Source organism: Lipophrys pholis (genome assembly GCF_963383615.2).
Source record: "Lipophrys pholis genome assembly, chromosome: 6".
In the NCBI taxonomy this organism is placed as follows: domain Eukaryota; kingdom Metazoa; phylum Chordata; class Actinopteri; order Blenniiformes; family Blenniidae; genus Lipophrys; species Lipophrys pholis.
The window spans coordinates 22493002-22637180 of record NC_137629.1 but is presented as its reverse complement, the minus strand read 5'-3'; the positions used below and the strand labels follow the sequence as shown (position 1 = coordinate 22637180).

The 144179-nt window shown below is 41.6% G+C and overlaps 1 protein-coding gene across 1 annotated transcript; it reads left to right on the top strand.

Annotated features, from left to right (window-relative positions):
• Positions 1 to 32124: 32124 nt before the first annotated feature.
• On the top strand, positions 32125 to 115200 carry LOC308110816 (glutamate receptor 3; the record flags this gene model as incomplete). Its single annotated transcript, XM_080465406.1, has 15 exons — positions 32125 to 32348; positions 32779 to 32937; positions 57063 to 57302; positions 77476 to 77663; positions 90166 to 90219; positions 91194 to 91355; positions 92123 to 92290; positions 92680 to 92784; positions 94848 to 94952; positions 96877 to 97083; positions 99377 to 99750; positions 100197 to 100395; positions 109221 to 109468; positions 110271 to 110385; positions 114955 to 115200. Exons 1-15 carry the CDS (start codon positions 32270 to 32272, stop codon positions 115198 to 115200), a joined length of 2649 nt encoding a protein of 882 aa, XP_080321532.1. The 5' UTR covers positions 32125 to 32269.
• Between the last annotated feature and the right edge of the window lie 28979 nt (positions 115201 to 144179).

Sequence of the window (144179 nt, the reverse complement as noted above, 5' to 3'; positions counted from 1 at the left end):
TCTGATAAACTCAAGCTGCTAAAGCATGAACATCTCCGAAGATGCCCTGTGGGCAGATGTTGAATGGAACAATAATGTTTTGATACTGACTGAGGAAGTCACCACTCACTCCCAGGCACGAGTCTCAACAGGCTGGATTCAGCTATTTGGACAGAAGGATGAAAAAATTGTCGTTCCCAAGATTACACATTATAATAGTCTGATAAAACAAACAAATTCTTTTTAGTCAAGCTTTATAGAATAAGTTTAAAAGGCACTTTGGAAGTATGTTGTGATCTAAAAACAACCCAGTTTTGGGGGAAAATCTCAAACATACCCGATTGCTCTCCAGTAATAAACACAAAGAAAAGCAGTTACCTTTAAGACTCCTTGTGTTCAGTATATCATGGGTCCCAGGACTCATTGCTTCTATTAACTCACCTTGAAATAATTCAGAATCGCCTTTTTCAGGATACCCACAGTCTCCATTTCTGCCCAAATTAAAGTTATTTGTGAGTGGATTCAATGTTTTACTACTTGAAGGCGTGGGTGTATGAGCTAAGACAACTTGGGTCTGAACAGTTTTCTGCTGCTTATTCAGCCTTTTCAGTGGTTCACATCCACACTTACAGCACACACTCACATCTGACAGAGCTGTCATGTCAGGTGGACGGACAGGAATGGGGATCATGCTGCTGCAATACCACCTGTAAAGCAGAACATTATTAGCTTTGTAAGAGGAGAATTTATATAAGAATGTAAATCATATGAGAAAATATGTTGACATTATATATAAATAGGGCGTGCAATGGCTTGCAATACTGGGGAATATATCTGTCAGGATTAACCATCAAATGTGCAGTAATTGGTCCAATATGTTTCATTTGGAATGTTGTTTTTTTTGTTTTACCTTTTTTGTATTCCTGTTGCAACTGTCTAATTGACAAGCCTTTTATTAAAACTGCCTCATAGGTCAGGGTTGACAGCTATTGTAAGAACGGGATGTTTAGACATGTCTGTCCATGACGCCTCAACGCCTGATTGACTGTTTACCGTGTCCCAAACAACCATTTGTAGAGCTCATTTATGGCAAGGGCTTTAACTTTCTGAGGAGCTGTGAATCACGTCGCCTAAACAAAATAGAATTTTATTTAGACAAATATGTTCGGGATACATTGATACATATTTTTCATGTCATTGTGACACGCTCATGTTGGAGCACTGTCTAGATTTAAATACAAGTTGACTTTGGAGGAATCTTGATTAGAGCTTATTAGAAAATGTCAATATTGGATTTGCACATCAAAAAAGAAAAAAAAAGAAAAAAACATGATAATATTTTGTTGTGCAACCTAGAGCACACCTGCAAAATTGCGCCAGTATTCATTTTTTAGGCATTTTATTGTTGTTGAGAATGGACGTGTCTGGCAGCTTTTGGCTTCAGTTTAATGTTGGTAATTCATGGATCAGTGAGGGGGTATGCTCCACCTCTAAGAAGCAGTTTGGGGATGAGAAGGAAAAAAACTTTGTACTTTGCTGCCCCTGCAATTAATATGCATCGTACTCCTTTATTTTTGTGTTGTACATCAAGAACAAGATATTGTTTTTCGCTGCATGGCCATGTCTTATATCTCACGTAAACCTTTTCTCGATTCAGGGAATTCTGCTGCTGTTATAGGTCATGACTAAACATGGTGTTTTGTCTGGACATGATGTTGAAGCAGATCCTGTATGAAGATCCAGCATGTTGTATTGGATAGGATGAAGTGAAGAATCTCAAGCAGTGGAACTGATGATATAATTTAGAGAGGAAAACATCTCTTCTGTGAAGCTGTGCTGTTAATATCGGAGGCAGGCATCTTATGCTACGTCTCACTTCTGCTATTGTACTTACAGTCCAAGACACTGATGTGCACCAGTCGAACTGCTTTGTTTGCTGCACCGGCTTCTCATCTCTAATTATAAAATGCCAAACTTCATTCTGTCTGGTTTTATTTCCTCATAGGTCGACAGCCAGGCTCTTCATGCTTCGTAGCACTTCCCCCTTACAAGCCCCCCCCCCCCCCCCCCCCCCCCCCCCCCCCACACACACACACACACATAGCCTAACCTAATATTGACTGGAATAGGAAATTCAAAGCTGCTGTAAACATCCAAATGTGTGACAAGCAGACTTCCAATTTCACAGATACAAGCATCGGAGTTATTAAGGCAACGCAAACTGCAATCTTGCCATGAATTAAAGAGTAAAAGACAATGCAGTTTAGCAAGGTTCAAGTGCTCATAAGCCACAGTCAATATTTTAAGACGAGTGCCGCATCAAAATATGCAGGGAATGTATTTTTTTGTTGTTGCAACAACTAACAGATTAATATGCCACATCTGCTGGGATTTTGATGAAAATGATGGAAATAATTGGCATTTAAGCAGCTGATGTTTACTGCTGGGGCTTATCTCAGCTGGGGTCAACCACATGTCTCACTACAATTTGAGTGAATCTGCCCCTTCTGTAGTTGCAGGCCTTGAAGGGGTCAGAAAATCATGTCAATATGTCTCTCAGTTTAATTCTATTAAGTACAGGTTCAAGCTCCAAATTAAAATGCAAATTACCTCTGTAATAAAAGCGAGCGAGAGTACAGCCAGAGATAAGGTACATCCTTCCTTTTTATTGCCGGCGCTTGTGAAGTACAAACCTCTTTTTAATGTGAAACTTAATTTAATTCAGAAGAACAAAGTGTCTTGCAACACATTGTCTCTCACCAGGTCCTGTCCAACTTGTGTCATGTTTGAAACAAAGAGAAATGATGGCTTTAAAGTCTTTGTTGTGCCTGTCCTCATTTTCTGTCTGGAGATAGTTTCTGACAGTTCCGATGCAATTATTATTATTATTATTATTATTATTATTATTATTATTTTATTTTTATTTATTTTTTATTTTTATTGCACTGAATTTAATTCAAATACCTGTGTGTCTATTAATATCCTATATATAGAAATTAATTAAAAACTTACAAGTTCATTTAGATGACCGAAAGCTAAGTCACATGTGACAATTAACTTCCTAGAACCCCATAAACGACCCAACTCTTTTCAGAATGACCAAAACAAAAGCTTATTTTTAAGCTGGACTTTTGGCTTTCTGACACACATTAACCAAAGCTAATAACTGGAGATGGTGCTCATATAAAAAAAGAAAGATCGAGTGCAAAAGATAATAAAAAAACAAATAAATAAAGCATTTCAATAGGTGGATGTAGTTCCTTTGTTTGTGGCTATTTTTTGTGTTCAATTGACGGTGTGAACAGTCTTGCTTCACTGTGTTTTGCCTCCTCGATTCCCCACAGCTTTCACAGTCAGAGCTCTGTATACCTTTTGGGCACATGTTACCAAGTATATGAGGTGAATGTCAGCATCAAGGAGATAACAGCTTGACGTCTCGCTGGTCTGTTATCACTGTGCAACGCTCCAAAGAAGCCCAGCTGCAGGAGCACAAGTCTTATCAATCCCAGAGCTGAAGTGAGAGAGCAGCAGAAGCAGGAGGCTCCGAAACTGACGAGCGTGAGCCTTTCAGGCTGCCCCCAGCAACACCCTCTAACTCCCACACACAGATAGTACAACTAATATTCAGAAGTGACGACCTTGCCGGTCTTTTAAGAACAAAAATGGTGGACAAACACCCCCAACCCCCCCACCACCACCACCACCAAAAAAGCAGCATAATGAGAGGTCTTTAGTCATCCAACGACAAATAGCACAGAGCCTTATGACACAGCAGGTGACTCAGACAGCTGCAGGCTTAGAGCATAAAAATTAGAACAAGGTAGACACCTCAAGTATAATTCGCATCAGTTCGCTGGGTGGAAAATAAACGAGGTGATCTAAAATGGCAAAATGAGACATACAGAAACTTCCAGGATTGTGACGCTGACTTGCACTATTGTTTTCTGTACAGTATCTTACTTTGTTGGGTTATGATTCTTCAGTTACAGTATCATCATTTAATCCTTACACCACAAACCAAAGACTGATTTAAGAGGGATTCACAGCTGCAGTGGACTGCTAACATATTCAGTCTTAGTTGAAACAAGAGGTGCATTTAAAGTGAATGCAATTTGTTTTATAGATGAGCAGCTAGTCCATGGCCCCGGGCTGTTCTTCAATTTTCCTGTGGATACGTTACCTTGGCATAGTGGTAAACAATACATCTAGTATGCTGAAGTGTTTTGGCCTATGTCAAGGCTATGTGTACTTGTAGTTGTTGCTTGTCATTTGGCTCTGTGTGATGAGATTAAACCAAGGAAAGCAAGTATATCTGGATTTAGTGGATGCGGCAATGCCTTCATTTTACTCAACAAGGTCGTAACAGAGACCCCAATCCCGGGAATACAATTCTCTTGCAATCAAATGACTACTTCTTCTCAAGGGTAAGAAAAATTAAGCAAACACTGATGAGGAAATCACAGGGCAGCAGAAATTCTAACCAGAAGTGGTAAATTCCAAATGGACTCTAGAGCGAAGATGAGGATATTTCAAATAGATGAGTGTGTGTCAGAAATTACCAACGAGGAACAACTTCCACATACTTACAAAACTGATGTCCTTCTTCAATGGCATTTGACTTTGCTTTCTGAGACTGCACAACAGGAAGAAGGTCCCCATTTCAGGTTCAGGTTGGGCCCTGGGTCCTTATTGCGTGGAGTTTGAATGTTTTGTGCACGCATTGGTTTTCTCCAGGTAATCCAGGTAACACGTATTAGAGATTAACAGGTGATTCTAAACTGCCCCGGAATGTGAGTGTGTGTGGTCGTCTGTCTCGCAGTACACCCTGTGATGCACTGGTGATCTGTCCAGGGTGCACCCTACTTTCTCGCCAGAGTCAGCTCTGACTGGCCTTATCCTCCAGCGACCCTGAATTTGATATTATGGTGAAGAAAATGGGTGAAAGTTGCATCTGAAATCAATGGCAGAGAGTTAAAAGAATTGCATATAGATGGAATATGGTGATCTGGGGCACACATTATGTGTTGAAGGGTCCCAATATTTTCTGCTACTATAGAATGCATACAGTGTGGCGTATGAGGATTTCCGGATAAAGTTCTCCACTGTGGACTTTAGTGCAACATGACCTTTTGTTCATTCTCTAGCATTCACTGTGAAAAGCTGGGGAAGCGCATGCACATAGGGTTCTGGTAGTGCGTAAGTTGCTGTGCAGACATTGAGGGCGAGCCAAAAATTAATCGGCGCGATTAATTACAAGAGCCATATGGTCAGCAGTGTCTCTGTGCCATTTCCAGTTAGACTGCTTGGGAGGTGCTGCGAGGCCTGCTGACATTTTCACAAAGTCCCTGAGTCCAACATGAGAGTTGGCCTCTCTCTCTCTCTCTCTCTCTCTCTCTCTCTCTCTCTCTCTCTCTCTCTCTCTCTCTCTCTCTCTCTCTCTCTCTCCCGCCATATCGCTCACACACACGCTGTCACACAAGCACAAATTTAAAGTCTGTCTTGATTTATTTTTGAATAAAACTGTTTTCCATTATGGTGATTTCTCCTTAATGTTTACCTCCACCAGTCATTTATCATCAAGCCGTGAAAGTATTTAAAACATTGCTGAGCACAAAGGGAGAGACATGTCATCAGAATCTAGGCTTTAAACGAGGTCACAGGTATTTTCATTTCCTCCATCTAGACACTGGATTTGCGCATGTATGGAGAAAATGGAAATTGAAGTTAATAACACCCGAGAAGATTCAAGAGCTTACTTAATCAAAATGACAGGTGATCCCGTAGCGTTAAAAACGACAAAGCAGAGAGGACGGCCACAACACACTCCTCAGAAATTAGATGGATATTGTCCCACCTGCCACAGGCTGTGTGAGTCATGTAGACACTAGCTACACGATGAATGTACTGTATACACACAGGCAGTATTAATCATGCATACATTCCCACAGGGACCGTATGGATTTTTCAGATGAATTCCACTTCTTCCATCCTGCTGATAAACACTTTGCATGTCCAGAGGTGAAAACTGTACCAAACTCTGTATAATCATATAAGCTTTGCGGCTGTTCGCCAGAGATACATTTACTTTCTGCTGTACTGTACACATGCATCTTTTGATAATATGTTCCAGTGAAATACTTCAAAGCAGTACACTATGTAGTCTTACATTGTCCCAGACGAACTTCTGTTTAAAGATCTACATAATCTACAAGCTTGAAGTGACTTTTTTTTTTTTTTTTTTAACCACTCATGAGCTCAGGCAACAGTGTTTGTTACCCCTCTCACTTTGTTGTCTCTCTTCCAGTGCCATCCTGTGTGGAGTTTGCATATTCTCCCTTTGCACACATGGATTTTCTCCGGGCGCTTCAGCTTCCTCCCACAATCAGAACGCTGGCTTGTTAGATCGATCAGGAAATTGAAGTTGCTTGTAGGTGCGTGTGGGGGTGGCGTTGTCTGGTCCGAGCTCTTTAATGGACTGGAAACCATGTTTAGGATTTACTCTGCCTTTTTCCCTTTGGCACTTGAGATCTGCTGCAGCTGCAAACCTTAAGTCAGATAAATTGGGTATAAAAAATAAATAAAATAAAACAGGCTGAATGGGTGTGTGTGATTTTCAGCGCTAGCGTTTTAGCACCTGTCAAGCTTTAACGCAGTGAGTGGTGACTATGTGATCGCAGATCTCATTCCTCTCATGATTATTGTGAAGCATTTAAATGAAAACTGCATTTGTTTTCGGGGTCGACATGTTTTAAATCATGTGCAGTATCAGGGAGCAGAAGGTTTGCTTGACTGTGGCAGGCCCCGGGTTTGTATTCAGTGTTTACAGTGATGGTGCCGGCGACGAGACAGCTGGTGGGTGGTGAAGAAAAGTTGGTTCAAGAGGGTCACAGTGTGAGTCATATTACATAAGGGGGAAATACATGGAAGCTTTCTCATAACAGTATATTTGTACGGTCTATTATGAGTAATGGACAGTAAATTCACAGCATTATCCATCACTGCAACATATGTGTGCACCTTAAGTAGACCAGTCAGACTCTTACAAGGGCCAGCGATGCCATGTGGGTCTCTGTTATCACACACTGTGTGAGCAATGCACCACTGTGCTATGCTGGACTTTGCAGGTGGCGGGCCAATGTCGGCCTCTCTGCATCCCAGCCTGCAACAGGCTGAATGAATAGGTTCACCCTGGACAGGTCAATGCTGTGCAGAGGCCAGACAAATTACAGAGAAAATCTGAGTAAATGAGAAGCTTAATGAATACAGATGCTTTCATACAGGGAAACGAGGTGTCAATGAATGATGGGATGACTTTGGAAATATTATGATTCATCTGGCCTTTTCCTTCAAAGTGACCAGATCTCAATCTGACAAAATACCTCTTGGGAGACTTTGACACAGTGGATCTCGTTAGCGCGCTTCACAACATTTATGAAAAATTATGAAATCTGATTACATCAGATGTTTTTTTTTTTAGATGTTTTTGGGATCGTGGTTGCAGGCTGTTAACCTCACTCTGTACATTACTAGCAATCACTGAATATTTTACAGAGTCATGGGCTTCTAAATAAAACCATCTTCCACACACTGACATCAGGACGGGAGATATGTTGAAGTGAGACGGCGGTTCAGAGTCTGCTGCGGTTTGTTTTGGCTGCACTTGGTGAATTTTGGTGATTGCAGTTATTACTCCACTCAAACTCCACCAGCGTGTGTTTTGAAAGCAGGCTATCGGACACAGTTTGTGAATGTGACCAAACACAAGCACCTCTGTAATGCCGTCCAACATCAAGACAAGACAGAAAGCCAGCAACATGTCTAAATGTCAAGTCAAGTAATGCGACAGTTACTGATGCATTTCCTTTATATGTGAGCCAAAAATAAGAAATAGGATCAATAACCATCATCATTAGCCAGAATCCTATGAAGGCTGATATAGATTATCTGCATCGCGCTTTATTGTGGCGTTGACACTTTTTCATGTTGCTGTCTTCTGGTGGAACTCGCAAGACATTCATCATGGCATCAGTTAGCCACGTATACGGAGGCATTGCACGCAGACCGCATGTATGATTGGAGGAAAAATGAATAATGTTAATTTCTAACAAAATATAATGAAAAAATCTTGGAGGGGCCAGTAAGTCCCACAGCTTACAAGGTTAAACAGAAAGTGAAGAAGTTGCTAACTAAATTAGCTCTCAGAGGAATTAGTGGCTTATTATCAAGTCAATTACCCAAAAGTCACACACACACACACACACACACACACACACACACACACACACACACACACACACACACACACACACACACACACACACACACACACACACACACACACACACACACACACACACACACACACACACGATTAATTCTCCCTCTATTTATATAAAAAGGCCAATGAATTAATGATAGAAAAACCGTGCTATTATGCCAATACCTGTTCTCTGCTAGTGCACAATACAACACAGATTTTTCTTCAACTTACTGGTCGATAAGCATCGTTTTAACCAGCGTTCCATCTTCTTCCAGCCAGCTGTGGTGAAAATCAGACCAGATGAGGACTTGTCAGAATGCATCCACATATACTTGATTTTCCATGCAGTGATTGACAACAGCTCCTAATGCCCTGGGATATTCTGTCCTGCTGCCATGCCGGGATGATAGGATTGAATGACGGCTTTTCTCTCTCTTCAACAGCATTTTACTTATTAATCACATTGAGAGTATGAACCGTGAAATGAAAGCCATCCCGTTAAACTACTCTGGCCTTGACTAAATAAATGGTCCTCCAAGGGAAATAACTTTTCACGGGATTGGTTTGGTGGCAATATTCCGAGGCTATGCAAAACACCCCAAATATGCTGTAAATCAAACGCCAATATTAACCTTGAAGAGAACTAAACAAGCCACTTGTTTTCCACAGTTTTCAAAGAACTTCACAGCACAGAAAACAATTTTCAGAATCATCATCAAATCTCACTCTGAAGACATTTTCTTTTTGGAGTTTTTGGGTAAACGTCGCTGCTGTTGTTGCTCATTTAGAGGGAATAAGTTCTGTATAAACAGCAGACATACTTTGCTATTTGTTCGAGCTGAAAACAAGCCTAGAACTGAGAAGAGAAGCCCCAAAATAGACACTGTAAGATTTTGTTGAGCTATAAATCTTTTTAATGACAATTCAATGACGAGGGCCACTGTAAGGTAATAGGACAACCATGTGGCACAATACAGTTTTATAGTCTACGAACGTTTAGAGAAACCAAACCAGACCTAATTTTTAGTGCCAACTCCCAGTGAATCTTTTCATAACAATGTAAATACAGTAGGGCCTAATGCCGAACAGCGCTTGGCATCAACTTTGTCACATTGTATGAAAATGAGTCAGTTGCATCTTCTGATTCATTTAAATGAGCTCAACGAACTGTGAAAATGTTAATTTTCTTCATGGGGGCCTTTTGTGTTCCACGTCCCTCAGGAAATGGCAAGAATACATTGCAAAAGTTGGACCAGCTGAAACTTGGTTTCAATTCAGAAGTGATGTCAGTCTCTGGGCACGAGAAAGCTTTTCCGTTTTTTAGGTGAGCCGCGTTTCACCTACTTCATATTCAGTTTTGGGCTCAATAAGAAGAGACTTTCTCTTTTGAAAACAAACATGAACGTGGTGTGCTGAGACATGCAAATAGGACAATTTCTGTTTAAGTAAATCCACATATGTGCGTACGGCCTCGCTGGGTTGCAATGTTTAAAGCTTCAGTGCTTGTAATTGCAGCTCGTTCTGTACATCTATATGCAGCCCGAACACCTATCACTACTGATGATGGCGTGCGTTATCTTCAGCGCAGCACTCCACTGGTTTCTGAATTTAATTTGACCTTTATTTGAGCGCTTCCCTCCTCCTACTTCTCTACAATCCCAATGTGGTGCACATTTTCACCGCAGATCAAAGACTTATTGAGATTAAAAAAGTACCACACTTGCCCCCTGGTATCCGTGGACATTGTAATGCACTAAGTGTTTAATCTATGATTATAAACTATGGATGTTCATAATCAAGCCTGACATCTATAATTATCATTATATAATCCATCAAAGAAAGTGTGACTCGTCTAAGACCTTTCACCACGTAGTTCAAAGAAACCACGTCAGCCCTACTTGATATGTGTTCCACTTTATCTGATGGCTCTGTTTTTAAGAGGCTTTAAAGCTATGTAAAACTCACTTGAGTGATAATGACACCGCTTCTCATTTAACGGCCTTTTCTCGCCATAGTTCCACATCCAGGCTATTGTGCTGTTTCAAGCAAATAAAATCCATGTTATCACACACTTCACTATGCACCCGTTTCCTTTACAGGGACAGTGATGCCATTATTGCGCTGCTTTGAGGGGAATGCACAATGTTTAGGGGAAAACACAGGCATTCATTTTACTGTAAAATACCAGTCAGGGTGTCGCAGTGTGTTTGCTCAGTGGAGAGGGATTGTTGTTAGAACTCGGTGCTGTAATCCCACGGGTGTGTTGAGCTGAAAGGCTAAATAGTCATGTGGATAAACGTAATTAGAAGTAAAAGTCTCATTTGAAAAGGGCAGAAAACTGACTGGTGAATGACTGAATCGATATAGAAGAATTCTACTTACACCAGTGAAGAATCTTCAGTTTTGAATATTTGTGCACAGAAACCAATGTGACGAGCTTCTTGATATTTTGGAGTTTTTATGTTCACAAATTTGTCACTTTAAGTTTTGATCAAAAAAAAAATGCGTTACTTATTTTTTGTTTGAATTACAGACGTCTAATATTAATTATATTCCTGTTAGAGTCGCATGGTGATCCCATGTGATCTGAACATTGCCAGTCCAACTGAATGGCTTTTATCGTCCATTATCTCCAAAGATATGTGGTAATGGCTCTCAACTGCACCTATCCGAGGCAGGGGATGAGATTTATAGCCACCTTTAGTGACTGTGGTGAGAAAGAAGAACAGAGTTTATTACTCAGGAATAAGAGGAGACATAGATGGCTGCTCCTTTTCCTCAACTCAAAGCAGTGTGGTATTTCCAATCCTATTTTTCATATTATGGCTGATGACGGACTACTGCTATAGTGGTGTGTTACAGCTTGTTTCGGCAGTGGATACACATCAACACAAGATAATTTCCTTTTAAAACAAGATTATATTGCCTTTATGATTCAAAACATTCACAAAGAATTTAGACTAGGTCATTAGCTTGCCTCTGTCTAGAATATATGCAATTCTGTTGTTATTGTGTTGCTAATTCATGTATTCTGTCAAATTCTTGAACAAATCAAATGAAAATAATCATTCTATACATGTGTTTATTCGCAATTCAGGTTATAAGCGGATTTTTAGATTAGGAATGAAAAGATTGGAAAATAAATGCAACTTGTTCACTTTCTTTTTCAATAAATCAAACACAAACAGTCTAGTTAAATGTCATATAAGAAACTCTGAAAGGGCTTTACTTTGGTTGAATGATTTTTACATGTTTTTTTTCACACTGAAGAATATTTTTAATCACAACATTGGCGATTAAAAAAGCGTAGCATTTTTGTTTTGCAAATTGGATGCTCTCATTGATATCTATCTATCTATCTATCTATCTATCTATCTATCTATCTATCTATCTATCTAGCTATATTGGATGAGCCACAAAATGCAGAAAATAATTACAAATGATTCATATTGTTGGAGAACATTTAGCTTTCGTTAATGGAAAAAAAAGACGGACGACCTTTCACGTCTGTGAGAATATTAACGGGGGCTTATACCTTCAGGTAAGTTTGAGTCAAGAGTCGTGATGAATGTACGTCAGAAAGCGATTCGCTGGGCTGCTGGAAAGGTCTCGAGTTTGGTGTGTTTCAGACGGCTGTCAGTGAGGAGGAGAGTGGATCCATGCAGAGCAGCTCGTGACGACGCAAGGCATTGATGAGGGGAGCAGCGGGGGCCACACACTCTCCGTCCCATCTCCATGGTGCAACATATTAAACTCTCATTTACTGACAAAAGACATTCAACCCTGCTGTTAGTCACACTAGTTCTACAACAAGTAGTGGCAGGATGAGAGATGGCGCCTCTTTGTCTTAATCACCGTTCAGCAAATCTGCTCTCTACTTTGGGCCTTTCGTTCTCTTGGAAAACTGAAATGTTGTGAAGACGTGGCGACATAAAAATCACACTGAAAGTAAACAACCAATGGGAAGTGATAGTTTACTGCTGAGTACTTTGATTGTTTTTTTTCCCCCTCCTTCTTCCTTCCACATTGAGAAAATGTAAATTTTTTCTTCACACATTTCAGTTCCTGTGTTGATAGAGTCACTATTTTCCATTTCAAACAGGAATTAGAAAGCGAATCCTTTTTACCAGAGGCGTCTAAATTCCTGCGGTACAGTAAGTGGTTTAAAAGCTGTGGACAGGGATAAAAAAAAATAAATAAAAAAAAAAAAAAACCTGACTGTCTGTTTAATGGGTGGATTTTGACACAGAAACACCCTAATCTGCTGTTACTGCTGTTGTAAACAGAAGTGTTCGAGACAAGCTTTGTCAAAGGCAGCGCCATCTTTTCATGTGCTGTTTTCATAACTAACAAACTGCCTCCTTATATTTTCCCAAATGCATTTTCTCAATTTTCAATCGTTTCAAATACAGGCGGATGGGAGCGTATTCCAGTTGAAGTAAGCCAAGTCGGGTTTTGTGGGGTTTGCAATGAACTCCCCACGTTTTATCCAGGTACTCTAAAGGTCCCAAAAAGATGATTTTTAGGTTAATTATTCAGTTTAAATTGCTCATAGGTGTGGAAGTGAGTGTCTAATTATCTGTCTGCGTTTGCCCCCTTCCGTGATGGACTGGTGATCTGTTCAGCGTGTATCCGATTTCCACCCAACGCCAGCTTGACTCGCCTCCAGCCGCCGGTAAGTGGAGTCTGGTTGAAGCAGACGTGGAAGACGGATGGATTGGTATGTTAGACTTTAAATGAGGAACTTAAGGATTGATGGCATTTGGAAAACATTATTATTTTGGGCCTTTGTGTTCGTGGCGACTGTGTTTTACACTGAGTGATTTAGTTTAATTCCACTAAGTTCCAATAAAGCTGCCATAGCTTTTTCTTTAACCGTAATAACACATTAAATTAAGCTCCATATATCACAAGATTAAATCAGCTAATGTGAGACACACACACACACACACACACACACACACACACACACACACACACACACACACACACACACACACACACACACACACACACAGACACACACGCACACACACACACACACACACACACACACACACACACACACACACACACACACACACACACACACACACACACACACACACACACACACACACACACACACACAGCCTGCGTATTTGGGAGACAAACTTTCGTGTCTCTCCTGCGATCCAGAAGCTTTTTAATTTCCAGCCGTACATGTAGAAAGAGTTCGCTTGTGTGGACTTTTAGATTACATTCGCTGCTTACAGTGTACATGAGAGATCCTAAACAACAAAACAAACCTCAAAAACTACATCTTACAAATAAATTAAACCATGTGCAGGAAGCCAATGGAGACTTTGGTCGTTCAGTAGTTTATCTTATCGCTCCTCGTGCAGGCTTAAAGTCTGCAAGGTCTCTGATTCTAGACCGGTGCCACACCAGTATTTTCTGAACGTGATTTTTCTTTCCAACACGAGCTCGAGGTTTTGCAGAAACAGTTGTTTCTTCAAGATAAACAAAAACAATAGTGAAGTTCCACAATGACAGGCAATTGCGGCAACTTCTGCTCAAGCAGCGAGGGGTATTATGAAGCATTAGCTGGAGAAACAAAATAGTAAAAAAAACTCCCGATGTTAAAGAATAACAAAAACACAATTTGAGCACACATTGTTCTGCTGATGAAAACGTAAACGTTTACCTCCAGAATCACAAGTCACCAAAACCCCCAAAAGATCAGCAAGCAACAAACTGCCCTTGTTTTCTACAAATTCGTGTGTATATTTACATTTCATAATAGGAAACTAACAATAGTAGCTCTTTGAGTGTAATTTGTATTCTGGTCTGAGGTGGATCTATGCGGTAGCCTTGTCCTTTACTCATTCACCTTGTCCCACAGCAGCTTTAGGTGACAAATCCAAATAGAGCATAACGCACCGAGGAGTGTTGCTGGAAGTGGGATCAGTGTACCGAGAATGAAAGCTGTTAGCTGCAGACGTGCTTATGTCAATGAACTGTGATCTCCTAAAGATGTTGCAGTCCCACTGGACAGTTTTAAATTTGTGAAACCTCACCGGGACGCCGGAGCTGATGACGACCGTGTCTGCTCAGTTGTCATTTAAAGTTCATGTGAAATTCATAGATGTGGCTCGTTCATGTCTATCGCCGACTCAATTATTCTCCCAGGAGTGGGATTTTCTCCTGTTTCTATTCAGGAGCGCCAACTGCTGAAGAAAGAAGCAGCTTTTCCTAGCCTTGGAGTTCGGGTCATGCTTTTGGTTACTATTGGAATTACGCTCTCTGTTCAAGTGTCGGTGTTCTCCAGGTTTCCACCAACAGTACAAAAACAAGTGTCTGAAGCTGAATGGCCACTTGCCATGGGCGTAAATATGATTGTTGTGAAGATGTTTGAGAACTGATCTGTTTGTCTTGATGTCCGAGGTGAAGCATGGTCATAGATGTTTTTTTTTACACGCACACATTTAAAGCCTTTTGTCAAAGCGATAGTCATTTCTGTTGTCTTCTTCCTTTTGCCGTACTACACAATGCTGCCCCCGTAGGCCATCGGCGGCGTCACGCCGTCCGTATCTATCTGCATATTTAATGCTGAACAATTATGGGCCTTAAGCTGGATTATAAAAGGGGAGGATATGTAGTATGACTTCCTTGTATGATCTTTTTTTTTGTTTAAGTCCAGGTGTGAGCAAGACATATTACAGTGTTGTATCTTTCAGAGCTAAAGAACGGTGACAGATACTGCACTGACATTACACCACTTACTTTTGAGGCTATGTTGTATAAAATTGTTCACCACACCATGTAGAATATTTAATATTTGTATCCCCGTGTGCTTTTTGAAATAATCCTTGTTGTGGAGGGGAAACCTCCACCTCCAAGTCATGCATATTCTCTATGGTTCTTATGCAAACAGCATATCCTCCTACTGTAGGTATTCTAGTATTTAGATGGAAATATATGGTAATTCTAAGCTTCATGTGACAAAAGTTGTTCTTTGTAATGAGGACTAAGCTCCAGAGTGAAACATGTTTTGACATCAAAAATTAGGCATTTTTACGGAAAAATAGTGAAGAAATCCAAAGACCAATGTGGTCATTTCTGGATGTGCTCTTTGCTGTGGAGCGTTGTGGGTGGTTTATGTCACACAATTTGTTTCAACTTAATTTAGCAGAACAACAAAGGTGTTTAAATTGGGGGTTCATGTAGAAATAAATCACTTTATAGTACACTGGTGTTTTGACTCTGCCTTTAGAGCTCAGTGAAAATCCCATTACCAATTACTGTAGCTGCCTGACAAGTTACCACATGAGGGCAAAGCCTTTATTATAATGCAGGTTCATTTTTTTTTTTTTTAGACAAAACATTTGGTGGCAATGTCTAGAGGCACAGCCAGCTACTCATATAAAGTACTTTTTAGTTGCTTTGTTGTCCTGTTTTTGCTCATTGTTTTGATTTGTTGTGAAGAAGTGAGAAGCGGGCATATAACCGCAGTACGTAAAGTGCAAATGTAAACACACGTGTGATTATACGGGGTTGGTTGGATTTATTTGGAGCAGCCTTTCATGAACCTGATGTCAAAACAAGATCAAGATGAAAGCAACGTTTCAAATGCCGTTCAATATCTGGTTTTACATTAGAAGATGTATGTTCACATTGTTTAAACACTTTTTTTAGACAACTACAGCTCCACTATTAACATGCCAGCTAAATCCAAAACAAATTAGCACAATTACCAACAGCTAGACATGCAGTGGCTCTTCACAACTTGTAAATGTGCCTCTGATGATGTTAATCAAGTGTTGTAGACAGTATATACAATATACTGTCATCCCACTCTCTTCAGAAAGTGTGTGATTTATACAGTATACACATACGCCGTCTATTCTGCTCCCCCAGCCTCATATTTCATTGAGATAGACAGATTTTCTGTGGCAAGCCGTTTATCTAAAGAAATGCGTGGTCAGGGTTCCGAAGCAAAAGCACGACGCCTTTCATAAGCCCGAGAGAAATATTGTGGCTATAGTCTGACACTACATGTAAACTCCATCTGTTAAGTCAATAACATGTTAAAGTATTTCTCGATTCATGGCGAAGAGAGGTCCTCTGATGTCCCGAGAGGAAATTGAGTTTTGTCTGAAAAAAAAGGTTTTTAAGATTCAAGGTGAATTTAGGAGGTTGTTGATGTGATATGAAGGTAAAATAAATCTGTGATGTGACAGGAAAATCCAATGAGAATTGATTCGCCGTGACAATTTACGCCTCATGCTTTCTGACATAAATGAAAGACCTTAGCATTTATTCACAGTGCTGTCATCATACGTTTATGTACAATTGTTTGATCATATTAACACCGAAGTAAACAAGTAATGTTGTTTTCCCTTACACACAGTGACATGTGTCAGTGGTATCTGCGGCTTTATACATCACTGACATAACTTGCAATGAAAAAATAGCTGTAGAAGCCACAGTGAATAAAACTGTATTATTGTACTCTGAGTGATTAGCTTTGAAAGTATGCATTTGCTGTCTTGTGTCAGTGATTTGATATGAAATGTGATGCAGTTTAAGTGTTTTGACAAACGGCAACTGCATAGAACGAATAAAATTGTAAAATATTGAATTGATCGAGAATCTGTCTTTCCCAAATTGACTCAACATGGGGCCTTGTTCTCTAAGATCTTACAGAAATTGAAATATAATATTCAGGCGCATTTATCGAGGGTTTGCCCAACGCTTCAGGTGCTGTTTAAATGAAGACGGTACGTTTAAAAAAAAGGCATTGTTTCCATGTTGGTTTGCTTGCAGCAATGATAAACAATGCAAGCATTTCAGAGCGAGTAAATCACATTGTGAATTGTACATGAATCTTTCAGCATAAACTCCCACTAAATTGCACTAAATTGAAAGTGGAGTTTTTTTGCGTGTGTGTGTGTGTGTGTGTGTGTGTGTGTGTGTGTGTGTGTGTGTGTGTGTGTGTGTGTGTGTGTGTGTGTGTGTGTGTGTGTGTGTGTGTGTGTGTGTGTGTGTGTGTGTGTGTGTGTGTCAGACGCGACCCTTATATGCCTCACTAGTTGATCAGCTTGAACATTGTGTGCACACAACATTACATTTGCACCCATTATCAGACCCTCAGCATCTCCAAAGCTAAAGCCAACTGACTCGGGTCCATCATGGGGCAAACACTGAGACACACACCACAAACACATGGTCATTTATGCCTCGGGGCAATTCAGCTTTACCTTTACCTTAAACAAACAAACAAACAAAAAAAGAACCCACAAAAAAACATGTTAGCTCCACTGAGAAAAGGCCTCCAGGAGCAGAATCAAAACAGGAATATCCACATAAACATAACATTTTAAACACAACATTAAGAATAGCCTTCACTTTGCAGCCATAAAGCACTTTACACTATCAGTCCCATGCACACGTTTACACATACCAATATTTATGGAGCTGTAATAGATGGCCCTCGCCCTCTATTACAAGCAATTTGGAGTTCTGCGTCTTCCCCAAGAGCATACTCAAGTTGAAATGGAGAATCCTACAGCCAATATTAGGATTCTACGACAACCACAGACAAGCCATCTAAATGAATGAAGCACATGGAAAACATTTTATATGGATTTATTTATGCAATTATACCAAATCCCCATAAACATTTGGACTTGAAAACTGAATTTCTACATGTAAACATTCATGTTTAACTGAGTGAATCCTGTTGACTCGAAGCAGCCTGCAGCGTCGCCACTGTTTCCAGACCACATGAAAAGACCGAGCGGAGAGACAATGCCCTTCTCTCAGTTTCTGGACATTTTCTGCAGGCAGGTGCCCAGTGTGAACTTGTAACTCCAGCCTCCATGGTGCTCGGGGCCGCTGCAGGGGCCCGATTACATAACAACTTAATACTGTACGGTAAAGGCAGATGAAGTCTGTCTGTGGTGGTTTCTATTCACTGCGAGATGTAGATACAGTGTGATAGCTAATAACACCAAACAAAGCAACAACAAAAATAAATTAAAAAAAATCCTTTGAAAAGAGAAGTTCACAGCTCCTGCAGTGTTATCTAATGAAATTCTCAAATAGTTTGTCCTACTCTGCATTTTGAGTTACTGCATATTTTCAGGTATCAGCTGTGTGTGTGTCTGTGGGTCAGACTAATCAGTTGACATATGATTTTCTTTTTCCTTTTTTTTTTTTTTTTGGTTTTGAAATCACTGAGCTGTGTTTTTTTTTTTGTATTTATTCCTTCTTCTTAAGTCACTGCTAAACCAAACACAGAAGCAACCACACATAACCTCCTTTGCTGCAGACAGTCATCCACCAGAAGTCTGCACAGTGACAAATGAACACTGTCACTCGGCTAAACACCCACTTGCACTTTTATTCCAGTTATGGACTGCACTTCATCTTTTTGTTTTGTTGTTGTTTTGCTACGTGTGCAATGCTCCAAAATAGCACACAAGGCTGTTTTATTTATTTTTTTATTTTTTTCATCTCCACAACCCTAACCCTTCTCAGTAATTTCCACACAGCCAACAAGATGGATAAAAATAAAATGCTCGCCCGTAAAGAACGGTTTCCCTGGTATCTTAATGCGAATGTGACAATAATAGAAGACATTTGACGAGAAAGAGGAGCGGTGGAATAAATGTGTAACCCTGTGCCCTTCACGGTACCCAGCGCTGCATGTCTATCTGTGGGCCATTAAGGGGAGTCGCTGAGAGAGCGAATGTCACTCTGCATTAGTCCAGTTGCCTCGTCCATCTATTCCATCCTGTCTGATAGGATACAGTCTTATATCATAGCCCACTGTGACAAATCTGAAATCACATAGACCACGCAGAGCATTATCTCCCCCCCCCCCCTCCGGTCCGATCCTAATCACGCTAATGCATCCTTTTATGCAAAGGGTTGGACATCATGTCTGGGTGCAAATATAAAGATGATGTTCATACATGCGGATCCTAGTAAGTCAGCGTATCAGCAGCTGGCCAGTCTTGCTCATGTCCATGCAGCAACATTAGCTCCGGTTCTGGAAATAATTTATCTTGAACTGACTTGAAGAAGCACAGGTGGAAGAGATCAGCCTCTTCCCTTGACGGGAAGAGTGTAAAAATAAATAAATAAGTATGTAAACCACCGTAACTATTTTGACTGTGTGACAGCTGAAAGGACGGCGCCTGTGGCTTAGGGGCTTGGTTGTTTTTGCTTTGTTTATAAAAAAAAATAATAAATAAATAAAGGGCAACTGTGAGTATTCTTACATGCGATGTGCTTTTATCCATTTTAACATTTTTTTCAAGAACGTCCAATATCCAAACGCTCCTCTTGAACCTGTCACTTTGCTGCATCGTGGCCGTGTTTTATCAGCCATGAGAATATTATGTAAGATCTTACAGTTCCAATTAGATCCTCTGCAGCTGCGGGAATGATAGACCGTATCTTGAAGCCTGAAACTCAGTGTTGCTGGTGTTTAAAGGGCTAATTAAAAATGGAGCTAATTTTGCCTCAACGAGTCGGTAGAGTTGACTGCCTCCTGCTGATTTTCAGTGTTTCGTGCTGAACTGAAACTGGGTAAAAGGGATCTTAAAATGCTCTCGATAGCTGCGTGGATGATATCATGCAAACACACTGAGGCACTGCATCCTTATCAGCTTTTAATCCCCTTGGAAGATAAAGAAACAGGACTGTTCTTGTGTTGCAGAAAAGAGCTCAAGAGTCCAAGAGCATAAAGTGTGTCTTAGTATGATAAAGAGAAAGGGTATACATCAGCCCACATGCTGGGACCAATGGAAAACGGTTTTGATTTAGTATGGGGAATGTTTAAAGATACAAGATGTCTGTTAGAAGGATAAATTATCCCCAACACTACCTTGGAAGAAGTCACAGAATGTAATTGCACGAAACACAACGGCCCTTTAAGCCTGTTAATGCAAGTTACAAAAAAATGACTTCCTTTTTAGGAAGATGCAGCTACTCATTACTTGGAAAAATAACTTGCGTATCACCTTTAATTCTCTCTCGATGAGCTTAACTTCATTGGGAATTTGGAAGTCAAATAGCAATGCACACTAGTTATTCATCAGATAATATAATTATCATGCACATGCTCCTGAACAAGGGTGCAACTTTTGAAGGGTGAGCATTAGAACTCTTTTGGCTGAACACATATGTGAGGGTTTGTGTTTTATGAATACATGCAAATGGCAAGTTGTCGCTTTTGTTTATTCTTTCACTTTAAAAGGAGACCCGGAGTTCCTTTCCTGGTGAAACAAATGGAAGCTGGTGTGCACCACATGCAAAACCTGCACGTAGTTTTAGACATCTGAACTTGAAAAGAGAAACAAGAGATTCACAGTTGTTTTGGGAAAATGACAACTTAAAAGCTTGAGTAATTGTATGTGCATCAATACTTTTATCCAAGTGATCAGTTGCAGTAATTCATAACACTGGCTGTGTCTAAAAATAGTGGCTGTATGGAGACAGGTGAATGCAAACTGCATCTCCGTTTTAAAATAAGCCTCAGTGTTAAAAAAAAAAGAAAAGAAAAGAAAGGTTCTCAGTTTGAAATATGCTATGCAATCATATTGCATATCACTTCCTCTGAAGAAACCATTTTAATAAAGATACAAAGGCATTATTCTTGGATTACAGCCACACGATATGGGAAAACGCAGCATTTCTCACTGGCAGACAGTTGCTCCTGCAGCTCAGTTTGCATGGCCAAATACAAAGCCTGACAGTTCTGCTGTGCTTCACTACAGTTATTAGCTGTGATTGGACAATTGCTGCTTGGAGGGAGGGCTTTGGGAAATTGTGGATTTAAAATCTAGACATAATTGAACAACCTGATTAACTAATGCATAAGCAGATTCGTGGAATTGGATTTCTCACAATGATAGAGAAACTGAGAAAAAGAAAAAAAAACAAGGATCTTTAATCTGACACACTCGTTTTCTCCATAATGCTGTTGATTTAATATTTGTGAGATACGTCTGCGCAGTGATTAGCTGTTTTTCTTTTCTTTGACAAGAAATTATTTAATTAGCTTGCCCTTTCCTGAGAGCTTAACCTTTTAAAATGTCAGGTGAAGAGGTTTTGAAATAAGTGTGCCACATCCCCAGAAGATTCCTCTTTTCGGGGGCTTATGATGACCTATAGAAATGTGGCGCAAAGAAAGTCTGACAGTGATGAATCTTACAGCCCAGAGCAATTTGTTTTAGTTCAGATATGTTCTCAGAGATCTTTTTTTAAAGCAGAACTACCACTCTGCTGGACTGACCCGTCTGGTGGCTTGCATAACAACCACCTGTCCAGACTTCTAGAGAACTTGTAAAAATGCACAAATGTGCTCTGTTTGGGTGTTTTTTTTTGTTTTGTTTTTTTAATATATTACTACACACATTTTAACAAAAATCTGGGCTTACTAGATAGGCAATAGACGATGAAGTATCGCTATTCCCTTCAGTGACAAGGCCATTTATTTGATCCCAGGCAGATCAATCCAACTCTATCTACTTTGGGTTTCCTCCAGCTTTGTTGTCACCACTCTAGCTGTCTTTAGCAATCATCAGCTTTCATGTCGAATAAATGAGGTGTTTTATTCGCCAGTGTTGCTGTGCCTCCACCGCCGGTCGAAATAAATGGAAATGAAGAAGGGCTATTTCGCGAGGACATATACGTACATGCGGCGTAAACGTGGCGGAGCAATAAAGGCTTCCGTCGGAAGGAATCGGATCACATGGATGACACATCAAGTGCACTTTACCTCTACAAGAGAGAGACAAAAAAGAGAGAAAATATGTGAAAATTTAATGACTCTAAGAGGAATACAGTGTTCGGGAAGAGCGAAGTGAGAAACTTGTTAAACGGCGGCATGTCCAAAAGCCATGTCGCGAGCACAGGATGCTGAAGGAGGAAATTGTGGCCTGTGTGCCTGAGTTCATACTGGGATTTTCCTTCTATTTCAGTCATCTAGACAGTGCCTCGATATAGCATGCGCCTGTTTAAGTATGCATAGCACAGCTCAGTGGTTTATCCGTTTAAAAGCAAGGAGTATTCCACATAAAGTGAGTAAAGTACTTAGAATAACCCCTCCAGCTGTCAGGTGTATTGTATGTTCTACCCATACAGGGGAGCATCTGTGTTTCCTCTGCTGGCATCAGTAAATAATGCACTCCTGCGCATCTGCAGCCTGACTTAATATTTAATTCAGACAACATATGCAGTGAGGCAACCCTTATTACATTCACACACGAGGTGGGGACACTGCACAAACCGATCAAAAATGTGCTGCCGCAGACTTTTATTCGATCTTTAAAAATACTGAGACGCAAGCGTGATTTGCCATTTGTCGATAGCACTATTATTATCAGCTTTGCCACTTGCCTCTATTATCCAGTGTTGATCCGTCTTTACGTGGTCCCAGAGAAAGAATGCAGCAATAAACTTGTACAGAGCTGAGCATGAATTGGATATTTTTCCGCCTTTGTTTGTGCGGTTGCAGTCTAGTTTTTCTTTCTCCTTCACATCACTTTATCTTGGATGAGTCACCCCTGATGGGAACTTTTCTCAGACGGCTCGAGCCCAGGCATTGTACAGAGTCATATAATCGGGGCAGGGACGGTTTTGAAGGCCTTGTCTTCCGCAGGTGATGTTTATAGGTTGATGGTGGCCTTGCAGGCATTCTCCTATAATTATAGCAATAGTCGAATGCTGAACTGAACACCGAAGCCTGTGCATGCTCCCGGAGCCACCCGCTGCTGCCTCTGACAGCACACTACATGAGAATATGCAAATACGTCTCAAACCGGAGAGAATTTACATTAGGGTTCATATTCCGAGGTGCTGTTTCTGGGGTGATTTGTGATTTGAAGAACGCTTCATTCTCATTCGGGTGCAGACAAGCAGCCCGGCGCTGGCCTTGTCAACCACTCGTCAGCATCATACATGCGAAATATTGCAGTTGGATTGCAGTTGAGCTTGTGTGCACTCAGACAAAAAAAAAAAAAAGAACGGACGAAAGAAGGAAAGAAAGGGGGAAAACTGGTGTCATTTTAACTTGCGCTGCCTAACTGTTCTGTTGAGAGCATTGCATTAGCTTGATTACAGTTTTATCTGTCAAATGAATGCACAGAAATAGCTGACATAACATTATGTTGCAAAATCCAATTTCATATTGATTGACAGCATTCGATTTACCAGCCCCGTGTTATGGCTCCCTGCACTAATAGAGCATATTGTGGTGTTATTTGCTTTGGAAAGACAGGGCATTTGCCGGGAGTAATTAGTTAAGCTCCTCTGACTTTGGAAATTTAATTGCAGGTACAGTAGAACGGACTAACAATGGAATAAATGAAGCATTACAGTCTGTGTGGGACGAACAAACAGCAGAAGCCTCCCTCTTGATGAACAGCGCTGCAAGACACACACACACACGCACACACACACACACACACACACACACACGCACATACATATAAACGCACATATACCAGCACAGTCTGACACACGCTTAGAAAAACACACACGAGCTCCTGACCGTTGCTTCGTTCTGTGATCCATTAACGACATGCAATATTAACTCTTACGGCTACTGAATGTTTCATCATAACTAGAGAGAGACGTTGAGGGCATTATCCAGACGTATGGCACAGACTACCTACTGAATGCTTATCATTTATCATGGCGGTTGGCTCCTGCGCGTTGTTTCTATGAAACGCTTGACCTTGAATTGTGCTTTCATACGTGCTTGTGTGTTGTAAACGAAAGCATGAGGGAACGCCATTAGGTTAATATGTACCGAGTAACGCTTGAAAAACATATATGTCTGTTATATAAAGATGAATATTTTTCTTACGCTTTTTTTCCCCCCCCAACATGCCTGTGGTTATTATTTGCGCGCACTTTACGTTCATGCACATTCAGTGCTGCTCATCATATTAGCCATTCAGCCGACGCCGAATCTTATGTAACCGTGTTGGTAAATCACCTTAATCTGTAGTATTTACACAGCGAGAAAAACCTGTCATACATTAAAACATGTGAGATTGATTTCGCTTCACATTAGCAGCTTTATCTTAACGGCCATAACAGCGGAAACATCAATCACTGGAACACCGTTGGTAACGCGGCACAGTGGACACTGGTAATTATTTAAAAGGATCACTAACTATTAATGGTGTTTTACCTCACCTTTCCCATTATCTGTAGCAACCAGTTTGTTTTCCCCTCAATTAGGCACGCAGGCAGTGAACAACACCCATCTCCTATTACTGGGATATGGCAACAGAGGCCATGGGGGAAGGGAAAATAACAGGCTGCTGTTGTTACTGCTGCCACCGCCACTGAGGGGATTGTTTTCACCATTTTCTTGGCTGCATTTCATTTCTTTATTCTTTATACTTGCTCCCCTATGAAGCATTTGTCAGTCACTGAGGTCTGAAAAGACCTTAACGAACCTGAGTTGGAGCCATGATGAGCTTTTGCTTTTCCTTTTTTTTTTTCCCCCCCGATTTTGCAGCGTTGGTGTCAAGAAGAACAAAAACGGTTCCTTTGGTCATTTGATGTTATGAACAGCTCTGTTTGTAACTTGGAAATTACATAATTGGACATGTTTTCAAGGCTCACGTCAACTCCTGATTAATACATTAAAGCCTTTCAGGTTCACTTAGTTAGGGTGGTGCAGATTTTTGCTTAAGCTGTTGAATAACAAAGTCGTTTTTTTTCCTGAGTTTTCAAAGTCGTGACACAGTAACATTCAATACATTCTGTTCATCCATCCATCCGCCCATCCATCCGTACATCCATCCATCCATCCATCCACCCAAAGCTCCCCCAAAGCTTATGTGGAAAAGAGCTAAAAGCATTTTATTTCAAATTATGGCAATTGAAAAAACACCAAAGCAAGCAGTATTCTTAGGTAAGATTGTACCAACCGTTTCTTCTCTTTATGAAAGTGAAATATATATCCAAACATCAAAGTAAACAAATGTAATCATGAACAGCTGCATTTTCACATGGAGAAATAGTTTCAGTAAATAAAAGGCAAAGAGTTCAACAAGCATCACTGGATGCTTGTTGGCCTTCATGTGGGTTTGTTTCCTATAGAATATTCAATAATACACCCATGAGCTCTCCATATATGTAATGTATTTGGCTAAAACGAAATGAACAAGAGTCCAGGCTTTAGTGGTTATGATAGCACAAGTTAGAATATAATTTATTGTAATAATGTGAAGATATTTCACAAACCTCCGCCTATATGTCAGAGTGAATTGTTGGAGAAATTAACTTTACTCATTTTATGCAGGGATCTTAATTAACAGTAGCCAGTACAATGTACTTCCTCTACATATATCAAGTTGAAAACAAACCACAATACTGATGTTTCAGTATCACTTACAGTTATTTAAGCATGAATACACAGCAGAAGAAAATCAATGTCGAACGGTCAGAGAGAAATATCATCAACAGTGCGCTCTCTATTCACCTGGATGTTGCTGTTTGTTGCTGCTTTCGAAGCTGAAAATGAGCTCCAGCATGTGTGGTACAGCTGTAATACCATCTTTAAACACATGCGGAGGAATAAATATTTATGCGAACCAACAGGAAATATCACCTAAATAGGGTAGTGATTTATAACTTTAAAGGAAAAACCACAAACGGCAGAACTATTGACATTTTGTTATTGCTCCTTAGAGCACATATTTTTAGACAATTTGCAATTTCACTCATCGAACTTGAATTTAAAGATGTCAAGCCGATATGCTCAGACCTCAAAGTAGCTACTGAAGATAGGACCTCGCACTTTAAAACATCAAACCGGAATTTAAATGGAATTTTAACTTCCAGCATCCACATGTTGTCAGTCATGAAAGTATCATTTTGAAGTATCTGTATTAACATTTAAAACATATTTGAGGAAAAAATATGGATTGCTTAGGCTCCTAAGATTTATTTTAATTTTTTTTTTTGTGGGTTTTTCTTATTAGTAAAAAAATTTATATATTAACTATCATTGTAAATGCATGCTTATTTGGGCTTTTGTGGTAATTAAACATTGCAGCCTTACATAATTCACACATCCTTTGACCCTCTATAGTTACTTGAGCCGTCGCCGTTAATCCTCTGACGACACGTCGTGTGCAACGTGCAGCATAATTAACCAAAAAGCGCCCGAGTTTTACTCGTGCACACTTGTGCCGGTGTGCCTACACGTGTTTGCCTTGTCCATATTTGTGTGTGAAGTGGGGGGTAACCCTTGCGCACACAGCGTATTACACGTCGCCCCAGCCTCATGTGGTGAAGATGTCTTCTTGCCACACTGCGCTGACTGTTGCGGTCGCATGGTTCTGACTGTGCAAAGCCCCGAGGCAAGAGAGTGAAGTGTGTCAGCCTGTGCAGCTGATAACACAGCCTCTGTCACACTCAGGCCAAAGAGTGTTTGCTGGGGAGCCAAAGCGCGTGATGGGTTTGTGACGCAGCACGAGAAATTGGGGTAGGCACTTTCCCATCATCCTTTGAACTGTGTCACGTCATTTATTTTGTGCCACATGATGTGTTTTCATTTTCCTCATGGGGAGCGAACAGCGATTGTGGCTGAACATCTTTTCCATCAGAATGTTCTGCCTCTTGACATAAGCTGAGTTCTATCACAAAAGAGATTTTTTATTTATTTTTTAACACCTTGTTAACTAAATGTGATCCCTCCTTTGAACAGTGTTAGCACAAAATGTTTTGTTCAAACACATTTGTTGTGTCTTTACATCTGTGCGACACTTTACCACAATGGCAAGTGCTTCCCTATCTCCGTGGGCCATTGCCTTCCCACAGTTTCTTTCAGGGAAAGAGGCACTGACAGAATAAAGAAGAGCTCCTTCAGAGCAGACTCCCTTATCAGCCCCCAACATCTGGCTAAGACTGATGGGTCCTTGAATAGCACTCCAAATATCATTGAGTTTGAGCTGCATAATGCTTGTTTCACTGCATCCTCCCTACAATACTAATTCACCCCCTCTCATTGTGCGTCTTTCACCAGAGAAGCTCGTTTCTATGATTACTGAAATTAGTTTCTCAGCATGATCAGATTGATGCGGCACAACGAGGAAAGACAAAAAAAAAAGACAAAAAATTGATTATGAGTGAGTTAAGTCACTTGTGAGTGAAGGGAATGACTATGGTGCCACTGACCCTCATCTCACTTTACTCATCAAAAGAAAAGATTCAATTCGAAAGCTGTGAAGTGTTTAAATCCTTGACACACAAAAAAAAAAAAAATCTGAATGTAATTTGCTGAACTACACTCATTTCTTATCCATGTATTTATTTATTTGCAATAAATCTTGCTAAATATAAGTCATCATTGCTGATTCAACACAAATGGCCTTGATGCATTGCAGCCCATTAGATTAAAGCTCCAAGGTAATCTGTAACAGATTTAAGAATTTATCCAACCACCTGGTTCGGTATCTGCAAGTCACCGGGTGCCAAGCCTCTGATCACACACAAGCAGGGTTTGAGCAGATGCGGCGTACTGAGACACTCTTGTTTTTGTCTCCGCAGTGTGACGAGAGCAGGGTGGACCAGTCAATTATGGTCATGGTTTGTCTTCACATGACAAACACATTTAAAAATAAACGTGTATCCATACAGGCTTTGTGTCCCCGTATTTATGAAATAACAATTTCAAACATAATGACAACAATGGTTCACTTTTGTGATAACGCCGTTTTGTTTTCACCTGCAGGGTTTTTAATTGGTTGATTTTCTTCTCATCTTTCCCCGTTTTTTAAAGGCCAAATCCCCACGTGACCCCGGACCTGCAGCGATGAGTCCCACTGTTCACCTGGGCAGGAAGTAGACAGCCGTGGCCTGGCTCCAGTACGCAAGGAGTCGCCTGCTGCTGTTCTCTGACCTGACAGTGAGAATCTTAACAACGGGAGCGAGTCCGGCAGATCCACGCACCTTCAGACCAAAGACTTTATCAACCAGTGGGAGCAAATCAGTGTCAATACAACAGGAAGCACTTAGATAAAAACCTAACACAACCCACAAACCAAATACTTGCAAATATCAGCTACGTAATAGTGTTTATAATCACCTACACTTGGAAAAAGTAACCTGGAGCTAAGTCAGAGACCAAATAAAGAATTTAATAGCTTTCAATCAATTCAGAGAATGTTTTGAGTCCTTGGAAGTGATGAAGCTGAAAATCACAGCAGACTAGTTGGCAAGATGTTGCCAGTTTTTCACACTGATTACTTGAATAAAGCAGACTCCCAGGATAAATCAAAGAGGTCGCATTATTTATTCAATCAAGTAGTTCTACAAAATTATCTTCTTCTTTTTTGGGGGGGGCCACACAATACTTGATATTGTTCACCTCCCACAAACCACAAGATTATTTACATAAAAGAAAAGGAAGACTGTTTTCACTGACTCATATTGCTGCTTACTCAGTAAACATGCTTGACACAATGTGGGGAGACAGAAAGACGTCATGGGGGGAGAGAAAAGGGGAATGACGTAGAGTGCAGAGTTGGGAATCGACCTTGGACCTCCATGGAGGAGCAGTTGTGTCACTGGTGTGCCCACGTGTTCGTATCATAACCACTGACTTTAGCTCACATCAAGAGGCAGTACTTGAAGTGGCATGGGCAAATATTATCTTACTGTTGGCATTGATTGTCATTAACGACATCCACAGAGATGAAAAATTCTTTAGATATCTGGAAACCATCTGATCGTTACTTGTCTCGCGGTCTAGAGAGCAATGGCAGAAGATTAGACTTGAATGTTTTAATGTGTGAACGATAAGGGGAGATGAAACAATTTCAATTGTTTGATACAAGAAGCAGTTCAGATCTTTATAGGGACACTCATTGAATTTGACAACTGATCAGTTCAGCACTCAAGTAGTATTAAAATCAGTAAATAGATTAACATTATCTGCAGAAGCTTTCATATATCTTACAGGATCCAGTCTAATCACCACATGATACTTGTGTTTTTCATTGCTTTTATCAAAAAAGGGACGTGTCCTGTAATTGTTGTGGCGTTTTATAATTAGTCTCAAAGAAAACAATTGACCAGATATGGTTAGTTATACAATAAAGCATTAACAAAACAGTAAACAATGGGTTTAATAGCCAAGTAAATATAACAAACAACAAAAGTCAAGGATCGGGTGTACTGTATGTCACAAACTCCAAAAGTATGAGATGTGCTGACATACACAGCAATTTACAGCATTCCCTTCAAGCAAAGACAAAACAGAGTTTAAAAAGGTACAATTAAGGTACAACATAGAAGACAATACCTCTTAAATGAGTCATGGAATATATTTAAATGAGAATACAACAACAGTACAAATACAATAGGAGGTGAGTACTGTTTATAAAGTGCGAAGTTGCAAAATGTTGTTTAGATGATGAACATTATGATGCTACGAATGTGTGGCGTGTTCTATATTTTCACACATCAGTTTCATTTTGCGATCAGGAGAAAACACAAGCCTGTGATGTCAACTCAATGAAATAATTACTTGTAATAATGAGCAAATCAAACACAAATATTTGCACTTGTGCCCTCTAAACTCCCACAGAAGCAGAGAAGAACCTCTCTTAATTAACCGTAAACACGTCTTAACTTTGTATCCTCACAGAGGTGAAGATGAGGATTTCACCCTGTTGTGTGTGTGCAGGGGAAGGCAGGGAGCAAATGAATAATTCTTGTCGGTGCAGACTCGCACTGCTCTGAGCTATAGCCTGTGAATCATCGTCATCATGAGATAAAAGGCTACATCTTTTCATCGGTTTGTCCGCTTTTTTTTCCCTCCCTCCGCCTGCTTTGAGTACCACTCCTGCGAGTGTTTTCAGACCCAAAAAGGCATATCTCACAATTATTTGTTTTCATTACCGACCTTATCTGTAGAATTTTCACACTTGTGACTGAAAGGAGTTCCTGCCGAGGTGGAACCCGGAGCTTAATGCGGCGTGGCCAAAATGTCCTAATTGCAAATAATGCAGCACACTCATCATCATTTATATCAATTATATCAAAGGCTTATCTCAAATACTTGGGCTCCCCTTGTAGCGAATAATGTTTTTTCATTACGGGTTTTGTTTGAAATTATAAGTGATTAGCTCAGTTCCCACAGAGAATCAGCACGCACTGTAAATGACCAATTAAACCGTTTCTTTGGTATTCTTTCAATTAACTGTTTTGTGTTGCAATTCAGTAAACCAACATCACAGGTGGCTTTATTTTTGTGTGTGCGCGTGTGTGTGTCTCCTCAATCCAACCGCCATCAGCATTTCAAATCAAGGTGCAACGTGATGAGCTTTGTGGAGACGTCTGCAGGTCAGGGTCTGACATTTGCCCGGTGTGACTTCATCTGCTCAGGTCAAGCAGCCAACATGCCACGGCTTTGACACGTAAGGCTTTCAGGACCAGCGAATCAATGTGATACCATTCAACATTCATCCCCAGAGACCCAGTGAGTTGTGGGAACAGACATCAACTTTGACCCTGTTGGGAAAGGAAATCCCCTCCTGTGATGACTTGCTCACACTACATCCCCACAGGATTGACACGTGTGAATAGTTCGGTGTCCCACTACAACTTGTCTCGTGTAGATTTTGAAATGACAACATGTAAAACGGTCAAACGCGTCAATCACCCTGATAGTCTTAAGCTCTATCATTTCCTGTTCTCATGCAAAGCACAGCCTGTGCAAATCAATAGAATTGTTCATCTGTTAGTGATGCCAGATTAGCTGCATCCCACTAGCAGAACCAAGGCTGTTGCAGTCAGCAATATTTGTGTTTTTCCTGAACAAATTCCAACGTGGAGCTTTTTTTTTTTTTCTTTTTTAAATGCAAACATAGGATGCAGAATGTGTTTTTGTGGGAAAGAAATCTTGACGCCTTACACTATTAATGGCTGAAGCCGCAGCCATTTGCAATGCAATTAAAAACTCAATTTTCAAAGCACTTTGGTGAGGGTGATAAATGGGCCAGTAATCCCTTAATTGTCCGGAATCACGGGAATGATAGATGTTTCATTAGAGGCAAAACTTGAGGTAAATAAAATGAGTTTACAGAGGAGCAGAAGTTTATTAGCACTCAAAGTACTCACTAAATACGTGTGTGCATCGTGTGTGTGTTGCAACGAGCCAGTGTTCTTTAGCGATCTGTCAGAATTCATTAAACGATCACGTTTTCAGGACCATGGACAGCTCTGCTGGCTCCCTGCTATTCACTCTGCCAGCGCATGTAAATGTGTGGGACTGTGTGAAACAAAGAAAAACACTATTTACTGATCACGTTGCACTTTATTAAGTAAAGAAGGGGGACTCAAACTTTGTAGATAGTGTGTGTGCCGCTCATGTTTGTTTCATGACCCATCTTTGAAACGCAGCAGCCCCCACAGCTTCCATGTGGTCGGGAACATTCAGAGTCATTGGCCACCTGAGATTGCGGTGTTTTTTTATTGATCCGGCGAGCGGTGGGCTAATATTGACACGTGCCGCTCTTATTTCGAGCTGTCGCAATAATCTAGCGGGCTGGGGCTTTTTAATCTAATGTCAGATCAAGTCTGACCAACATCGGCCCGCTGCGACGGGTCCAATCGGAGTTCAGATCAGCTCCTTCTTCTTCTTCTTCTTCTCCTTCCCTCTGCAGCCCACCCCTCCTCTCTCTCTCGCTCTCTCGCTCTCTCTCTCTCTCTCTCTCTCTCTCTCTCTCTCTCTCTCTCTCTCTCTCTCTCTCTCTCTCTCTCTCTCTCTCTCCTCCTTCCCTATATCTCTCTCTCTCCCCTCTCTCTCTTTCTCTCTCTTTCTTAGTTGCAAAAAATGCTCTGCAGCTGGGCTGTACCTCAATGAATGAATTGGTGCACTGTGAGCGACCATCATCTCGCCCCTGGATTTCCTCTGCGCCCGGCTTCCATCCCGAACATATGAATTTGCTTAGACAGACCCTTTTAAGGAGTTGAACAGATAGGTCGGAGAGAAGAAAAAAAGAAATGGCACAACGCTTGGTTTTCTTTCTCCTGTGGCTCTTTGACCCGTCATTCGCAGGATTCCCTAATCAGATTAATATCGGTAAGTGTGAACGGTTGCGAATTGTGGTTCTGTGCGGACAAATTTATTGCAAGATTGCATTTTTTATTTTTTTTTCCTGTTACCGGATACGGCGCGCGGAGCTCTGCGCATCGAAGGGGGGGAAATAACTTGAATATCCCATATGCTGCAAGCTGCGAGTCGGCGATTATTGAAAACTCGTGTAAAGCAAGTGCCGGTGTCGACTGTGTGATTGTGATCAGTGGCCGGTAACGAGCGGGGAGTCTGATCCAAAGAAGAGACGGTCAGTCACTCCGAGTTGCGGACGGGCGCGCATCAAAATGCAAGGGAGTTCTGTTAAAATAACAGCTGGCTTGTCTGTGACAACACGATGCGCATAGAGTTTGTCCACACTTAGTGAAAATGCGGGCCTGTGTTGCGACTGTCTGATCTTGGTTTCCATGTGTTCAAGGGGGACTGTTCATGCGCTCCACGGTGCAGGAGCACAGCGCGTTCAGGTTCGCGGTTCAACTCTACAACACCAACCAAAACACCACGGAAAAGCCTTTCCACCTCAACTACAATGTCGACAACCTCGAGTCGTCCAACAGCTTCTCGGTCACCCATGCATGTAAGTGCGTCTTCTTTTGTCAGTCCGTCCACATCATCCACTCCTGTCCACCAGGAACGGGCAGAATTATTTATGACCAACTCATGCGGAGCTTACAGAGAGACTGCTGCTGCTGCTGCTGCCCCTTGCAGGAGAAGCTGACCAGCTCATCTCAGTCCACAAACTCCTTAAACACATTTTTTTTTTAATGGTATATGCAGCATTATTGCATAATTGAACAGTCTTACCCAAAATATATAAAATGCCATTATAAGGTGTTACTGAGAAATGTAATCAGACAGTTTTTTCAACACTTTTGCCTGTTCAAGTTTACAAAAGATGGGATTTATTGCAAATACACTGAATTAGGATTATGTAATACCATCCCCTGGTGACATGCAGTTAACAGGAAATTACACAAATCCCCTGTGACATGCTGAGCACTGGAAGAGGTCAGGGGTCATGATGTGGAACAAAATGTGATGATCGAGATCTTCAAAGTGACTCTGTGTTTAATAAATGTCTTTTATTTAATCACTGAAATTGCTCACTAATCAAGAAGAAACGTGTTTACTGATGTTTGTATGATATGGGACAGTTGTCATATGTATTTATCTCATTAGGTGGTACAACTTTACCTCGCAGCCCTTTTATTCCTTCACCCCGTTCAACAGCAGCTTCTTGAAATCGGCAGCAAGAGAGGAAAATTGGAGAAAATGGAAAGAAAGGGGCTTGACAGCACTTTTTTTTATGATGTCATTTTAAATGGTGACTTCAGTTTGGTTGAAATGCCAACTCTGTCGGCGCACGGCTCACTCTGACTGTTGGGGGTGCGTCCCGCTAACCCCTGTGTGGTACGGTCATAATGGCCCTTCTGACTCTTCATGTGCCAGAGCGTCTCCGCCTGCTCCATCCTCTGACTCCCCCTGTGCTACAGAGCATCTCCCCCAGCATTGCAGAGTCAGCTCATTAGCACTCAGCCCTCATAGCACCTCACTGTGCTGTCATTGGGTGAAAGGGGGGAAAAAAAAATCCATAGCTCCCCAACCAACGCCAGCAAATGAGTTGGGCTCAGACCTGCAGAGGAGGTGGGTCTGAGCAGTGAGGGAGATGAAGCAGAGCATCATATCACAGCCAGCAGAGCTGCAAGTCCTGTGACGGAGGCATCCATAAGAAACAATAAGCAAATGAGAGTGAATAAATAATAGATAGTGCTGTGCAATTTCACGCATGTTGAAGAGGAATGGGAGCATAGAAAGGAAAGGCTTGATATCAGAATCTAATTAAATTCAGGGGCAGACAGAGCTTTCGCAAAGGAAGAGGTTCCTGTGGGAGCCGTGACCCCGTTTCTTATTTCTTGCTGCCATGTCTTTGCATCTTCGTCAAGAGTGCCGTCTCAGAAGTGCCTTAAACTTTAGATAAAAAAAGAGAATGTAAGCTCTTTAATGATTCAAACAAGCTAATGTAAAAACAATATATAAATAAATAAAAATATAGAGGCTCTTATTAAATATCAACATTTGCGGAGCTTGGACGTGCATGTATAAAAAAAATGTTTTTTCTTAGTCTTGCAAGGTTACTCTCAAAGTATTTTTTTTAATGCTAAGATGATCAGCAAACTGTCCTTCAATCTTTCAGTCCGAGTTGCAGCTTTTTATTTATGTCTAATTTGTGTGATGTATGATCTGAAACTTTTTTTTTTTAAGAGGGCACCAGGAGACTGCTGTCAAGCTGAGCTCACAAACCACAGACAGCTCATGCTGAGCTCAGTCCACAAGCACCTCAAGAGTGTCTCCACCAATGTAGTGAGCAAAACAGAGATGACGGTTATTAAATATCACTTATCTGCTGACTTCCAGGCCTCTGAGACAACACAGGGTTTTACATTTGTCAGCGCTGTTGTTTGTTCTGCAAGCTGTCACAATTATTTAGTGGACATTTAAATTCCCTGTGTCATCAATAGCCCCATGTGAATGAGTCAGACCTTTGTCAGCAGTCGCACGCATCTACTTTATGATTGGACAAGGTTTCACAAAAGTGGCATTTATGTGGGTTTGGGGAGGAGAGCTATTTTGGGACAAGCTGCATTGCTTCATTCAAAATGAGCCCTGGCTTGCTTTTTTGACGTTTTTTTTCTTTTCTTTTTCTTTTTCTGATGTTATATTGCTTCAGTGTGCTTCCTGTCTTTGCTCTGGGACAGCCCGTGCCAAAGTCCTCTCTGACTCATCACAAAGATCACACCCCCTCATTTCCTATACATCCCTCCGACGTGTAATATAATGCTGTGAGCGGAGCCATAAGACGTGCATTCAAATTAAACTTTAGTTAGCGTTTTCAAAACAAAACATGGAAATCCTTTGCTATTATGAAAACACAGTCTTGTCTCAGAAGGATTTCTTTCAAGTCAGTTTCAAGTCCCATGCCATTAATTGAATTAGTGACCGTCGGAAAAAAAACAGAAAAACAATGCTTGGCTCCAGTAATCCTTACGGCCTGACTTTGTACTGCAGCAGCAGCATGGTATAGGCTTTGGTGGCGACACTGTTGTTGCTTTGAAGTGACATCAGAAATTGTGAAATGTGTAATTACCAGTGCAGGGTCCATAATAGCTGTGGAAGCAAGGAGTCAGGTATGCTCACAGAAAAGGCAAGAGAAGTTCAAAGCAAAGGGTACCAGTTTGAAGAAAGCAGACCAGACAGCTTTAATGTTCCTGATGGTCACGGCCAGCCAACTTAATGACACCACCATCCTTTTCTCTCCTGTTTACCCTTCTGCTTTTTCTTCTTCATCTCCTTCTTCATCCTCCTTTACCTGAGGCAAGAGGGGGTGGAAAAAAAAAAAACATCAAGCGTTGCTCTGCTTCTCCTTGCCATGCTATTTATTAGATTACTTGCCTTGATTCTTGTTAAAGCCAGATTTTGCCCTGCTTGGCTTTTGAATCTCATCTCACTATTCCTCATTCCTCATTCTGTCATTAAGCTAATGGTCTGTGTCCCTTCTGCCAGCCTTTTTACATGTGCCTACCCCTCTTTTATTGAATCCTTCAGGTCCTCAAACCCTGGCAGTAGCAGATGCTTTTTTGGCTTCACTGCTAGCCAGCCACCCCCCCTCCACCCACCCACCCACCCACTCACCCACCCACCCACCCCTTGTTCGTCTGCCATTATTGGTCATGGACAGAAATGCTTCACTCCAAGACCAAGAAAGAAATACAGACCAAAACAAAACACGGTTACTCCGTATTTGTCTTTAATGGCACGAAAAAGGGAGTGCAAAAGGAGAGAAACCGAAAGCGTGCATTATATTGTATTGTAAACCAAATGAAGCAGAGGTTGAATGAATAGGAAATCTTAAGATGTATACTGGCTAGTTTCTGCTGAGAGTTGCATGATAACATTGATACTGCAAAATTGTCTGCAGTATATCGCATAAATCCGAATAATTTATTGGCAACCGAGCCAGCTAAGTAGCTGGCCAAGAAACAGTTTATGAAGGAACCTAAAGCCCAGTGAAAACTGCAGAACAAATAAACTGATTAATCAGTGAGCTATTAAAGTGTAGGAAGTCGTATCTGGTTATCTTTGACTTGAGCCAATTCTAGCTGATTTCCCTGTTTCCGGTTCTAAATGCTAAGATGAGCTACGCTGGCTCCGGGTACTCATATGCGTTATCCCCACACGTTTTTAATGTTGGACCCGATGGAAGACGTTAAAACAGCCAACAATACCTCCAACACAGCTCTGACGGGGATACAGTTGACTTACATAGTGCAAGAAATTTCACACTTCAGGACCTGCTTTGTCAGACAGAAAATTAATTAGTGCACATTGTGGCATATTGCACTCTGACTCGATGCTAGATTGATCATAATGCAGAATGATCTTTGGTGCCAACATGTGAGCACTGTCAGAGCGTGCGAGGATCAGAAAGTTTATGGAGCCAATTAAGACGCATGGCATTTCCCTTCTCACTCCGGAGGAAAAACTGCAGCAGATGCTCGTATTTACATGCGTGTGTGATATCGACATCGCCAATCATGTTCGTCATAAACTTCCAAGAACACAGACTCCGAGCTCTCCTATTATTTTCGGCGAGACGGTTCCTTAGAAACATCTTCTTTACTGACCTTTACGCCCACCCAGAGAGTGTTTGCTCCGCATATGTTGCTGAGAAACACCAACCGTCTCTGTGCACCGGCGGCCTACACAATGACTGAGCACATGTGGCAAATGGCATATGTCGTGAAGCAAAGACGAACGGGTCCTTATCAAATCTTCACATGTTTTGCTGAGTATAGCTTTTGGGGCTGTTGCCGTGGTGGTGTGTGAATGGATGGTAAACAAAGCGACAGGGAGACATGTTTTTCCAGTGTTTGGCCTGACAGAGACAGGCCATGGTTGAGAGAAGCTCCTCAGGTGATTGTAGTGGTACCACACTCCTTGTTGTTGCAGGCTGTAACTCAGCTTGAAAGGTGTGACGAGGAGAAGGTGGCCGGGGAAGGTGGGGAAGGGAAGGAGAAACCGTGTGGCGGGAGGGAGGACAGTGACAAAGACTGCAGCAAGAAACTGGAGGGAAAAGAATGTGAGGACGGATGTTTTTAAGGTTGCTTTGGCTATGTGCGCTGTAAGTGTATGAGTGTTTGTGAGAGAGAGAGTGAGATCGAGAGAGAGCGACTTCTTCGGGCTATGGGGGTTGTACCAGGACATGCCATCATAGTCCAGCTGTGTTGGAGGCACAGATGGAGGTTTGTTTATGCTTTCATAGGCATGTGCGTGTGTGTGTGTGTGTGTGTGTGTGTGTGTGTGTGTGTGTGTGTGTGTGTGTGTGTGTGTGTGTGTGTGTGTGTGTGTGTGTGTGTGTGTGTGTGTGTGTGTGTGCGCGTGTCGTCAGACACAAGATGACAGACACGTCATGTGTGCTTCTTCACGTTCGTTACACAGTAAATCTTTTTGAACTAAATCCACAATGACACAATTCATCATTCATTTGAAGTCAACGGTCAAGGTTAAAAGAAATGTTTCATGGTTACCCTGCGTCTTCATGTGCAAACTATAAAACCTTCAAAAATATGATTTTGGAAAGAATGAACACATAATGATATATTTCTAAAAAAGCTAAGCTTGCAAAAACCCATTAGTCAGCATATTTAAAGCACCATGACAGAGCACAATCCTCAGAGAGAAACACGAGCCAGAGTGCAGTGATGTAATGGTGTGATTTTGAGGCCAGCAGGTCAGGTGGTCTCAAAGGACCACAGAAGTGGTTCAATGTGAGCCTCAGTCAAATGAGTGGTACAGAAAGGGCATGCAATGGGGTCGCGATGCTCTGGGAGCTGCAAGTTCCTCTGGAGAGCAGCAAGACATCGGCAGAGGAGAGAGACTGACAGCCGAGCTCAGATAAAGAAGGATGAGGCATGGAGAAGGTTGGTGAGTGTGTGAGTACAGTCACATTTGAATGTGTTTTTTAAACAAGCATTGTGATGAACTCCTACTTACATTGGTGGAATTTTGATGAAACACAGATTAAATGTTTATACAAGCACCTCAGCAATCGCTGCTACGTTCTATTTTGTGTGAATGGATAATAACCTTCCTGCAAAGGTCTTGGCATGATTATTATCACTGGTAGTATTTTGTTATAATCGCATGAATTTGAAGCATTTTCATACATTTCACACATATTTAAAGCTTGGAGAAGTTCCAAAGGCCAATTCTCCAAAGGGAAAATTATTTTGACCTAATTTACTAGTCATGAGACATCCTCTGCTGTAGACTTTTGATTTTCAGTCAGGCAGTATATTTCTAAAGCAGTAATGAGATCCCCCCCCCCCCCAAAAAAAAAAAAATTTAAATACAGAACATCGAGCACACTCCAAAGTAGATTCAATACACTGAATTTTTAATCGGCATATCAAACGATCCTCTTAAACCCAACCTGAGGAGAGGTGCTGCTGTCAGAGTGTTATTTGTCTTGGAATCAGATGGCAGATGTTGTTTGGTAAAACAACAGATTTCCTCCACTCGCTACTGTGGTGGCTTCAAATCTCCACATAGCTTTCACACACACTGGGCTTTTGGCCATTTTCGGCAGCTGTGGAGTCTGAAAATTATTTTTGTGTCGGGGCAAATTTTTGATTTGGAAGATCACTAAATCACATCATCACATCATGCTGGGGAGACTTCTCCAAACCTGGCAGTTTCAATCTTCTTCAGGCGTGTTCAGACAGTCTGCACAGATCTTTTTTTTTTTTTTTCAACTTTCTATTGATATCCTGCTCAGTCTCCCTCAGCAAATATCATGAATTGCAAGATCGAATTTTTATTGAGGTAGATGATTATGAAGTGTCAGCAAGTCATGGTGTAAATATCAACATCGGAAAACCAATAGTTTCAATACAGAATTACTGTGGATATGATACAGCTAACACTCTTAATATAATGCACTGTGAAGCAATTCTGGGTTTGGATACAAATCCTCTTGCATTAAGAACATGTGCATCGATAGAAGCTTTTCTATCCAGCTTAAACTCCAATCTTATCTGTGTAATTCACCAAGGATAGTTTTATGTACTGTATAGTCTGTGGTACACTGACCCACATGTGTGCTTTATGGCAAAGCCATGAACAAGGTGTAGATCAGGCCCCTGTTTTTCCCAGCAGACATAATGCAACATGACAGCCCATCTATGCTCTGCACATCTGTTCACCAGCGTTCGAATAATGGGGTGGTTTTTGAACTACAAGTCAACAATGACAGGCCAAGTCTGTGTTCTATTGAAGATGATATCAACACAGCCTCTCATGATGAACAAGAGGAGCTGGCTGTAAAAAGAAGTGGCGATAAACGCAATGAGGGACCTCACGAGGGGAGGCGCACAGAGTCGTAGTGGCGCATTAAACACATTTGCTGGTGTGCTCTGTGCAGGAGGAAAATGTTAGTGATAAGAAAGAGGCCCGACATGTGGTGAATTTTAAGCGAAATGAACATGGGGAGGCAACTGTGGGGAACTATTCAACTTAGGAGCACTGGGGATACATACACCAACTCCATGTTATGGCTGGTTTCCATTTTGTTTTCTCTGCCAGCAAAATCTGTCAAAGAAAGTGGGGTATGTTGTTGGAAAAGATCATTTCTCATCTCAAAATGTCATTTACCGCTGTGCACCAGGGAGGGAGCACGTAAAAGAGGAAGAAGAAGAAAGGAAAAGCATTTTTGAAAACTTGTCACTTGTAAAGATCTTTGGTCGTGCAGTCAGCATTTCGTTTTTTTACTTTTTCTCCCTCTCTGTGTCTTTCTCATTTCTATCTCACTCTCTTTATATATATTTAATCCCTCCCACAATGCCCATTACGGCTATGTTCCAGCAGCCATTGCAGTCACACTCAGCTAGCTATTGGCCATTCACTAGAGTCCTCTACAATACCCATAATCACTGAATCAGTAATCCCCTACTTGAGCTGGAATAGCACATCCGCATCGTGCCTCATCGGAAGTTGCTGCATTGGTCTGGCTTCACTGGGTCCTAAAGAAATAGAGGGAACTCTGTAGTCTTCCTCAGTGTGAGCTGCTGACTGCATTGTCCTAACCAAGGTCAGACATCCATGTGAGAAATGATAAAAAAATAAAAAAAATACTTATCTCATTTATAGAGAAGCCAGCAAAAGGCATTATCGGGCACCTTTGTGTTGTTTGAATTTAGCAGACCACTCGGAATACGTCTTTTTTCTTTCGGTTTCCCTGCCTATGTCTGTGTCGAAGTCTATATTGTATATAAAGACAGTCAAAAATGAACGAGGACATCAGAGCTGAGCTGCGATGAATACAAAACACCAACAGGGAGTGTCACGATGTACTCCCCCAACTAGTAAATATTGGATCACAGTGCGACAGGGCTTCCAGCTTCCAGTGCTCCGTCTGCCGACTGAGCAGATTGATCTGCACGTTTCTGGCCGGTTTCAAAAGAGGCAGTCGCTAGCAGAGCCCTGCCAAAGCAGCATGTCTGTGCAGAAACAAGGGCTCCATCATAACTGATTGCTTGTGACAGTTCACAGTCGCCGGGCCACTGAAGCATCATAACCTTGTGAAACTAGTGGATGGGCACTCTAGCATTCAGGCTGAAGGAGAGGAGGAGGAACAAAAAAAACAAACAAAATTAGCATATTTCTTGCAGTGTTACAAGAGGCAAATGAGACATGCCTTGCCATGAGTAGCCTCTGTGGTTAATATTAAATATATCTGATATAATGAAAGAGATAATGCAGACCCACACCTCAACAGATAAGGTGGATTTCTATACGTTTGGTGCAGCTGTTATTACAGTGAAGAATGAGACTGTGGCAGTGTCAGAGAGAGGTCTGTTGATGTGTTGGCTTCAACAGCTAATGACAGTGAAACACAAATATCTTCGGGCAAGGCTAAAGAACAAATCCCAGGCCTCTCAAATCACTTTAGCTGTGTTGTCACCATAACAAGCACCAATACACTCCACATTGTCCACTGATTCACACAGAGTGCATGAGCTCAATCACATCTGCATGAGTGCTGCAAAGAGTGATAATCAAATGAGCCTGAGTAATACGCTGTAAATATGCATGTCTAAAGCTCCATCCTTGCATTGGTCATCGCGAAGGCTGTTGCCATTTCCGTCCATCAGTCCTCGTATTAAGAAGATGTTTGCACATGAGGAAAATGCTTAATCGACACGCAGTGGTGTGATCTTGCTTTACATGTTTCTTACCGCTGTTCTCCCGTCCTGAGTGCTCACTATCCCCATGAGTGAGAATTAAGTGAACATGATGTGCTCTTTCAACCATGACCCTCCTCTGTTTCTCCCTCCAATGGTTAATTCGGAAAGAGCTGTTGTGTGGCCCTTGCCATTTCACACATGGCTACGTAAAAACCTGTGGGCGGTTGCTCCCAGGCCACTGTCCATGTTTGTGTGTCCATGCATGACTGTGTGATGAAATATTGAAGTGTTTTATCATCCTATCATCAGCCATTGGGTAGCTGTCAGTGCCACTCCTGTCCTTTATTTTATTTTCTCCACTCTTCTTTATCACGGTGGTATGGCTTTATTTTCTGCAGCGTGGCGCGCAGATCAGGAAGGCAAACCTCATCTGGACCCATGACAGAGCTAATCCATCGCAGCTGCAGAATGAAAAGGCCGTTTGGAGTGAATCCATTCCAAGGACCTCAATGGAAAGCTTCTCTCAGATGCCCGTGCCCTTTGCAGCTCTGACAGTGCTAGAATATGATGAAAAAAGACATGGTGGAGTTCAGTGGCTTAGCTACGCCTGTAAAAGGAAGGAACGGCGGAGGAGAGAGAGGCACAGTGCTAAACATGTAGCGATGGAGTGACCGCTCACTGTGTTTGAGGACGTGCAAGGGCGCCGGATTGTAAGAAGATAGCACATCAGCTCCACTTCCGTTCCTTCACATGCCTGTCAGGTGTGCAAAAGTTGAACATGTGCATTATGCACTCATTTTTCTACACCTCTTTATACGGTAGAGCTGCAATGACCGAGATGTGGAAGGTGGCCAAAAGGAGCTCTTTGAGATTAACCTACCACAAAGGAACGTACAACGTGTTTGAATAGTTATGGTTTAAAAACAGTTTGCTCTATCTCGTCTAAATTCACAGTGAGATAGAATATCGTGTCTTTTTAAATGTGTGAAGGGCACAGATTGTCATATATGCTTTATCTTCCGATGCTTATTTTTCAGCAGTCTGTGCAATGCATTTTCCTCCTACCTATTGTAGTGTTGCTACTGCTGCTGCCGCCGCTGTACAAGTACCATCCCTAAGCTGTAAAGGGATAGACTTTGGGTCCTTTATGCATAAAGAAGCTTAAGTTTCGGAAATTGCTCCAGAGTGGACAAAGTTTTTGAAAAGTCAGCAACCATTTGACTCCCACTTTCAGAGGTTTGTCTCTGAGTAAAGCCCGGTAGGTCACCTTGTAAAGGGCTGAAACATGCAGGAGTAAAGACGAATCCTAATGCGTGAGCACATGTTGAATGATTTGTTTTCTTCTATCAGCCCTCTGTGATCAATTCTCACAGGCAAAAAGCCATCATACAGCATTAATGTTTTGTTTTTTTCTGAAATGAATTTTGAAATTGCGTGAACTGACCCAAATTCCATCACGGTCCATCTTTGTCCTGTCAAAACCTAAAATCTCAAAGCTTTCAGCTTATTGTGACTTTCCTTCATTGGAACATGCAGATCATATAAAACTAGAAATCAAACTGACACCAATTCTTTTCTTCGGCATTCGTGACTCGCAAATAGCTATTAAAAGTCCTCTCAGAATAAAATAGAGTTTGTATTTTTCCCTAAAGGGGGAAAACTGATTGCACGCTTTTGTTCACGTCACTCCATGAAGTGGCTCTGAAGTAGAAGTCCTTTTGCTAAAAATCTGTATTGGTTTTTGTGGGTAGATTTGTTTCAGAAAAGTATGGGGAGTAAGGCACATTCTAAGGGTCTGCATACTGAAGCTTTAGAATATAAAGTGATTACAGCTCACTCACTTACACAGGCACCTGTTTTCCAGCTCAGTCTTTCTGGTACCGCTTCCAGCATTATCATTCAGGGATGGCGCACCGTCTCAGCAAGGGCACTAATAAGATGAAAAGTGGCACTGGACTCAACATACTTAACCATGCCTGCATCTAGGCTAAAAAAGGAGAGGGAAGTCTTTAAGTGATGTCTTCAAGGTTAAACAACTGGTCCCAGCTCCTGTCCTCATCGACTTGTTCTATTATTCTCCAGAGAACGACAAAGTGCCGGGAGAGACTAGTACTGGAAATCTGCTGCTTTAAAATTTGGCCCCGTAATCAAGCCTCACAATGGCAATCCTTCAATGGATTGGTTTTCATGCCATAGGATATGAATGGTGATATGTAATTTGATTAGTGACACCAGGGGCAAAGGCTTAGGTTACATGCGCAGGAAGAGGACTTCATAAGATTGCCAGATAGTTATCCCCTCTAGGTGTCCCTGTGCAGTACACTCTCAGCTTTGTGCATTTAAGCCGTACATGAGACACGGGAATCTGAAATCCCCCTAAAGGACAGAAGCAACCAGTCAGGAAACATTAAACTCAGATGATGTGCTCTCTAACTGGAATATGGAGATTTCAAGACTCCTTGCATTTTTGTGTCGCTGATGAGAAAAAGAGAGAAAAAGGACAAAGGGAAACTGGCTTAGTAAGAAGAGATAGAAGTGATGGCATACAGGAGCGCAGGAAAAATACCCAAGCATTCTGACATTGATGGAAAAATATATTTGCCTGTCTGACATCCATAGAGTTTACTCTGCTTTGTTTTCAGTCATCCGAATAAGAAGAAGAACAGGAGAGGTTTTCAGCTGCCAGGAATTTTCCCTGCTGCGCAGAATTGGATTCAAAACAAGGCAGCTGGGCGTGGCTCCTTATATCACCACACATTTTTAAGTCAGTGAAGCCCGGCTCTCCTGGAATCACCTTAAATAATTTAAAAGCATTTTCTCAAACTATCAATTTAAATTTATTGACATCGTGACAGGATTTGTTCATGTTCTGTGATTCCACGGAGACAATCTTCTCCATTTCAGGTTGAAGGCAAACACCAAAGTCCCCCCACGCAACCAACAATTTAAATGTTTTCTGCAGTGTTGAACTGAGTCGTCGGAGCTCTATTTCATCGCTGTCTTTGTCACCCCGCCTCCTCTATTTCATCTCATTCCCACCAGACGGTGATTACACTGCGATAGGTGACACGGGCACACCTTTAAGTGGTGGTCTGTCCTCATGCAGTTGCCACACACACACACACACACGCACACACACACACACACACACGCAGTCCACACCCCTCATCGACCACAATTCCCATGGCCTTCCTCACGTTATGCACCATTCTCTTCTCCTCTTTCACAATCATCCTGCAAAGAGGAGCATGCTTTAGGCCCACAGTGCTGATTGGTAGGATTAGTAGTGTGTGAGGGACTTTGTCACCAGCTTCCGGGAAATCCAATTACAGAATATCATAAGCCTTACATGTTTCATGCTCCGGTGAATCCCTCTTAAAAATGCACACAGCCATACTCAACGGGTCAGCGTTTAGCCGCTGTCCTCCCTGTGTGCTGTCGTGACATCCTCCTGAAGGTGAGCGGAGTGATCATCTTTGATAGGATAAGACAAGTCCTGTAGCACTCCTCTTGCCTCTGCATTGCAGCAAATGGAGAGTTGTGTGTGCCTGGCGGAGATGGGATTGTTATTTGTTCTACGTAATGCACTGGGATCTCTCTGCATGGCTGTCAAGGTGAAGCATGAGGCCGAGGGTTTGGGGATGTTATCTGATCAAATAGATAGTCCTTAATTGCATGTGTCAGAAAGATGGCACGCAGCGGACGTCGGCATGCAAAGTGAGATTCCTGCACATATCAGTGGAATCTTATCAAGCTGACTTTCCATCCAACAAATCTCACAGTTGTGCCACAACAGTGTTATCAGAACTTCTAAGATGGACGATGTATTGAACATCGAAACAATATTCTTGGTCAAACCCCTTTGCTCCTGTCACTCTGCATAATGAGGAACTGATGGGGTTTCCATGATAATAAAGACATCCGCCCCAGTGTCGTTCCCGTTGACCTGTGTAGTGAGTTCAGTCCAGTGTGTTGTTCTCTGTTCAGACAAAAGCATGATGCTAAGACCTTGAAGGTGAAAATATCTGTCAGAAGGAGATGGAGTTGAGAGTCATTGACTCCCTTGAGGATTGCTCACCGGCCGATCTCACAAGTACAGGACTATATCATCAAAATGGCAGGTGGAAAGGAAAAGGAGCTGATGGAAGAAGGGCTGCAAGAGAAAAACAAGAGAGGAAAGAGAATAGTAAATGAACTCTGGTGATGTGTGCCACTTCTGACCTCAGTAACTCAGGTGCTGGGGTGAGTAATGCTTTTACTGCACAGTCCTTTTGACGGTGATTTGCAGCAGTGGAAACTTTGATGTTTTACTGAAGACGACAAAATGTTTTTAATACGGACCTTGAAATTGACTTAATCCTGTGATGTTAGCTGTGTGTGTGGTAATAAAAGAAAAAATGTCTTTTGACAAATAAATTCTGTGGATTTGATTAACAAAAAGCCGTTTTAGTCTTTAATAATACCTAAGAAGTGAGAAGTGCTGCACTAAATACATATTATCAAGGTATTAATCCCATTTAAGTTCAATAATTTAATTTATTTGAGATAGTTTGCCCAAAGTTTCACTTATTTATATGTTAATTCAGAGTTGTCCTTTCACTGTTTCAGGAATACTAAAATATAATACTATATTGTCAGTGTGGGCCGCACAGTGGAGCAGTGGCTCTTTCGTGGGTTTCCTCCGGGTACTCCGGTTTCCTCCAACAGTCCAAAAACATGCATGTGAGGTCAATAAACCCCTCGGTGTGACTGTGAGTGTGTGTGGTTGTCTGTCCGACTGTGTGTTTGCCCTGTGACAGACTGGCAACCTGTCCATGGTGTATCCTGCCCTGGCCCACAGTATTCTGGGATCGGCTCCAGCGCCCAGCGACCCTGATAGATGGATATTCTCAGTGTTGCCAGTAACAATCATTCATAGATCTAAATTGCATGAAAACATGTTTAACTGAGATATTGGATCATAGGATTATATTGTAAAGTAAATAATGGTATGGTCCTCAATGTCCTCAACATGGCAAACCAGAACAGGAGTGAGAGGAAACCAAAGTACCCAGAGAACACCCATTCACACACAGAGAAAACGTGCAAAAAAACAAAATGAATAAACTGGATCCTAGATTCTTAAGTAGTAAAGTGAATCAAAAAAAAAACAAAAAAACATTTGTTTTGCTCAACAGCAGCTCTAATGTTACAAATCAACTGCCAGCGTTTTCTCACAGCCCTCTGCAAAGATAGAAGGAAATCTTCCCAAACAGTTTCTCATTGTCCTTTTATGTACCTGATTGGCATGTCCGATCAGTCGGAGCGCTACAGCTCACAGGTGATGTCCATCTCCCTTCCACTGCAGCTGAGGAAAACCCAACTGTTAAAAGCGTCACAAAACATTCAAAACATTCCAGCAAATTTCAATAACTTCATCTTTTCATCCAAAACTAAAACTGACTGCCTTTTCTGTACATGCTACAAAAAAAACAAAAAACAACCAAAAACAAATATTCTATTTAAAATGCAACAACCTTCAAACTAAGATAAATGTGCAAATTGCCATCACCTAAACATGGATCCAAAGAAAAACTATTATGTGCCAGTGGTGGCTCCATGACAGAAAGTGTCCGCTCAACTCAATGAGTGTTCAGTTCCAAACACCCACAACCATCTCCTTTATTAGTGTAAAAGGCTGTTATCAACGTGACCTCACTGGTCATTTGATTTGATCCGCCTTCACAATTTAACAGCTCATTTACTAAAATCCTAATGTTCAGTTTTCTATATGTGTTTCTTTGACACATCTTTTGATATGCAACACCATGCAACACCTCTGAAAGAGTTTAATTGGAACCCTAACGAGCAGAACTGAATGGTATTACCTTTTAAAACAGGTGATTCGTGGCAGAGCTCTCATTACGGACGACAGTAGAGTGTGCAGGTGTAACATTTTGACTGTACAATAACAGCTGTTGATGTCAAGTGGGCCTAAGGATGACCTGGTCATTATTCCCATCCATCCATCTTCAATCCCACTCCCTCCTGTTCAGGAGCAAATCCAAGCCAACTACAGTCGAGGGCAAGGCACAACATGGACAGGCCAGTCCATCACAATGCCTGGATTCAAACCCACGACCTTCTTGCTTTGAGGCGAGAGCACTAGTTCCAATATCGACATTTGCGTGCTCCATGGTACTTTCCTGACAATATGCTTGGCCCCTAGACTGCTACTGGCTGAAGTTTAGGTGGCTGCCAAATTTCCAAATTGGAAATGAGATTTTATTATCATCATTTCACAAAGTTTAGCATTACTTACAGTTATCCTCTAAAGTTCACCAAAGAGCTGCGTGAGATCTAAGTTGAATTTAGTAGTGAAATTTTACATTCGTATTTAATTCTAACCTAATTTCTTTGCTGCGTTCAGGCAAACACCTCCCGACAATAATGGCCTAACACTCGATTGCAAGGGTGGATGAGTTCAACATCTGAATGGGTTTGCAAGTGCAACTCAAACAGCTGTGCCGGTTTATTATTTCTGCGAGAGCTTTCACAGGATTGGCTCTGCTCACGTGAGCAACGTCAGGGCCCACGAAGAGGAAATCTGCAGAACGTAGAAGGAGCAATAGGAGCACACACTGCGGTCACTGCTCCCCTGCTCGCTGAAGGTTTTAATATGACGGTGCCAGTTGCATCCTAACATATGATCGGTATCTTTTGATTGGCTGCTGTCTCTGAAATGCTGTACCACTTTTAAAGCATCCTAAACATTGACTGTAGAAACACTGTCACGTTATTTTCTTAGCAGAAAACTCATTTGGTGATCACAATGTCTACATTCACCGGGCTACTTGCTATTCTCTCATAAACTGGAACCTTTCAGACCGAATCCCATAAGAAAAGATAGATTTTAGCCAATATTGAACTTGCAAACAACATTACTCTTTAACTTGCACTGCATTTAACAGGGTTTTTTTTTTTAGGCTCATCTTTCTAGCTATGGATTTCCTTGAGCCTTAAATACAATTCAATTGAAATCAAATAAAGGAGGATGAGTTTGGGCTTTAAAGGGAGAAAGCACACCGCTGTAAAGGAAGGGTGCGCTGGATTTATAACACCACAAAACAAGAGGAGCGTTGCAAAAACAGAGTGCAGCACTATAATTGGTTTTATTTGTTTTTCATTGTTTTTCCGAGTTCGAGGAAATCACAGTTACGAAAATGACCTAAACGTAAAACCAGTTCCATAAATTTCCAATGTTTCCGAGTTCAAAAAAAAAAAGAATCTTGTTCCATAACTTGACCAAAAATATAGTAGACACTGTTGGTTCAACCAGATGGAGGAATCTTTGTCCACAAAATGTAATTTCCTGGCGTCACAAGAAGCATATTGATACTAAGAAAGTAGAACGTCTTCTAGATCCCGAATCATTACATATTCCTTACTGTACTCATATTACCATATTTAAATCACCATGTAGAGGTTTGGGACATTCCAAAAGAGCATTGCATCCACTAATCATTCAACAGAAAAGAGCAATAAGAATCATTCATGAGGTTGGATATCTGGATCATACGAACACATTCTTTTCAAGCCAAAATTAATCAAATCCATGGGTATGGTGTGATTATTTCTTTTTGTACAACAAAGACGGAAAGCATATTGGATTTCAAAAACTGATGTAGAAGAGGTTGGATTTTTATACATTTTTACTTATTAGCATTCTTTTTTAAAAACATGTATGTTCATATATAAGAATATGCTTTTTTTTGTAATTTTATTTTGATCAAATAATTCCAGGGAGATTCTGAAAAGTTCATTCATTCATACAACTGCCATTCCAAACTGGGTTTTCTCTCAAACATATACGGAGAAAATGTCTCCACGGCTCTTTCCAGACGAGTGGTAGCGCTTCACACAGGCAACATAAGAGATGAAGACTTTAACCAATCACATTGTCACATGTCAGGATACAATGATGACTGGCTCCACCTACTTACTTCATCTTATTTGCGCAAACACATTTTGGCAGCGACCTGCCACCATATCCTGTTATTTGTCATTTTAGAAAATGGATCAAGTTTTCACATATGTGGTGTAGAATGAGAAAAACTAAGTATGGCATCATTTTTATTTATAGTGACGCTGAAAAAGAACTGCTCATCCTAATTGTACATTCATTACGTGCTACCATTCAGACCCACTTTGATAGAGACACGCTGATTTGACTCATTAACGTTATTGTGCGTTGTGACTTTTATTACCATATTTAGCAAAGAAGGAAATGTTGGGCGTTCACAATTTGCAGTTGCATGCGCTTTATAGACACAATAAACCTCACATTCAGTTTCCGTTATTAAAGCTAATCATGTATATTTCATTGCTGTTTTATTTGGCTAAAATAACACACATTCATTTCAAGATGGAGTAAAAAAAAAAATACCAAAAAACCCCCAGCTAAATGTTAGAATTTTAGTTGGGTGAGATGGCAGGGGAAAAAGTGACTGTAGGAAGTTAGAAACCTGTCCTCGGGATGACCTACGCTCTCTGTGTGCAGCTGAGCTCGAGGCTAAGCAGCCTTAGTGGCAGAACATCCCAGGTGCAGGCGACATACTCCCCTTCATCCATCATGGACTGTACTGCTCAAACACACATGTACATGTATGAGAACACACACACACACACACACACACACACACACACACACACACACACACACACACACACACACACACACACACACACACACACACACACACACACACACACACACACACACACACACACACACACACACACACACACCTGAAAGCACAATTACGTTTACTCTGTTAAACATAGAGTTTTCCCAGAGCTTTAAGGGTTAAACACAGAACACATGACAAGGCTAGACTACAATGAAACATGATGGAACTTTCACAAAATGAAACACGTATGTTTCAGAATGAATGTTGTTTTGTTTTTTGCTGGAAAGGCACCTGGAGAGGTCAAACTCAGTCTATGTTTTCCTGGATTTATTTCCTATCTTTTCTTATTCTCAGAACATTTTGTGCTGCCTTGCAGACTTTTTGTTCTTATCATATGCATATTTGTACTTGGTGGCCATTTCTGCACCTGCACTGCAGTTTCTCATGATTACATCATTTGATATATGAAATGACCCCTTTGCAGTCTCAGTCGACTCAAAAATCTACATTTGTTGTAAGTGCTGAATCTTTATTTAGGTTTTTTTCGGTTTTCACTGGTGTTTTTCAAACCAGCATAACGTTTCTACTGTAAAGAAGTGGTGGGAGTTGATTCAGCAGGACTGGAAACAGCTTCTTTTCACCGTTTCACGGCACCATCACTCTTGAGCGGTTCTTGAATCTGGGCTTAACAGTCTCAAGCACTTCACATCTCAATATGACAAGAGCTGATGCAATCCCCCAGGGCCCCTACAAGCTTTCTCCCCACGACAGCGTCGCTTCTTTAGCACAGGACTGGTTGGTCCTGGTGTAGGTGGGGGATGGTGGGGTGGGGGGGGAGCAGCCACGAGGACTAGAGGGAGAAGACCTGAGACACAGGCACAGGAAATGGAGGGCGAGTGGCCGAGAGGAGAAACAACGGAGCCAAGGAAAGAAAGTGAGAATGTGGGTTTTGTGAAAGAGGCCAGGAAAGCAGCTAAAGCGATACAATCACCATTGACATTTAGTGTTGCTGGCCTTCTTCCCAAGGCTGTGCAAGGCTTTGGCTCATGGGCCACAAAAGAGCATGGAAGTCCAAATACTCCAAGTGCATGAAAAGGTTTTTCTTTTTTTTTTTATGAATTAGCTCAGTGTGCCTGCAGGTAGTAGCATTCCAGGCCAGCCATCTCAAGCGATGCATCAGAAAATGTAACATCCCCGTAGCACTGCTGAGTGTCCTGATTATGGAAGGGAATGAGGGCGGCACACTGTGTGTGTGTTTGACCAGTGAACTGGAGATGGGATGCATGGTTCCCTGCAGCAGGAGAGGGGAGGAAGAGGAGGAGGGCGAAGAAGGGAGGAGGCACGGTTAGCTGCAGAGGAAGAAAAAAAAAAAGGGGGACAAGTGAGATACAAGGAGGAGGAAAAGAAAAGGAGAACGATGATACGGAGTGTCTTCATGCAGGCCCTTGTAATGACTGTCAGTGCACAGATAGTTCTCTGAAGACTTGTGGGTAAATTAGCATTAATGAAATTCATGGTGACACACAATCACCAAATCATTTCAGCTGATGCGTTATCGCTCCAGAGTTTGAGACAGGTTCAACCACCTCATTTCCTCATCGAGCGGCCCATTTGTTTCTCTTGTATTCAATTACAACGAGACAAGAGGCTGGTGCTTCTCTCCACAGCAGCCCCGTGCCAGGACCGTGTCATTTCTATATATTTTTTGGGATTTGTCCAAAGTGGAGCAGCAATCTTTGGTCCACTGATGGAGCGCAGAGATATTATGGGGGGAAACAATCTGAGGGGGAAAGAGATGCACTCAGGTGGAGAGAGATACCGCCATGCTTGAAGAGGTAGTGTGCTTTGGGGGACGACCAGATGGCCGAAGTAAAAAAAAAAAAACCAAGCAACAAAAGAAGAGGTCAAAGAGGATAGTGACGATAGTGCAGAGGAGAGAGACCGAGGGGTGTTAAAGGAGGAGAGGTTTAGCGCCGCATGGGGACACGTCTCTGGAAGAAATGAAGTCATGAAATACTTTTAATGTTTTTGGTTCTTTACTATACTTCAGTTTAGTTTCATTTTGGAAAAACAAAAACAAATAAATGGATTTATCCATTCCTTTCTCCATCTTTGTTTTTTTTAATCACTTTTCCTCGCGCTTGACCTTATTGTTCTGGTTAAAGAAACGCAGGTTGATTTTGAGCAACTCAAACGAACCCTCCACATATGTGCGCACACTTAAATAGGATTCCACGATTAATTAAAATCCTGAATAACAATTGCAAAAGAGTACGCTCATGCTAATAGATTTCGCTTGTTTGCATGCATTTTGTGGGTGATCAGCTATGAATAATAGCGTGATTGACGACACGTGTTTAAATGAGGGGCTGCTGCTGCTGGAGGACGGAGGGCTGAGTGTGAGCAAGCACAACATTTTAATTTGGTAACAAGAAGCTGGAAGTGTTGGTGGAGTTAGTTAAACTCACTGGGGAGACAGCAAGAAAGAAAAAAAGAAAATCTGACTTTGGATAAAAAGCGCAATAAGGGAGATGATCTGTCACAAAATCCAGTGCTTTGAAGACAAGCTCGCTATATATACACTATAATATAATATAACATAATCTTCAGGCTGTAACAGTTTGAGCAGCAGCAATAAGTGTGCAATCAATTCTTCCGGCGCAGATTGCTATTATTTGTTTAATTGTTGTTGTTTTTTTTTTAATGACATTCATCTGGCTGACTCTGCTATTCACTGCAAAGAAGTTTTTTCATTCTAAGTTGGTTAAAGTTTCTTTTTTTTTTTTTCCTGGAGTTTATGTACTAATAATCATTCAGCCGTCCTGTTATTCGCCCTCAAATATATAAAGTAAAGTTTCTTTAAAATGAAAGGTTGAAAAAAGTCCATGCACAGCAAATTAGTGAAGTAGCAAATTGGGTCAGCTTAAAACAAAAATGCACATTAATTAAAAAGTTATACAAAAATATGTCATTAAAAAAAAAAAAAAACCTCTTCTGCTCTCCTCACAGGCGAACCCTGCTGTTCACGATAAGAGCCAACACTTCTTTGTTTTCCCCCTCTTGACACGGAAAATTGGTTCGTTCAATTTTCTCTCAGCAGTTTTGAAAAATAATGGTTGTACCTGTTTTCACTTTTACAAAGGAGATTGCATATTTCTTCACTCAATCATGACTCCCGACCAGTTACTTCAGGTTTTAAGGTTTTTTGCAGCTCAGATTTAACGCTCATCGGCGGGCCACAGAGCATAAACAGCCTCTGAACCCAACGAGCATTAAGATGTGGTTCTCCTGGTTGGCCTCGAGCCATGAAATGAGCCCGCAGTGATTTACGGGTGAGAAAACAAAAGGTCTTTCCACAGCTCGGCTTACGGCCCTCCAATGAGAATCAATACTACTGCTTCAATTAATTGTATGAACTGTTAGACAAACTGTGGTCAGGCCTACATGGCGCACACACACACACACAAACATACATACACACACATCTCGGTGAAACGCGGCGTTTTCGAATCTAATGACGCTTGCGAGGGCTGAAGAACATGAAAGTGCTGGTGGAGATCGAAGAGAACGTTGGCTGCAGACAAATAGCTCCGCTACGGTGCAGAGCTGCGGGACTGGCTGGAAGCTCTGAACCAGTGAGAGCTGATGGTGTGTGCCCACAAAACAGGACCTATCACTGTCTGTGTGGAACACTCATTAACATCACCACCATGAGAGAATATAGAAGGAGCTCAGATCACTCCTCGAGGCATCGCTGTAACACATAAAGCTCTCAACTACAATGAGGTGGTAGCGCTCAAAAGGCTGCAACGCTGGCGTGGGGGCGCAGAGAGATGATGAGGGGCGTGAGTGCAGCAAGACGAGACGGTCTGGACATATCTGTTTATTGACACTCGGGCTTGCTCAAAGCTCAACCTAATAAGCAGAGGACAGCTGAGCGGAGAGAAGGAGAGTGCCAGATCTGCTCTCCCAGGATAGGTTCTGTGTCAGTGCTGGCCCAAATTAAGAGGGAGTGCAGAGGAAACTGGGCCTCGACAAGAGCTGCAACTCCTTCTGGCTCCCATTCAGTGTAGGAGATTGCACCACTCACGCTGCAGCACTTGCCCACAATACCGCTGTCCATCTGTTGATTCACTTATCAAGACGCTGTGTGTGTGTGCACGCATGTGCTCGCGTTTCCACCCGTGCACGGGCCGGCCCTCGTGTGTATGTGAGCACGCGTCGAGCTGTGGCGAAGAACGGACGCTTATACCTTGGAAGAGGTGTCTGTGCCAGGACAGATAGGGAGGGAATAGAATTAAAAAGGATGAGTCAAACCCCACCAGTGACTCCATCTCTCGTTCACACAGCAATTGTGCTTAAGAGATGGACACATAAGTGCTGTCATGTTGACAACTGAGCATCAGAAAAGCTTCAGCAGGTTGTAGTGTCGCACTTCACAAAGACACGCGCATCCTCACGGGCAGAAAGGGAGAAACAAGAAGCACGGTTGTTTATACGTGTGCGATTGCATCTTTAGCACGAGAATGTTGAAGGCACCGAATGCAAACCGTCAGCCTGCTGATGGATTGTTTTCAGTCGGGAAGAATACTAACATCCCTTCTTTAGATCAACATTTAAACAGGCGGCAACGCTCCGGCTGATACATTCCTCTAAACGACTTTGAATGGTTATCCGACAGCCAATCAGAATCAAGCACTCCGTCTCGTCATGGCATACGCCTGGATAGACCCTTCCCCCCCTGTCATCTAACCACTGTACTGGAATATTCAAAGTGTTTACGGATGTTACGAATGCTTGATTACCCAGCGGGAACACTTGAGAGTCAATCAGAATAAGTGAACATTTATTCATGATAGGGTGGGAAAGCAAAACACACCTGTAGCTCTGAATATTAGTTTATGCATTAATGGCTTCTGACTTAATGGAAGTCACCTCTGCCTAACAGTTTACGCTGTCCCACTAGAGTGCGTGATGAATACACAAACAAATGAAAACCGTTTTAAATTTTTTATTTTTTTTCGTCTCTCAAGTAAATGTAAGACACACATGCTGAAAAAAATAAAGAAAGTAAATTGCTCATAGTGCTGAGATATTCATTTCCTGCAGTGCTTGTGAAAAACATTTGAATGATTGTATACACTAACAATTTACTGTTTTATTCCCCAACCTTTACTCGTATCAGTTAAAATTTTTACTGAATAGCTAGTTAAAGACATATTATTTACCTTAGAAGCAGACCTCCAAGGTTGCTTTATTAAAACTCCATTTTGGCCTTTTTTTTTTTTTTTTTTTCTTCTTCTTCTTCTTATTGTAAAGGTTCTGCTCTTATCGGATCTCATTTGTCATCCGAGCGTGGATAAAAGCGGTGTAGGTGTAACTGACACCGTGGCATCAGCTCGCATCGACGTGGGTATAAGGTCATTGAAAGTGATTCAGCATTCACTTTTCACTCGAGGCAGAGAGAGTTGTCTTTTTCTGCTCTTCCGTGGGAGGCAACAGAGGCAGCGACAGGCAGCAGCGGCAACGGCGGCGGCGGCGGCGGCTGCGGCTGCGGCGGCGCTCACAGCAGCTGTGAGTGCTGCAGTGAGTCGTTCACTGTGGATGAGGGAGCAGAGCGATAACTGGTGGGAGCTCCTAGTGGGAGCTGGAGATCCTCGCTGAATGGAGAGACGCTTCTTTCCTGACACTTCATACCAGCACACATATCCACACGCACACACACACACACACACACACACACACACACACACACACACACACACACACGCATGCACTGCTTCCATTTGCCAATGCCGTCTTCTTTGCGCATGGTGCATTGAAGCACATTTGTGTTTGCCAGATGCGGATGAAACAACATTAACCTCCCAACAGCTTTAGGCTATTGTTTTTATTTCATTTATTTCTACCTGATAAAAGAGCAAAATCCACAACAGTGCATCCATAAACCAGTAATCTATGAAACGAATACAAAACTTCTTTGTCCTAACCCACCCTACCTTATCCAAACTCTGCTGGATTAAGGATTAACAGTACTATAATAATGAGTAAGAAGCAGTAGAAGCAGCAGATAAACAGGACAAGACTACATTTATTTTAGTCATAGTGACACTATAGGTGAGTATTGCACTAAAAAAACCTTAAAGATTACAGAATTTTGCATTAATATCAAGGTGTTAACACGGTGTATAAATCACAAAAAATGGGTATCATTTTAGTGTGACTGCCAATTATTCTCGTTACTGAGTAGATCGATCCCAAATTAAGGAAAGTGTTTTTGGAGATTTCACACAATGGTAATAATCTGTGGCCACAGTGGCTTTGCAGTATTTCATTATACTGTTATATCACACCAGTAAAAGCTCACTTCTTTCAAGTCCCAACCCCCACTTCACTTTGGCGTCTGATAATTCTTTCCTCCAATCCGAGATGATGTAACCCTGACGGCATCGCTGGAATTTGAATTTTTCGAGGAATGATGAATGAGCGCTCCATAAAAGAAAACAGCTTTATTTGAAACATAAAACATTGTGACGCTGTATCCGAATATTATAAACAGAACATCACTTCAAGCTGCTGTTAAATATATATCTATATTTATTTTTCAATAATTTCAAAGTGCATGGGATATTTAGAGTGTCATGAACTTTTAATTGGCCATTAGTGGTGGGTCAAATAACTCGAAAGCTCTATCGCATTGAGGGTTCACGTCTGCGAAGTTGCACGCGCGCATTTTGCTGACGGGTGTTTTAACACTGCCGCCCTCTCTCGCCCTCTTCCTCTCTCCGCAGTTTGCTCTCAGTTTTCCCGCGGGGTGTACGCCATCTTCGGATTCTACGACAAGAAGTCCATGAACACCTTGACCTCGTTCTGCGGCGCGCTCCACACCTCCTTTGTCACACCCAGTTACCCCACCGATAATGAGGTGCAGTTTGTCATCCAGATGCGGCCCGCCCTCCGGGGTGCTGTCCTCAGCCTGCTCTCGCACTACAAATGGCAGAAGTTTGTCTACCTCTACGACACGGACCGAGGTAAGTGACAGCGTGAGCCTGAATTACAGCACGGGGCCACATTACAGTGACTCAGGATTGGGGATACACAGCGGGGTTAGCGAAGGATAGATTTATCCCGTAATACTTCATGAAAGCCTTGTAAATGCTTGAACTGTTAACACTGCACTATTTCATACAGTCGTGTGATGTTATGCAAATGTGAAATATGTTCACGGGCCGCTCGTAACACTTGTAATAACGCATTACACTTAAAGAAATGGCGCGCTCTACAAGCTATAACCTTTGGATTTTTCTAACAGTTGGCTGGTTGGTGTCACTTAATCTTCTGTTTAATCGTGTTGTTGATATTGGCTCGTCTTTCATCCGAAATGAGGTATGTCACAGCTGCTACTAAAATGTTTTCCACAGAAATCGGGAGGCTGTGGCTGCCTGTGGGGGCTGCTTATTGTGCTGCATCAATGAGGGGTTTTGTGTAGTTCCCAGATTGCATTGCCTTGTTGACGCTGCGTATATGACAACCTGTCAACATGGCGAAGTGTTCATTTTCTGGGATTTCTAATGTCAAACGAGAAAATGAGCTCATTATCTCTCAATAGAATACTGATCCCCTCCTCCTACAGACTTCAGTTTGCTCACACTGCACCTGGGCAGGAGGGAGGGTTATTTCCAGGAAGTGACAGACAAAGCCGAATTATGTCCTTGTGAGGGTGCCAGATATGAGCAATACATTTTACTGTTGCACTGTACATTGCACTTTGTATTTGCTTTGTTTATTCGCTCATTATAGAAAGGTCCTGAACTGTAGATATGCTTCAAGCCACCAGTCTTTCCCTGCAGCATGCTTTGCACTTTCTTTATTTTTTATGGTCCACTCTCACGCTCCCGCCTCCCTCGGTCTCTTGCTTTAAGGCGGAATATGAAGTGAGCTTTTGCGCAGGGTTTTCTGTCCATGGGTCTGTGGGCCTGTAGGGCCCAGAGCTGAGGGCCTTAATCCTCCACGCAGCCTGCAGATAATACGTGGTTAATTAGGGTCACTCTGACGAGGACACTCATTGGATCTTCCCTGCGGATGCTAGCAACCCACACGTCCTTCAGCACAACCGATACAGCTCCCCCCCCCCCCCCCCCCCCCCCCCCCCCCCCCCCATCCCACTGCTTTTCCACTTCTGTCTGGCAAGTGAGACTGTCTGGGGCAGAGTTTGATACATAGCGGAGGAGGGACAGACAGCCTGAAATACCAGAAAAGAAAGAAAAAAAAAAACAACAACAAGGATGAAATGTTTCAGTGAAGGAGAGAGTGATGATTAGAGGAAAGGGACTTAAGAGGAAGGAGGGACTAAAACGCCAATTTGGTTGAGCAATTAAAGCAACAGCAGGCATGTGTGATTTACACTGTCCGTTACCGGTGTACGGACAATTCCCAGTGTACAGTACATCCCTGTGTGCCGAGACGCATGCCAAGCCACTTTTACCCCTCTCCTTACTGCCAGTGGTGTAAGGCGATCCCTTATTAGTCGGAGGACATTGGCCCCAGGAGGGGATTAAAGTCGTTTATTGATGCACTCCATCCAGCACTTTGGGGGGCTTTGACACTTGGCTCATCAAGCAGACAGATGTGTCAGAGAGCGCCTACCTCCGCTTATCAGGTAGCGCAGCTCCCCTGGCAATATGGACACTGTCTGCTGGCTAAACCACGAGGACTGACATGGGAAAATAGTCTTCAAGGGTGTACGCCTCTTTCTCTTTCCCCTTCTCCTTCATCCCTTCGGCTCTGAAGCAGGAGGTAAACCCCTCATCAAGCCTCCTTCGTTAGCGCTGCCCCATGTTTTCCATTTAAATTCATGAGAAAGTTGGTGACGGCAGACAATACTGAACACCGGAACGGGGGAATTCTCGATGCCCAACACAACGCAACAATGGCTCATTACCTTTTGTCCTGTAGTTCTATATATTATCATTACTCATTGTCATTTACATTATTGTTTGCCTATTACAACACCAATTCAAGCTATTTTCTTGTGTTTTGCGCCAAAAACTAAGTATTCATTTATAATCTAAGCAATTAATGATCCTTATTTATCATCATAAATCTCCATTTATCCATTACTTGGATAGTCTTTTTCCTACTTCTGCTCATTTACCTTTATGTAATGAATTAAAGCTTTGAGAGGGAGGCATTATTGTTTGTTCTGTCGAGAAAATATATGAACCAAGATGAGTTTTAAAGTTTTATTAATGATCAATTTGGGCTATTTTGGACAAATTAAGGATTTCATTTCCTGTGTTTAATGTTTCTGTAAGACTTTATTGTTAACAGCTGCTAAGATCTGTAGGTAATAGTGAAAAAAAAACAACAACAACACAAACCTATCTCCTATCCTATCGAAGCTGTGAACTGATACGATTGTTAGAATTGTACAGTCTGCAGGAGCCTTGAGATCAATCTAGTTAATTTTGCTCACACATTTCTCTGCCTTCCCTCATGTAAAATATTAACTGTTTCAACATGTTAGAATATAATCCTGGTTGTGTATCAATGGAATATTAGATTTTTTTTGGCTCACTCTTGGTTAACACAGCCCTGCAATACCGAATGGTTTTGGATGAAGCTTTGGTAATATAATTTCTAACCAATTCCAGATACGTCTGTTGATAAACAGCAAATTAGAAGAAAACAACCCCAAAATGATGAATTAGCTTCTGCCCACAATTCACCTGTTGCAGGGCATTATTCTCCCCGAGTGCCTTTTTTGCTTTTTAACTTGTGTTTGATAAAAGCATTGATCATCCACAACACTGGAAACAACTTCACAATTCTCCAAACTCTCCTATTAGAGAGGGGAAAAAAAGAACACAGCACTACAGAGAAAAAAGAAAAAAAGCATTCACATAGCTGAGTTCTACCAAGAGGTTTTAGTCAGTCAATAGAAAAGATTAATTACAGCCACACTATTCATTTGGCTCTGTTATTGGACCGGCAAAAAATGCTTTTAGGGGTTGAAGTAGTGCTTTCAGTCGGGGAGTGATGGTCCATATGCTTCAGGCTCAGATGTATTGGAGGGAAATGGAGGGAAATTTGTTCCCTAAATGCCAATATCAGACAGCTGTTTGAAAGCAGACGTTATGATGAAGGAACTGCAGTGGAAGCAAATGGAGCCTCCGTAGGCAGTGTTATACCAGCTTAATAAGTGACTACTCTCCTCTTATCAGAGGTAATATATTGACAAGCTGCCTTATATGTGTGTGTGTGTGCATCACAAAGAAGGAGAGAGAGAGAGAGAGAGAGTTAATATTCGTGTGGGTAGAGAGAGAGAGAGAGAGAGATGAAAGATCCTCACTGATATCACCACTCTTCCCTTTTGATTCTCCCACAAGCACCACATGCGACGAAACGGGAAAAACGGAATATTCCTGCGACACACTTTTCCCAAATCCTGCTTCTTTTTTTTTTTTTTTTTTCAGTTCACATCGGCACTTCGATTTCCCCTTAAAACTGGAGAGGCATAAGGGTGATAGGGTGAAAGTAGATACAGCTTGCCCTTTTGGTTGTGGCGGTCAGGTATGGGCAGATAATTGCCAGGTCTGTGCTGCAGAGACAGATGATTACAGGCTTTATTGTCTCTCCCAGGCACAATCAACCCTGATTCAGCAATCTTACCTCTCCTTGATTTATGAGCCACTCTCTCTTTCCTCTCTTCCCCCCCCCCCCCCCCCCCCCCCCGCTCTATACCTCTTCTTTATATGCTTTCTCTGATGTCCCTCCTTTCTCAGTGTTTACCTTTTAGCTCACTGCGACTGTCATTGTGGACAATTCACAACCTTTTCTTCCTCAAATGGAGCAAAGTGCCCCGGCGTAAGACGGCACCGGGAAACAAACCACAAGCAGTCAGACAATTTGTTGCGCCTTGATGTTAGAAAACAAATTAGAATTTTTCAGGATCGGTTAAGTCGAATCTCAATGCCGCAGTGCTCTCGGTAATTTTTGCAACAACTGGCTGCTGAAGTATACAAAAGCCGGCTTCTCATTATACCTGATGACTGTCGATTTTGCTGGCTGGAATGAGAATTGTCTCTGGCAGCTTTTATCAGCTCTTGCCGGCTAATTAGGATTAGGTTAGCTCCATAAGTAGGTTGGAAACACTGGCTCACTTTTTAATGCTTCCAGCAGAGTCAATTTAAAACAAGAACCCTGTAAAATGGGTTCCAGATATCAACTTAATAGCAAAGCAAATGGTATTGGAGCCACAGCAGCATTTCTCGAGAGAAAAGTCAGCTTTATTATTCCACCTGTTGATTGTCACCATCACCCTTAAAATGGAACAGCATGGGTTGTTATTTTTTATATATAGTACACATCACACACAAGATAAGTCAATATATTAGACAGTTTAAGATGTGATGCCCTTTTTTTTTTTCCAACAGCCACTGCAGTGCTGGGTCCCTATGAAATGCTAACACAAAGCCAAAACATCGAGGAATAAGTCTTTTCCACCATTTTCACTCCGACCAAACAGGGCATCTTTGGGTGGAATCCATTGCGTGTTAATCTCCTTGAATGCAAATAAGCAATCGCTTGCCGCAGCCTCCTCTTCCTCTCGGTATACTGACGCAAGGAAAACATCCCTGTGTCCATGGCAACCAGCATGTTGAAGCACATAGCCGCTACTTAGACTTAAGAAAGCTAAATTGCAAACTATATATGAACTATATAATGGTGACTAATAATCCTGGCAGCTGTATGCAGACTGTTGCTACTCATACTTAAGACAAGTACATTAGCATTATCAACGATACTACACAACATCGGCCTTTGATTATCATCACAGAGTGACTTTACTCATGAGCAAGATCTAAACAGGACATTAAAATGCTCACAGTCACCTCCTCTGGTCTCTGGGGAACAGTTGGTACTGCACAGAGACTGAGTCTTGATTCATGTCCTGAATTGTCCCGACCTAATGTAGAGAAGCAGTCCAATAGAAAATGGTTGGCACATACAGGCTTTTATCTTTACTTGCCGGGACATTGCCGTCATAAATAAAATTAATACAGGCTGGAAGCCTCTGTAGAGACGCATGTCTTTACAGCCCAAACATATTTTCCAAATCCTGGTAAAACTTCTAACTTTTGGATGGAGATACTCAGGAGCACGTAATGTAAATTGTTCTTACTATTACTCAGTAGTAGGGCAATTTACTGAACATGGTTAAGAAATACATAGACTTCTTCCTTCGAGAGCAAAGAAGTACCACATCACAAGATACCATAAAAAAAAGTGATTTCTTTTTCTTTTTCTCAAAAGTCCCCTTTAATGCAAAGACTCCGATGGATAGGCTATGCATAAATACAATATTGCATCTTATATTGTGTCCGTATTGTTAAAGTTTGGATGCAGGGCTATTATTACAATTTGTATGCGATGCCCTTTCAAGCATTTATAGGTTGCATTAAAGTAATGCGATATAATTTATTGGGGGCGATGAGGAGCTTGTAGAGTATTGATCATTAAAAGTTGCTGCTGTGAACCACAGTGAGAAGAATATTGTTACGAACAATGCAAATTCTGGATGTAATCTCACATGCGGTCCTTTATCAAGCTATACTTGTTGTTGTATTCATTACTTCCAGACATTGTGATGATTTCTCTAATAATCATAATATGATAATATGATAATATGATAATGTGATAATATAATTTTAAAGTAAAGTACTTCAGACAAACATAAGTTTACAAGCTTTTAAATCACACAAAATGCTGGCAGATCTATCCAAACTGTCCTCAGTAGAATCTCAGTAATAAAAATACAGTTGCATTTGTGAAGCGAAAGAATCATCACTGTGAAGTGATTTCTTTGCAAAGTATACACTGCACACATTGCATTATAATAATTTGAGACTACACACAATAAAGCAAGTTGGCATAATTTTCCTTATTGAACAGACTGACGTTTATTTCTAATACATTTTGTCATGCTAACTTTTTTCAACAGTACCCATTGCTTAGATATTGGAGTAATGCGTTACGAGGCATCAGGATATTTAATTTCATTCACACCACTTACACTAAAAAACAAGCTTGCATTTCACACATTTGCTGGCCAGTGATTTTTGCTATTAGGAGTAGTATGAAATCACAATTTACCACTCTCTATTGACTTCTTCTCATTAGCGAAAAGCCTTTAAACCCGAATGAAAACTGGCTTTAACATGTTGTCGTAATTATTTCTATGAACTGATTGAAACTTTTCGGTTATGATTACATTTTGGGCAATAGGGGCCATGCTGCTCTTCTAACTGCTAAGAATAAAGACTCATTTACATGCTTGTGCAAACATCTTGTATAATGACTTTGGCTAAGGTTGGTGGAGTTTAAACTCCCACAGATCCAATAAAGAGGATCCAGCTGCAGATAATACCCCAAACTCTTTTAGTACCCAGTTGTATTCACTCCGGCTGCATTAATACAATGAATTTGATGAACGAGGTATTGTTCATGCAGGCTACAACCCCTCAATATTAGGCTGTGCTCAGATACATGGAGCCTTAATGCTTTGTTGCTATGCAGATGGACTTTCTTTTTTAAACAGACAACAAACTTCTATTTATTTTTGCATCTTTAGCCTTGGCGGTACTGCCAAATCACTTTAAATGTAACATATAGTTGTAAGACTAAAGCTTCCCAGACCCGCTTACAGTTTAAAAGGAGGACCTGTTTGGAAAAAGGTTATCAAAGGGTCAGGCGTGTATTCCTGCTGCCTTCATTCATCCTGTCAGCCTTTACATCACCGCACTCCCCCTTTCATTTTGTGTTTTTTTTCCCCCAGTTCTGTCCTTGATCTCTGCACAGACATGAAGAAGAAAAAACATGAATGAAGACATAAATTTAGCTTTCCACTGACGTTTCGTGAGTGCCATTCCGCAGTTAGTCTGCGTGGGGCTGCCACCTTTTAAATCTGCCACAGTGTTGTGGGACATGAGGAATTCAGCCTGCTCCTGCAGCGTCCAGTGCCAGGCTAAGACGCAGATGACATATTGAGAACAACGCCTGTCCTCCTGCTGTCTCTTTCCATCATTTTCTCCACAAATCAATATTCTGAATGGGATCCGGTCAGAATCAAAGCGATCCAACGTGTGGCTGCGGGAAGGAAAGCAAAGAGTCGTTCACTTTCGCCATCTTGCTGCTGACAGTTGAAACCACGATGGGAATTGTGCTCCATGCCATAGCCTCATTATTGCACCAGGACCTTAAATGTTCTTTGAATAAAATCTGCCAGGTTGAAGCTGTACTCCGGCACTTGGTCTTAAAATATCTCCAGGGTATTCTTTCATTTGCTCCCTCAATATTTCCAATGACCACAACTATGGCTGAGTCAATTCAGCAAGTCTGCCTGGAACAATAAGAAGCATGCAGAGTATTGATCATTAAAAGTTGCTGCAGTGTCTGGAATCATGGTGGGAAGAAGATTTGGTACTCTACAAATTCTGCACATAATCTCACATGCAGTCCTTGTTGGACTTGCCTGTTTGTTTTATTCATTACTTACAGATATTATGATTAGATTAAAATGAAATAGTACTGCAGACAAACATAATTTATCACAAGAAAGCCCTTATAGTGTACTTAATGCTAGCAGAAAATGAGCTACACCCAAGCTGTCCTCAGGAGAAATATATTGACTTTCTGAAAAAAAAAAAAGAAGAAGAAGAAATAAAAGAACGTTACTTGCTCCTTCATTATCACTGAGGCAGCTGTCTCCCAGACAACAGTCTGAACCAAAACCCAAATCAAACAAGCCGATCTGGAATCCCGATTATTGAAGCAGTGATGAGCTTCTGATATTTAAAAACATTTCAATTGATAGAAATAAATTGTCCTTCATAAAAAGGAATACCTTGTAGTTCAGTGCTCTTCATTATAAAATGTGCTTGTGCTTGCTTTTTTTCCCCCGTTTTAAAATATGCTTCAACTCAAACCAAGTCAAAGTCAGATTAAAGTTAAGGGAGTAAGAACTCATCAACGGGCCTGATTTACTAAGATTCTGTGTGAAACGGGTTGCATTGCACAAATATAGATGACGCTTTCAGTTCACAGGCATTTTGTGGGTGATCAGCTAAGAATAACACCATGAGGGGAATCACATGCGAGGGTTTAGTGTGCATTACTCTGCGTTTACACAACATTGAGACGATCTAAATACTATCAGTTCCATGTTTCTTTGGGTTCACCGTGGAGCGACTGGATGGAGCTGAGCCCCCACGAGCAGAAAACTAATGTCACACCATGGAGTTGAGAGGGTTGGTGCACAAAGTTACCAAACATACCCGGTGGTTACAGTAAATGGATCTGAACGTGGGGGCAGTACGCAAAGTCAAAGTTGCCTGACCAGACGTTCAGAAAACATTTCAGACAAATGTAATAAAGCTGACAACACAGGAAATATTCACGGATAAAATATGCAAATGAAAGTTGATGGCAGGCCAGCTGAGGAAATGCTTCTTACTACGGTAACAGAAGCATATCCACTGTCAGATAAAGTGATCGACACCTCCCTTTCAAATGTGTTACGTAGAAACCCAATAATAAACCATGCTATTGAGTTCAGACATTGTGAATCGCATTGTGCATTGTACACTATTTAATTATAACTTAAAACTCCTCCAAGTATTTTACACAATCTGCTCATCATGCCATAAATGCATGAAATAGTGTGTTATTTGGAAGTCAGTCACATATGTGTTACTTGATTTTTTTTTTTTTTTTTTTTTTTTTGTAGACCTTTGGTTGATTATGTCCTAAATGAATATGAATAACTAAGTAATTTTGAAAATGTCTAAATAGATACTTTATGCCTCTAAGTGTGGATTCTTTAGGTTTCACTGACTTGTTGTCTCAGTCGGAGGATGCTGACACTATGTGACAGAAAATGACTGAGTGGAACAAGCGTGACAGTGACAGAGCACTCGCTCACACTGCTGACATGTTGCCTGTGTGAAGCGAAGGGTTTCTGTAATACACGAGTAACAGGGCAGCTGGAGTCTCACACAGCCGCACTGATTTCAGCTTTTGGAGCTTGAATGTTCCGAATCAGAGCTGCTGTGGTGGACTTCATTAACATTTTGAAAGGCTAATGTTTCCACTAACAACCATCCCTACAGTCCCAGCCCACTTACAGGAGTGTATCAAACTTTCATTTTCATCTTTGGCCAGAGGTGTAACACATCTTTATTTTTATCTGTCATTTTGTTTGACTTTTTTTTTTTTTTCCAAGCCAATTGCCCTCCTGTGTTGACATCTCACTCTCAGTTTATTGGTTAATAAAGCCATGCCTCTTGTCTATGTCCAGCAAAAGATGTCCTTTTGTTTGGGAATAAATGTGTTTTTGATGAGCAGAGCTGTGTTTGTATGATAGCACTGTTTGGCTGATTACTTGTTTTTTTTTTAAGGGAACATATGAGTATTCTGAATGCTTATTACTTCAATTAGTTAAAAAGCATTCTTAAGCAAAAAAAACAAAAGCAAAAAAAAAACTGTTTGATTGATGTTATTCTGGCTGCATTGAAAAATAAAGTTTCTCTTTGTGATAAGCCTTCATAATTCACCACAGACAGTCAAAGAGGCAGTGGCTCCTGGCCTGGCACAACTTGCAGGCCGATGTGCCAACAGGGCCAGGAGGCTTGTGGATGGGAAGATTGGATGACCGCACACAGTTAGCCCCATCTCTTCTAGTTGCTGCCAAGCTGCAGCAGATAGAAAGACAGAAAGACAGATATGATGGGAGGGTGTGCGATCAGCCAGACTCAGACGTAATGTAACTAAAGCGAACTTTGCTCCCTGTTCTTCAGCAATCCCTCTAATTGGCTGTCCAGAGACGGTTGCCTTTGGACCCGAAAAAAGAGTCAAACAATAAATGCCTCCCGCTGCTCTCCTGGATGCCTTTGATGGCACACCAAGTCAAGTCGCCCCTTTAATTTGATTGCAGTGGCTTGGTATTGCTTTTGCCGTTGTGCACAACATAACAAATCAATGTGATGGAGTGCTAAACGCACTAAGGACAGTCCAGACTGAAGTGTTTCAACACACGAGGGACGGGAAACACTGTGCTGTTGTTTTGTCTTCTCCCCCAATGCCCACTGAAGAAGGTGTAGTTCGTGTGCACACTCTCTGTGGATATGTGGTGTATCTCTTAGCCGGCAGCGGCGTGCAGACGCCTGGACAGACAAACTATCAGCTCTCCCCTCTCTCGTTTTATCATACAAGTAATCTGTATGCCATTCTGACACAATTCACACAAATGATGCCGAGTCAAGTGCAATATTGTCACCCGCAGTTGTTGATTTAGGCTCTCTGCTCACAATGTGAGATAATAAGTAAGAATGCCAGCTCACTACTGCAACCACGTCTATATCATAGGCCGCAGTCTGTTTCCTTAGCTTTGTGGTCTCATCACAGCCTCTATAATGGCACATCAGCTGCACCCAGCTGAGACTTTACACAAACACACACACACACACACCCACCCACGTATGCCCCTTGTGCTTTAGTGGCCCTCTTCTTCGTAGCGGCTTCATAACAGCTAAATTATGCATGCATCAGGAGAATAAATCAGCTTGGACACGCTGACAAGAAAGGGCACATCAGAGGAGCCATAAAATGCCCAAGAAAATAATATTAAAGAAATATGGATGAAACTGTGCATCACGAGCATTCTTTGCCTCCTTTTATTTTGCAAACATAAACTGGTGTCACTCCCAAAGTGACTTGGCAATATACAGGTAGTCCGACCTGCAGCAGAAGCCTCCGTAGCTCAGTAAACCCCCCTCTCGACAAAAAACTACAAGTCAAGCACCTGTACCTTAAAAAATGCAGTATGAGAGCCATCGTCTGTCACAATAAGCACACAATAAACCACCATGCTCTCTCTGTGTCCTCTTAACTGAACCTGGAATAAAGCCATTTTACCACCTACCCACTGCTAGCTTCAGCAGCCATGAAATTACTGCTGGGAGCTCCTTTTTTTTTCATTATAGCAAAATGTCCTGGCCTTTGCTTCGAGCAGCCGTAGAAGAGGTAGATTGCTTTGATGTCACAGGGCCAATTTGTTTGTTAGAAATAACACATAAAATATATATGTCATCCTCGAGAGTAAACACACAAGAGGAATAAGATTTGAATTTTTCTTTTATTTATTTTTCCCTATGTTTCTCTTTTTTTGTCGTCTTTCTTTCTGCTTCGGCTGATTAGCTCTCAAGCTGCCCAGAGACTCTTTTGGCAACTTTTGTGCAGCCGCATGATCAATTCCTTTAAGACGGATACAAACAAACACTCACACACACACACCACATACGCAGATACCGGTCTGTATGTGCATCAGTACGCATGCTCTCCCGCCTGTATACAGTATGTGCAGATATGTCACAGTATGCAGCGTGAGCGAGAGGAAACAACAAAGACCGACAGGGAGAGATGGAGGAGCTCTGGAATGTCTGTGGGTGTTAAAGCGCCTCTCTCCTCCCTCCTGCATGTATGCACTTCTAAAGATACAGACGGCATGCTGCTTCTGTTTGATTTGACATGTGCTGTCTTTTTGATTAGGACAACACTTGGCAGGAAAACTGTTTTGGTTATAGGCCGACTGTAAATACCACATCAAAGCCTTGGCTACACATTTTTTTTTGGGCTACTTTGGCATTCCCTCCACCGTGAACGCTTCTTCTCCGCCATGGCTGTAAATGTCTAAAGCATTATTTTCCCATCGGCAAAAAAGGAAAAGAGAAGCCTTGGCTGTAGCCGGAGCTGATTTCACATATATTTTTTCTTTAGATTACATAAATTGAATCGATCTGTTTTCGGAGTCCTTTTTTTTTTTCTTCCTTTCTCACTATTAATTGTCTTTCTCAAAGATACTTCTCTTGCCTTTGAAGCTGCTGCATATTTCTCCCACAGGCAACAATTGGACATCGATTTGACTCCTTGTGTTCGATGTTGCCGTATACAGTTCACTGGTGAAGTCAAGAGCACAGGTCATGTAATGCAGCAGTCCATTTTATACAAGCTGTGGGCCTCTGCCAGATAATAGTAATGGTAGGAGATATAAAGCTTTCCTCCTAAGCCCGAGATTTTGATCTCCACTGCACAAACACCGGAGGGATCCTCTGAGCGTAGTGAGCATATTTAGCCCAGAGGCAAACACTCACCAGGCCCTAAATATTGCAAGTATTTATTCTGGCTTCCTCACAAGACAATGAAGACAAAACATCTCGGGGAATATTGATGAATTAGCCCATATATAGAGATACAGTTAATGAAGAGTGAGATTCTGACACCTTGAGAGTTTTAAATAATCACCTGTATTCTCCATGTGGTGACGGCAGCCCAGATATGTCACGTCAGCAGCTCCCAGCTTGTTCCAAGGCCACGTTTTCATGAAAATAGATGTACCTGTCTTCTTTTATCCAAGCGCATGTTTCCCAAATATAAACAGTATTAGTCTACCTACACATGCACATGTTTTTTTGGTTTTTTTTACCTATTAAATTAATTTTGTGGACATCAGAGCATGATATGTACAGACATGTGTTTAACTAGCTGCACAATCTTCATTTTATATGGTCCATATGTTTTTTTTTACTACTCTGTTAAACGGGATTAAATGGCAATAAAAAAAATAAATAAAAAAAACTTCCTCCAGCTGTATCCATATGTGCAGGAAGTTGTTTCCCGTGTTTGAGACATTGTGCTCTGCCTGTGTAATCATGATAGAGCCGAATACAATTCTAAAACCTCAAAAAATCTGGAAAGAAGAGTTTAAATACGACGATCTGCATGAGTGAGGACCTCAACTTAGAAACATGTACACACTCAAACACTCATGATTAGTTTTATTTCTCTATTTCTTCTAAACTGTGCACCAAAGCAACCTTCCAATTGTGAATCAAAAACCTTATCTTTGTGGTTTCATTTAGTTTCTGATGCCCTATGAGACTCGACACAGTATTCAGCAGGACGTTTCAGCCCACCGGAGACCCTCATTTACCAGAGGATTGGCAAGATGGAGGGGAAGGCTGCCCCATTTAATGTCGGCTCAACTGCTATCGCCTGTTTCTCATGTGTGCCCCTCAGATTGTTATCCCCCAGAAATGGGCTGGGATCATACTTTCTTGGCTGTGTGTTAGCTGCTTCAGCTGATTGCGATTCACTGTATTTACTGCGTAGCCTGATAACAGTGACTTATTTACTTACATTTTATTATTTGATTAGATTAGTAGATTAGGCTGTGGAGTGATGTGGATTATTCTAATGCCAGTGATAATACAGTGTAACGTTACAGCGTAATGTGAGCAACTGATATGGCTGCACCTCTGAAGCTGACAGTCGATCGTAACTAATGCTGAGGTGTATGCTTTGAGGAATTTGCAATATTTCTCTAAATTGCCTTGTTAGCCCGGATCAGCTGCGCGATAGGAACAACGGGAAAGGAGGAGGAGGAAGAGGAGGAGAGAGAGAGAGAGAGTCAGAAGGAGGCCTGTGACTCTCTGCACCGAACCCTAATGAGAGGCAGGGAACCAAAGGAGCTGGGCAATGAGATTAGATGCAACTCAATTCAATTACTGCTGAGCCGCCACGGGTGACGCTTCAAAACTCATCCTGTTAAGATCCAGCTCACAGACGAAGGAGAGGACTGCAGCTCTCATTCAGCCACTGTACGCTACACTGCCACAACATCTCATTCGCAACACTTGTGATTTATAAGCGCACCGGGCGTCTTTGGGCCCCGTCTGGATTTCATAGTGGGAAAATGCAGAAATAATTGAGTGTGCACCCATCGCAATGGCTTATACACCGGTCCACAAACTGTACATCTGTTTTAAGAGCACGTTTAAGATTAAAGAGCAACTTAATACTGCATTCCAGCTGGAAAACACCCCATTCACCCCAGTGAATTCAGACAGAGTCACAACATTATCACTCTGCCCTTGCAGTTACCCCGCCGCCACAAGCCCTCCTACTTCCCTCTCCGCGCTCAAAGATACTTTCTCCAGCATACATTTCACTCCCCGCATAAAAACTCTGAATGATGTTCGTTTCAATCGCCGCTTTTTGTGAAGATGCCCATTGCACCCCAGCATAGGAGAGGTTGTTACAAGCAAATGTAGTTCAAATTACTCCCACATCACAGTCAAGCCTGTAGAATTAGAGAAGTAGGCAAACAGCTGGACCTTTGTACAGCGCTTCAACGTTACAGCATTACAAGTAACACCATAATACATTCAAGGAGGTCTTAACCTTTGTTAGAACATATATTCTGATGACACAGCAGAATTTATGACCAATTTACTAAACTAAAGAAAATCAGGATTGCAGGTTGCCACCACAACTCTGTCTTAAGTTTTCACTCAATTATTATTTTTAGCCTCGATGAATAAAGTCTGACAACAATTCACTGGATAATAAAGAGCTGATGTCAATTGCAAAAACTATTATAAAACAGACTTTGCATCAGCGTATAATGTTCTCAACACTTGTCCTTTATCAGTTAAATACTATAAGGAATACTTGTACTGGACCTTCAATCATCATGTAACAATAAACGTTCTGTGACAAAAGTTTGGTTGGGTTGAAGTTCACACTTGAACCTCCCGGAGTGATTAGCGTAATCTACATAGAATAGAAAATATTGTACACAGTTTAAAGATCAGTATTCGCTCTTTAGCCAAACAAACTGTGCTGTGATGTGATTTGTTGTTGTTCACTAGGAATCACATGAACTAAAGAGCTCTGAAGGAAATTAACTGATGTGCACAAGTAGGAGACATAGTTAACAGAGGTCAGAGGGACAGCAAAACAGACACTAGTAGTTAAGAGAATAAAAGAAAGATGGAGGTGGTTTGGACATGGGCTGAGGAGAGATAGTTGATATATTAGACGCAGAATGTTGGAGATGGAGCTCCCAGGCAGGAGAAGAGGAAGACCTCAGAGAAGATTCATGTAGTGAAGAACGACATGGAGATGATTGGTGTAACTCCAGAGGAGGCAGATAATCCACTGTGGCAATCCCTGAAGGGAGCAGCTGAACAATAAAATAGAAGATTTAGTCTGATTATGCAGACTGGATTAACTGTTTCATTCCATAGAAAAACAGCAAAAAGCCTGAGCGCTTGCCTTTATAAGAGAAAAAACCCCCATCCTACCTGTAGTTTCAATAATCAGGTTTTGCTCATTCCATCAGATTACTTTTCAGATATCGTCTGGTTCCTCAGCACAGTTTTCTTAGCCACAGTTCAGCTCGTCAGTCACATCCTGCCCCCAGACAAGATGAGTGTCTCCTGTGTCCCGACACTGCCTCTGTCATAATTACAGCAGTAACTGGAGGTCATCATAAATCCTGACTGCTGGCCACAGTATTGAGCTGGACTTTAATGCCACATATTTATGGGACTGATCAAGGAAGACGGCAACAATTCAATTTGGCTGACAACCTTCAAATATGCTGTCATAACCTACAAACCATAGAAGACCCGCATGTCTGCTGAAAGATTCCAAACTGGCTTAGAGAGAGGGTGTTGTGGGTTCAAAATCCAGGAATGGCTGAGTGTGTTTTCTCTGGAAACTTGCATGTGAGGTTAATTGCTGATCCTAAATTGCCCAGAGATCTTGATCATTCTGATCAGCACAATAAAGAGGTATGGACAGATTTTTTTGAGGGTATAGTATATCCATCCATGAAGCGGCTGTGGCTCGGTTGGTCGAGTGATAATCTCCGAATTGGAAGGTTGCAGGTTCGATTCCCCGTGTATGGATTGAGTGCCTTGCGCGGCAGCCGCCTCCACCGGTGTGTGAATGGGTGAATGTGATTAGCTGTGTAAATTACTTTAGGGACTGCTGAAGCGGTGGAAAAGTGCTAAATCAGGTGAAATCCGTTTACCATCCATCTTCTAAACCACTTCCTGCAGCTCAGGGTCACAGTGGGTTTTTGACTGGGGACGCTCTGGACAGGTCGCCATCATGAGATAAACAGTCACACGCACATCAGGTCAATTTAGACTCAACTAAATGCTTTGGGACTGTGGCAGAAAACCTAGGCATGGGAGAACATGCAAACTCACAACCAGACTCTTACTGGGGAAATTCGAGGGAAAAATGGAGGAAGAACAACTAAATTATTACATATGAAGTATTTCAATGTGTAACTAAAGTGTACCTCGTGTTTCACAATGAGAAAAAGCATCCATATGCATGCAGTACAATTAGAGTAAAGCATGCCCCCCTCCCCCCGTTAATATCACTCTGAATGTGGATACACATACACCACAAAAGGTACTGTACTTTTTATTCTGTTTCTATGTTTACCTTCCGTCGGGTGACAAACAACAGCGAGCCGCATGTGAGAGGCCTCCCCTCCCAGTTCGATGGCATGATCATTGCTGAGGAGCATAATCAGCAAAAGTCGCCGCATGCTACTGCGTTTGTACCAGAGGGATTTATAGGTGGTGATAAGGAAACCTTGTTGTTGTCTTTCATTATTTATGTAGTCGACTGTATTACATTTTCTCATGCTACAGAGCTGTGAGCCTAATGTCGGTGAGGAGATGTGTGGGATTTATAGCTTTTCTTCATGTAGCGAATAAATTCCACTATCAAAAGCATTTATGGGGGTCTCCGGAGCTGTTAAGGAAAATGAATTCATTGATTAGCTGAAACTGGAAGCACTGGTCCTCGAAAGGCAAGCAGCAGAGGTAAATCTTTGAAGGAATAACAATATGATGAATTATTTGTACTTGTTGGTATGGATGGTTCTGTTGCTCAAAGGATTTGATTCACTTTCAATTCTGAAGTCTAAATCACAAAATGTAAACTTTTCTGCTGACTTTAGAGAGGGGTGGGAAAAAAAGAACGTCAGTAAAAGCAATCAATTTCTGGACACACTATTTACCACCACCAGATTCCATCTCTTAATTTCCATACAAATGTAAAATCCAGGCAGGCAGGGAATCTCGTGTGAATCTTAAATGAATCCAATTGTTCCCGTACAGTTCAGGGTTTGCCTGAGGCAGGGATGACACAAATCAGCAATTTGAAAATAAAAAGCTCCATGTGATGGTAATCTGAGTGACAGAACAGTGTTTCCCATTTTCACGTCAGCAGAACGCCTGTATTTTTTTTTATGTCTGTCTGCACATCATACTTCAAAGATTAAAACAGAATACTTTTTAAGACCGAACACTAGAGATATTTAGATATATGAAGTGGAAAATCATCAGTTCCCAAGTGAGCTCTTGTCTCTTTCGTTTTTTTCCAATCATTTGAAATGTTCCGAGAAATATTACAGTGATTTCCTAGCGGCACAGCGATCAGTTATTACACCACACAAGCAGAAACTCACGTCAAGACCATCATTTCACTCCACATACATAACATGTCGTACAACCAGTACCACGTGGTAAGTGGTGCACTGGCATTTTTTTTTTTTTTTTACTCCTGCCATCCTCAACAGTTTCCAAACCAACAGAGACCATTTTGACCCAGTTAATCTGCATGACATCTCTTAATGTGAGGAGCTTTTATAGCCGGGAAGGCTGCCATGCTATCCAGCTGGCTTGCGGTAGGTGAGGTTCTGAGCATATGCCTGAGGAAAATGAATAATGCATCCATGTTATTTAAACCTTCGTTTCTCTAACTTTCCATTCCATGGAGGAGATGAGAAGAAACGTAGCACAGGAGAAATGTAAAAAAATTTTGTGAAATCTTTAGATGTTTTACACATTTAGGTCAAGTTATAGTGGGTTTTTTTTTCCTTCATTTTCATAAGGAATCGTGAGACATGTCCACAGATGTCCATGTCAACGTATGTGGGCATCTTAAAAATTTAATATATAATTTAAAAATGACTTGTTTTGTCAGTATTTCTACATTTTCCAGATTTTTTTAAACTTTTGACTCATTTAAAAAAAATGTAAGAAATAATTTCAGATACTGTACTCTTTAGTTAAAATCTAAAGAATATAACAAAAAAAAAATTATTGAACCCTTTCATACTATAAGTAATAAATCTAAAATGTATTTAAGTTTCACTGTTTGAATCAGTCTATGGAAAAAAAAAAAAAACCTTTATCATGATAATCCATCATTTTAAGCTGCACCTGCGTATGTTTGCTGCGGTGCAGTGGTTAGCGCTCTCGCCTCACAAAGGTTCCCCGGTTTGAATACTTGCTCTTAAGCCATTCTGTATGGAGTCTGTATGTTCTCTCTGTGCCTCTGTGGGTTTTTTCTCTGCGTCGTGTTTATGCGTGTGTGTGTGTGTGTGTGTGTGTGTGTGTGTGTGTGTGTGTGTGTGTGTGTGTGTGTGTGTGTGTGTGTGTGTGTGTGTGTGTGTGTGTGTGTGTGTGTGTGTGGGGTGTGTGTGTGTGTCTGTGTGTGTGTGTGATGGACTGTCTCTCTGCGTTTGCCTTGTGATGTACTGGCGCTCCGCCCATGCCGTCCCCTGTGAGCTGGGATTGGCTCCAGGACCCCGTGGCCTTAAGTTAAATAAAGAGAATGGATGCCCCTCTGAGCACTTTCCTCCACTTTGTCATGACTGCATCTCTGAGTTCTCTCTACTCTCCCACGACCCAGAGACTTGGGAGCCACTACATGTGCAGGTATCATCTGGACTGAGTGTTCGGCTACAGTTTCATTGGTGAACTCTGGGCCAACTCCATGAAGATGTGACCTGATAAGTGGGCTCCCACATTACCTCGAGTCCTGGCTGGCTGATGTCTCCAGGCAGGATGCCAGTGCTCCTCTGGATAGATGACACAGTGTGTCATGGTCTCCTCTACTTTGCTGTGTTGCTCACCAAAAGGTCATTTCATAGTGAAGAGGTAGTCTCCTGTAGCTTTGCCTCTGCATGGGGAGTGTAGACTCACACAATGCAGCAGAGTCAGAAATGTCCTAATGAAGAAGAAGAGGAAAAAAAACATGACGGCGACTTGGCTTTTCAGAAGGACTGGAAATGAAGGGAAATTCCAAAGCAGAGAAATGAAGAGAGTCAAACTGTAATTTTATTTATTTATGTAACTGTAGTTTCTTTCGTTTCCATCTTGGCTTTGTTGGCTGTCTGCAGCCAGTTCATGGAGATAAGGTTGTGCAGAGGAACAGCTTATAGAGAGAGGGGGAAAAAAAAAAAAAAAAAGACAAATGTTTACTCGGCCCGCTGCGGCTCAGGCTGTGTCAGACAATTTGCATAGCACCCAATCACACCAAACTCTACTAATCGTCAAATAAAATCTGCATGTTACTGCGTGTGTGCCAGAACTTGCTGTTGTTGCAAGTTTTCTCTTTCTTTGTCATTCTGTTATGCGTTAACGGGCAGTGAAAAAAAAAAAAAGTATTGTAGACAGTTTCAATTGTATTCTTCTTGGCCTAATGAAATACCAGCTGTGTGTTTGATTTCCATTAATAGCCCTCGTGTTCAATTGTATTCATTGTACATGGGAGAAGAGTGAAGCTATTTCTATTCCAGCGTGTGCTACATGCAGTCCATCCCTCCAAGAAAAGGGGCTACATTATTCATTCTGTGGTATGTGATTTGACCATAGTGTTTCTGAGCGCTCTGTTTAATGAAAATATTTCACGTGTGAATTAATCATTAGAAGGGGCTTATTCGCCATTCCTCTGGCAGCATAATGATCTCTCTCCACCACTGGCCTGGATGAATCTTTCATTGTCTTTATGTTTAAATGAGTTGGCACAATTCTCCAAGGAGACAGGAGGCCGCGGTGTGTATCACCGCACTGTCAAAGTTAACATGTGGCTGGGCTAAATGCCATAATTTAATTGATGCCAAGCGCAATAGCATCACCCACTGATCTTTTAATAATATGGAGATATGATTCCTGTCCTTTCACTTCATTATGATATTGCCTTCTCAATATGCAAATGTGAATTCACACACAGTTACACACAGGAACACAAAGTCTAGACTCTGGACAATATTTTAGTGGGCTTTTCAGACTTTGGAATGCTATTTTAGATTGTAATGAGATGGCCTTTAACCTTTGAATTCGAGCAAAAACCTCTCCAGAATAAATTAGAAGCCACTCGGTTCTTGCATAACCGTTACTGTGCACCAGGCTCCTTTGTGTTTAATCCTCTGGGCCATTTTCTCCCTCTCCCTCTCTCTCTCTCTCTCTCTCTGTATCTTTCCTTCTCTAGGTTTCTCCATCCTGCAGGCCATCATGGAGGCAGCGGTGGCGAACAACTGGCAGGTGACTGCTCGCTCTGTTAGCGGCTCAACGGACGCAGGCGAGTTCAAACGCATCATTGAGGAGATGGACAGGAGGCAGGAGAAGCGCTTCGTGATTGACTGCGAGGTGGACAGGATCAACACCATATTAGAACAGGTGAGTCTCACACACGATTGGCACCAGGTACTGCAGCGCCATGACGTGACCAAACGCATACACGGCCCGGCCGGACTTGTTTTTTTTTTTTTTTAGTTTACAGCCGGTGGATCATTCTCAATTCTGTGGTCAAACGGATTCATGTTGAGCTTGTGGGAAACGCTGCGCCATAACTGTCACTTTAGTGGAGCGTTTGAGTGCTTGAGCGCGTGAGTCCTGAAATATAAATATAGGTGAGAAAATACTAGATTTTAGAGTGGTTTGAATCTTGTTCGAGCAAAAACCTTCATCAAGTCTACAGTGCAAGTAGCAATGACTTGCTGTGGCAACTCCTTCAAAAAGAGGGAAGCTAAATATACATTTAACACCATGTGTGATGATAAATCTTTATATTGACCCTGTCACCTTCAGATCTGATAGTTTTAATTTGCCTTCAAGGGACTAAACATTCATTTTTTCTTCATGTTATTATATATTTTGCATCTATAATATGTGGACTATATAATTATGTGGCTTTTTGTATTTCAAATAATAAGACAATGATGCTTTGCTGGTAAAGAAGACCAAAGCATGTAGGGCCTAATTTACTAACATCCTGTATAAAACATGCTGAATTGCATGTTCATGCAAATAGATTGTGCTCCCAGTTTGTTTTTGCTGTGCGAGTGATCAGGTTTTCCAAGCATTAGACCCCCTGTTTACATGGAAATTAAATGCTGGAAATTGTATTGTTTCAGTGATTGTTTACTTGGGTTTGAAATGGGGGTGAAGTGCTCTGCCTGAATAAAATGTGATACCAACGTGTTGGTGGAGGAAGTAATCAAACATATTCTAGCATTATTAAATTAATCTGAATTCAACTAAAAGAAAAATACAATCTTGGAGATTCCGTGTCAAATTAAAAGTTGTGGTGAGTCGGAACGAGGAACAGCCTCTCGCCACAATAACAGCAAGAGAGCTGAACAAAACGTGTTGAAAAGAGACACAATCATAAGCAGCAAAATGTTTCCAGACATTGTAAACAACATTGCGTTTTCGACGTCAACCCTTCAACATAAACTCCACCCACTATATTGCACAATCTGGTGGACAAGCTCAACATTACATGTTCGTGACGTCCCAGGCGCTCAATTGTTTTTTTATGCGTTAACTCATCCTCACTGCATACCGTTCGTAAATCAACATGCGGTTATTAATCTTCCATATCGAGTTGGTTTCGTGTCCCTACCGGGATCAACTGACCATTCTGTGCAGGCGGGACATTAAGTCTACTTGGACAAACCACCCGGAGTGCATTGCCAGAAACGTTTTAGGGATTTTGAGTCATTCTGCGCTGCAGATGGATTAATTGCATTAAATTTCTTAATGAGTTTGACCATGATGATAGATTAATCCATGTCCATGCGTTAATTTTGACAGCCCTACTTTATGCACAAACTATTAGTGCATTAGGCTTATAATGTTTGATGTATGTCGCACCTTTTAAACTGCTGTTTCAATCAGGATATCTCAGCCTCTGCTTTCCCCCGTCAGTATGTTTCTGATAATTATTACCAATAATTAATTCGCTCATGAACTGTATTATGTGAAAATCATTACAATATTCCTGCACAAAATCGTTTCTCGACTCTATAGTTCTTAACCGCGCTCTAAATTTAGCAGGATATATTTTATGGTACGTCTGCATTTGCTTTTATTACTGTTTCCAGTTGCAGATACAGCTCCCTGTAGAAAGAAAAATCTTTCAAATCCAACTGTGCTCTGGCTGCTCAGTCAGCATGCTGATGAGGTGAGGAATGAAAAGAAGTGTGATAGTTAATTGCCAAAGTGGTCCCTTTAATTTGTGAACTTAAATGCAGTCTATATATCATTTTCTTACCTTTAGAAAATGAAAATGATGGCGCAGTGTTTCAGTATATCTTGAGAAGGAGAGTTAAAGATTGAACAACGGGGGTTTGCTCAGCCTACTGTTTGGGTTGTTTGTCGTGAGGCCGTATTATTTGAAAATCAGCGAGCGTCGGCGCTGCCAGAGGGCGTGAGGTGGAGAGGTCTGAGCGCGAGCAGCCATTTGGAGAGACCACTGATGATGCGGCCTTTTTAATCCCCTTCTCACAACCCAAAACCCCACGGTTCCTCCATCACGTCCATTGCCCGAGGAGGAAATGAAAGGTCCACCAGTCCTTGTAGTGGGGGAAACATAATTACCATGAATAGATGAGTGGCTCTTATGCCATGCATCTCGTCTGTTTGCCTGCCCCGCTCCACCCTGCACCCCTGCCTGCTGCCGCCTGCTTATAAGGCAATCAGTTCCTGAATAGGATTGTGCTCGTTAACATTCATTTAGATATTGGCTTCTCTTTGCTTCACAATATCCCCTCAACGACTGTTAGTTTCACTTGTTTTTTATGAATCTAATTTGATCCCAGAGTCATAGTTTAAAGCAGAATTGCTTTTAGTATTAATTTGCTGTGTCTAATTTAATTCTTGAGCTGCATTCCCCTCCACCCCTCTTCACAATCTGAGGACTGTACTGAAATCTATTTCATTTCTCTGTTACGAATGTGCATCAGCGTTTAAGAGAAGCATAGAAAATTTATTACAAATCACGTGAGGCATATTAAAGGTTGCGTCTTTAATTGCTTTTTCCCCTGCAAACAATAATAAAGCACGCAGGCCGATAATCTGTTTGATGTTTTCCTACCATTGTTCCCATTAATGAATTGTCTTCCTTGCTTGGTGAGCTCGTTCTTCCTCACATCTCATCCCTCCATCGTACATTTTCAGTCTGAGTGTTGTTCCAGCTCAGAGGAGGAACGTAAAGCACTCGCAGGAGCTAACGCAGCAGTGTGTCCGGTTTTGCTCGTTGTTTCAGTGACAACCTCAGCATGGGATTTTTTTATTTTTTATTTTTTTCTGAAGCTAATTGAAATAATCTGGCTGGTGCTGCCAATACGGATGAGTCACAGGCATTCAGAGAAGCCGCTGGACTTCACTCTGCAGCTGCCCCCTATTGGGCCACACCATTATACACTGAAACAGGAATGGACTGTCTCCCATGAGGGCAATCACACCAAAATCGGCACCCACTGTCAACTCTGTGGAAGCATGCTGCTTGTCCCTGCTGTTGTAGTTCTGTTAACCAATGATTGCAGACAGATAGAGTTTCTTTCCTGGCAGACTGGTGGGAGGATTTAAACCCAACCTGTGCGCCGAGGTCATCGTGCGGCGTGTTGTAATGTCGCCGACGCGTCGCTTCAATCCGTCAAGGTCACTGCCTGTTGAGGGAGGATCATGAGGCAGAGCTGATCCAGCTCGCTGATTGCTGGGGGGAAATGGGAATTAGTTTTATGATTTCTGTTGCAGTAATCCCACTGCAGAGCCTTTATACCAGGCAATGAAGTTCATGGAGTGTGGAGTTGTCTTGAATAGGCCAGTGTTGAGTTTCCACACTTTGGCACGATTGTTACACAGAGAGAGCAAAAGAGAGAGAGAGAGAGAGAGAGAGAAAGAGAAAGAGAAAATAAAAAAATCCATGCTGCTCTTCATTAGCGCCACTTTTCATCCAGTCACTGCTAATGCCTCTTTTCAGGGTTTCAGTAATCTGCCTAAATGACTAAAAGGACATCCGGTGGTAGCATATTTATTCAAGTGCTGGACTTAAGGGACACCAAAACAAGACGTCTCACGGGCTTCATCCCACTAAGTACGTCTCAATAATTTCCATCGTATGCTTGTGCTTCGATACTGTTTGAATTAATAAACTTCACTGCTTCCCTATATATAGTTCTTAATTATAAATTCAATACATTTGATCTAAAATTAGCTCTACTTTCACATAAGCTTCAGCTTTATAATAAGACATCAATCCTGTACATCTTTAACTCAATTCAGATGAATATATTTTCCCATTCATACTTATATTATGTCTATTTTGCTGCACCTTTTTCTTTCAGGGTTTGGCCACAGCAAGCTATTGCAATCACACTGAAGACTTGACTTCTCCGGATGCTCTTCTTGGAGACAACCCAATGCCCCACAAACACTATACAGCAACATAATTATCCATATTCATGACTATTATTATCTATTACCAATATCAATGAATCTGACCTGATTGAATTTTAAATGAACTCTCAAAACACACACAGATATTTTTTTTTTGCTTTTGTAAGAAAACATTGAAAGATTAAAAGATAACTGCCGTTTCTGTGAAGCAAAGATAATCTGAAAGTTGAAGACCTTTTGTATGCATACAGATGTTCGGGTTCCGTCAGGCATATTATAATTGTAGAAGCATCACTCTTCACTGCAGCAACAGACTGTTGGTGTCCCTGCTGAGAAAATGTTTTGTTTGCCATATGATTGAGGCAAATGTTATTGCTCAATTATACATTGGTACATTAGAGAGTAAAAAGGCATGTAATGACGGATTTTAGGACAGCCCACTTTCTCCTGAACATTGCAAGATGTGACCACCCTTTATGTATTTTATACGCATGACTGACAAACGTGTTAGATTATGGAAAAGGACAGAACCGAGGACAGTAAACAGTGCGGGGATATCAGTCCATACCTTTAAACAGCAAGTGCTGGTTAAACTGATGAGGGAGAAAACAGCAGACATGCACATGAAAAGCTGAAAGTAGTGAACAATTGTTCTTAATTAAATAACAGTGATTAAACAGTTGTTAAATTTGCTGCCCCTCAATTTTCTGGTTGTGCAATCGATTAAGAAGCTAATTGTTTTAGTCCTGACTCCTCATCACAGCGGTCCAAGAGGTTCAGGACACATACCGAAACCACGAGTTGTGCCCCTTCGGATGAATCCCATTTTTATGGCTTCATCTTTCATTTGACTTGAATTGAAAACAGTCGGGGGAGTATTTGCATACTGCTGCATCAGGACACGTTTTGTTTACCCCTGCGCGAGCAGAGCGAGAGCCTCCTTGCAGATTTGTTTTGGGCTACTGAGGAGAATGCTACACTCGGGCCATTATCATTTCATGCTGGAACAACCACTCAGGATTTATCACCTATAGGACTTCTCCATCAATACTCCACTGCAGATAAATTAACGCTATGGCTATCCCTCCTTCACGACAAAAAATGGGATCGCTTCTGCCAGCTCTGCTCTCTCGAACACATTCAATCAATGTGTTTCATTGAACCAGCAGCAGCTAAAAAAAAAAAAAAAGAGGGAATAGAAATAAGAAGAATGATTAAGTGAAGTTAATAATTGTCGTGTTGCTACAACTTGTCATGGTGATTGTTTTTAACAAGGTGTAAATATTCTCTGGACTTTCCCGCTGATGTGAGTTTGATCGTGTATATCATTCTCTCCCTCGGTCAGGCTGCGCATATCTGTCGTTATGTTCCTCGCTCATCCTCCTCCTCCTCCTCCTCCTCCTGGGACTTTGATACTGGGGTGTGCCGAGAGGCAACAACCTGCTCATCACTAGTGTAAAGAGAAGCAGGCAGAAAAAAAAAAAGAAAGAAAGAAAAATGGCGTCTGGGACCGGCCCAGGGCAAGCAAGCTGTTCAAAGACAGGCAGACAATGAGCGCTCTGCCACCCACAAAGCAGCATTTTTATGCAGGAAAAAAAACAGAAAAAAAACAATAAGAAGTGAAAAGGACTTAGCAAAAAAAAAAGAAAGAGAGAGAGAGAGGAAAACAGAAAAGCGCATCTGGGGATTTGTTAGAACAACATTCTGCCGCCTGTAGAGGCATTAAGGGTGGCCATATTGCCTCCCCATGGAGAGTTGGAGATTGTCCATACCCGTCCCTCCGCTCTTGAATACAGAACGCAGAGGAAATCCAGTTCGATGTGCGGCAGAGTCTGAAATCTTGGTGCGATATCAAATTTTAAAAAAGGGAAGGAAATCTGACCACGAGATATAAGGAGTAGAGGGAGAAAGAGGGGGAGAGTGAAAAAGGATGATAGATTGCCAGAAGAAGATAAAAAAAAAAAAAAAGAATGGCAGCAATAAAAAAGAAGGTCCTCACTCAATGTTGTGGATGGCGCGGCAAAGACAACAGGAAGCAGCACGAGCACAAACCCTGGGATGGCATGTTGTGACGCACTGGCAGACAAAGATGTAACTGTAGTCATGAAAAAGTGAAATTAAATCTAAATAAATGTTGTCTGGCAATCTTTGATTTCCCCCAGTTAGAAAGAGAAAATCTGCCACATAAAACTCTCTCGGGCATTCAGTGCTTTGATTACTTTGGCTCTGTTTTCAAGTAACATTACCTGACGTGTCTATCACTTAGCGTGAAAAGATAAAAGACGAGAAAAGAGAGAGAAAGTGCGAAAAATGTGTCTGCCGATATGAAAGGTGTTCTCTCATCTCTGCGTTGGCTTTTTGTAACCAGGTTGGCGAGGGGACGGGCTGCGGGGACTATAGCCCTTTTTTCTTCGACGCAAAGTTGTGGATACGTCGCGCTTTCAAATCCCTGGCACCCACCGCGGTTGTTAGGGTCCATTTACTGACTGCGATTATAGAATTAAATGGGATTAAAGTGTTATCATTAAAGAGAATATGACCTGCTGACTCAAGCACTGAATGAGAGGCAGAGGCCGGTGAGCTGCAGCGCTCAGACTTGAGCGCGTCGCAGGAACTGCATGAGAATACACCGTTTAATAATGCAGTGTATAAACCAGAGAAACCTTCTTTCTTTTTTTCTTTTTTCTTACACTATCAGTCTGACAAAATTACCCCGATCACTTTCAGTAAAAACAGCGCAGCCCATCTTGGCGTGTCAAACTTTTTGGCACAGAAACAAGCGGACGTCTGAGCTGCCACGATGCCTTCCTCCAGAGGTATCGGATCTCAAATAGTTGTTGTACCTCGGCGCAATGAGAGACCTAATCATCTGAATGTGAGTCAGGTGCTTCTAACATGGTGTGCATTTGGCGGGGAGGCCAGTGCTCGCGCTCTCTTTAGGGGAATATTCCGCTCCTGCCAAGAAAAGCGCCTCGACTACAGCCACTGCTGACTGTTAATTAGAAGCTTCTCCACTGAAAACACTTAAACAGCAGCATTGAAGTTTAAAAAAAAAAAAAGAAAGACAAGAAAAAGGAGGGATACTGAAGGAGGAGGGACATCTTTTTACATCAAGGCATGAAGGGCTTTAATTTACCCCGTTGATCCATTGTGAGAAGTGGTGACTTTAGTATCTCTGTTGTCCAAATGAATATCGCCGTTAACAAAAGTGACTTAATATTCCTTTGTAGGGTTCAAGTAGCGACGACTTTAAAAAGTGTTGCTCATTGGATGGCACATTTAAAATAAATACTTTGTGTTTCTACCGCCTCACAGACAATTGTTGCCTACACACTGATTCACAAGTGTACCAATTTGTCATGCAGTCAATAGTGGACTAATGGAATAGTTGCTTGGCCGACGATTAACAGCAATTTTGATATTGATTAACTGCTCGAGTTGTTTAGAACGGATAAATGGCCGAAGCATAAAGTGATGGTTTGCGGCACGTGAAATGTGAGGTGTTTTTATTCTGTTTTGTGTCACTCTAGAGATAATGTCTTCAGAGAGCAAAGCACGAATTGGACAAAAACAATATATTCAAAAGTATTACTTTTAAGGAGAATATTTTTCTTTTCTGTTTTGACAAGAAAAGCATCGGTTGGGTTATCAAACTATCATAATGTTGTTTTACACAGCTGTTTAATTTAAGCAGTAGCACACTGGCATCAGCAAAGCTGTGATTTGTTCTGACTTTCAGAGGGGAGTGGAAAATTGTTTCCGTACACCAGCTCAAACCAGCTCAACAAAAAACTAGTTAGATTTGTATTGTACATAAAGACATTTGCTTGTTTTCTCGAGGAGGCAAGAAGAAAACCAAACGTGCTTCTGCTCAGGATATTTAATACTTCATAAAAACTAGATGGACAAGATGGGGAAAAATAGTGAACTTCAGTTGAATGCCCACTTCAAATTTCTGACCAAACACACAATAGTTGCTCGACATCACATGAGAATAAAAATAAATAAATCAGCCCAGAAAATTTGAAGAGAACTCGGTGTGAGAAATCCCGAACCAGCCCTTGGGGGGGAAAAGAACAAATATTTCTGCTCTTGTAGATTTTGTAGAGACATTCAGTGTTATGTTCAAGGCAGAGCTGGTTTCAGTGGAGTTTACACCATTTAAATGCGTCCCAGTGCTGTTAAGCTGAAAATCAGAGCTAAAAGATATATTTAAGTTCATTTTATTATTAGTATACTTTTATCATGGCTTTTAGAAATAAATCACTATGCGAACTAAATACATGAAATTCTAATTCCAAAAAGTTTTCTGTACCACGAAAATATGGAGTTTGCCTGATCTGTGTTTTTCATCATGCAGCTGGAGCCTAAAAATAATTGCATGGTTATTTGCTCGTCTTTTATGTGCCTCGGTGAATGGTATGATATTTACAAACTCTGGGGAGCCTATCGTTTTCAGTCAGCCTCTTCCTGTGTTGTGGCAAACTCTGCAGTGTAAAGGTCACTCTTGGAGGAAAACGTTTATTAAAAATGTGTAGCTGTAGTTTTACATTTGGGGCTCTCCGTCTGGTGGTGCCAAGGCGGGATGAGGGTGAAGTCAAGGTCGTGCTCGTTGTCTGTCCTCATCAGGCTTTAAAGAAAACTCCATTCTGCAGAAATGCAGTGTTTCCCCCCCCCCCCCCCCCAAACCGGTGCTGCAGAACAAAAGGTGGTGAAGCTAAGCAAGCGGATCGATGCACAAGAGGTATACTATATAAAAAAAGAGAAACTGCATTATTGAAGGGGCAGACGCACTAAACACATTTCTTCTCTTCAGTGTCACAGGGAAACAAAATAATTGGTTAGTGGGCCTGAGACTGTACAGTATTTATGTGATCTCTGAGAATCCGAGGCAACACGTAGAGGGGCAAGTATAAATAATGCAACGTGTCTGGATAATTTCTGAAAAATCGTGACAAAGGATCGATAAATATTGGTTTTATTCTGAAGCCAATTTGCAAAAGCAGCAGTCGTAGAATATCTATCTTTTTAGTGACATTTAGTTTCACTTTCGGTGTGTCGTATAAAAAAATGCATTATTTTTTTCACCCATTTGTTTCTTTTCCTCAGGATTTCTTATCAAATGTTAATTCTAAAAACCCATTTTGAGTAAAGGTATCCTTCTCAAAGTCTTTCTGGTGCCCCCCCCCCATTGGGTAGTAAATATAAACAACATTTAGCACTTCCAAATCTCCTTCGGATGACCATATGTTAAATCCGCCATAACTCACACGTTAAAGATGTGAGATTTTATGTGGTTTTTTTTGTGTTTGAAATAACAGAGTCCAAACAACTTATTTACCTACACAAGTATATCTGAATATGCTTTCAGTCTTCCAATCTAAAATAAATATTGTTTATGCTAATTATGTGTTATTACTCTAATAAATTGGATTTTTTTTAAAAGAAATGTGACAAACAATGATTGTTTTTATGAATAGAATTCAAAGACGGTCACAGCCTAAATTATCTGAGCGCCCGCGGTGCATCGACAACCACAAAATGTGTCCGTCTCCACTGGAGTCGTGTCTTGCCGTCTGCCTAATTAAAGAGATTGAGGGGGAACGGTTTGTGTGTTCTGGCCGGAGGATTTGTGTGTCCCACTGCCATCAGTGTCTTGCTGCGCTCCATCCCAAGGTTGCTGCTTGTAGCCGCTGCCAGGCCGGCTGTGAGCGGTGGGCAGGTGGCGAGCCCGCTCTGCACCCGGCTCCAGGTGCAGGTGTGAGGAGGCTTAACGGCCAGAGTCAAGGTTAGCGCACGGCGAAGGGAGTGTGGAGCCAAGGTCTCGTACAAAAAAAAAGGAAAAAAGAAAAAAAAGAGCAGTGCTTTTTAGAGAAACTTGGGGACAGAGAGGTCCTTGACCAAGACACGCTGAACCCCAAACTGCCTTCAATGGATGGACTGAGCTCCTTGCATGGCGGATGCTTCCATTGTTGTGTGGCTGTGACTTAACTTCGTGGGCCGTTAAAATCAGCGGCTGAAGTTCAGTGTTTGTATTTTTCGAAAAGTCCAAACATGCAAGACAGACTGAGACACTGGGAGGCTGCCAACAGGGACAAACCAACAACCAGAACACACAGAAGATGCTCAATAAATACCACAACCACCAGGTGAAGACAATCACACACTCAGGCACAGGTGAAACACGTCAGGGATCAGCAATCAGACACTGGGCGGGGGAAGTCAGGGAGTCTGAAGTGAGAAACTGAGTCGGAATCTCAAAAGAACAAAAGAACACAATATGTATCATGACACAAAAAAAAAAAACATATACTACATCCTTAAATCCTTTGGTTTTCTACCGTGCCAGGTGGAGTGATGGTTAGTCCTTAAATTTTAAACCAAGAGATACAACATTTGGGTTGAATATATATAGTTAACTGAGGGTGAAACACTTTATTGGTCCCTCATTGAAATATCTGCTAAGCAAACTTCATCTAATCTATCCTATATAAGGTTGTTTATTTCAATTTGCTTTTTTTCTTCAGTCTGAATAAAAACACTCTCAGACAAAATAAAATCCACATTGAGTCAAAAATCATCTTTGCATGAGAGAAGTTTGGATTTCTAAAAAAAAATAATCCAATCTTGTTGAATGTTACACAGTAATGTGTAAAGATGAGACAAAGAGCGCAAATTTACAAATCCTGCAAAACCCTACACAAACTGACGAGCCTCGATGTTTCTGTGACTTTTACTGTTGTTTGTTCGGAAGGAACAAGAAGAAACACGTGTTTATCTTCACTTAAATAACATTTATAAATCATTCTTCATCTTCTGCAAAAGTGTTGAGGAGGATTTTTGAATTTTGTTTACCCCAATAAGGTTTCTGTCATTAGGATCAAATTGACGGTTCCTGAAAGCCAACTCCAGCCATTTCTGCTTTCTAATCAGCTCATTTCCTCTTTATTTCTCTTTCGCTTTCTTAGCTTGCTCCTCGCCTGTCTGACATCCTGCAGTGTGGGAACTTTAAAGCCTTAATGATGGGGAAGCTGTCAGAGAACGCTGACCCACCCGAGCAGCTTGATAGCCTGAGTGAAAGGCTTTGTGTGTTTGTGCTCCCTCATGCGCCGCTCTTTGTGAAAAGAAACAATAACGTCCACCCCCCCCACCACCCCCCCACCACACTGCACGAACAACCTTCAAATGTCCACAAGGAGGGAAACAAGTGGTTTCTAAGTGTGGAGAGAGAGCGCCCGATCCGAGATTGTTTAATTGTTTGGCGCTGCCACGCGACAAGTGCAGCGAGGTCAGTGCAAATTAGCGTAGGTGAGTTAAAAGCTGTAATCGTCGATGAAACGGGAGAAAGCCAAAACGTTCATCAAAGATTTTTTTTTATTATTATTTTTTTTTCACCTCGACACGAGTGCTTTTCATCACTCTCCCCTACTCGGCGGGAATGTTGTAAATGATCCACAGTAACAAAAATCCGACATCCGACACACACACACACACACACACACACACACACACACACACACACACACACACACACACACACACACACACACACACACACACACACACACACACACACACACACACACACACACACACACACACACACACACACACACACACACACACACACACACACACACACACACACACACCAAGAGATGATAAACTGACAGTTTGTTTTTGCGACAGAGCCGGGGCATGTGCAAACATGCTGATTTTGCTGTAAACCTGTGTTGCCGTGTTTGGAGACCGCAGATGAAAACCGAGACATGGATGATGGGTTTCTGCATGGCGGCCGCTCAGAAGTCCATTCGCAACAGACCGCAAACTCATAAATAACAGACCTCATAAGGCTTGGTCAAGGTAAAAAAAAAGAAAAGACAAGAAAAAAAAAAACCTTGTCCGGCATGCAATGCACAGAAAGCTATGTTCACGATTGGATTTATCTGCAGGCCCAGAACCAAAAAAAAAAAGAAAGAAAATCTGAAATAAAAGGCAGCATATGGTTAGTGCCACAGTGATGGAATGGCTTAGAACGCCGCTTACTATTTTCAGACAAGCCGCGTGGGTTGAAACATGCTGTTATGCTCCAAAGGTGTGATATTTTCAAAGCGGAGAGAGAGATCTACATCGTACTGTCTCACTGTACATTCCTTTGAAAAATTCTTTCTCCAGCTTCCACCTTCTGTCCAGCAGTTTCCGGGACGGCATCATGAATGACTTCAAAGTGAGCAGAATATCCAAGGATGCTCATGTTGTTCCTGTTTCCACCTCATTATCTATTCCTCCTTAATGAACACTTCCTCTAACGTCTCCCTCTTTAGTTGTTCCACAGAAGACTCTTGCTTTGTTCAAACTTTTGTGGCGTCCTGCGCACGCTCGCATGACGCCGACGTGTTTTTCTGAGGCTGTTGTCGCCGTCCACGACAGCCACGGCTCTTGACTCTCATCTCATGGGTGATTTGCTGTATTGATGGTTTTTTTTCCCCTCCCATAGGTTGTGACCCTGGGGAAGAACAGTCGTGGTTACCACTACATTCTGGCCAATCTTGTGAGTAATAACCGTGGCGCTCCCCTGAGAGGGAGTGGGACTTTCTTTTCACTGCACGTGCGAGAACTTAGTCTCAGCCGTGAGCTGAAACGTGCATGCACAATAAGTGGATTAAAGGCTTTTATATATATAAAAATGAAAAAAATCAAAAAAAAAAAACCTGGCTTGTATATGCTTTGTTTTTCTCCCTGTATATGCATAGAGGGCTTCTTACATTTGCTGCCTGCTCTTCATAAAACACAATTCTGCATTCATACAGGCAATGAATGTCTTTATAAATGACAGTCTAGTGCAATGAATAAACACCATTTTAAAATTTTTTTTAAACTATTTTCCCACACTCTGGGGAAGGAAACACTTAGCCTCGATATTAGCATGGGAGTTTTAAAGTAAATGCCGGCGCTGCTCTCACTCGCCGATCCCCTGCTGCCTCTTCTCTGACTTCACAGGATGTGATTATGCAGCAGTCAGACACATGTCCTTGCACACCATGACACAATGCTGAACCTAAAAAAAATAAAATAAAACTGCAATTTGACCATAAAAAGAAATACCTGTCATGGTTCCAGGGTGAAGAAGTGAATTGCAAAGCAGCTGGAGCAGCATAAGCTTTCCGAATGCATTTCGAAAATGTTATTTTACAGAATGAAAGTAGGCCAGCTGGTTAAAGTGAAATATTTTGATGTTACATGATATGACACAGTACCTACTGGCTGGTTGTTAATCTGGAAATGAATGAAGGTAACACCACAAAGTGTGAATTGAAACATTAGCCTCCGTGTAATGTCAAACACATGCCGGCTTCTCGTATGGCACAGGAGTTTTTAATAAAATGCACCTTGCGCACTGCCAGAATAGTTGCAAAGATTTTTGTGGTTCTTTCCCCCAGGTTATATTAATAAAAAAAAAAAACTCAAAGACAAACAAGTTATGTGAATTTCCTCCTCTCAAATTTCCCCCCTTTTGTCTCACAGGGATTTTCTAATGTGAGCCTGGACAAAGTCTTCGCCGGTGGAGCCAACATTTCAGGGTTTCAGATAGTCAACCCTGAGAACCCGATAGTGCAGCAGTTTATGCAGCGCTGGGAGCGGCTAGATGAAAGAGAATTCCCAGAAGCCCGAAACTCTCCTCTGAAGGTACTGTGCATGCGAGGCCTTTCACTATGCATGCGGAGTATAACGATCATCCCTTCTGAAGTGCTCTCTATCGGTTCGTCTCCTCCCATCCTCTGTTTGCCTTTGTCATCCTCTCGTCCTCCCACCCCTTTCGCTTCCTCCGTCTTTGCTTTGCATCTCTCACAGCAATCGATATATTGATAGGCAGTGCAAGCCAAGGTTATATTGCAGCTTCAATTTACATCTAATTAAACAATGATCAAGAAAGAAATGGATTTTGAATGGCATTTAATTAGATTTTGTCATGGTGCAGTGGTCAACAAACAAGTGGCTCAACCCTCGGTGGTGAAAAGGTCAGACGAAGTTGGAGGGGAAGTGCGTGGGAGATAAACTCAGACATTAATTCTCTCCTCTCTTCCCCTCCGCACTAAAAAGTTTTGAAAGAGTCCCCAGCCCTCAGATAGTCCTGGCTTTCTCTATTTAAACCCGTCTAATCAAACGTGTTTTTAATCATAAGCAAAGCGTCAGAGCTCGCACGCACACCGCAGCCACGCCAAATTGACCTGCAGGCGCTGACTGCCCCAATTTTACGCTCTCATTTTAACAGCTTTACTACAAAAACGCTCGTCTCATCTTATCTCTTGCCTCTCGCCATGTTTTTTGTGTCACTGTGTGTTCTGCTGTGTTTTATTGTTATTGTTTGTTTTGTCTCGCTGTTTTTATTCTCCCTTGTTTTTTTTCTCCCCCCCCCCCCACCCCCCCACCCCCCCCCCCCCACCTCCGTACAGTACACTTCAGCTCTGACCCATGATGCCATCCTGGTGATAGCAGAGGCCTTCAGGTACCTGCGGCGCCAACGTGTGGATGTCTCTCGCCGAGGCAGCGCTGGAGACTGTCTAGCCAATCCCGCTGTACCTTGGAGCCAGGGCATAGACATCGAGAGAGCGCTCAAAACGGTGAGCGAGGGGAGGAAAAGAGAGGGGAGGGGGAGCGAGGGAGCGGGCTGAGTTGAAAAGTAAAGAAAAGACTGGAAGAAGTGAAGCAGAGATAGTGAGTGAGAGTGTGATGAAGATGGAAAGTGACAGAGAGAAGGGAAGAGAGTGCAAAAGCTATTCTCCTCCCTCTGCCTCCAGATATCTCTGCACAGCGCTCACTCAAATCCAGGCCCTCATTACCATAAAACTACATATTTTATTAAAGCGTATCCAGTTCATCATTTGATTAACGGACTACGTGCACTCTAGCAGCTCCATGGACACGAGCACCTTAATAGCAGCTATATAATGTATGCAAAGGCTTGGCTGTCGCACATTCTGACGTGTCCCTCCGTCTGTCCGTCCATCAGGTCCAAGTTCAGGGTATGACCGGGAACATCCAGTTTGATAACTATGGCCGCCGGACCAATTACACCATAGATGTTTATGAGATGAAAACAGGTGGGCCAAGAAAGGTAAGACAGACCACCGCCCTGACTCAGCTCTCATCCGTCATTTGTCAAATCATGAGCTCATCCAGGAAATCTTTATTAAAACGCTGCTAAAAGCTGTCACACATCAAACCGTGGTTAATTACTTGTCAGAAAATGTGGAATTCAGCCAAAAAGTCATTTTAAATAATCGTTAGCGGCTAAACTGAAGAGCAAGATGTATCTCCTTAAAAACCTCACTATTCGGGGACAAAAAAATGTGGTGTGTGCAGAAGTAGAATTTTTTTATAAATTTTTTCTTTTTTTTAAATAAGCTTCTTTCATTTATGGAAATCTATACCATGGGTTTTTGCATTCATGTGAGGAAAGCAGGGATGTAAGAGAACAGTTCTTATTACCTTTCTCCATCTCTGTTAGGTAGCAGCACTGATGAGCTGTGCCAAGCATTACAAGCCCCACAAATCACACGCAGCCCGCAATCTGATAGCTAAAACTGTCCTATCAAAAGAACGATATAGGACTGTGTCGCTGCCGTGGGACAGCGCAGATAGGATTTTTTTGGCCCTCTGCTGACAGTAATTACCATTCGAATAACCAATTACTCTAAAGGGGATTCAAGAATTCCTCTGGCTCCTCTTCAAAATGATAATTCCCAACGGTACATTCACGTTATAACCAGTACCATATGATGACCTCTGGTTTTATTTCCTAACCTCGCCAAGTTCCACGAGACAGCTGTGAATTTCTCGTTAGCTGGATAAGTGTGGTCTCAGTCTGATATGATGTGTGATTATGCCGCCTGCCTCCCAAGCCTCTAAAGCCCACACTTCAATTAGCTTAGCATAGCCTCGCACAGCCACATCGCTGCAGCGCTACGTGGAGGATGAGAAAGCAGGGAGAGCGGTGGAGAAAGAGAGTGGGAGAAAAGGAGGTCAGCGGGAGAGTGAGGGAGCGAGGGAAGATGAGACAAGCTGGGCACGGCACTTTGTCAGGACCTGCAGCCCGAGTCACCCCAGTGACAGTTAGAGGATGAAGGTTCTTAGCTGGGACTGTCACGAGTGATGTATGGGCTGATATCTGTCCCCGCTGCTTCGGGGTGAAATCAGGACGTTTGCCTCTGGAGCAGGCTCTCCACAGCGCAGTTCCCAAAACAAGTCATTCCCCCTGAGCAAGGCTATTCAAATATCGCTGTCGAGCAAGTGCCGGGAGTAAACATTTAAGAGTTTTCCCAATGCTGGCAAGTCTGCAGACTGCAGCCACCACAGTAACCACTGTTTGGTGCTGAAGTCTGAGAAATGCGCTGCTTTCTAGCGCCTCCATTTGGTACAGAGACTTGGTGCGCTCCCGTACACCTGCTTGTCCGAAACGTTTTAAGATCTGAGGCAAAAAAAACAAACTAAAAACAAATGCAGACCAGATGTGAAGGGGGGAAGCCCGGCCAGCAACAGTTAGACTATTGGCAACAACATATGCAACATGTTTCATCGTGCGCCAGAGCGGCCATTATTTCAGATGGGCAAACAAACACTTGACATTGGTCTGACTTGAGCATCTGTACAGCAGAATGTGGAGTAACTGAATTAGCAGGTCTGTGCAGGGGAGAAACTGTGGAGCCACTGGAATATTATGCTAAATAATTAAATGTGTGTGCAGTTCACAGGCCTGAATATCAATTATTTACCATTAAACCTGGGAAGGTGGGAGGGAGCGGAGTTGTCGGCCATATGCTCATATGTTGCACGGGACCAACTGGTTTCTGCACATTCGGCTGTTTGAAACTGCTCAATGAAGCCAGTGATACTTACGTAATCATAACACTTAACTGCATGTTGATTTTGGGAACATAAACTCTGGGGTCCATGCTTAGGTTACTGGGAAATGTATGTCATTATGGTGTGCTTATGGGATTTCCTAATACACGGCTGTACTGGCTGAACTTCAGGGCAGAGGCAGCAGGAAAGCATGAAATGTAGTTTGGTGTATAAATGAGCCATACTTCACTGTAATTGCCAGTGATGCTTGCTGGTTTCACTTATATAAGATAAACTGGTTCATCTCTGTCACTTACCACTCTTTTGTCTTTGCAGATTGGGTACTGGAACGAGTACACGCGATTTGTAAATATAATGGACCCGCAGGTCTCCAACGACTCCTCAGTGGAAAACCGAACGATTGTGGTCACTACTATTATGGTACACTTTCCATGCAGTTTTAAATGTTTCACTTATTCTGCCACTCAAGGTCATGGTGTTGATTCCAATGAGTGATACATTCTGTCCTGGGCGGGTAGAACCACATCTTTTTTGTGTTGCTTTCCATCCACTCACTACATGTTGAAACAGTCGGTCCGACGTGGGGAGTGTTTCAACTGTATCTGTGTGGGTGTCAAAGCATTTTGATTTTCCATACTTCAGTGGCCTGTCGTAGCAGTGACATCACAATAATGGTATAAATGATTATGGTTGACTCCATCAATTACAAAAAGCATACAAACGCATACGTAAGTAGACCTGTCTGTCCTCATCAAGTAAATGTTCAATGACACTTGGGATAGACTGGCCGCAGAATGACTACAGAATGACACCGCAATGATTTTCCAAGCAGGGCAAAGCAAAATAAATGGTATTGGAGGGGGATATGAAGGCGTGGTATTTTCCCTTGTTATTGCTTCTCCAATCTATTTTGCATTGCCCTTCCATATGTTCTGTGTTGAAGTATACATAACTTCCAGTGTTAATGGAGTATCATTTAAATGTTTTTATTTTTATAATTTGTTGCGTCCAAAGGATGATAAACGTGCAACATGTTTTAGATTTATTTTTTCTTAAACAGTACTCACACAGCTAAATGTGTGAAGCTTATTGACAGCTCCCATTGCTACTGTATTTACTGACCGTATAATGTTGCTATAATTACCTGATCAAGTACCTCATCCTTTTGCAAACATTTCTAAATCATAAAAGGAAAAACATTTTTTCAGAAAACGATAAGTGTCTCTTGAAATTATGCACAGTTTGATTTGTATTCCAAGCAGTAAACAAGCTTCACTCGATAGGCAAGCGGAAACATTTGACATCTTCAGATGAGAAATACAGTCGGGAGGTAAACACGTGTTAACTGCAGGGAAATACTCAGTTGATCCAAGGTGAGGGGATACATTCAGCACAGAACAAACAAACCATTGCTCTTCTACTTGCACTCTAATCGTGTGTGGCTGTAATGACAATGCCTGCTCTCCTGAGCAGTCATACTGTTTGATAATGATGATGATGATGATGATGATGTGCTCAGTAAGAGAAAAGACGAGCAGCTTCAGCAGTTTGGAAAGGAGAGTAAAACTAGCACGCTCCTGCTCTCCTGATCTCGATTTTTCATTTTAATTTTCTATTTTTTTAATTGATAAAGTACTTTTTGCATTATTACTCTTAATAACAAATACTGGCTCTTTTTGGTTTGTTTTTTTTGTTTTGTTTTTAATTTTTGTTCATTTACTTATCGTTTTTCTTTTGGAATGAAATAGCCTTTAAATTCCGCATTAGTGCAATGTGCTTGAATATGTCGGGATAGTATGAGCACACTCTGATCCCTCTCCTGTCACTGGCATTTACTTATGAAACCCATCCCCATTCCCATCCACACCCACCTGTGCTGACCCACACCTACCCAATGACTCCCACCCTATCAAAAGTCAGCCTGGCCTTTTTGTATTCTCCCAGAGAAAAGCATTTTATCCCCCCCACCCCCCCCCCCGCTGTTGTCCCCATTCACTAACCATTGGTGATTATACCAGGGTCGCACCCTTTGGATCAAATTGGGTCGGGCACATTGGGCTTGGTGTCTGCTGGCTGCCACGGCTTGATGAAAGCAGTGCGACCATGTGATCACGCTGCTGTTATCAGTGCAAATTTGTGCATTCGCAGGGCATCATCTGTGTATGCACAACTGCATGGATGTGGTTAAAACAGCTTATAATGTTTTCAATCTGTGAGTACATGTGAGTGTGGGCGTGTGTGAGTGTGCACGGACACATATGGGTGCATGTATGCATATTTCTGTATAACTGAATCCGTGCGAAGGCATGGGAGTGAATAAACCAGCGTGTGTTTGAATCAACAGGAAGCTCCTTATGTGATGTACAAGAAAAATTATATGCATCTGGAGGGGAATGACAGATATGAAGGCTACTGCGTCGATTTAGCATCTGAGATTGCCAAACATGTTGGAATTAAGTACAAACTGTCTATAGTAATGGATGGAAAGTACGGAGCCCGAGACCCTGAGACCAAGACGTGGAACGGGATGGTGGGTGAACTGGTCTACGGGGTGAGTACTGGGAGTCTCGATTTCACTGATTACATGGCAGTTTGCAAGGAACTTCAACATGAGAGGAGATCTCATTTTTCTGTCTTAAGGTTATCACCAACCCGTTGTGAACTCATCAGCTCTTGCCCAGTTCAAAGTGTAATGCTGTGTGAGGACACTCAGCTGTGAGTGAATTTGTCAAACGCAGCCTCAAGGCATTGGGGAGTTGGTGATCATCTTGAGACGGAGAAAATGAAATCATTTCTCAGTGCTGTTCATTGCAATTAATCCTTCTTGCTTAGCCTAGAACGCTCTCTTTCTTTGCAGCCGAGACGGAGGTAGGTACATGAAAACAATAAGTCCATATGGCAAACATACTGTAATCACTTTGATGAATGAAAGACTGTACGCCTTTGAAGTGAATGTGTAATTATGTTCAATGTTTCATGTGTATGATGAATATGCCACATTGTAAATTCACAGCTGAGAAAATCGGCCACAGAATCGACAGCTAAATGGCGGTTAGCGGTTTGGGAACAACAACATCCATATGTGTTGCGCTCCATAAAGGTTGAACCTCTCACATTAGCCGAGGGTCATGCCGTGTTTTACATCTGACAGCGCCCGAGCTCTTGCAACACCTCGTGCATTCCTAAATTAACCCCCCCCCACCCACCCAACACCCCGCCTCCATGCCCGAGCCGCCTTCCTCCGAAGGCCACAATAGTTGAACAGGGGCCAAATACGAAATGCATGAGGGTTAGGCTTCCTCATCTGTTCAATTTCCTAACTATCAGGCTGAGAGATTGCCTGGTTTGATGTGCTATTGCCACCAAATTATCTTTCAAATGGGAAAAAGTCCACTCCTAGCAGATGGAAGGTTAAAAAAAAAAAAAGAAAAGAAAAATCACAGTCGAATCACCGTCAATTCTTTCCAGTCCTGTAATTTTACAGCATGTGGGCTGGGCCTAATAGTTTTGTACATTTTGACCTTTTGACCAGTAAATTAATTTGATTTTAGTTGTCTTTTAAAGGTTAGGCCCGAGGCTGCACTTTATTGCTTTGTTTCCCTCACCATTGATTGAGTGCTGCTTACGCCTGCACAAGGATTAAATGGTTATAGCCCGTCACAATGCCGTGTTGACAGGCTAAAGAAAACAGCCATGTTTATTGGCTCTATTTGTGTTGCTCCCAGTCTGACCTTGTAAGAAACGTTTTCTGCCTCATTTTCTGCTTCAATCCAATGTTTTCTCAGTTTCGACATAAAAGGGCAACACAGCCCATTACTAAGAACTGTCTTTTTTTCTTAGGGGCTGCTTTGAAGAGGAGCGATTATTTAATTAATCACATGCACACGAGCTTCAGTAACACTGTCTAACATGATTAATTATTTTTGTATTGCTTTTACAGAAGAACCCATTGTGATTTCTAAAAAGGCAGCACCACCTCTACGGATGTGTTTTGATAACTTAATGTGATTGAAGCAGCAGAGCAAACCAGGGAGATAAAGAGAAACAGCTTGGGGAAAAAAACAACAACAAACAAACAAACAACTAATGGCAGAATAAGCTTTGTTTTGAAAATCTAGCAAACAAGCTTGCGATAAAGTGCACACAGCCAATGCTTCCAAATAATCTGTGATTCCTACCACTTCCAGCATACACGTACTTAAAATACAAGTGTGTTGTTAAAAATTAGGATGTCTGAAAAGTCAGTTATTTTTACTCTTGCACCTAAATTAAGAAGTAAATCTAAATGACCTCATCAAATGAAATTATTACGTATTTTTAGATACTGCATTCGTGACTTTCATCAGTTATAACCTGGAATTGGTGGTACATCAGGATGAGACTTGATGAGGCTCAAATTATACAGATTTTAAAAATGTTTTAATGCTCAAATGTATGTTTAGTCAATGGAAATTATGTGGAAGCCTCAACGTTTTGATTTGATTAAAAAATAAAATTATTACGTTTCATTAGATTAGAACATTTATTGGATTGTTTTCAAGCTGCTTGTCTGAATTGTGGGCTTTGACCTTTAAATGTATAATTTGGACACATTTCACTGTTTTGCTCTGAGATGTACTCTGTCATGAATCTGATTTCCCCATGTTTACTTTTTTTTGTCTGCCTTCAATATGTGGCAGGAGGTGGCTTTTACTTTTGAAAAATCTGTGCAAAATGTGTGATAAAAAAAACATGTTTTTACTCTCCCTCTCCAGCTCCAGCCATTTCACACATGCATTTTAAAAGTGACCTGTTTCTCTAAGCAGGTCATGACTAACACTTGCTGTGCATGTTCCTGTTTCCAGAGAGCAGATATAGCCGTTGCACCTCTCACCATTACTCTGGTTCGAGAGGAGGTGATAGACTTTTCCAAGCCCTTTATGAGCTTGGGCATCTCCATTATGATAAAGAAGCCGCAAAAGTCCAAGCCCGGCGTTTTCTCCTTCCTGGACCCGTTGGCCTATGAAATCTGGATGTGTATAGTGTTTGCCTATATTGGGGTGAGCGTGGTCCTGTTTCTGGTCAGTCGGTTCAGTCCTTATGAGTGGAACCTGGAAGAACAGGACGAGACCAAAGACCCCCAGACCCCCCCCGATCCTCCCAATGACTTTGGCATCTTCAATTCCCTCTGGTTCTCATTGGGCGCCTTCATGCAGCAGGGCTGTGACATCTCGCCCAGGTGGGTTTGCTCCGGTAGACACCAGGAGGGGACAGCGAAACCCAGTAGGCAGAAAAAATAGACGTGAAATTTAGTCTGCACCTGATGATATGTGATTATACTCGCGATAGAATCAACTAGTCATCTTTATATCTTATCAGTTTCTTTCCAAGCTTTTCAATAATGTCATAGTTATTACAGTTACAGATGTATAGTCACTAAAATCAACGCCTTTAATTTCATTCACCTTTACTGTTTTACATAAATTTTAAGAAAAAGTGAATTTGCTACAACTTGTGCTTTTTTAGAGTGCTGAGGCAGCACAAGCTCGCTTTAGCAAATGACACGGAAATTCTGATTACTGTAAATTAAACACAACTGGTAGATGTTAGCAGGGTTGATGGGCACCACGTGTCACAGTGTAATTACATTTCCGTGTTTCCCTCTCATCAACCTCCCTGTTTCAGGTCGCTGTCAGGCCGCATTGTCGGTGGTGTGTGGTGGTTCTTCACCCTCATCATCATCTCCTCCTACACAGCCAACCTGGCTGCCTTCCTGACAGTGGAAAGAATGGTCTCTCCTATTGAAAGCGCTGAAGATCTGGCCAAGCAGACAGAGATAGCATATGGCACTCTGGATTCAGGCTCCACAAAAGAATTCTTTAGGGTGAGTGAGTGTCTGAAAACTGTCTGGTTTCACACACGCACACACAGCAGCACAATATTAATCAACCAGCGGCTCCTTTCCTTTCAGCTCGAATGGCAAATAATGTAAAGGATTAACTTTTTGGCACTCAGCCGCACTGAGTCATAAAAACTGCTCCTTATAATGTCCTTGATCAACTCCTCCTCGCAGTTTTTCCATTTTGTACCTTTAGTAAAGCACTCTTGACCTCCGAGAGATTGCTCCAAATGAGGCATGTTGACACAGAAGCGGTTCTTGAACTCCTATGACACAGACACACAATTTATGCAGCAGTACTGCAGTGTGCAACCTTGAGGCACCGGGGCTGTCAGCAGAAAGCGTGATAACAACATGGAAGAATCAGAGGTGATAAAAAAAAAAAAAATGGGGAGGCTAATCAAAGCACCCACATCAGACGCAAACTCAGAAGGGTCAGTTCACGAAGCATAATTATCTGGCTGGCCGCGGCCTGCAAATTGGACCTGATGAAGAAGAGCCCTGCAGGTCAGACGAGGCGCTCTCAAAGATATTTTCGAAGGAATAAGCAATATGTCCATCAGCATGAGAGACTGGCGTGGCAATTAAATTAGGAATTAGTGAAGAGCCGGAGCTAAGGTACGGAGTTTCCAACAGGCAACCGCACGTTCATCATGCAGGAGCGAGACAGCGATGCGTATCCACGAGGTGATCGAGCTTCTGCTGTGAAACTCATTGACGTCTTTGCTCGTGGCGCGCCTGCATTAGCAGTTCAATGCCGAAAAAGGAATTAATGAAACAGCACTCTGCTTGTGATGGTGAAAAGGCAATATGACAGTCTTTTATCTTGCGCTCCCTCATTACTCATCAGCAGGAGAGAAACAATTCATATGTTTCGCAGCTGCAGTCTGTTGGCAGAGAGAGCACTTCATTTGTATTACCCCTGGGTTGAATTGCTCACAACAACAAAATGCAGAATCAAGTCCGTGTTTTCTCAGACAAAAAGGGACAAGATAGCGTCTGCAGAGTTTGATATTTAAAACCCTTTTGTTTACAGGCTGTAAACTCTTAGGAGCTGGTTATAAAAGACCGTCTACTGTGACGATAACGCTGTATATTCAGGGTAACATGGTATAGGATTTGCTTGACAGCATCGCTTTAGTCTCTCCAGAACACCCTATCATCATTTCCCTCTTTCAACGGGGATCCTGCACAGGTGTATATGAAGTGTACTGCATGGCTTCTTTGTGTAGAAGACAAGATGGATGCCAATTACAGATTAAGTGACAATGGAGGCAGCAAAGGTCTGCTGGTAGAACAATGCAGAAGTGGTCGGAGAGTGGCGGTTTCCCTGTGTTCTGTATAATGAGTGAGTTAGTTACATCCCAAGACTTCAAATAGGAAATGACATGTGTGAACTGCTATTCGAAGAGACTTTTAATTAAAGCTGCAGAGGGCTGACAAGAAAAAAAAAAAAAAACAACAACATTGATTAATAGGAGTTCAAGTTCTATTTCAAATCTGTTTTTCAGGAAATGCATTCAGGCTTAATTAGACCCATATGGCATCAGCCAGCTGGAAATTTTAAATCAAGTCCAGCGCTTGAAACAAGACATATGTCATCATCTCTGACATTGGTGGCCTTTAATATTTTATGATTTCACCTGGTTTATATTCCAGGTTCTCTGGATAGGAAGAAGATAATCGCTAAAGTGAAATACTATGCGGATTTGTGGATTGCGAATATAGCTAATCCTAACATGGCATAAAAATCCTTCAACTCTCATTTAGGTGGTTTTCATGTGCCAATATTGGCGAGATTATGCCGTGGTCTTTTTATGAAATCACTCGAAGGCGTTTTTTTCTCGGCTCCTGTTAAGTTGACAGTTTGGACATACGGCTTATTACCTGACAGTGACACTATTCCTGTGTATCTCCTTCTGATGGAGACAATGTGCAGAAGCTGTGGAGGAATTTTCAAAGAGAAAGACCTTAGATTAGATCCCCCCCCCCCCCCCCCCCCCCCCCCAATTCTGCTGCTCACAACCAACTAGGACAGCTGGCCAGGGAGCCTGCTGACGTGCCCAATGGAAGCCTGAGCGGCTCTCAGCGTTTGGCAGTGCCTCTTCGCCCACTCTTGGCTCCTCTTCCCCAGACTACCCTGCTTGTTTGGGCACCCTTTTCCTTCTCTGTCTCCAGCTTGTCTGTTGCTTTACCTTGAGACAATGCGAGATAGCTTCAAGCTTTGTGTTGCTCTTCCTCAACATAGCAGCTGTCATGCGCCACAGCACCACGGTGGTTTGCTTCATCATTTTAATTCCTGTCATGGATTGTTTCATGCAGTCAGTTGGATATTTGTGTTTTGGATGATTAGAAAATGACGAGTTGCACCACTGAGGCCATGTTTATCCTCTTGATGAGGTTTCATTCCATCCAAAAGCTTGGCTCTGTTACATTTTGAAATGTACATCGAAGCAGAAGCTGGATGGTAATAATGGCTGGGATGATAAAATGAGCTGATGTGGCTGTTTAATTACGTGTAAAGACCGGGGTGAGACCATCAAAGACAACCACACTGCTGTCCCTTCATGCACCTCATTTAACAGTGTAACAATGAAAGAATGATAATTGCACAGGGAAATGAGACCACAACATTGTTTTCTATTCTCCTCAAAAAGATTATACATTACCCTGGGCCTCGGCAGCTCACCATCATGCATCTTACTGATCTGCAGGTGTGGTGGAAATGGCAACAGCAGCTTGAGCGTAGCCGCCAATGCATTTTACTAAGCATGAAAATCAATTTCACGTCTCAGCTAGTGTGGCACAGACACTATAGCTCCTGCATGGCCCGACACAATGTTTAATAAGTAGCTTTTTATACGGAGCAGACCTGCATTAGGGCAGGGTTGCATGAAGAGGAGCCAGCTTGGAGATTTACACTAGAAATCCTGAGGTTGCCCTGCAGTCATATGCAGCACATTGTAGCACAACTCCCCGAGCTCTTGTCACTTTGTGTTTCAATACAGCGCCGAGTAAAGGGGAGGCCCGAGTAAAGATTACAGCCTGTTTGCATAAAAGAGAACGCTGACAAAAGTGACTAATGCAAGATAGGCATAACCTCTGAGGGAACGCACATCCTCAGAGGGGCCCTGTCGAACTTTAGATGAGCGGCAACAGCAGGCATGGGAGGTGCCATCGGAGTCCAGCAACAAGCATCAAAGACGAGCGATTAGTATTCAGTGTGTAGCGTGTGGAACTTCAATGACAAAGAACAAAGTACGCAGAGGCTCAACTTTCATCTCTGCACACTTGTGATACAGGTAGTCCTGGCATATAGGATATTGAGGGAAAGCGGCGCTGTCTACAAACAAAATGGAAGGGAAGTGAGGTCGACTGAAATGTAGTGCTGGCTGTTTGGAGATGGCATTTAGATATACACGCAGTGGAGCAAATGTGGATGAGGCTGTAATGAAAGCTGCCCGCAACGCCGGTAGAAGAATAAAAAAACAGGCAACGGTTCGAAGGGCAGTGGACAGAGGTCTGGAAATGCTGCGTAATTCCGAATCAATACAGATTAAGTGGTTTTTTGTTTTTTGTTTTTAGAATGGAGAGGTCAATTTCTTTGACTTTGGACTTTAATCACTTGTCTCCTCTCAGACAATTTAATGACATTGTCGGAGAATCTCAAACGGCAGAATTCAGCGATAATCTGCATGAAATACAGGAATCTAACATGTGTTGACTTTTCTTTTCCTTTCTGCCTCACTGAAGACGTTAAATACTTTTTTACGGGCCAGTGAGCATTTTATCTCAAGACAGCGAAGATATACAGCACACTGTTTAAGAGTAATAGCGTCATATCATCTGAGGCACTTGTAGGCAACGAGTCACCGCAAACTGATGGTCTCCTTAAGTTTTTGTCAAAGCCTTTATAGTGCTTCAAATAAATCCTCTGCTGATAACAATGTAATACAGGACTTATGCAAATCCAAATATAAACTCTCTGGACAAGCTCTGGAACTCAGTGCAATCTCAATTAAACATTTTTATCTTTATCAGTCTTCGTGACGAAATAGGCTCCTACAGAGTACCATGACGCTTCTGTACATTGATTCTTTTTTTCCCCCTAAAAAAAAATTAAAACCTTCGTATTTCGGGCAGAATTAATAAAATTAAATAAAATAGACTCCTCATGTGAGAAATAAACTGCAATGGAATTAGATACATACTTTTTTTATTATCTAAAAGACTCAAAAGGCTCCTTTATATAGCCTACATGCCGTGCTATTGCTTCAGAATTTGGCCTTCTCTGTCATATTAAATAGGATATGGATTATAAAAAGAGCGGAGGGGGTAAATGATAATGTTTTGTATATGCATGTGATGTAAATAATTACCATTTGGACTTTAAAGTCCTTCATCTTAACTGATGAATAATAAAAATATATATAATTGAAAAAAATCAAAAACAGATAGGTGATTGGGAAAGACCATCTTTCATTTCTTGAAAGTATCACATACAGCACCAATACTCAAACAAAACTAACAATGTATATATTATTTATTTCATTTCTTTTGCCTAATCTCAGGTGTTTGTAATGCACATGCTTGGCCACAATCTGGCTGTTATCATTTATCATTTCTTAATATTTTCATGCCCTCACACAATTATGCAAGTTGCCGATCCCTGCTCTACCGTACCAAGTTATCTATTAGCATTTAAAGTGTGTTCCAGAGCATTTTACATATCCATCCAGAACAAAGTTAAAATAGGTCACCAGACTCCCCGTTTTTTTGGGGGTTTTTTTTGCCTTCCTTCTAACCTTACTTTTCCTCAAGACGAGCCGATTTCTTTTTAGTTCTTGTCTGAGTCGAGCAGCTATGAATAACAGAGCTGAGTTTGTCTTCATGAGTGGTGCACGACAGCAGGAAACTCGCTGCTTCAGACAGATTTGTAGGAGGAACACCTACACAGATGATGTAACTGTGTCGCCTAGGTAGGAGGCCTGGCTGAGATCTACTACTTAGATATGTGATTACGCGGACAGCAGCAGTGTGATTGCTTCAGTGGAATCGCGTTTTACACAAGGCGATTCCATTTGCAATTTACCAAACACAGCGTGTTGTTTCTTTTTACTTAAAATCACGTATGAAGGAGTGATTATACGACGTTCTTTACAGAAAGCAGCAGCATGTTCCCAAAGACTGCCACACGTGTTAAGCTGTATTTATGGCAGACTCTAATTGCTCTACAAATTTTCTCTTCCTTGCTGATGGACTTCTGGAGTCATTATCCCCTAATTGAATTTTAAATGACCACTGTAGTTGGGAAAGTGAATTATTATGTTTTAAAAGCGATGAGAGTCGACTTTCGCTGGCATGTTCACGGGGTGCGTTGTATGTGTGTGAATGTTTGCTCCCTCTCTCTCTCTCTCTCTCTCTCTCTCTCTCTCTCTCTCCCTCTCCCTCTCCCTCTCCCTCTCCCTCTCCCTCTCCCTCTCCCTCTCCCTCTCCCTCTCCCTCTCCCTCCCTCTCCCTCTCTCTCCCTCTCTCTCCCTCTCTCCCATGCATCTGGCTGGTGACTCGAGTTGCGGCAGAATCGGCCTATTTAACTTTTTTTTGGTCACACTTCGCCTCTGCTGATATTGATGAATTGGCTTCATAAAGCACTGAGGCAGCAGGCTCTGTCGTCAGTAATCAATGCCCAGATCCATTCTTTTCTCTTCATTTGAAGAGGCGTTGGGAGCTTTCCCACAGATGAGCAGATGAGCCCTGCGTCTTTGGGGAAATGTCCTCCAAGCTCTCGTCCTTTTCATGATGTCTGACACGTGGCGACCGAACGCAGCGAACAAGAGCGTCGACCAAAACATCACATCTTACTTTGACTCTTGTCCTCCCCCGCAACCCATCCGTCAAATTTGCATTAAAATAGAATCACTCCGACTTCAAGTCATTTCCATTTGAGCAGGCAACATTCATCATACGGAGTTTTCAATTTGCGTTATGTTGCTGTCTCATCTCATCCTCACCCTTGGCCTCATGCTCTGTGACAGATGCCTACAAACAAATTGTATATGATTACATAAAGCCAGTAAAGCACTTTCGTTAGGTCAAGGTTAATGCTTTTGTTTATTAATAGAAATGCATTAGGGATGGATATGCTCTTGTTAAGGGGGCTTTTACCATTTCAAGACAGCAGTGTGCCTGTTGAGCGTGTTTTAGATGCACACAAAATACAGAATGGACTCAAGCTCTCTCGGCCCATTGTCATTCATTTTACTCAGTCTTCAGCTTGATAAAAGAGTCTTTTATTAGATTATCTTTACTTCTTAGGTTTTTTTGGGGGTTTACTTTTTGAACAATGGTTAAAATAAAAACTCCTGAAAAAAAGAAGTAACAACAGCTACTCTCTCCACTTAAATCTGATGTAACTTAATCTGAGCAGCAGATCCACACGTAATCTGGTTAAACACTAACCTTATTAAAATCATGTCATGTAAACACTTCTATCTGATTAGATTGGCCCAGTCTGATATTAATGACGATATTGGAAAAGGGGGTTCAACCGTATTCATGATTTGATCAGTCTGTGTAAATGGATTGATTCTTACTGTTGGAACTCTGTATGTATGTATATTATGATATGTGACCTTCTGACATGAATGCACAGTGTTTTCTGAAAATGGTGTGAATTCTGCTCTTTAACATATTAAAAGACTTTAAGATAATTGAATTAAACCAGAGTGGCAAAACAGTTACCATGTGAATGCAATTGGATAGTAGAATATGTGGAATACTAACAAAAAATGTTCCATGATTCTTTCAACATAAACAGTCTGATTTACTAAACCCCCATATAACGTGTGTTAATTTGCATGTCCAAGTAAATACATTCTTCTTGCAAGTGTTTTATGGCCAACATCTTAACATAATACCATGAATGACATATTCCTTAACCAGGAGTTTTAAAACGAAGGTTATATGTGCATGAAAATATGTTGAAAAGACCAACAGGGAAGATTCAGGAACGACTGCAAGACCTAAGAAATGGCAGAATGCTGTATTTATTTCCTAAGAAAACCCAGGGAATAAGAGTCCTGTTGAACAAGCTTCCCACAATAACAGCAGCATTCCTGCTGAATGCTGTGGCGATTGATGTTTTCTTTTCAAACACGTTAAAAACATTTGCAAGCATAGACAACGCAAATGTAAATCCCATTACACATTGTCTATAAGCCTAAATGCCTTGCAGCACTTTTTGCAATCTGGAACACATTCCCCATATTAGAACTATTAAATTGGATTGTGTTTGTCTTGCTGTGCAATGTCACATTGTCACATTGACATTTGTCAAATGTGACAATACACGGCACAGTGAGCCAACACGTATTACATACTTGCTAAAAAAAAAAAAAAAAGTTCTGTGTCTGTCCTGCAGTTAGTTTTTTTGGTTTATTAAGCTTTATCCAAAAACTCAAATTTGTTAGGTTTTTTTTCTCTCTTTCTCCTACATCCAATAATCTTTTGGTGTTTTGAAGTCTTCCTCAAGTTCGAAAAGAAAAACGTGAGCTTGCATGTGACGTGTTGTGCACTGAAAGGTTTTGCTCATCTGTCATCAAGTTTTACGTGACGTATTGTTGGTTTGAAAATGCGGCTATGAAATAATGCCACAAGAGCAAAGTATCATATGTCTGATAATTTCGTTTGTTAAAATGAAAGGTGGCAGAAAGGTTTCATTACACACATTCCTATACACAATTTTGCCCTGACATTCGTGTTTACTCCGACATAATTGTGGTTGTGGACTTTTACCGTTTTTCCAATTATTTGGCTGGTCATTATAATCTGATACTATTGAAGTATTATTATTCATGGTCATATAAGATGACAAAATAGCCACAGTCAAGTATCCCTAGCAGAAATATGCACTATTTCGTTACTCTTTTTGCCTTTTCATTGATCCTAACTGGAAGACGGCGTATTATTTTATGTGAAATCCAATCTTCAGTGGCTCATCACTACTTGGACCAGGATCAGGCAGGAATGCGTGAAAAGCCTTTGCCAAAATAAATCCAGCAGCATTGAATAATTTAATTGATGCTTATTATAGATAGTGCCCAACTCCCCCAGATTTTTACAGTCTCACTAAGCCCGACCCCGGGCACTTGGAAAAGGCTCCTCCTTTGTAGCCGTTTGATGGGTTGCCTTGTTGTTCACCTCAACTGCCTCTTCTACGCATTGCCTTGGAGTCACGGCTGAAATATTTCATTAACAGCGTTGTTGAAATGAATGACTGTAATTAGCCGAGCAAGTTGAATTGCAAATGTGAGCCAGCGCTTCGGTCACCGGGTCTGAATTTTACACCATCAGATCCAAAACTCTCGCAAGTTCTTCAAAAATAAAATGATTACCTGCAATTCACTCTTACACGAGGGGATTTCCTTTTGCATAAATGAGCTACAAATACCGGATTTTTCAACTCAAACTGAATTTGCATGGCATTTACTGTAGATGATTTGTTATTCTCATTCACACTGAGAACACTGGAGATTTAAGCAAATTTTTTGAAGGGTGTGTTTACGCTGTTTAAGAAAATGGATTTTGTAAATTCTTGTACCTCATGATCTGGTGAAAGTCCGTCAGCTGTATTTCCCGGAAGTATTTGAAGATATCAGACAGCGTCTTCACAAGATGTCTATAAATACTTCATGAGTCAATTAAAGTCGTGTGATCATTAAGCACAGAAATCCTACAAAATCCATTACACGTACGTGATTATCGGATAACTCCTGACACTGCCTCTCTTCTCCTTTTTCTTCTCTGCGCAGCGATCCAAAATAGCAGTGTATGAGAAGATGTGGTCATACATGAAATCTGCTGAACCATCAGTGTTTGTTAAGACCACACCTGATGGCGTAGCCCGGGTACGAAAGTCGAAGGGCAAGTTTGCCTTTCTCCTCGAGTCCACCATGAACGAGTACATTGAGCAGCGGAAGCCGTGCGACACCATGAAAGTGGGCGGGAACCTCGACTCGAAAGGCTATGGTGTGGCGACGCCCAAAGGCTCAGCATTAAGGTGGGTGGAATAATATAACAATATCCCCCATGTTGTTATAGTATTCCACCTACCCTGATGTCCCCCTGTTGTCATTCTCTTCTCTTCCTCTTCTTCCTTTTTTTATTTTTATTTCAATGGACACAGAGGTAATGGTAATACGATTTTGAATGCAATTGGATACAACGGTTAATTCTTGCTAATTGATAATCAATGTTTTCTGCAGTATTTTCATATGAATGTGTTGCTATTTTCTAGCCAAGGAATCAAGTCCAGATAATACGACGAAAGCTAACATTCATTTCATATTTGTGTCTCTCTTACTGTTGCCTTTCTCTCTCCTTCGATCTCTCCTTCTGTCCTGTGTTGCTGTCCTACCTGACTGTTGTGTTGTCACTTTTAATTTAACAGTTCAATGGTTTTTCAATTTAGCCCTTTAAAAGCTGCGCTGTCACTTGTGACGAATGTTAATTGCATGATGTTTGTTGTTGTTACTTTTCTTCTCAATGACAAGTGTCCCCATCCCGCACACTTCAGTTCTAAACTACGTAACCCTTCATGCCACCTTTTCCAAGATTTAACACTGTCTCTACCTTATTATGAGCCTCTTTTATCTTTCCGTATTCCTGAAATTCTGAAACAATTTGTCCTTTCCTAGACCATTCTGACCAACAGATAGTATTCTGTGCTTAAGCCCCTGCATTGACGGTGGTAGTCTCACTACCATCGCCTATTATTATGATGCTTAGTACAATTATTACTTTGCATTAGATTTCTCACGGACCTGTGCATTTTCTTACAAGTTATGTTTTATCGTTTCAAGAAATGCTGTTAACCTGGCAGTTTTAAAACTGAATGAGCAAGGCCTCTTGGACAAATTGAAAAACAAATGGTGGTACGACAAGGGAGAGTGCGGCAGCGGGGGAGGTGACTCCAAGGTCAGCCTCGATGTCACCACAATCGGGTACTATAGTGCAGAGTAATCGGCAAGGCTGTTACAATAGAACAACCATCACCTAACCAACTGTCCGCCCTCAACCGGCCAATCAATCCGCTGCTGCCCACAGGCAGATTCTCAAATTTGCCAACGGTCTGACCAGATGGCTTCACAACTCAGATCAAACTCAGGAGCTCTTGCTTAACAAACAGAATCACTTCGTTTCGTCATAGCCCTACAAAACAATGCAATTATGTTTTAGAATATGACTTTTTGCTTAGTTTGACCGATTATCAGCTGCCATAGCCTCTCAAAAATGACCGGTAAGGTAAATCTGGCTGTCCTGCACTTGTGTAAAGGTTGGGCTTTGTTCATCCACCCTTGTACACGTGTTGGGCAGATCATCTAGTGCCAGGTATTAAGGCTTAATCTCGGTAGCTTTGATAGCCTCAGTTAAACCAGTTGATGAAGTCATGGAGGTGTAATTCAAGAAGAAGCTTCTTTTGTTTGCCTGTGACATTGCATTGAAGTGGGCCAAAAAAAAACCCGACATCCATTATTTGAAGGTGAGGTTTTGCTAATCCCGTAAAATATGGCTTTGCAGTACTTCACCGCACGGCTGCAAAACATCCATGACACCGGCCCAGAACCTATGAGCTTAAAAGCCAATCCTCCTTAGCAGGGAAAAACCTCAAAATGGCTGCTCAGCCGAGGCCAATAGGGAGGCAAGGGGAACAGCGGCGTCTTGAGGGGACTAAGCATTGCAGGAAAACGTGAGAATTCTAATTAAAGAAATTACTTGTGATTCCTTTTTAATGGGTGATCCGATAAACTACCTGTGGTATGATTTTAGTACATGCACTCCCTGCCTGAACTCATTAATAATCCAGCTGTGTCCCTTTTGACCCTTAAGTCTCTCCATCTCCGTGTGTTTAAATGATGAATGATTTTTCCATTATGACAGCTAATGGTGCAAGGTGTTGGAACCCCACTCAACCATGACAACTTAGTGTAATGCTGCTTAGACTATGTGCCATGAAGCATTGTGCTGTTTTCATAAAATTGCATAAACGACGGTAGCATCATATTTCTCACAATGTAGTTTTGCAGAAACCTTTTTTTTACAGAAAGGTATGCCGTCTGCAGATGTGATCATAAAAGGTAATTCTGTATACTTCAGACCAGCTTGAAGGCTGCATGTCCTGCAGATTGTGTCACTATACTCTGTCATTTGTATTGATTTGAACTGCAGGGAACACTTAAATGTTAATGATCAATTTTTACTTTCTTTCTCACAAACACCAGCACACAATGTTGCATAAGGCACATATCAGACAATGTGTTAGTAAATGATTAGGTTTCATTGCTGGAATCGATTCAAAAGTTGGATTTTCCAATGTTGCTGCTCACATCGCCATGCTTTCTCACCACCGAGGTCACAAAGCCTCCCTGTGCTACTCAGAGCATTTGAAAGCATCTGTCTCTCGCGCTGCCGTCGATCTCTTATCATGCACAGGTATGTCCTGACTGTCTGTTTCCTGGCTTGTTGGGGCTCTCCAGGACTCAGTGGGAAGGCTCGATTTAGATGGAATAAAAGTGGCCTGGAGCGCTGTGTTCCAAACAGTGAATCGCTTGGCCCGGCCCTGCTCACCATGTTCCAACAGACAATCAGGAAAGCGCATGCAGCCATGCACATGCAGCTGCACTCACAGCCACTCACACGGAGTTAACACCACTGTTTCTTACCCTCAGGCACAACATAGTGCACAGCCTAGATTGAGTTTCAGACACAGAGCATGTTACAGGGTAATTGCGTTGTTAATCAATGTCTCTCCAAGCCAAGACAATGGTCTGGTCTTCACAGTCCGTTTCCCCGGATTGGCTATGAGGGATATACAGTGGTGTAATCTTCTTCCAGTGCATTATGCATTGCGTGGAACCCCCTGGGGGACATTGTTTCAAGGAAGTAGTCAGGTCCCTCATTTATCAATGCACTATTTTTCTTTGCTCCTAATTTGCTTTTCACTTTCACAAGAAAGATTGACCCAAACCAAAATGGTCCACCATTATATTGTGATTGCAAAGTGTGTGATCTTCATCTAGTTTTGCAATCACAATATAATGGTGGACCATTTTGGTTTTTTATTTTTCTATTTCTTTTTTTGGGCTGAGGTGATTTAGGGAAACAGAATATTATGCAAATGTATATTGATGCACAATATAATACGTCATAATATAATTTCGAGAGATATCAAACAGCTGTGTCAAACGTTTGATTGTGCAGCTACGGGCAAATTCGAGATGAATTATTCCACTGATACTTTGGAGTTTGGTCCTGCAGCTCTGCGCAGTTTGGTCGGGGCACATTCATCTGACACTAATCTGGTGTAATTGGAAGATAAGGTTTTCTGGGCGATATGCAGGGATGGAGCACATAAGAATTAATTAAGCTCTCTCTTTGGGGCACAATTGCTTCTATCAGAATGTAGTTGCAAAGCTTCCAAAACTGACTGCTGTCATTGCAGTGACGGTTTTATTAGTGATCGCGTGAATCTGACATCTAACGTACAAAGCTAATTTCTGATTTGTTTTATTTAATTTTCCTTCCTGTTTGTTAAGCCAAAGCTCCAGGTGGAAAGAACTTGTTAACTGCCTCACAAAAAGCCTCTGGTCCTTTTCCTCCCCCCTTCAACACAAATCACTGTCCCTTCTTAATATACAATGACATGCAGATCGTACTGTTAGTACCTGCTTGTCGGCTTGTCAACAGCGTCTGCCGATTACTCAAAGCGATATGGGTAGGTCCTGGCTTTAGACTAGGGGTTATGAAGGTAATAGGTAGAATGCCTGCTCTTTGTGATGTTGACATAGCCAGGTGCCCTGCTTTATCGCTTTGTAAAGTATGTAGTAGTTTAAAAGTTGAATAACATAAAATAACATAATATAATGTTATTTATGTTATTTCCCACGTGAAGAACTCCTGTAAACCTTGCAGTATTGAAACTCAGTGAACAAGGCATCTTAGACAAGCTGAAAAACAAATGGTGGTACGATAAGGGTGAATGTGGAACCAAGGACTCTGGAAGTAAGGTCAGTCGCTGCAGGTCTTTTGTACTGATTCCAAATTGCATTTTGACGTACTGTTCATATGCAAGACAAGACTTCTCTAACATCTGTAGTATGCATTTTGTTTATTTGCCACACATATTTTTTATTTTTTTATTTTTTTAGCATTTGAGTTTTTCTGCCCCGGGCTGTAACGCAGCTGATACGTGGCTTTTACGCAAGGCGCTGCATCCCCAAGTTCACTTCTATTCATCTGTGCCATTGAATTCAGAGACTTTTTTTATGCAATAAAAAAAAAATGCAGAAACACTTTTTTTGTGTGAAAACCGTAATGATAACACTGTGGGGAAATTGCCAAAGTGCCTTTTTAGATATGCTATTTTAAGTGAATCATAGCAGTTAATAGTTGTTGATAAATGCTATTTTTGCTCATTTTCATTCTTGACATTCATGGAACTCGGACCATTATGCTGCTGTTTCTATTTACCAAACTGTTAATGAAAATTTGATTTATTTGTGTTGTTACTAGTTTGCATCGAGATGTGTCTATTAGATTCTTTGGCCTCCTGTGGTGTGATGAACAAGCAAAGCCTCTTATTGTAATGATTTATACAAATTTACCGTCTCTGAGCGGCGAGGCCGCCGTTGGGCGTCCTCTCAGTCTTGTTGCTGCTTCGGGAAGAGGTTGGAGACTTTGTTTGCACATTACAAGAAGTCGAGGAATGTAATAAACTCACTATTTAACCCTCTGAGAAACAGCCAAAAGAACACAGGTTAGAGGTTAAATAGCTTTGTACGTCCACGCTCATTGGGTTAAAAACTGCAAATAGTAAAACTCTAATGAACAAATTTTTAATGAATATGTTTGGTAGGTAAGCAGCAGCAAAATGGTTTGATTTTTAGTATTTTTTGAACTTCAATTGAGATCTCATTCATCAACTATGAATTTGACTGTACTGTATGACAGTGTTGCCATGAGAGATATACGTACATGTCGCTGAGAGAATTTAAAAAAACAACAAAAAAAAAACAAAGACAGGGATTTTTACAGAGCTTTCGACCTATGCGATACTGACCAGCTTCCTTACATGGTCAAGAGCAGAAGCCATTATACTTCTAAGTAGCAGAGGACAGGGAGAACCCAACATTCACCAGCAGATAGAGGATAAAGAGTTGGCTTCTCTCTCCTTAGTGGAGAGCGGTTTGACTATGGCAGTCTGAAGTTCCTTACGAATCTCTGAGAAGGACAGACAGATTAGTTAAAACTCAACGATTTTGCACCTTATTACATGTTTGATTTCTGTTGCTTGTAGCTGCTAGTATCCATAAGCCTCCATTAGTAGCATCACTAGCAGAGAGTATGATCATTCACCACTGAGGTAGTGCTAATGTTGAGTCAAGTCGAGGCTATGAAAGGCTCAGTTGGAAAGATTCAGGCTGCATTTTGTTCTGCTGCTCCTGCTCCACTGCAAATCTCTTAACTATGTTATTCACTTTCCCCCAGGACAAGACAAGTGCTCTCAGCCTAAGCAATGTGGCTGGTGTCTTCTATATTCTGGTTGGAGGGCTGGGGCTGGCCATGATGGTGGCTCTGATAGAGTTCTGTTATAAATCACGACAAGAAACCAAACGGCTGAAATTGGCCAAGAATGCACAGAATTTTAAGCCGGCTCCCCCGACCAACACCCAGAACTTTGCCACATACAGAGAAGGCTACAACGTGTACGGAACCGAGAGCGTTAAGATCTAGAGGTACGTCGCCCCCTCACCCCGCCGTCAGCCCGCGCGGCGAGAGATGAATCATTTAGCTTCCCGTCATATCAGTGACGGTGAATTATTTAGTTGCTTTCTGTGAAATTGTTTGTGGTTGTCATGTCGAACGCACCAGAACACACATGTCCACTCAAATACCCAAAACCTTGAGATAGAGTTTAACGCTGCGGCGCACATGGCGTCGTGGAACGAGCCTCCGGCTACGTGAACACGAGACGACAACGTCTTTGCACTTTTCCAGTGTTTCTTTTTCCTTTGTTTTGTGCTCTCGTTAAACCATTGTTTGGAGTTATTTTCTTCTGTTCAACAGTACATTACTTCAGAATGCATCAAAAAGGGCAGTTTGATATCTCCAGGGTCTGCTGTCGCAGATCATAAAACCAGATTTTTTTTCTTAGATTGCTTTGGTTGCACTTGCTCGAGTTTGACGTGCTATTATATTACAGATTTCGTTTGTGATGCTCTTCAACATTATTTAAGCAGCTCTGATTATTTTGATAAAGCTAATATGAACACATTTTTACACAGATTGTTGCTGGGATCTGTTCGATTTTAGCTCAGTTTTATTTCCCGCCATCTCTTGAAGGAATTAATTATTTGTGAACCTTTTGAATTGAATTTTTAAATGAAGAATCGAGAAAGTATACAAAGATATTTTGCGAAAAATAAAAATAAAAAATGCTGCTCATGAGGAAAACAAATTGTAGCTTGTTAAAGCAAATAAAATACTTCTGCTTAAGTTATTCCAGTGCCAATTCACCCCTAATTATCTCCATAACACAATAATGCAATACAGACTTTTTTTTTTTTTACAGCATTTCACTGAGCAAAGGAAAGCTCTTAACATTGGATTGTGAATTCAGTATTAGTTTCATATTTCAAAAAAACTGATTGGATTACTAATGGCCATATTTTATCAATCGTATTTCTGAATGAGCAATCGAATCTACTCACAACATTCACGAATAGCAAGATTGGTTTGTTTCGTGTGTTTATGCTCCAATCGTGTATTTGACATTGCAGTTTGCGTTGAGAGATGACACATAGATCAAATTGTGATAATAAATGAGGACTGTCAGTGTCATTTGATCAAACCACCATTGTTTTTAACTAAACTCCCTCCGTGTTTGCTGCTGTTCTTGTGTGTTGACGCAGGTTTAGGAAACATTTCCACTGTCCCTCACAACTGTGACTGAACATCTAGGAAGGGCGCAGGATCAAGGGGATTGAGCTTCACGCCGAACCCTCTCGGGTGGACACGGCACGATAATCTGCAAAGACGACACGACTGGACTGGTCATGGGAAGAGCCGACGTGGTTCCCTCCTCTCAGTGCCTTATGGAACTCTGAGTCCAATCAATGCAACTCATTCACAATAATATTGCTTTTTTGCTTGAAACTCATACAAAACAGAAGAATGGCGCAGTTTAATATATATATCTATAAATATAGATATATATCTATAGATATATATACACACAACATGAATGACAGTACTAAAGCCATCGTTTGCAACCCTAAGCACATTTTGAAGTGCCACAAAGACAGCAAATCCTACACGACAAGTGTCCAATTGGTTTCTTGTAATCAATGTGATCGAATTGCTCCTCATCCTTCCGTTGCCAGATTTTCACTGGTTCTATGTCTTCAAATTATTTTATTAGATCTACTCAGTGCACTGTAAGACACTGGTTATTAGACAATAGCTTTTATACTGCTGTGGGTCACTTCTGATGACCTTGTACTTGTTTAAAAGATGATTCTCATTGGAGTGAAATGCCATTCAGCCCAAAATACAAACAATGACGTGTGTTGTTTGTACTCTAAACTTTGGTGCTGCTGCCACTGTCTTCTAAAAGTTTGATGGGACTCTCGAAGATGAGAAGATGATCTGCGCCGGGTCATATTTTCGCACCTCCAATACTGCCAAGAGTGTGTTTTTGTATGACAAAGAGTGTGTAAAGCAAAGAATTCATGCCTGAGTGAAGGAAAAACCTGCTTGTGATTTACAGTTTGTAAAATATGAAGGAAGCGCTGACTCGCTGAGTGTTGCTGCTCCGAAACAGTCTTTCCCTGAAGTCTAGAGTCATTCAAACCTTCTGTACATCAAAGTGAAACCAAACAAAAAAGGGTAATTCAGTTGTAGATTAACTGCAATCCAATTAAAGGATAACAGTAATGGCTTTTAAACTGTAGTATTTTGGATTACCTTACCATTTACTTTAACAAATGCACATTTTGAAATGAGCTGTGGTTTGCTTTAAATTTGATTTCCTCTAACAAGCGTTACAGTGTTTGGTGACTTCACTTAGTAAATGAAAAAGAAAAATTAATGAATAAAACAGAAAATAGATTTATACAAGGTTATACCAGGGAGAGTCTTGAAGCTTAGCACATTTCCATATTGCTGTAATAATTTCTTTTCTTTCAAAAAGACTGTGATTCCATAGGATTTAGGAAGATACTTATTTAATCACCTGAAACTATGGACAGATAGTTTTCTATATAAAAAAAAAAAATTCAAATAAAAACTGATAGTGTGAAGAAAAAGAATGAGCAGACTCAGAGAATTATGTGTACATTTAGATAAAGGAGAAATATTTATATTACATGATAAAAGATTGGTTTCCCCCTTTTCTTTGTTGCTTTTCAGATATTTTTTTTCTGACAAATTGCATGTGAAACCAGTGATGCTTGACGGGCTCCGCTACTCACAAACTGACCTTAGGTTAATGTTAGAAAAATCCAGCCCTGGTACTTCTTTTGTAAATCAGTTTCACCCTTCCTTCTTTTTTTGTACGTCTCACCTTCTGCAAAAACAAAAATCGCCAGGCATAGTAGTGGGTGCAAAAGAGCAAAAGATGCATGCATAATTTGCTGAACCTCATTAGGGAGGCGCTGTACAGAGAATTTTAATACATTTTGTAAATAAAATGTACAGAAAGGGTGCCGTGTGAAATGTCATTTTATTGTCTGAAGCTTTCTACAATGAAAGGCTGGTTTCTTTGACCTGTGGGCATCATGGGAGGCACATTTCAGCTGCAGCTTGGGGTATCAGTACAGTAGCACCCCCCCCACACACACACACACACACGCACACACACACACAGTGCTCCCTGCAGACAAATACACAAAGAGAAAAGGTTTTCCTCTGATAATCCAATATTGAGCCATTGGCCAGTGTGTGTGTGTGTGTGTGTGTGTGTGTGTGTGTGTGTGTGTGTGTGTGTGTGTGTGTGTGTGTGTGTGTGTGTGTGTGTGTGTGTGTGTGTGTGTGTGTGTTTTGGATCAATAGTAAGCACCATCTGCTTCAGTCTGGTTCCCCTGCCCTGCATCCTCTGATCGAGGGCTTCATTGACAGCTTCATCTGGCATGTGATCTTTCTCCCGCTCTCTCTTCATAGAACGCTTTGTGACACAATCAATAATGTATTATTGTAACCACAAACTGCTTACAAAGCACACTGTGAACACAAGCTGTGTCATATGTAATTTTTTTACACTTTTTTTTTTTTTTTAGATTTTTTAAACTATTTCAGGAAGGACGGCTTTCTACAAGATTTGCTTAAGTGAATTCAGCCAAAGGGGGAGAATATAATGGTTTCAACCCTGCTTATTCCCAGAGTGTGAATTTTCAAACAGACTGTAAACTACCACAGCACTGAATACTGTGCAGCCCAGTCTCTGGTTCTGCATTGTGTTGGTAAAATGAATTCCTCCTTCCCAGAGATCTAGGCTGCCACAGCTCAAATACCAAATCCAACAAACATGGCGAAACACCAGTCTCTGTGTGTGTGTGTGTGTGTGTGTGTGTGTGTGTGTGTGTGTGTGTGTGTGTGTGTGTGTGTGTGTGTGTGTGTGTGTGTGTGTGTGTGTGTGTGTGTGTGTGTGTGTGTGTGTGTGTGTGTGTGTGTGTGTGTGTGTGTGTTTTGTTGTATTTTTTTCTGATTTTTGGATGCAGAACCTATGATTCAGGATTTATTCACTGCAGCAGTGTTGTGGAACAGACTCGGGCTGGATGAAATGCTACTCTACGATCCAAACAACCCATTTCTGACAAAGCATGAAAGGATATTGCTTTTTTGTTCTTCTTTTGCTTTGTTGTTTCTCCTTTTGGGGTGTCTTTTTTTTTTTTTTTCTTTCTTTCTTTCTTTGTTATCCCTGGACTGCTTCCAAAGAGGAATAAGCCAACGTGGGGGAGTGGAGCTGCACTGCAGTACACAATACTTATGAGACTGCTCAGAAATTAGTTTACTCACCCATTACAGAGGGCGTCACAGTGGCAGTGTTTGTCCTGCGCGAACGGCAGAAAAACAAGGGGCAACAAGCAATTAAGACCAGGCCTTTTCATTGGGAGAGTGACACGGGGAAAGGAACTGTTAATCTAATCACAGGAGCAGGAGAGCATTTCCTTCTACCAGAGAACAAGTAATCATCCCCTGCTGTGTCATCGCACACTTCTTGGATGTGTTGAACTGCGCGACGAGAGGCTGGCTTCTTGTGCTCGTTGCCTCTCTGGGCCCGTGGCTGTGAAAGTTAATCTGATCTAACATGGGCTCTGTCACTAAGAGGAAGAAGGTTATATGTGTGTGTATGTGTGTGTGTGTGTGTGTAGGAAAGAAAACTCAAAAGGCTGAGAGAGGACATGTCGTGGGGAGGATACTTTGATTACTGCTGTAGGAAAAAAAAAAAAAAAAAAAAGGCTTTTCGGTTCAATGGCTCCCTCACTTTGCTGTGTGCTGCAGTCTTTCACCCTATCTCACTCTCCTCAAGGACACAATGAATAAATCAGATTCCAACTCAGTTGCTCCGTTTCCCTCTTTTCTCCACTTTAGCTCTTCAGCTATCTCCGAGTGTACCTGAAGAGGCCTGCACTCGACAAGAGCAGTTGACAACGATCAGCTTCCCAAACATGTGCCCTATGATTTAAAAACAGTTCAAAGTCATAGTCATAAATAAAGCGCTTTTTTTTTTCTCCTTCCCCAAGTGAAAGGGCTTCTCAGCTTTCTTCTTCATACGTTCCAGTATTTCACTCGTCTGATTTCCTGAACGCTGCCAAATGCTCGTTTGCTTTCATTAATGTCTTTTGAAGCGCATTTTAATGAACACGGAGAGACAATGGAAATGTGGAGATACCACATGGAGATCACATGTGGAGCCTCCAGGGCACCGTTGTAACGAGACACGGAATGAATATTAGCATAGAAACACCATTTCAATCCTGCTCTGAATAACAAATAATAGTTTACAAAAACGATGCCTCACAACTCATTCCGCAACATCGAATCAAAGATTTACATTTGTCTTTGTTTTGTAGGCAAGTCTCCCACTTATGCAAAGCCTAGCTTCTCCAGACAGTGAATAATGCAGCCCGTGACTCATAGAAACCATGCAGACAGAAAGAGGATATCCTGTTACTGTTTGATTAAACCTGAGTGGGCAAGGCGCGTGATGCAAGTTTGAACACAGCGTGCGATTGCCGTTGATGGATGTGCCAGCTCCAGCATCTATACAGAGTTATCTGCCCTCATAAGAGTTTTCGCATTACACACTCCGGGTCTACCGTTAATGGAGTCTGAATGTTGCACACATACAGTCGTGACGGGAGAAACAGCTCAATGTTGAAGAGGTGAAATGAGAGTGACAAAGGTGGCTTGAGCTGAAAGAAAGCCCACATGGAGGCACGTAGGAGCTGAGGATATGAAACGGTTCCTTGTCTATCTGAAAACCTTCTTTCGGTGTTATTCGTCCAAAATAAAGGATGGTGTGATTATTGCATGGATTGCTCATGCATCCATCACAAAGACAGGTAAGCCCACATGACACTATTACAGGGGTGGAAGTAATGAATTACAAATACTCACTGTAACTACTTTCTCCGACTATGCCAATATGTTGAAAATTCCTTCTTTGAATGGAAACAACTCCTCGGCCTTCATACTGAGCCAACTGGGATCGAGTCCAGCGCCCTGCGATGCCAAGTTGGATAAAGCTGCATAGAATATAAAAGAAAGGATGAATTCCTTCTTTTGAGTTTCATTTTTTTTCTTACCATTGTGTCATTTATCGAAGTTTCTTTTTTTTTTTTTTTTGTCAGAATAATAGTACCTTCATACCTTTATACCAAGGCAGAGATGTTTACTACCTGCAGTGTTCCTGTCATCCCTTCCTTAACCCAGCAGTTCAACCACTATCATGATCTCACCAATATAATGACATTTGTTGTGAGTCAATCATCCAGTGGGTCTATGTAAAGAATCCAAATCATGATGCTTCCTATTGAGAATCCAAAAAATATGAAATCGCCAGGAAGTGGCTGATACTAGTTTTTGCTGCAGTCCTGTTCCACACCGTCTGCATTGTTTTCACTTTCTTCTCGTCTGACTCAGTAATACCTCAGGTCATGGTGTCTCACATCTTCCTCATTCCCATGCAAAAAAAAAAATCAAAAATATATATATATTAGAGTGGTGCTCGGAGACAAGACCATAGGAGATGCTCAACATGCTCAGAAATACAAAACATCTTGCGGGTGGATTACATTATTGATTGTTTGGGCTTTTGTGGAGGAAATTGTCTCTCCTCCTTGACAACAGCACTCATGTGCTAGTACTCATGCAAAACGCTGAGTGAAACAAGCCTTTGTACTTCGATTGAAACCGGCTCTGACCTGATGGTAAAACATTATCTGATGAAATGCTGTTGCCGTCATATCTCGTCCAAATTGGTCAATTCATTTTTAAACCCATCACAAAAACACTGAACTCCATTTCAGAGTAGTCAGTAGCGTACAAGTTTGTGAAGAACCATGTAAGAACAAGATGTAACTGTGAAGAACTAGGTAATAAATAACTGTACTTCAGCTGGTGTGGAAACAGGAGGTTTGATATGACACTGAGATGAATTTGATGAATATGAAGGTGAGGCCAGCAGCTGGTTAACGCGACACCGACTGGAACAGCAGTGACTCTATGGAGAGGGAACTGAATCTGTCTACCAGGGCCCCTTAACCTCAGTAATTAAACGTTATTTCTTGTTTGTCTATAAAACCAAACGGTAAACACTAAAAGGTTCTGCAGGGAGTTATGCGCCAGAATATGTTTTGGCCAGAGTGGCTGGCTCATTGATGAGGTTTTCGGATTCTGGTTGGTTTAGTAACTGTTGCAGGGAGCAAGACGAGCTGTTTCTAAACTAACATTAGCAACTGCTGGAGCTTTACTGTTACTGACAAACGCAAGAAAGATGCTAGTTAACGCATCACACAAACATATGTCCTCCTTTCCAAATCCAGCCATTCAGAGTTATTTAGTCACCAACTCAAGAGTATGCTTTTCAAACTACGAGAGGAAACCAGAGCATGGGTGACAAAGCAAAGGGAGAACATGCAAGATACACAGAAATTCGCCCAACTACACTCAAACCAGCGACATCCGACACATGAAAACCATAATATGAGCATCAGCTGGTGAAATTATGCACGCCGACGGCAGAAGCCAAGCAGCCAAAAAAAAAAAGTGGCAGAGTTTTGGCAAACATGAGTCTGAAGTGAAACAGATAGGATCTCAGTTTGCACTTACTTCTCTTTAGAACTTTCAAGTTTCCCATATCAGATTTTGATTAAAGAATAAATGTTTTCACAATGTGTTCATGCTTTAATGCGATAGAAAAAACAAAAAAAACAAAAACAGAAACATTTGGAACTTTAATTGTTTATGAGTCGGTATAGCTATTTGCTGCTTTGGGAACAAACTGGGCTGTACGTGTGTGTGTCTGTCTTTGATGACTAGAAACCCAAATACAGTTATATAAGAAGTAAATCCTCACAACATGGATGTAGAATGTGCAGGTACTGCATAACAAGCACAAGTCAGCGCGGACCCACATCCCTGCAGAGCGCGGCGAAGATCTGGCTTTGATGAAACCTTCCATTCTAGAGGTAGAAAGAAGGGCCCGGGTACCAGTGAAGTGTGAGCGAAGGCTGTGATGAACTGATTTATGCCAGCTCTCCTTTGATTGTTCATGTATGTCGCTACTTTTGTACTTTTCACCGAGCATGTGGAAGACAGAATAAAGCACTGCGGGGAGTTGCAGCGTTGGATCGCAAAGATCAGAAAAAAGGTGGGCGGGGCTGAAGGCCTGCGGAGCGTCGTTAATAGCTCCATTAGAACTGACAAGTAGCGCAGCGTGACTTCACATCTGGACATTGCACTTGCTCATTATAACTAAGGACAGCTCTCTTTTAGAAAGCAGTAGTTTTTGGCATACGTGCTGACTGGGAAAAAAAAAAAGAAAAAAAAACGCAGCCTTTCAAACAAAAAATCCACGTGGACCCAGAAATAGTGCGCGCTTCATTCAATTCTTCTGCAGTGAAACGATCATCAGTCATCTGCTGATCTATGTTACAAGCTACTTTGTTTCTCGAAAGCTCCATTTCCCTTCTCGTCTGCTTGTTTCAGTCGTGCTGGTCGCCGGTCTCCAGTGTTGGATTTCACAGTCTAATGTGCAATCCAAACATCGTAATAGTTTTTTTTTTTTTTTTTCTGTCTTGTTATGATTACAGCCCGCAGTAACAAAGGGCGAATATGAATCAGCTGGGGTCCGCTCTTCTAGAAACCACTGATTGGCTTTGTATAAAAGTTTGGCGGTATGTTACCCAACAGCAGCTTTTTTTCTAAATCACTGTGTTTGTCCTAAAGGAGCACTTCATGATGGGTTTTTACTAAACTGTGAGGAATTACAACATTCTCACATATTCATAAATAAACAGATCATCCGGTAGAAAAGGTCACTCCATGATTTGTTGATTTATCCGTGAGTCACATCCAATAATATCTGAGATTGATCTGGGCCATATTTCCCAAAAGCTTGTTGACGCTTGAACGATTGCAGTACATGGACTTACAATCATACTGAAATGATCTAAACCTTGAAGGAAACGCCTGATATTTTTGGAGGATATGCTAATTGGATTTCCGTGCTGAGACTTCCAGCCGTTACAGAAAGCATCATTTTGGGATGTTTAATCCGCAACATGTATAAACTGGAATATGATAACATCGATGCACAAGATTGTAGATTTCACCAGTGAAATTACCAGGGTTTTTTTTTGTTTTTGTTTTCAATTGGATATTGTATGAATTATATAGCATCGGGGGGAGGGGGGGGAGGGGGGGGGGGGGGAATACATTTTGAGAAACATTTATAGTCAAAGCAGGTATACTTAAAATGATTTTAGTTCAGGTGCCACATAAAGCTTGATCTCAGTTGAACCTGACCAGTTAAAAAAAATTGTATGTTAACAATGAATGAGGAAAACTAAACTTTCAATTTAGTGTTGAAAGTTAATTTAACTTTCAACACTAAATTAATGTTTAAACAGGAAACTTTATGAACAATTAAAAATTTCTCAACAGGAATAAATGCAAACTGAAAGTCCTTTACCTTTTTGGTTTTTCTTCAGAATGATGTTGGAAAAAGCCTTTTACCCTTTCTCACCTTCATAGCGTGACTACCATACTATTTTGCTGATATTAAATAAGTTAGCTTTCACTCAGGCATCATTACATTACCATCAGGTGCCGCGGTTACATGGAGCGTAATTAATCCATCAAAGAGCCGATCCGATTAAAATCATGTGCGGCGATGGCAAAACACTATATACCGATCTAATCATGGGAAAATGTCACCACATCCCATGCTCATCAGATATTTGGACAAGGAGAATCGTTATCTGGTGTTGGATTGTGAAAAGAAACACAACCAGCCTGATCAAACCAACAAATCCATCTTTGATACTGGAGAACTGGGCTCGTAGGAAAAGCTGGATATGGGATCATCAACGTCACAGTGCAAAACATAATGAGACTGACGTAATCGGACTCTGCTCTCGGGATGTACATACGTCCATCACTTCATTCAGTGTTCAGGTGAACAGGTTAATAGCTGTGGCTACATGGACCAAAATTAACCCGATTCAATTTGCACCATATAAACACTTCAATCTGATCATATTTGCACAAGTGAAATTTTGATCAGATCCGAGGAGGTGGTGTTGTCCGGGTTTTGATCCCATCACGGTCCATGTAAACAGTTCATCGGGTCATTTCCTGCAGTCGGAGCTTTGTTCGCACGTCTGTGATGTCATGACGTGACCACGTCCACACAAGCCAGTGTTTTGGGAAGAATCACGGACCGAAAATGTCACAGTGCAAAGCATTATGGGATTGATCCACTGAAATTAATCGGGTCGCATATAAACTGGCACAATATTAGGATTATTTTATTCAGTTGTCCATGTAAACAGGCCAAACTGATCCTTTTGTCGGATGGAATTTAATCTGAAAAAAAGTCACCATGTAAACGCGGCTAATCTGATTCCTCAATGGGAAAGAAGTCATTCAGCTGTGGACTGGATATCTGGTATATTATGTGTTTCCTACCAGGAGAAAGCATTCATACTCTGATTTTCGGTTGATAAGAACTCAATTTCACAGACTTAATAAAACAGTATGACCTCCTCTGGCTGGCTCATTGGAAACTTTGTATATCAGATATTTAGTCACTACCTGTCTGTGCATGAGACCCCATCATTGTTTTTAAATACCAGGCTTCCACAGAGTAAGACGAAGCGCAAGCTAAAATGTTACCTGAATAACAAGGATGGGGCAGAGTCAGAGAAGTCATTTCATCAATTCAGCGGAGGAAAACAGTGTATTTGTGCCAGTCAGTGAACCAGTGTGAGGAGTAGGGGAGAGGATGTGGTAACACAACTGGTTGCTTGATGTTTCCATTCACAACTGACAGCAGTTACAACATAATAGCAGTGCTTTTTAAATGTGACAAGCCCAAGAGTAAATAAATAAAATGAGAGGATGTGAAGCTAGGAAAAAAAAACAAAAAAAGCAAACCTGCATAAGAAAGACAGAAGCTCACCTCATTACTGTCGTGTGTGCACTGAATGACATGGTCCGGGTCTTTGAACACTTGATGTTGTGATGCGATGTTCCTGTCAACGGCACTCCTCCAGAACCTAATTAGAGCACAGAAGGCAGAGTGACTGTTCCTCGTCGTGCAGGTATGTATGACGATGTGCCTTAAAACACCTTTGAGCAATCATCAAACAATATATCAAAGCTCGACTGCAAATTGCTTCTCTATACTCCCTTTTTAATCACACATGCTAGGTTACAGTAGATGAGATTTAAAGTGCAAATGCCATCTATGCAGCGTGTTTTGCATACAAAAGTCTCCGCACACAGCAGTCGCTAATGAATATCATTATAGGCACTCGCGTGAAGATAAAGGTCGATTACAAAGAATTAGATGCTGTATAACTACCATTATATACTGGCATTGTAAATCTGGCAGTCAGTCCTTGATGAGATATTTTAGCCTCTGCGCAAAAGTGAGCATTTAAAATGTCTTGGGGATTTGAATGAAATTAATGTGGCGCCGCTTCATTTTCTCCGAAAGTTTACAGTTCTACCACATAAAAAGCAATAAGGTCAGGGTTTGAAGGGCACAGCTTCCCTGGCAGCGCGGGTCAAACTGAAGTCAATCATGTAATAAAGTTGCAACCAATCATTGTGTCATAAAAGAACATAAAAACTCAAACCTGACAGTAATTTGAACAGGGAGCGAAGGGCGACACTCTAAAGATATTTATTGAAGTATCTTAATGTTAAAAAATGGATGGGATGACGGACAACGCTAACATAGAATTGTTCTTGTTTTACCGCATTTACACTATTGAATAGCGTATAAAATGAATTAAAGAAACAGACAAAATAAAAGAGGATATATTCAGCACTTTATTAATGCTGACAGCCTATCCAGCATCTGAACAAATAGAGAATATCAAAAGCGACATGACTAGATAAACACACTGGAACACTTAATAAGCCTCATATTAACACAATGCACTTTGATTTTGTTCCACTTTCGGGCCTCTCAAGTCTAACTCTTGTTACCCCTGCATAAACCCACTGACCCAGCCACCATTTTTGTGAATGAGCCCAGGCAGACGTGCATGACCTCAGAAACACTTCAGTTCGGTAAAGTTCGTGTTGCAGACATGAGAACATTCTGTTGTTCTTCTATAAAACCATTCCAACCTTAATGTTTATGTATTCCCATGCTGTGCCGGGGACTTAGCTAAAACAAAAGGAAAAAAGAAAATCCAGACTTGTTTGAAAAACACTGCTGTAGTGCGGTCGCTCGCACATGCTGTATCTGTTACCCTGGACAATATCACGTCGTATCATCTCCAGAGCAAAGCCCCTGCCAAACATCCTGGGAAAAACCTTGAAATGTAGCGGCAGGGCGAGAGAGGGTCTGCGGTGGAAGCCCAGCCTCGTCGGAATTCAGAGGAATTGCTGTTTCAAGTGGAGTCATCAGCATATTTTCAAATTCACTGTCATTTTCTTCATTGACCATAACAGCAAGAACACTTCTTCTGCGCCCCCGCTTGACGGGCGCTATTCAACAGGGACCGGCTCAATAGAATTGCCGAGCCTGCAGGAAGGAAGGCCACATCCAATCAGGAGGTGCGGACAGGCGTGTAGAGAGAGAGAGAGAGAGAGAGAGAGAGAGAGAGAGAGAGAGAGAGAGAGAGAGAGAGAGAGAGAGAGAGAGAGAGAATGTTGTTCAGAAGTTGGACAGGAATGTGTGAACAATAGAAGTAGTTGTGGTCAAAAGAGTCTCACTAAATGTCGGAGAAGCTTTTTTTTTTTTTTGGGGTGGGGGGGTATGACCTCATGCAAAGCTGAGAGTGAAAGGGGTTTTGAAGAAATTAGGATTTAGTTGGTGCAATGAAGAAGAAGAAAAAAATCTCCACATTTAAGCCATGCAGCATTTACAGTTAACCTCATACACTCGTGGACATTCGATTAACGCAAAATGTTTTTGCACTCAAGACGATAATGAAGAGGGTAAAACTTCAAAGAATGAACCCTTGAGGAAAAAAACTGCTTCACAGTGCCCAAATTTAAGGGATTTTTTCAATTGTCTGAACATAACACCCATGTCTTATGTGTGGGGCTATTTCTGAGCCATCTCCCTCAGCTATAGTTCAGTTTAATAGAACAGTAACTGGATAGTAGCCTAGAACACTGTTCAATTTGATTACGCAGTTCATGGGGACTGCGGACTTTGATAAAGGATTGATTTATTTTTTCAGGGAGCTTGAAATAATAATCCTCTGCTAAACCTCCATGGCCTCCAGGCTGAAACTTTTAATAACGTTATGAGAGAGATGAGAATAGTGCATCACTCCGGGCTTGGTGCGGCTCCGCTCAGCCATCCTGTACAATAGGCTCTTCCTGTAGCTGTTGGTGCTTCTGCATGATGGGTTGTTTGTTTTTGGACACCACAATAAGCCATCCAGGAATGTGCCCTTGGCTTTTATCTTAAAAGTCATATGTGCTCTTAAATAACCTATGCCATGACTCATTATATTGTCAGTTGTTTACAAAGACAGTGTTTCTTTGTAAAGGCTGCAGAATCCCTTTAATGGATGTGAGGCTTGTTATTAAAAAAACTAGCAGAGAACTCAGAGGTTATGGGTTTTGTGAGGCTGCAGCCAAATGCAAATTTAGGAGAGGCTGAGAAGGGTGCACAGGAGGGAGATTGTGATATAAACAGGCTGAAGTGCCTTGAGCTGCCACTGGGGGCTCATAAAAAGTGAATGGAGACTGCGCTTTGTGTGAAATATTTAAATCTGAAGGGCAAAGACCATACAGATGCTGCATGCCGAATGAGTATGCGCAAAAGTGGACAACGCCGCCGACGTGACAAACCCCCATGTAGAGAAACGATCGGCAGAAGCCAAGTCAAGATTTGGACATCAAAAGAAGTCAGAAGTGATTTACAAAGCAATGATGAAGGTGGAGCAAATAATGTTTCTATGAAGACATTAAACAGCAATCGCTATTTAAACGCATGTAATTACACCACTACACCTGTCATAATAGAGTACTGTGAAGAAATAGGTGAGATATGTTTTTGTAAAAAAGAAAATATGAACCTGATGTCAACAGATAGTTTGAATAACATTAGCTCAACTATTCAAGCCCAAGTCACAATAAAGCATGCAATTTTTTATGCTGTGAATTTCTTATCTTTGAAAGAACCAACCCTCTGTTGAAAGCTAAAAGCTGATATTTTGTGTTTGCTTGGAAATTCTAAAATACCATTAGTTGTAGTTACAGCCAGGATAATAACGACCAAATTGAAAAACATCTCCTAGGACAACAGCGATAATTGATTGTTGTTTATACAACATTTAATGCCTCAAAGAAAAACTCAAAAATTACTTAATATGTCTGAGGCAAATTCAGGTATTTTTTGTGTACCAGGCTGCTCAAGCAAAACTGAACGTCTGAAGATGAAATCAGAGCTTATTGAGAAAATTAACATTGGCACTAAAGTAAACATAATACATTTGCAGTCATTTTTCTGTCCACCGAGCCAATAAACCTCCAATATTAATTCTTTTTAGCTGCGCTTCATATCGACTGCAGTGAGAAATACGCCAATATGTTCACCATTTTGGGCTGAGCTGGTGAAATGCAGTGGGTTTTTTTTCGAGCGTTGCTGCTGAAAACAAAGATAAGAAGTGAAGTAAAGTTTACAAGAAACACAGCGCTGAACTCTGACTGTGAAGCTCCCGAAAGCCAATGTGCATTTGTCATTATGAGCCAATGAATCTATTGTTCATGTCAAAATATTGATCACGGCCACTTTAAGGAAATGAACTGGCCGATGAGTTCAATGGGAAGAATCATCACTATCTCAATACAAAAGGCATCAATGTGCTAATACTTCCATCGGACGAGTGCTGAGCTATGAGATATGGTATGCTCATACTTCGTCTCTCACACACGCCATCATATCAATAGGTTGGGATGAGATAGGAGCCCGGTCTGACCCGCTATCATCAGACCAAGATGTTATTATTTCACCAGCCGGCGCTCAACTCCCACAGACACAAAAGCTCATTACGATTGATAACTGATAGCATCGCTTAATCATGGCTGGACAAAGGCCATGGCCATCCCAACAAGTCCCCCCGATTGAATTAATGGTATTCATTAAGCCCCAATGAGAGCCTTTACAGATGCTACGACCTTATCCTGCCACTTCATCTACTGGGCATTGACTGAGGTAAAACATGGGCTCAAAGGGGGGGGAAGCGAGAAAGAAAGAAAGAAAGAAAGAAAGAAAGAAAGAACGAAAGAACGAAAGAACGAAAGAAAGAGAGAAAGAAAGTAAGAAAGCAGTGTAGGGGGATGTGAGAATGGGCCCCCAGAGAAAACGAATGTTAAGTATGAAAGGTGTTCATTTCACCAGTAGACGAGCACATGTCCACTGGGAGGACTGGTGCCAGCACAGATTGTCCCACAGCAGATTAGCTTCAGCTCTGCAATGACTTGAGCTTGCCTGGACTAATGGCCCTCCCATGCCACATTTCATCAGAGGCATCCTGAAACATATGTGAGCAACGTTACAGGGAAGGGGGAAATCACTTCTTGCTCATTAATAGGAGTAACCTGGGGCATAATCTCCGCTCAGGGACCCCAGACCTTGAGTTAGAGGACATCAGTCAGCCGCTGCTTTAAAGTCAGGACTAGCATGAACGTGCCTGCCTGTACTATATGAATCATTTACATCCATGCCCCAACAGCTTGCTAACACGCCGCTGTGCATTTCGGACTCCCTCAAGCAAGCTCGAACCAGCAGCTGAGGAATACACAATGATTCTGACCCCAGATGTCCATGCAGAGGAGCAATGTTGTGTAGTTAAAGCAGCGCTGCACACTTCTCAGCCCACAGGGAGGGCCTGGCGGTGGGTTAGGCCTCACTACACTGCTCCTCTCCTGATGGCGCTGCAGACCTGGTTTAGGCTTGACTGGCTGGGGCAAATGCATGGAGAAAGTTCTCTAATGGACTTGTAACAGATGGGCTTTCAAGTAACACAAAATGGACTGGGACCATCCAACGGCGAGAAGTAAAACAAGGAAAACACGAAACCCCTTCAGGAGGAGAATGAAGAAAAAGCACACGTGGGAGTCAAACTGTACTTACATACATCGACGAGGTTGTATGTGTGATCTATCATAAACTGTTATTTTGAAAAACTACTTCACACTGTGGAGTTCTGCTCTGTACCTTCTGTTTTGTTTTTTTTTTACCTTTTCACTTGTGAACTTCAGTTTACCTGCTGCTGAGAGTTGAGTCGCATTACAAGCACACATTTTAAACATTTATCCTGGAGGAAGAGTCACTGAGAGTTCATATTTATTTTCTACTCCTTCAAAGACATTTAGTATAGTCGGGCTTTGTTTAAAAAAAAAAAAAAAAACGTTTGGTCTTCCTCAAACTTTTCATGTTTCAAATAGTTCTCATACGTTCACATGAAAAGACGAGACGTCACGATCATCATCAAGGTGAGCCGGGTTCCACTGCCTGCACTGTTGTCTCATTAGGGAACCACTTCAGTGTGTGAACCGCTCAGAAGAAGCACATTTAGTTCTCAAAAAGTGCTCATTTGTTTCAAATATTGTATAATAATACAAAAAGCAAATATTAGGTGCAGAGCTTTTACTTCATTCCGAAACATCTAATTAAGGTCTTTGAATTAACCAAAAAAAATGTATTTTCTTTCATCCTCTCTTTCTTTCTGTGATATTTTGTTTATTGTTTTTAGATGGAATTGTCTCGTATCATTAAGGCCCCGTCGGCAACATTTTTCAAGTGAACACAGAAAATTTTGGTTGCGTTTTGGGGGTTAGTTTACTGAAAAAAAAAGAACTTTTTGAAAACGTTTCGACTCCGTCTCCATGTAAACGGGGGAAAACACAAGTTTTTGAAAACCCTCTGACCCTCTGAAAACACCACCTTTCAATACCGCTTTGATTCCGTCTGTGTAAATGGGGGGAAAAACTGAGCTTTGCTACTGCGCATGTGCACCACAGCTGTAGTTTCTCTGCACATGTGTGAGTAGATGGAAAAGAACAACAATGGGGGCCTCCACAGCAGCATGACTGCCATATACTCCTCAGACTTGGTAGTTTTATTGTTGAGAGTCACCTGCAATCCAACTTTGTTGTTTGTCCATACCAATGTTCAAGTATTTGCCATTATTAATTGTATTGAGTGAATGATTTAATCCAATTTAAAGCGTTTTTGAGTGTCCTGAAAAGCACTATATGAAACCTATGCATTATTATTATTTACAAAGAAAATGAAATACATTTGATGATGATTGAAACCTGAAATATAAAACCGTTTCAAAACAAGCAAGAGCGCTTGATCTGATCGGATGACGGGGGCCGCATTTTAAACATTAATAGATTTCTGTCTTACAGACAGCCAAGCAGTAAAACATGAGCCAGCAGGGTCAGTAATGATTTATGTAATCAGCTTCATTAATAGTCCAGCGGCTCGGTGTTGAGATATGGGTCAGGGTGTCCTTAAATTAGCACAGTAAGTCAGGTGCTCTTAGACCCGCTAAAAAAGAACAAACACTAAATACACCCTCACGAGTTAGCAAACGTCCCAGCCACCGTCCATGTGTCTCACAGGCAGCGATAAATTAAACACATCTGTGCTTGCATTGTTGCACATTGCCTCCACGCTGTGCCTTTACACTGGATAAACTGGGTTAATCAAATGAGAGTGAAACCCTCTGCTGCACACGTCCAAGGATCTCTCGCTGCAATATAGCGCCGTCTGTTAAAAACTCCACCTTTGGATGCTAGTTTTATGGAGTGCTTTCATCTCTGTTTTAATGTACATCTGAGGTAGAGGGCTACGCATAGGAGAAGTGACCCACTCAGGTTTCAAAATGTGTGAATGGAAAGTGTGCGGACATGAATGGAAAGTGTGTGTATATACGTGCAATTTAGGGTGACACTTAAATTCTGGATTGCAGGAGGTTTGAGGACAAATTGCCCAGTCGTTGAGCACTAAGCCATACATCATTGTCAGCAGCGCACAAATGGCACTCCCCCAAGTTGAAACCTATAGTTGACTAATGAATGTGTGGCAGACGTACCATTGCTTTCATTTAGTCACAGTCCAGTGGTAATTACACAGAGGGACAGCTATCAGAGCTGCGCTGCTCATTGAGCTACAGCGGGTCATCTGCATTGAAAAGGGAAGAGAGAGAGCGAGAGAGAGCGAGAGAGAGAGAGAGAGAGAGAGAGCTTATATTCCTCTGAAAACCTTTCAGGGTATCAGATTTACAAAGAGGCAGTGGAGAGTGCACAGTAAAGAGAAAAAGGTGTACAATCTGTGGAGGACCTGCTAAATGTGCTTGTAATTATCGACTCAGATGTCATTAATAAACAAACATGCTCAGGGCAAAAGGCACTCGTCTGTCACCACTCTTTTCTTCTCAAATCTTCATAGCCCACAAGCCCCTTTGTGTTCTCCATAAAATGAGCAAGTGAACATGTTGTTTTTTAAAAAAAAAAAAAAAAAAGGCTCTGAAATTCAGAGGTCAAGGTATTTCATTCTGCTTCCCTCTTCCTTCTTCACTCACCTCTTTCACTGGGTTAAAACAGCCGCCGTTCATCTGTGAGCCTATTAATTAGTCCAATCGCGGGCAAACAGGCCTGCATTATCACTGCAGCACGACAGTCTTTCAAAGCTGAAATTAAACCATGCACACTACTGTTTTGGTGCCAAGGGGAGTAGAGATTTAGCTCCACTGGCACACTGCATGGATAAATCACCACCACTAAGAAGCCTGTAGCACTGCCATGGCACAAAAAAAAAAAAAAAAAAAAAGAAAGGAAAAGAAAAAAGAGAAGGCGGAGGGCAAATTAAATGTGCTGCTGTTTATGAGGAGAAAGACCATTATATATGATGACAAACTGGCGATGAGCAATTTGGTTCAAAGAGAAACTGTTCTGCAACTTCAAAAGGAGAGGATGTCTGTCAGAATGAGAATGGAGAGGCGAACGAGGAAAATACTGTAGAATGTGTATAGCTACTAAAATGTAAAAAAAGAAAAAAAAAGATGGATTCCAAGACGTGTTTCAACAAGCCAAGGTCCCCTTTTATTGAAGGAGAAAGATGAATGGCAGAAGAGGTGAGAATTAAGTGACAGGGAGAATAATTGATAGAGGATGGGAAAGGCAGTGAGTGGAAGTGCATCAGTGCGTGTGTGTAATAGCCACGCGTGAGCGTCTGTATGCAAAAACCATGTATGAACCCAAAAGGTTTCTGGCCCGGACTTGGGAGTTAGAGGAGTGCGGTGAATCCGTTTCCCAGCTTAGGGCCTGTTTACACCCCTTAAAATGCAGATGTTGGTAATAAATCCTGCGTTTGCTCATTTATTTGGGGGACTGCACCTTGCTTTATTAAACCCATCTATCACTCAGGGCTCCTGAATCAATGGGATGCAGAGGAAAGCAGTGTCAGCACAGCAGCACGCAGGGAGAATACAAGCAGCCTATACAAAGTCAGAGGAGAAAGGAGCGCTAAAGCAAGGATGGATCAAAGCATGTGTCCCACAGTGTGAATACATGGTGACAGAGGTCAGCTCGTCGTGTCCATGAACATCATAGTGAAGTTTAAATGATGTACAATATGATCAGGATTTTTTTTATTTTTTTTTTAAAGAAATATCAGGTGTAGTATGTGAATACAGACCTAAATGCGGTCAGGTAACTAATTACATTCAATCTGCATTTAGTATTCAGATATGCAATGTTTACCCGTATGGTGCTGATCTAGGGGAAACCAGGGGTGAACTGCTTCAAACCGGGCCCATCTGGAGTCTCCCTCTCTGGGATTTACTCTCCTGTGGTAGCGAGGGCCACATCAACCTCTATTCCACAGCTGCCACATCCACCTCCCAGCCTGCCAGGCGCTTGTTAAATAAGTCTGTCTCAGCCTGCCGTCCTGAGCAAAAGGAATATGGAAGAGATCTGGCTCAGCGGAGAGAGATGAGAGAGTGAGGAGAGAGGAAAGTTGGAGAGCCAAGTAGGAGTGGGAGGGGAGAAATGGGTGGAAGGCAAAAGAGTCTGCAGTGAGAGTTTCTATACAAGCGGACATCAAAGGCTCAGCACTGGTATGTATTTTCTTTGTGTTGCTGCTAATCGGTGAGCTGATGCAGCCTCCTCTTCAGATGGAGGAAACACCAACTGAGAGGCACAACTTTTTTCAAGAAGCGGGGAAAAAAATTCCTCCGTCCATCGTTCAAGCCCGGAGTGAGCTGTCAGCTGTAATAATCAATGTTCTGTAATCTGTCAGTGACTTGTGTGTCTGCCCACTTGATTCTGCTTGCTTATTCATATTGTGGATAGAGACTGGACAGAAACAAATGAGGGGCTCGTCCATCCACAGCTGCATACTTTGAGTTTGGCACTTCCAGTCAGATTCTAAAAATGGGAATTCGCCTTCCACTTGATTGCTTTGGACCAGGGTTGCCCAGTCCTGTTCACGCAGAACAGTGTGCTGCGTGATTAAGACATCTGTTTGTTCCAACATATCTGAATCTGATGAATGTGTCATTATGAAGCTCTGCAGAAAACCAGATAAGGAGCTATTCATTAGTGTCAGCCAGCGACTATCATGCAGGTCATCCAAGACCAGGATTGGACTCCATCACTGCCAAAGATCGTAACTTGACTTCCATGACAGCAATATTAAATTGTTGTCGTTTACACCAAATATAAAGCCAATGCACTGCACATATAAGAACAGCAGGTGCCTTGAGCATAATGCTGAAATGCAACTTGAAAGGTTTTCAAGGACACTTTTAACGCTGGGTTTGCATTTGCCTCCAAAGATTTCTGTCTAATTTAGAAAGTGGATAGCAGGCTACATGTGGCACACGTCCCCATTTTTACGGCCCAGAGGACAGTATAAAAAAAGAAAAAAAATAGCTAATATATTATTGGCTTTGCATGCTATGAGAGAAGAGAGCAATTTGAACCACATTTGAACCAGATATTGATTGTAGGTACACTGTAATTAGTGTATTAATTAGTGAAGATATTGGCACAGAGGCTGGTGGATTTTAATGATCCTTCCAAGTTAAATGAAGGAGCTGCAGGTAAGCTTTGTCTCACATTAAGTCATCGCTGAAATTATTCAAATGTCCTAAGAAATTTCACAATACAAGAATCCTAATGCCTTTTGGAAGAGAGATCATTCCTGGAAAATCGTTCAACTGAAAAACCTTCAAATTCTGCACCTGTTATGAGTTTTGGTTTTGCATCTCTAAATTATTTCATAGTTTATCAAACAATTATGATTAACGCGTGTTAAAAATGTACATTTGCAGCAGCATCCGTTCAACCCTTTTCTTTTTCATCTCTTATCAAATTGAAGTTGATTGAATAACTGCAACTTGAGGAAAAACCGTTGTTAGTTTTTTAGACCAATGTTTCCTTAAGCTCTCATGAACATAAAAGATGCCCATACCTGGAGGTTTCTTCAGATTTTGACAGCTAATACATATATACTATATATATAATATATACTGTATTATGGACAATGGTGACCTAGTCAGTAAAGAAGTGGCTTTGTGTCGCAGGTTTGAGTCCGACTGCTGACCGGTTTCCTGTGTGGGTATGTATAGTTATTTACAGGTTAACAGAAATAGCTTTCCAAACGGGATCAATGAAACATCCAAGATAATCATACAATCCGAATTCTCCTGTCACATTAAACTCTTAACATTTAGAGTAGGAAGTTGCTTGCAAAAGTCACCGTGCGGAAACTCTGGTAGGACGAGCAAGCGGAGAACTGCATCGGCTGTCAGAGCGAGCAGGGTAACTGCGGGGCACGTCACAGCAGCCGCACACACCCAGGCTGTCTGGAAGGCCTCCTCCGCGTTTTTCGAAGGGTCATCACCCGCACTCACTCAATGAGCTGAGCTCACTGGAAGGTCACCGCACACAATCTCGCCTCTGACTCTCATGAAAACCATCAATCATCAGCCCAATTCAAGTCGATAGCTGGCAAGTCAATTAGAAGCGCCAATTATGCAATTATGACAGCCTAATTGCAGGTAATGTCAGTGAAAGCCCAAAGTCAAACAGAGACATGCAACAATCTGAATACCGAGTGTAGTCTGCAAGGATACACGACAGCTTACAACATGTTTCCTAATGGCTTTGTACAAGCACTTAGTAAATATTACAACAAACAAGCCACTGTTATCTTATACTTCCACTTATTCAGTTGCGTCCCCGCCCGTTTGAGAATGGCCCGTGAGTGATGTAGTGGAGTGCCAAACACAAACATTTTAAGAACAGAAACAAAAACTCTAATTTTCAAGATTTCAAGGGCTTCTATTGGGCGGGATAGTCTTAAGGTGCCATGACGCTCATGCATAAATCATGCAATCATCATCAATGCATATTCAGGGAGGCTGCATCGCTCTGCTTCTCTATGGGAGATAAGAGGGAGCCCGGACTGTGACAAAACCCAGCTGATTGTAATGAGCTTTTTTTGTGGCTTCCTGCACTGACAAAACAAGCCTAAATTAATCATGATACTACCCTCCTACTGCGGCAAGGAAGCCTAATGCTTCCATCGGCACACCCTGTTGTAAATTGGACGCTGAGACAGAAATGTCTGTGATGCAAAGAGAACCAGGCGCCAAAATGCTTTAATTTAAGTCATTCACAGCAAATGGGTGAAAGAATATGTTTTCAATAATTGGCTTGCCTTTATGAAACATGACTCAAACGGTTGCAGTTTGTTTGTTGCACCATCTGCAGTGAAAGGCATTTAGATAAGTAAGAAGGAGGTGGGGGGGGGGGGGGGGGGGGGGGGGGGATAAAAAGCAGCAGCAAGAAATCCCAAATACACTGAAACCTACAGCTGGCACTGCTGGAAGCAAGAAATGAGCCCATGTATATATGTTGTGAGTTTGTAGGGAGCAAAATGTATTTAGCATATATTTAGTATAACATTAAACACTTTCTTAAAACTGAGATGTTGTGTTTTTGACAACGGTACTAAGCAAGTCAACCATTTGTGACATTTTAAAGGTTACCAAAAGCCTTGGTGAAGGTAGAATCTCATTTCAATTCGGCTGGATTACAAAACTGATAGGATGATAAACACGGTGGCGCCGAAGTCTTCGCTTGTCGTCAGTGTGAAAAAAAATGACTACACCGTGAAAATGTTCACTTTCGCTATACCTTCTCTTGTCAACTGATAATGTTTTGGAGAAGAAACAAGTGCAATCTGAATTCCTACCCGCCACAGTGTTTCTCTTCGGTTTTCCCCTTACGACTTCTATCTTTGCTGAAACAGTCCAACTCTAAGTGGACACATTAGGAACCACGGTTACTTTGATTGGAAGAAAAAGTCAGTCAAATTTTACTTCGGTATTTTTTTTTAAAAGTCGTAAAGGTTGAGCCACATTCAACCCCGTCAGTGCCCAGTTTTGGTCCACGAGTCACATGTTTCACACACATATTGTATGTCACTCTAGATGTGCTTTACGGACCAAATCCCTCATATAATTAGCAACGATTTGATCCAGGGTTTAATATGTAAATTGTCCCTCAATTTTTTAGTTCCAGACAAAAAAAATCTTGCCGTGTAACTCATCATGTCACCATGCGGAGGAAGCTGAAAATCCCTGCACTGCTCATGGGAACAGTTAAGTGAATGATCCAATGTGCCAACATTTTGATATGACATCTCTTTTACAGATTTTGATGTGAAATAAGTCCTGACTGTCTTCTGGGCTGCCATTACAATTTAAGTGCGAACACGACTGCATGACAAACAATCAGTGACTGTTTTAATTTCATTTTAATTTCCCAAATGTGCGGCAGAAAGTCAAAAGTGACAGCCCAAAAAGACAAAAACCTGGCAGCTGTTTCAAATGCATATAATGTCTTGTTTATATCTGAACTTCATCAGAGACGTAAATGACACTGTCTTATCAGTTTATCCGCCGTGTGTGTGGGTGTCCTGCCGGTCAAGGATGATGACATTGTGGAGGTTATGACTTGACGTGACGCCAGACACGTGTCTCATCAGACTCTTTAGTCACACTAAGAACAGATGCTCGCTTGCTCTATGTCTAACTGATACTTGCCTCATGATTCCATTACCTAGAGTGCCAGAGGGCCCGTGGGACAAGAGCCATCCACACAGGGAGCCAAGAAGCAAGCGAAGGCAGGGACGAAATGAAGGCAGGTGGCGGGTGGACGAGTGCAACATGAATATATCAAAAAGATTTGAATGTCTCCTCACTTGGCAAACAGATTGCCTAGGTTGGGTGGATTTCATTCCAGCCACAAGGCCTCGGGGATATACCGGGTCTTCTCATTTTAAGGCTCATCTTCCCGTTTTTGCGTGTTCAACATTTTGTGATAATGGAGAAACTGGGTCAAACTCGTACTCTCACATTCCAGGCTCATAATTCCAATAGAGGGAGAACTTTTGAACATTTTTGCATTCAAGTGTAAATAATTCTCAAGTTTGCCAAGTTTTAAAATGCCAGGTCCTCCGTTGCCTGGGAAACACGAGAACCTGAAGAGTGAAGAATAAGTTCAGAGGCTCTCGCTGATTGAAAGAATCTCAAACCAGGGAAGTTGAACAATAATAAACCAAATCAGGAGCTCCTCAGTCACAATCATCATAGACAGACTTTATTCAAAGTCATATCTTCATTAAACTCCGGCACTTTGTTAAGTTGTCAGTGGAGTGCGCGTCTCTTGAGATTATGATCAGACAAAACACTCATTTTAAGACAAAATGAAACTTTCCAGTCCATTTTCTTTGCGATTTTAAATGAGGGGAATTACTTCTATAGTTTAAAAAATGCAGGCTGAAAGGACTGATTGTCTTTTCAAAAGGCTTATTATAATCACTTGGCGAATTACCAGAATACATTCAATGTCAAACATTTTCTTTTTGCAAAGTTTTCAAAACTTGTGTTTCAATGTGAGAGCTAAAAATCATTTAAAAATAACCGGAGAACAGAATAATGGAAACAATGATGTGAAATATAGATGAAGTCCACAAGAAAACTGTAAGAGTGTAAAATTAGTTCAAAGGAAAAACCCAAGATCTTGAAGAGGCACCATGACGGGGGAACAAAGGCAGCGGCGAGACAGCATTGCAGATAAGAAACAGCATGAAAACTCAACAGGACTAAAACAGGTAATGAGACAGAGAATATCCAGTTTAACAGACTGAGTGACGAGGACAATATAACAGAGACTAAAGGCGGACCATGCACTGAAGTCCAAGACCGATAAGAGGCAAGCAATCAGGGTCCAGGACCTTTTTGATTGAAATTTCTCACACGACACCACTAGGACTGCTGCGATAAGCAGCCACTTACCACTACCATCATTTCCATTATTTAGTTGTTTTGCTCATCTTGAAACCTATCAAAATATACTGGTGCATGCCATCCGGGTTCCACTAGGGGTCACTATGTGACAACAGCGTTCTGTTACAGTAACCAAATATAAATCTCCATTATTACTGTACTTTACTTACCAAAAAGAAAAAAAGTAGATGGCAAAATTTTAACTTCAAATGAAAAAGTATTTGGACATTTCTTGCCATGTGCGTATGGGTGTCTTTGGGTACTCTGGGTTTCATTGAGGTTAATTAGTGTGAATGTGAGTGTGTGTGTGGTTTTCTGTCTCTGTGTTTGCCCTGTTATGAACTGACCTCTCAAAACCGGAGGGGAAAATTCATGTTTGTGTTCTCAAACAGTCGCTGCTCACCGAGGCTTATTATTGTAGTTATGTCAGAGCTTGAAAATAGTCAAGCATTTGTTTCCAATGGTGTTTTTTTTTTTTTTTTTTCGTTTTCAATATGCATGTTTTGACCAATTCTCAGGTGTTCAAAACTTTGTGAAAGAAATGTGGGCGAAAATGACACCAGCATTGCACCAAAACAGTAAAAAGCTGCACCACATTAACAGTCTAAATCCACCCGGAGCTTTTTCCCGGTGCATTAATGCTACAAGAGCGATGGCTTTATTCCGAGTAAGCGTCATTTATTTATTTCCTGAAGGCATCAGCGTAGATGAAGCAGGCTAAAAAAAAAAAATAACATTTTATTCTTGCACACTGAAGCACGTCTTAGCAGTTGTCACCTTCGATTCAGTGGAGGCTGACATTGTATCATCAAACTTTTTGTCATCACCAAGTTTACCTTATGTGACACATTCTAGCAAGTAATACACTTAATAGACTGTAGAAGCTTTTATATACACAGCAGGAAGTAGGAAGCTTGATGAGACCGTTCTGAGACACATGGTGGCTGGAGCCACAAGACCCATGAGGAGAGAGAACGAACATGGACACAGACATGTAACAAACCTGAACATGAACCTGAACATGAACCAGAACATGAATCTAAAATATAAACCGTGTAAGCAAGATATAAATCGAACACCAAAAATGAAAGACAAAGCAGAACCTGTGTCGACATACAAGAAACACAGAACAGACACACGCAGACAAGGCTGTTCAAAGCCAAATGGAGCCCTGACGTGAAAGATACCTATTCAGACCCATCCTGCAGCCACCAAACATAATTTTCTACTAATTTTGATATGCAAATGCACGTCAATGAATTAGACATAATGACGTCTATTGTACACAACAAATCAAAGCAAATGAATGAATCATTAAGATTAAAGAAAGACAAAAGAGACCATTTAGACTGGAAACTTAAAAAAACATGATCTTTTCTGAAGATAGACAAGGTGTAAGAATACATGATATGAAAGAAAAACGGCCTGAAATGTAAAAACCTGACCTGAATTTGGAAGAAGTTGCTTTGCTTGAGAATCTCACCTAAAATTTCCAAATCCTTCATTGGAAAAAACTGTTGGGTAAGTAATTTTGTGTTTCCCAGAGCTTATTGCATCCAGGCGATAACAGGACTAACTTCTGCTGCTGGAAATAACAGAACAGAATATGCAGGTGCAGATGTGGTAAATAGTTGTTGTCATGTTAATATAATTGCTGATAGAGTGACTGTGACATCGTAAACAAACTTGCATGTTGATGTGTTAACAATAGGAACCTTTTCTGCGGCCATCTCCTCACCTCTACTGGTTGATTGGTCGATTGTCGATCTAGGCCTCACTAAGACCCCATTTACACGACAACAAATACGAGTGTATCCGCAAAACTTTCTTCACTTCTGTATTCTAGTTTTATCGTCCATATCAGTAGTTTTATAGTTGAGAGTGACCCGATAGCATCCGATGCGTCATCAAAATCAAGCAACAGCGCCCTCTTTGCCTTGAGGTTATCAAATCCAAAATCCCCCACAAAATGCACCGAAACTTTGTGCTGCGCTTATCGCAGGACAAAAATAAGAGAGGTGTACACATCCTGTGGGCGCAATATGAGAGCAGGGATGCCCCAAAGTAATTTACTCAAAATGACCTGGCACATGAATAATGCACAAAAGCCATACAATAGCACAAAAATGAACTTTAATGGTTTTACCTTGCCTTATCCAAACCATCCCAAGAGATGTGACATTAGAAAAAATTATGTAGAAAGCACTCCTTTCAGGGCAATATAAGCCATAATAAACCTGCTGACTGCAGTAAAAATGACTCTCATCTCAGCCGGCAGCACAACCGGTGCTGAAAGGTACCGAACTGAAGACTGTGCAGACTGGAGGGACGTTGACAAGGAACACGGCAATTGTGTTTATCAATTCACCATCATCCTTTAAAAAAATGTCCTCCAACAAAGATCCCCCCGCGCCGGGGGAAACAGGCAGATGGAAAAATGAGTGGATGTGTGAAAGGAGAAGTCGGTGAGAGAATGAAAAAGCAAGAGAGTTGAAAGAAAGTAAAGAAGGAAACCACCGAAAGCATGGGAGCTCGAATTGGGCCACTGTACCCAGGGAAGACTGTAGGCAGCCATTTGGATGCCACCCAGACACCTGGAGCTGTTATCAGGTTTGCGGTGAGCAGGGCTTTCAGAGAGGAGTGAATGGAGAGCCAGAGCTCAGCACTAACAGGCATTTCAAGGCTCTTCTTCCCTGTGATGATGGTGGCGTTTTAAGGAGGCCAAGCTGACAGGGCAGCGGCCGGCACCCCTGTGCCCTGATCTGCTTCAAGGAAATCTGACTGAAAGAAGGAGACAGGGCCGCTCCTGGAGCCGCAGTACACACATCGGGGAAGAGAACAGCATGTTCAGCCAGCGATACATCAGCAAACATGCACAAACGGCAATGTAAACACCTACTGTAAATCGCTGGGCACATAAACACAGGCAGTGGCATTCCTCCTCTTGTATAGATTGTCATGTGGAAAGAGTAAGAAGGGTTGCACGGAAGAAGAAGATCTTCAAAACAGGCTTTAAAAAAAAAACAGAAAATTTGGATAAAGCAAAACTCAAACACAATCTGCAAACTGAACGGGCTTTACCCATGCAGAATTGTTTACGGTGTCAGCCGTCTCAAGCACACTTCAAATGAGTGGTCGCATGCACCCTTTTTTCATACACACACTCGTATACGAATGTTGACAGCTGCCATGCAAGGTGCTCACACACCATTGGGTGCAACTTAGGTTGCAATGTGTTGCTCAAAGACACAGCCAAAGGGTCACAAACATTAGGATTGACGACAACCTGCTCTCATCACCTGACCCCCGGATACAAAACAAATAAAAAGAATGGAATTCACAAAGTAGAACATAACAGTGTGAAAAGGCTATATTCCTCTTCGATATGTAGTTAAATGACATCAAATGAATGATGTTATGTGCAAAAACCTTAAATTATACAGCAGTGAATTCGCTTTTGACCACCTATAATTGGTCCTCTTGTTCCCGTGACCACTGGAGACTGAAAACATAATTTTCATCAAACAATAATGTGCATGAATGTGTGGAAATATGAATAAGTCTTTGCACCAACAATGACTCCAGCTGAAAAGAACCACCGACAATGAGCGCCTGTAGTCATTCATCTTTAGC